The 144,179-nt window shown below is 43.4% G+C and overlaps 3 protein-coding genes and 1 pseudogene across 4 annotated transcripts; 2 read left to right on the top strand and 2 right to left on the bottom strand.

Moving 5' to 3' along the window:
• Nucleotides 1-60,618: 60,618 nt before the first annotated feature.
• On the bottom strand, nt 60,619-64,225 carry LOC139301672 (oocyte zinc finger protein XlCOF6-like; annotated as a pseudogene).
• A 17,946-nt stretch (nt 64,226-82,171) lies between these two features.
• Nucleotides 82,172-91,319, top strand: pip5k1ba (phosphatidylinositol-4-phosphate 5-kinase, type I, beta a). The gene is made up of 13 exons (XM_070925112.1): nt 82,172-82,243; nt 83,088-83,218; nt 83,871-83,988; nt 84,098-84,250; nt 84,630-84,926; nt 86,475-86,659; nt 87,307-87,387; nt 87,789-87,837; nt 87,950-88,034; nt 88,130-88,270; nt 88,368-88,458; nt 89,286-89,382; nt 91,221-91,319. The coding sequence occupies exons 1-13, from the start codon at nt 82,172-82,174 to the stop codon at nt 91,317-91,319; spliced, it is 1,599 nt and encodes a 532-aa protein (XP_070781213.1).
• A 5,854-nt stretch (nt 91,320-97,173) lies between these two features.
• On the top strand, nt 97,174-128,130 carry tjp2a (tight junction protein 2a (zona occludens 2)). The gene is made up of 25 exons (XM_070924721.1): nt 97,174-97,307; nt 106,045-106,174; nt 112,644-112,697; nt 115,627-115,751; nt 116,463-116,565; nt 116,747-117,539; nt 117,958-118,061; nt 118,517-118,670; nt 119,886-119,997; nt 120,434-120,564; nt 120,677-120,758; nt 120,908-121,058; nt 121,344-121,452; nt 121,812-122,031; nt 122,345-122,532; nt 122,635-122,730; nt 122,880-122,959; nt 123,054-123,264; nt 123,672-123,772; nt 123,881-124,105; nt 124,377-124,481; nt 125,030-125,236; nt 125,655-125,732; nt 126,014-126,099; nt 126,220-128,130. The coding sequence occupies exons 2-25, from the start codon at nt 106,169-106,171 to the stop codon at nt 126,374-126,376; spliced, it is 3,678 nt and encodes a 1,225-aa protein (XP_070780822.1). The 5' UTR covers nt 97,174-97,307; nt 106,045-106,168; the 3' UTR covers nt 126,377-128,130.
• A 666-nt stretch (nt 128,131-128,796) lies between these two features.
• On the bottom strand, nt 128,797-140,542 carry LOC139301356 (amyloid-beta A4 precursor protein-binding family A member 1-like). Of its 2 annotated transcripts, XM_070924723.1 has the most exons (13): nt 138,644-140,542; nt 137,565-137,783; nt 137,415-137,519; nt 136,902-136,941; nt 136,446-136,591; nt 132,821-132,853; nt 132,386-132,472; nt 131,944-132,144; nt 131,075-131,254; nt 130,256-130,468; nt 129,886-130,005; nt 129,481-129,621; nt 128,797-128,868 (listed from the first exon to the last, which is right to left on the bottom strand). In XM_070924723.1, the coding sequence occupies exons 1-13, from the start codon at nt 140,540-140,542 to the stop codon at nt 128,797-128,799; spliced, it is 3,456 nt and encodes a 1,151-aa protein (XP_070780824.1). The 2 variants fall into 2 exon arrangements, with proteins under 2 accessions (XP_070780824.1, XP_070780823.1); XM_070924722.1 differs by having other exon boundaries at nt 137,415-137,783; nt 138,635-140,542.
• Nucleotides 140,543-144,179: the final 3,637 nt, after the last annotated feature.

The following is a 144,179-nucleotide window of genomic DNA, read 5'->3' as shown; positions in this document are numbered from 1 at the left end:
TATATATCGACTATATTTTGGATGGAGAATCTTTGTGTATTTTGGACGAACTGAACCTGTGCAGAACTACTTCTTTGGCTGCACATAACTACCTCTTGTTCCTAGAGCACCATCACTGTTTGCACAATTGAGAAAACACCCATGTACTGTAATATTTGGAAATGGGGGGGTGGGTGGGTGGAGGGGGGGGTGTCATGGAAACATTTCAGGTGAGAATGTGTGTGCACGTGCACGCGTGTGCCTTATCGCACGCTTGTGCAAACCTTTTGCATTGTTGCATATTTGCTCACCGCCACCGCAGCGTAACTAAATGAGCTATTTCACGTGCGTGTTTCTGCATTTACACATGCACGTGTGTGTGTGTGCATAATACATGTCAGGCTAATGAGCAGGGAGCTACAGGGTACATCACGCTGCCTTCTGGCTGCGGAGGAGATGCTGTATGCATACTTCTGTGCACGGCCGTGTGTGCCTGCACATGCGTAATAAATGACCTCCACCTCAAGGATGTCAGCATATTTTTCTTATTGATAATCCTGCTGATTCTCCACAGGCCCCTGTGTGCAGGTGCGCAGGGATTTGGAGCAGACATGGTTAAGTCCGCTCCAATGTTGCTCACATGCCTTGTGCCTGGGAGTATCCTCAGGCTAGCTCGCACCTAAACCAGGGTGGGTATGTGTTCGCTACCCGTAATCCCTACAGCGCACCCACCCTTGTGCACACCAGCTACAACCTCACAGTTCAGCTTCAAGAATGTAGGTTTTCAATTGCTTATTATTTATTTAAAGCTCCACTAAACAACATTTTTATATTTGCAATGGATCAAAAGACTGTGTGAAAGAGATTTCTCACCAACTCTGCAGCTCTGTTGGACTTTTTTTTTTTTATCCTCTTTTAACTCATAGTTTTGTTTTTACGTACACTTCCTGTTTGATTCAGCCTCAGCGCTCTCATCAACCCTGTTTTTCCAACAGCAGCAGGCAGCTGTTTCCAGCAAACAATCTCTCAATAAAACCACTGCACACTAGCTGCCCAGCACCAAACAGCAGACAGACAAAGTGAGAGACTCGCTGGTGAACAAATGAATGTGCTGTTTGTCTGCCTCCTAGTGGCCAAACCCCCCCCCCCAAAAAAACGGATTAATGCAGCTTTAAACAAAACAAAGTTTGCTTTTCGTCTCACTTTTGCTGACTGGTTCACTACCAGATTCAGCATGGAAGCCACAGCTGCCATTGAGGACACAGGTCATGTCCTCAATCTTCTTTCTTAGAATTTGGGGGCTTTAACAACTTGAGCAGGCGTTTACTTTTTACAATCAGAATCAGAAATGAGAAATGCTCTATTGATCCCCGGGGGGGAAATTACACTGCAACTACGAAGGGACAAATACACATGTTGTATTTGAGTTTTTTAATATTGCTGAATTTGTTTTTGTTCTTTTCAGACAAAGTTAGTGACTAGCTGTTATTTTGTCCACCCCACTTATATCAATGAGGGTAGGCTAAATAACAGAAACACATCTCTGCATAATGCAATACAGTTCAACAGCATTATGACCTTCAGGAAGGATCTGTAATCTGCTGTATTAGACTGCAGTTTCAGCCGAGCATCTGGTTGGTTGAGGTTTGACAACAACGGACGACTGCTAACGTTATTCAAAGGCTATTGTTTCCCAACATGTTAGCCATGACAGTGTTATGAGGTAAGGGTATGTCCGCTTGTTACGGAGTTCTTTCGATCCCTTGTGGCCAAAACCTAAAAGAATGTAGCTTTAAATACAGGTAGGTCTTTCTGTGGTAGTAGTTCACTATCACAGTAGTGCACTGCTCAGCACCCTACACAAACACACACTGTACAAAATGTATATCTTTAGACTAATATCCACAGCCTCATGGTTCATAAATATATTCCGCACCGCCCTTTCGCACCATGAGATCCTGTTGTCTTTCTACCTTGCGTGTCATTATTGTATTCTGTGAAGCCCTATTAGGTTTCAGGTCTCTGCCAATACAAACTCTTAAGCAGTTATTGGTGGTTGAAGCATTTCTGATCATCATAATATCGTGCTCCCTCAGGGAAAACAGAGAGAACTTGATCTTTCATTTTCTCTTTGTTTTATTATCACGGGCTCCATTCACTTTCAGAGGCACTGGGGGTTAAAACACCACACTGTGTACTGAAAGAGATATGTCGGTTGGGGAATATTACTTTTGTCCTACAGACGCAGAGTCAGACAAACTCCTGACTGCCTATTCATCATCAATCGTTTCTTTTTCTCTGCAGTTAGCTTGGAGGTAAAAGATCTGGAATCAGCTGGATGTGCGTAGGCTTGGGTAGCTTCTCGTCTGCTCAGACACAGTGAAACACACAAAGGTGTACGCCTGTGTGGATGGTCTAACTAAATCTAAATTACAAGTATTTCAATTTGTTCATTTCAATGTAATGAAGAAATGTGAGTGTGTGCAAAGTCCATGGGTTACACTTTCTTTATGTACAACCACGACTTCACAACGGGAGGTTGGTTTCTTTTAATCATGACCAGCGTCATCCAGCGGACAACCAAGTGTTAAGTGTTGTAACCATGATGACGTATCGCCCCTAACTATAACAAACCCTGATTGTTCCCTTAACCTAATCAAGTCATTTGTGCCTGAACATAACCAAACCTTAACCACAACACAATTGATGTCATCCTGCTCAGAGGGGCATCAGCTCCAAAGAGCATGGACATACTGCATTTTGATGTTTAATTTGGAGGATTTAAGGTGTAATACAATGAAGGAGGATTATAAAACTCTCAAAGTTATCATGGTTGTAATCATTTTAATCCCTGTTTCCACACTTGGCAAGTAAACACTAGAATTACACCATTTACATTACAAAGGAATCAACTTCTGTTGTCTGTTGCAGCAAACGTTGATCCAGGCTCCACTTTTTTTGCCAAATGACCCCTCCTTTTTTTTTTTTTACACAGTACTAACGTCAGTCGGAACACGGCTTCAGTCTCGAAGCCTGCGCGGAGTCTTTGACAGCATCCATCCACTGTCAACAGGCAGCGAGCTAGTTAGCCACCTCACATTTAGGTGGCTGCAATGTGACTTCATTCAGTACACACTCGGCCCTGTTACGCTCCAGTGGGGTCGGCTCTATTGGTGGTTGTGGCGCAAAGCCACAGGAACCTGTCAGGTTCAGCGTCTTGCTCAAGGGCACTGACAAAGACAGAGTCGACACTGTGATTTTGGAGCGATGGGATGCTCTCCCAAAATACCAGGACACCCTCCTGCACAGTTTTGTCAGCCAAGTCTCTGCTCTCCACTGCTGCCACTGTGTTCTTGACCCCATGGTCACGTCCTTGTTGATGTTCAGTGTGATCCACGTTTGCAGTGGTATTTTGTCTTTGTTTGAGAGTGCATACTGCTGCATTCACATGTGAAATGACATTGAGATGATTATTCTCTTTATCCCTCCGTCCCATCCGGTCTTTAGGTGCCTTTTTTTTTCCCTTCAGCATCTTTATTCTCTGTCGGGTGCCCCTCCCCTGAATTGTGACTCCACCGGCCTCGCCATCCCAGAAGTCCATGGAAGGAAGGCAATCTAACCCTGCACAGGAAACCAGTCAGCCTGTTATTGCTGGCAGCCAATAAGGCGGCTGTGTTTTAATATTTATCCACCAAACCCCTCGTACCACATAAATCAGGGGTGCGGAGGGGCAATAGTAGACCTTACCCACTCTTACAAAAACCACAAACGTCCTTCGGGAGGAAGAAGAGGTGAATAGTTGAGCAGATTGGCAGAGCGGAAGGGAGCAGCGGTGCCAGCACAGAAACTGAGCTGCTGCATCGACGAATGAGGAACGTCTTAGTTTAATGAACTTTCCTGTGCGAGGGGAAATGAAAAGAAAGATGATCTGTTCTTGATTTAGACTAATCAGAATCACATTCACTTAAAGTCCTGAGGATAGTAACTGACAACAGTTTTCCTTCGTGGCGTTGTCGTAAACATACAGACATATGCTGTATGTCACTATTGAACAAAAGTATCAGTATGTGCATATTTCCTGATAGCAAGGCTGAGAAGAAAAATGGTTTTGCTTTGAAATATCTATTCATTTATTTGGGGGATTTTTATAGCATTTCAGTTGTCATATGACATAGTGCATAACTAATGTGTTTCTGTGTAAATCCCTCTTGTGAGCCTCACATAGTGTACATAATCACATTTCAACAGACGGGCCGGACTGAAAAGGCAGCCAGGAGCAGCATTCCCAAAGGAGGCTCGGGATTCGGCTTTTAGTTCACGGAAACTTTGGCTGTCGTTGGAATCAAACCTGAGGAATTTTAGGGTGCCACCGTCACGCAGAGCAATGGCAGAATAAAGTCCTAGTAGAGTAAAGCGTTGATTAACGAATCATCCGTCATTATCTGTGAGGCATACCTCGCCCGACTCCACCGCATCATGGCACTCCTCGGGCTGAAACTGACAGCTGGATTCTGTCCGTCACTTCCAAAGCAAAGGCCAGCGCACAGAGCAGCTGCGTGGTTAATCCTACTGGGCTAACAAATTGGCTCTTATCTCTCCTCAGAGGAATCAACTTGTCAGATCTCACAGATAGCGCTCGTGCAATGAAATGGCACAGTGCTCACTGTTTAAACACGTGAAGCCATTAGCGTGTCATGTTGGAACTTTGCTGGTCCCCGGGTCCTATAAACCCAGTTTCAAGCCGAGCGTGGGGATCAGCAGCCTTGGAAGCATAAACCGGCGCCCTGACATGGATCCTGTCACCAGCTAATATGTCAGTTGCGGGTTTTTTTTTTAATCCTGCGCTTAACACGAGGGAAAACACTCAAGCCATTCAGTTCTGCCAGACCCTCGAGAAAGTCCCAGCCAGACCTCCAGTTCAGTGTGAGGCCAGCATATCGTAAAATCCCCAGAAGCATACAAATATTGCGTTACGCGGTGTAATTGATAAAAGTGTACAGGCTTTATATTTTCTCAGTTTTGTTCTCCTACAAAGATAGATTTTGCGCAGGAGCAGGGGCAAAGGTGTGTCGGAAACGCGGAGCACGATTCCCTCATAAACCCTCTGCTGGGCTAACACCGGGGCGCTCATGCCCATCTCAGCCAATGAAAAAGCATAAAGCTGTTTCTAGGTGTCCTTAAGGCCCGGTGTCACGGGGAGTATCTGGTGTCAGGTACGCTTGCACATGCTCAGCCCCCCTCCCTTGTATAGAAAGCCCAGATGTTTATTGGGAGATTTATAAGCCGCTGAACTGCGGTGTGGAGCCAACGCTGTGTAGCAGACCGTAGCTTTTAGCCTGGCGCTCAGTTATTGCAGGTTGCTAATTCTTTCAGTGGAGTGCAGTTTGAAGTGGAGGTAGATGGAGCAGAGAGAAGTAACAGCCCCCACAGGGCTGATAATGTCAAAAGCAGCCTTGATCAAGCCTGCAATGAGACACTGAGAGGCCTCTTTGTTGGTGTTTATTCTGGATATGTTGCTAGTTTGCCTGCCTGTTCACCTGCGTGTGAACAAGCACCCTCGTGAGTACTTTTATCTGTGTAATTCTGTTAGCGACGGCAAGCATTAAGCAGCTAAAGAGCCAGATACTTCCCGCAGGAGTTGGCGGAGACCAAAACCAGAGCTAAAAGGAGAGTAACTATTGGACTTCATTGTTGCTGTGTTTTTTAAACACTATCCGTGTACCTACATCTACCTAGGAGGTATAATACCCAGCCTGTGCTACAAAGAAGAAAAAGAAAGGAGAGCAGGAGAGAGAAGAGATAGAGAAGGAGAGAGAGCAGGGAAGGGAGAGAAAAGACAGAATTCATCCTCCGGCCCCCGGGCATATCTGCCCAGATAATGACTAGGTGAGGAGAATCTGTGTCACCGGGTGGCGTTGGCTGGCAGTGGCAGGAGCTGACACTCCCGGACCAGCTGGACAGTCAAAAAGGACAAGCAGACAGCCATTTTATTCCATTACTGCTATTTCCCCCCTCCACGTCGTGCCTTCTCTTCTCCACAAGAACCACAACCAAGATAAATCCGCGTTCGTCGTCAAAAATCTTCACATAAATCCAATCAAATGAAAACTAGCAGAGAGAAACACAAAGCAAGACTTACATTGTTTGATCTCTTGTGGTGGTGAAGTGAGAAAACTGTCACACACACACACACACAAAAAAACAAAAAAACAAGACACAAGCAGACAAACAGAGCAAGAAATAGACTGGCAGCCGTATTGATGGCTTACTCTGTATTATCCCTCAGTCATGTCAAAGCTGAAGGAGAAAACAGGGCAGGATGAATGTGACTATTATTTTTATCCATGATAGGATATGATCCTAATCTAATCTCCTCATAGCCAGGGGTAAAAGAACAAGTTGAGACACGTGACGTAATGCATCTCTTGCCCGTCCCCTCAGTGAATGTTAAGGTGCATATAATGAGAGCCACATGTTCTTAAAGCCCTGTCAGCCATTTGATATAAAACTGTCAGATGTAGCGCCCTAACACTTCCACAGTAAACGCGCTTGTTTAGCATGGGGAGAGTGAGCTAGTGACTTACTGTGAGGCTTCATTTGGGCAGCATGAAAACACTGGCAGACAAAAGTTATGAACTCGTGTTTTCATTGTTATTCCCCTTGTTGTTCCTTTCGCCATTGCAAACGCTGAAAAAGGTCGCAGGTCACCGGGAATAAAACTGCAGCGGGAAGATACTGAATCCATTATTGATGTACTTTTTTTGGTTGGCTGAAAAGTAGTCTTAAACTTAAATATGAAAAAAATTGTGAAATCGGCATTTAAAATATCTCACTTCAGCTTGAAACACCAAAATTCACACACAAACAAATACTAGGGACAATGACAGTAGTAGTGTCAAGATGGACCGGACCACAGTTGAGTCCAAGGAAGGCAAGTTCTCCCCCCAAGACCACGGCTCCAGCTAGGATTTTAACCAACATCCATTCAAAATTGTTGTTATTCTGGCGCGGAGCTGGCACGGCGTCGGTCCAATCAGATGACACGGCCGGTAAACCAAGTGTGAGCAGGGAGTCGCTGTTTTATATGCAACTAAAGGGACCTCCATCCCAAACTAAAACAAGGAGCTGAAGGCGACTGAAAGCCAGATAACACTGCCCTTTCACCCAGTGATAGTCGAGCATCAACCTTGAAACAGAGATATGGAAGGACCTGTTTAGTAAGTGATGCTTTCCTGTGATCCCTCTTTACTCATAAATCTGACAGACTGTGAATGTTACAATGTCAAGTGGCCATATATTCTGCTCCGTGTCTGCAGCACATAACAATCAAACCTTGCTATCATGGAAAGGTTTATTCAGTCCTTGTAATTTCCCTCCCCCTTTGTCACCGACTGAAACCAACTCTTTTAACAGCTTTATTTATTATTATCATTTTTTTGCCTGACTGATTCACACCCCGGCTCTTTGTCCTCACCTCCAGTCTCTATTCATGTTCCCCCTTTTCCCTCCTCTGCTCCCTCCCCAAAGTTCAGTTGCATTCCCCCTATCCCATTATCAAAACCATTTTACCATGCAGCAGCGGCTTGCTGCTTCCTCCCCGAGACGAAGAGCCCGCCTTTCATAGAAAAGTGCTCTCTCTGCCGTGAATGTGTAGTATTAATAGCATCCACCTAGCATGCAGCCTTCACTGCAGTCTCACAAATGGAAATGTTTTGTAGGAAGGTGTACGTCTCACATTTCTCTCAAAAGGAGTCAGACGAGTATGTGCCACGCCACTGGCACTATTCCGATTTTTTTTTTTTTCTGAATTATTTATCACATTAGTCTAAAAGAGTGGCAGCTCACTGATCAATAGCAGCCCCTTAAGGTTCCATTAGCTCTATTGTTCAATAATGACTGGTTCCTTTGCAATGCATCTAACTGGCAGTAATGGCTCATCAAAAGCCATATTCCCTACTAACTCTATTCAACCTTTATGAGCCCTTGTCCAACACAGAGGCATGACATATGACACAATGGCCTGTCTGGTCCCGGCGGCTTCTAACGGTCGATAGCATTTCAACGCTATTGAACGGATATTTATAGATGTATATTTCGGTTGTTTAAAGTGGCGAAAAGGGAAAAAAAAACAGCTGACAGAAGCGCAGCTCTGGCACATTCTCATCAGTGTAAAAGCGTTGCAGATAGTAGTCGGGAGCGACACAAACAAGTTTAACTCGTCACGACGACAGCCATTTGATTTATCATAGATAGCAATACATCTAATATTGATCTGGGTGGCTGAGGTTCCACTTCATATGTTCATGTATTCTGTCTGAATTAAGCTTGTGTCGGTTGAAATGAGAGGTGCGACACCTGCGTAGGCCGGGATGGTAATCAAGCGGACGCAGTCTTGCGCTGTGAGTTACAGGCAGTTTGTTTTGCGATAGGAAACTTGAACAACGAAAGCGTCGCCGACAAGCAAACAACAGCAAGTTTGATGGATTGATCGCTGCCATTGATGAACTGATTCTCTTTAAAATGTAAAAGTTAAGTATGGATACGTACATACATACACAAACGGGAGGCTGAACTGGGGCCAGAGGCAGGTAAGAAACACACACACACACACACACAGCACTCTTGTGTATAAAGTTTCCATTGTGCGACTTCATCTTAAACTCCTGTTTTTCCTGTTTACGCTTACTTCGAGTCCATGTCCTGGATTTTCGTTTCTGTTTTAATTAACTCAGCATTTCTGGCCACGCTAAACTGACATTGATTAGACTGGTCTGTTTACAGTTCTGCTTTACAGAAGGAAAAAAAAAACGAAGACAACAAAAGAAACGGGATACGGCCTACTGAGCAATTTTCTTGGTGTATTTTTATATGAGATTTGATTGTATTTCTTATGTTTGATGTTTGATTTTGCTCTCCCACGTTAAGATGCAGGATTCTTACCTACACCCAGTCACTCCAAATCTCTCTGAAGTTTGATTGCTCCGAAAAACTTTCTCATGTATTTACATCTCTTGGAGTAATGAACCTCAAAGAAAGGTTGGATTTTTACCGAAGAAAAGACAAAATACGATTGTATGGCAAGTACACAAGGAATGGCGAGCACTTTCCGTATTAGTTTAAGATTTTTGTTGAATGAACTTATTGGCAAGTTTGTTTAGTTATTTGTCTAAGTTGACATCCTGCATCGTACTCACATCTGTGTCTGCGTTAGAACTATGGAGGAAAAAAGGTGTTGTTCATCAAGTTATGTTTTACATTCAGCGTTTCTCACCAAAAGCGCACTAACAAGCGTGTTGAATGCATGTAATTCCTCGTAAGACATTTTCAAAGCACATTTTTTGAAGTCAGTTCAAGGCAGTTGTGTGATTGCAGAGGTGGTCATGTCAGGATTAAAAAAACACCGCTGACAATAGAGCACTATATCGAGTAAATCTATCCTGAAGTTATCTTGAACAGCAGACTTTGGGTGACGTGAGGCGTCTGTTTGTTTTGAGACTCCCATATTAGCGGTCGTAACCATGACATATTTTGACTTGACTTGCAAGTCAGAAACTGGTAATCGCAGCATCTCCCATATGACTTGAACGCAGCATGAGCAGCACCGGTTCACAACTTTAAATTTGTAATATTCACTTCTGTTCATGCTTCAGAGAAAAAAAAAACGATTTAGGTCTGGTTAGATCTGTACTGGACACTCAGATTGATTTTATTACTTCTATTATTAGACTATGACCAGCAGGATATTCTGCTGTTACAGTGAGATCCTCATACAGTAGCTGCTGTGATAATTAAACTGCCAGGCCTGCCTCTGCAAGAGTATGATCAGTGATCTCTGGTCCGTTATGTGGGGAGCTGGTTGCAGGAGAAGCGTCTACCTTTCGTCTTAGTGAGTCACATGAGTGTGGTGGGGTTTTTTTTTAGTCCACGTTTCACCCCGCTAACATTGACAAATCTATTCACAGACGCCTTTTCACATTGTTTCCATTGTTAACTTATTCTGCGTCTTAATATGACATTCCTGTTTGTGATGTTTACAGCAGTATGCAGTAGTGTGCGTGTCAATGCTTGACGCTCAGAGTGTGCTCAGCGGGACCTTTTTCAGCCTTTTCCTTGGACCACTGACTCTGACTATCACAGTGGCCGGAAAAATCTTCAGGCTTGCAAACGAACACAGAAGGGGCAGCAGGTGTGGGTGTCGCCATGGTCCGCGGTTCCAGCTCAATCTCCAATAGAAATCCCTCATTTGCAGCCATGGCATCTTTGGCTACTAAGCAGGTTATTTAGAACCACGACGGACCATAAGAAAACCCTGTACCTCGAAAATTGGAAATAAAAAAATGGGAAAAAAAACAGATATTAATTGGTCAGTGATACTTGACCCGCATTTTATCTTTTTTCTTGTCTTTTAGTGAGAGTAGCCCTCTCTTCAGTTGGAGAATAAAGGATTTGGGGGCTCAAGTGCCACAGCTGCACATTGACTGAAGTACAAAGCATCAATCCAACAAGCCATGAGTGCAGAACACATCATGCCTGTGTGTCATCTTAATTGCATGGATGGATGACATTTTTCCAAAATGGGCGGAAGAAAATGAAACCCCATTTTTGAGACCACATTTGGTTGGGCATTTTTCCGCAATAGTCATTCAATGTATTTGCATTCTGTAATAATCTCTTTATATAGTAGTTTTCACTGTTACTGGTGGAGTCTATACTGACCAACAAGAGGTTCACAGTAAGGGATGTATGCACATACTGGACTAGTGCTGAGGACAACATTCCATAATGAGTTCAGTATTATCATGTCAGACAACATTGTCCACTGTTGTGTGCTTTATTAAAACAATGTGACATGCTAAAACCTCTGAACTCACAGTTTGTTTGGCTGCACTGGAAACAGACACAGCAGTTCTTCTTCTGTTGCATTTGAGAAAAGAATAAATTAGACCTCAACCATGCTTTTTGGCAATGTAAACAAAGTCTTTGCCAGTGGATATTCAAGCGCACACCTCTGACCCATGATTCTGCTCTGTTTGCTTCTAAGACAAGCTAATGGTCAAGAGTCGGTTTAATATAATGGGTGGTATTAGCTAGCTGCCCTACTTCAAATTTCATTGAATGAATTAATGTATATGCCCCAGAGTTCAGGATGAGTCATCAAAATATTGTAATGTTTTACAAGAAGAGAAAAGAGAGGGATTCTGACATAAAAACTGTCAATTTTGCTTTTCATATATTTGGTGTATATAAGAAGAGATAAAACTTTACTCAGGGACATTTAGAACATTTAGAAACAATTTATTTCACTGTCTTTACGGATTAGAACTTTAAAGCAGGTCACAGTCCTACAATATTTCAATTACAATCACTGGACTAGACTTGAGCATGGAAGTTCATTCATTCATGACACAATGTTCTAAAGTCAAGGTCTTCAGCGGGGAGTAGAACTGGGTCCCGTCGGTCACATGATGAGTACATCTGCGGGCCTGAGCCAGTTCCATTGAAGACTGTGCGGTTGAAAGCTCAAGCAAAAAAAATAAGTGGACCTTGACACACACCTCACAGACTCACCTTAACTTGACATCCTCGTTTCAGGTCGAGGCGACGCATTTTGCCATCGTGTCACAGTGGCTCCACTTTCAGGGTCCCGGCATTGTTCATGCTGACTCACTGTCACACTGTCACTACTGGGACACTTGAATAGAACGGAGAAGTCGAAACGACAACTTGAGAACCTCACGCAACTCATGAGAAACCTCCTTATGATGGACCTTGGACAAGCAACAGCTGTTGAAGTTGAGCAAACAAACATTCAATACAATATGAACAAAACACATGCTAGTAAACCTGGTCCACATCATGTGTGGTGTACTGATCATGAGTGCCCACAGTGGCTCGCAGTCAGTGCAAGTTTCCAAAACAAAATTCCCATTTGCACAAGGCTGATTAAATACAGTCACATGTCCCTCCAGCAGCAGGATCATATGACCACAGTATATTAAATCTCTCTGTATAATAGAGACTTCTTGAAATTAGGGAATAAGAGCAATAACAATGCTTGTATTTCAGCAGTAAAAATGTAATAAAAGAACATAAGGGCGAGTGAAGGAAAACAGACAGGAAATGAAGGACAAATGGCAAAGGAAGGAGACAAACTGGAGGAATAAAAGACAGAAGGGATGAAGGGTAAGGGGACATGAACAAGTGAAGGTCATTTGTTAAGGGAGGGCAGGGAATTCACTTTAAAACAAAGCCTTGAAGACAAAACAGTTAAAAAAACGTGTGTGTGTGTGTGTGTGTGTGTGTGTGTGGTTCTCCCGGCCAGGCAGCAGGTGCTGGTTTGGTCCCTGCTCCAGTGAGCTGTGTCTGGGTGTCTGGGCGGCTCCACTCCCAGCTGGGGCACAACAAGTTCTGGAGTGTGTGTGTGTGTGTGTGTGTGTGTGTGTGTGTGTGTGTGTGTGTGTGTGTGTGTGAGAGAGAGAGAGAGAGAGAGAGAGAGAGGTGAGGGGAGGTGAGCTGCCATGTGGACGAGGTGATTAGATTAGCAGCATCTGAGGCCTGGGTGCTTGGCCGGGGTGTCTCAGGTCAGGGCTCGTCTCTCACTGTACCTTCAGCTGCTCTGTGATTAGCCGCTGATGGACGAAGTCACCCAAAACTTACACCGGAGCCAACTTTTCTTCTCGGTAAACAAGTAAACAAGGTGACCGTGTTCCACATTTGCCAACATGTCTCGGCTCATCGAAAAATTAATGAGCTCACAGCGCGGGCTTCTTGGCTGATGGTGATGTATCGGTTATCTGTACATACAGAGGGACTGGGCGGTCAGCTGGCAATTTGCTCTGATTGGTCTGCCCGTCTCTCAGCGCGTTTTCTTTTTTTTTTTATTAGTACTAAACTCAGGACCTTAATCGGGGACTAAAAGTTGAATACATTCATTTCTGTCTTTTCACTCCATCTGAAAACCCGTGAAAAGGGAAATTAGGCAAAATTGCCTAATGACAGTTTTAAAAAGGCTCGGTTTGAAAAGAAGCCAGGCAGGGGTGGCAGGAACTTCACATGCTGCTTCACATTAAAAGCCTTCCACCGGCGAGCCAGCGGGAGGCTTTTTTGAGGAATTGCAACGTAACCGTCGCGTAGTTAGCAGAATTTTGTTAGTGGTGCTATTCTTTCTTGAAAATTGGTAATGGGTGTGGGACGGAGGAGGGGGTCGAGGGCTTCTGGGGTCAGGACTGGTGCTCGGCTGTGGACAGGTTGAGTGGTGTGCCTTCTTTTTTTTTACATTTAGTTTTACATAAAGCGAGCACTGGGTGTCTGGTGTCCAGCTTTCTTAATACATCCATTATTGCAGCCTCCACCCTGATAGTTCCTGGTCCATCAGAACGTCCTCTAAATTGAGAAGGAATGAGACAGAAGTGTGCGGACGCTTTCTTTCATCTGTTAGTGTAGATAATTGCTGCCCAGCACCTGCAAAGTAATTATGAGTGTGTGTGAATGTGCCACTTCAGGGGCAGGTAACTACAGCCAAGGAACTAAGACTGGAACGGGGGTTCCTGCAGGTCAACATTTTGGTAAATCAGAAAGGCCCTTCAGAAAAAGTTTTGCCGAAACCTGAGGCTCTTTGTCTTGAGAATGTGGTGCGTTTTTGTGAAAAGTCAACTCTGAAGATAATGTAAACACCCATTACTGGTCACTTTTCGACTGCTGAAAGCCGCAGCAGCAGAGCTCTCTGCGTCTACCAATCACTGAGGCTTACAGACCAGATTTACTGAATATTCCTTTAATCCTACAATCTGCACATAAAAGCTCTGCGGCTTCGGACCAAATTCCCCCCCCTCAAACAAACTTTTCACTTGTGTCCTTTTTCTGTCTTTGGTTTGCTGCTGCACGCGCGTCGCCTGCCGATTGGCCCTTACTACGCGGGTTTCACCTTACGAGCCGCTTGAGTCCGACTGCCTGCAACACATCCATATTCAGCACCCCCCTTCCATCTCGAATAAACTCGTCTGAATCGCAGCCCCTCTGTGTGAGTGATGCTGGTCTCTCTGTCTCTCCCGACAGCGTCTGGTTTTGGCTGGCGTGGATGGCAGTCGGGGTACCCAGGTGTGGTGCTGGAGGTACCCAGCTGTGAGGCCACCAGCCCAGGCATGACTCATAACAGCGTCCCCCTGTCATCCTGTCAGTCACGGCTGACAGAGGTCTCAGCAGGACACACACAGCATAGAGGGTGACAGGGTGTCTGATGGCAAGTTGGAAATGTGAGAGGCCACGTGATTGGTTCGTGTGTGTGTGTGTGTGTGTGTGTGTGTAGCCGTTGTGCAGAAGGAGGTACATTCGGGATGTCGTGTGCGTGACTCATTGAAGGTGTGTAGCATCATCAGTTCGGAGAGCTGTGCGTTTCCAGACCTGCAGTGCATTATGGTTGTGAAGTACACTATTGATGCGTAACCAGGGATGGAGAGAAACTGCCTGGTCACTCTCAGCGTGAGCGATTCTCTCTCCTGCCCTCGTCCTCCTCGTCTCTCTCTGCACAACAGAGCCCGGTCCTTTAGGGGGAAAGATTAACTCCGCTGTACTATACTGGACTCTGCTGCATTATGTGAACCTCCAGTTCATCGTACAACAGCTGCAGCCGTCGTTAAGTTAGGTTAGTATTAGAGTGTTAGTGTTGCAAATGAAAAAAATATATAGTTCTTTTTGGTCATCTATGCAACGGGAAAGGGGGGGGACGGGGGGGTGACAGGTTGTTAGAGGTGTGGTTGAGGCGTGGCCCTGATCCCGAACCTAAGTTTACTAGTTAACTTTTATTTATTAGATTCGCTTCAGGCATGGTAATGCCTGGTGGTCTATTTATTGGACGAAATGCCGTGAAGTTTGGGACAGATATTGATGATGCCCAGAGGATAAAGTGAAACTGGTGATCCCCTGACTTTTATAGCACCACCTGCAGGTCAAGGTTTTCACTCATCCAGTAAAATATCTCAGCAATCCATTGGATGGATTGCTTCAAATGTTTTGTTCAGAAATTCCTGGTCCCCAGACGACGTGTCCTAATGACTCTGATGATCCTCTTTTTTACACCAGCGCCACCATGAGGTTCTCATTTTTGGTTTTGCATGAAATGTCTCAACAGCTGTGGGATGTTTTGCCATGACATTTGATACAGCACTACAGTATACATTTTAAAAGGTCTACTTTTCCTCTGGTGCCATCATCAGGTCAAAAATCCCAGTCCTTCTGTAGCAGTCACCCATTCTCTGGTGCTGTGATTTCCCTTTCCCCAATTCATTTTGGCTGAATGTCGAAATTCCTCCGAGTTGATTGGAGGGTTATTCAGGTCACCCGTTGCGCAGGGTGTGGGGGACCGGCTCCTAAATAATGATTGAGGGCAGCTTGGTGCGTTTCCCTCTTGGCCAATCGGGGTCTGATGACGCCCTTTCTTAGTGGCTTAAGAGGGGTGGGGAGTTGCAGACCCAGGGCATTCTGATCCATTCCTGACTCACTGCAGACCTCCTTTTAGCAGATATTGTCAGCTAGGCGCTCTGTCTGTTTCGGCTGGTTTCTTTGCTGTGGTTTGTTTGTCTGGTTTCGAGCATTCTGGAACCTAGTTTGAGCGAACATTGAAAAGGTCACCTTTGAACTAGGTTACATGCATTAGGGCTTATCTCAGTGCTATTCATGCAGGAGAGTTTGCTGGCCTGATGATGCTTTATTTTCATTGAAATATCCTTTTACACCCATTTCCTTTCCTTTTTCCTTTCCTGTCTATTTCATTTGGGGAAACTTTAAAGGGGGTAAAGAATAAAAAGCAATGTTTCAGTTTCCTTATAATTGAAGAGGCATTTGTTCATTCTTATGGAGGTTTTTTTTTTTCATTGCGAAGGCGCCTGTGAGATTTCTTTCTCCAAGTAAACATTTTCGTATTTTTATATGGTTGGGAACTGGTTCTCAGGCTACTTCCTGATTAGCTGAAGTGAGGGTTTGGTTTATGACCAAATACCTGCAAAACTCACATCCGCGTCCGTTGTACTTAGTTGTGTTTAGTGCTGTTTTGCAAATGTTAGCACACTAAGACGGTGAACACCTGTGAGTATGTTGACGTTAGCTCAAATTAGCACTGTGCCTACACTGTAAGTATGGCCTCGCATAGCTGATACAGTCTTGTTTCTGCCGTCACAAAAAGACCCACTTCTTTTTCGCATTTTTGATAAACTACTTGTCAAAAGTAATTTATAAAAAATCTTTAGTCTCCTCCTTCACAAGTGTGAGTATTTGACGGTTTAACTTCGTTTTCCTTCAACATTTTTTAATTTTAAAATCAAATTTTCATAAAAGTCTAATTGTACAAACATCACACAGGTGCAAAGCTGCTGAAAAACATTGTTACAGTTTCTTCTATTTATTTAAATAAATGTGTGGTTTGCCGTCGGTGTGCAGACTTTCAGTGATTTACCCAGTTTTCAACCATTTTGTAATCAACATAAACGTTAGTAAATTTTAGATTCTATTTATTATTTGTAAAAAAGGAAACTAAAAGGCCCTGTATATGACTAAAGTTTGACATCCATTTTAACTTACTTACCTGACCAGCCCCCTCCCACTGTCTCTACACCTACATCACACCCTCTCACTGTCTCATTCATTGTGTCCAGCCATGTGGAAGTAATGATCTTTGGGCCCACCTCTGAATGCATGTACTGCAGGAATCACCCATTATTCCACACTCGGGCAAGCAGCACAAGACCGTATGAATAAAAGAGGTCCCTCGCTGACACCAGAGCTTCTTCACTCCTCCTCTTCTCTTTTTCCCCTCTTCATTTCCAGTCCCCCGACCTCCTCACCGTCTCACCACTCTTGCAGAACAACACTGCAGAAATCCCTTCCCTTCTTCATGGAACTCATGGCCCAGAGTCTTCGCACGAACGCAGTTTCAATGATCAAATAAAAAAAGTCAACTCACTCTGCCCTGAGTGAAAGTAACAGTAATCTGTATGTGTGTTCTATCATTATTTTAGTAAAAAAAAGCCTTTATTTAGGACTGTTCGTGTTCTGTTTTGTTCATGGTGATAATCTCTGGATAAAAACATAAAGCCGAAATGTAAACAGCACTGAAAATGTCTTTGGTGAAATGAATTCAGCATGCCAAAAGAACTCAAAGGAAACCGATGAAAGATCTTCATTGCATTCAGCTGCTGCTGTGGCTTCCCCCGCTGCAAACGTATTGTTTAGACCAATTCTTGACATACTTTCTACTGGTTTTGTTGAAGCCTACTTGCAAAACATATATTTGTACAAAACAAAAATGTATTAGTGTAATGTATTTGTTCTGGACTAAATACATTTAAAGATTGCATCCTTTTCCGCGTACTGTATATTACCTTTCCCACGGTTTACAATAGTCATACCAGGGTGCCTTTAAATTAAGGGCACAGCTGCTGGTTGAGAGAACTGGCACCTCACGCACAAGCACTCACCTCAAACACTGGGGAAGCTCTTGACACATCTTTGTTTTTCTTAATTTCCTGTCTTTATTGCAGCATGATTTAAGTAAATCCGAAGAGGACAGTTTGTATCAGGTGAAGAGTAGAGACAGGCGGCTGGGAAGGCGTGAGATGGAGAGAAATTGGCTGATGAAACGATAGAGAGGGAGCATCGAGCAAAGACAGAGATGCTACAAAAAAAAAAAAAAAAAACAGCCTCCGAATTCATTAGAGAAAAAGAGATGGCCTCATGCGTGCTCCTCAGACTGCTGTTGATGTCTGATACAAGCCTCTTCCTTTCATGCCCGGCCTCTTAGACCTGCGACCCTGATTCACTTGAGCAGAATATGAAAAATGAGCGATATATATGCAGCCAACGACACGCTAAAAAGACACCGGATCTTCTCAGGGCAGACAAATATATATGTAGGCCGGCAGCACACTCATAAATGATCTCACCCTGAATATTAAAATTAACTACAACAAGCAGTGACAGAGGTTTGGTCTGTTAGCACGAAATGTCAATATCATTACCGTCGGGCACGGCTCATTATCTGTCAGGTAATCCAGGAGCGAGCCCGGCTCCACTGTGGGATGCAGCAGATGCCACGTTGCTCGACAAAATAAGGCTTCGAGAGGGTTCTTTGTTGAGTGCGGCGCTCGCTGCATCTGGAGAGGCTGTTTGGAAAAAGAAAATGTAATCCAGTGGTGGTTCTTGAGGATATTCATTTGCACAAGACACCTTTCCTCTCTTTTTCTTACTTTCTTCCTCACAGACAGGAAAATTAATTAACCATGAGTGAAAGGTTGCGCCGGCTCGTTGTACTTGGGTTGTATTGTCCTATAGAGCCTCATTACTGTTAGATGGATGGATTGTTGTATTTGCAGGTTTTTCCGCATTTTGAAAAGAGGCTAAAAAGAAAAAAACATTTGCTTCGTTTTTCGGTTCCTACATTAAAAACGTGAATTTATTTGTGATCATCTTGGATCGTATAAAGACCACTGTCTAACAATACATTTGATCCCTGACGTTAATATATATTTTAAATTTCCCAGTATCTGTTTCTCGTCACAGACGTGTCCCAAAATGGTATTGACCCAACGTCCTTATTTTTTTTGTTTGATTTAGTTTTGTTTCAGAACTAAATTAAATAATTATTGCCCAGAGCAGTGCCGAGAGTCTCCTTGCTACATTTGCATTGCTCTGTGTCCTATAACATTTTGTACTTCTCAGTTCGAGCAGCCAGGAACCCTCAGAGGCGCTCCGAGGCGGTGTTTTGTTTTGTTTCCTCTCAGAGTGCGGTTGATAGGTTGACTTGCCTATTGTCATTCCGCGATGTGTAACAATGTTCTCTTTGTGGCTTGGAAAGGTCAATGTGCTGATGGCATTCACGGGAGGTGTACCTCCTCCTGACACTGACTCGATACGCGTCTCAACCTGGAATCAACAATTCCATGCACTTAACGACACATCTTAACCACTGATTCAGTACCAGTGAACCCACGCCTAGTTATTATTTACCCAGTTAGTACATTATAATCTTTCAGACTCATTTGCTCACGCGTTTGTTTACGAGAATAGAATCAGTCAACTTAAAACAGTCCTTTCAAGCAGCCTGCTGATTATTAATAATGCCTTGGAGCTATGTTTACACATGCAGTGGCATTTAGCCATCAATTTCACTGCTTTCTGGCAGAGTAGAAGATGCTGTCATGTTAAATATTTCACAGTTGCAGTTTTACGGTTTAAGTGCTTCCGTGTTTTCATGAAACGTCCCAAACAGGTCGACAGCGGTAGTTTTTAAGCTGTTCAGCGCATTTGTGTGTTTTCTCTCTCTCTCTCCTCCATTTCATATTCTTGACAACAACAAGGGGAGGACTGAGTAACAGACCTCGCAGACGTTTCTGTTGTCAGGTGGTGAAGGGACTAATATAAACCTCCACAGGTCCGACTGAGCTGTCGGGTTGAGAGAAACACACGCGGTAAACAATCCCGTTCACTGCCGAAGCGAAGCATTTCTGATTCAGAGAAACCGGCATCGATACTTCACCTGTGATTCCTCGCAGCTTTAGCCTCATTCAAGCGGCTTGAATCAATACATCTCAGAAGGTAAGCCTGGCGCATCGATCCAAATCACTGAGTCGTTACACTCCAAGATGATAGCAGAACACAACAATGTCAGGATTACTCAATTTCCTTTTGGGTCCACCCATGCTAAACTTAATTGCACTCACGGTACTACTTTTAGCTCAGGTACCAGTTTTCTCCCTTTTATATTCTTTGTACGGTGTAAGGAAAGCAGCTGTCAACCTGGCTTTAGCAAAAATATGAGCGTAGATTACACTGTCTGGCGATATCTTAAACTTTCAATCTAATAATGGCCCTGCTAACATTTGGAACTATTTTGGGACCATGGAAAGATTTTCTTAACATTTTGCTGACAGTTTGGGCTCACCCTCTTCTCACAGCATTCTCCCACACGACGGACTGCTGGCTTCGTTTCTGACATTCGAACCACGTCTCATGGTCTGGAGATTTGCTCGGTTGTCATCGCTTGACTTAAGTACGGAACTTCTGACAGCTGAGCTATCTCCATTGACAACCAGGGAAGACCACGACAGGGGGTGAAAGTCAACAGGTGGGCCTTGAGCTAAGTCGACAATCTTTGTGTATTTGCGATGTGAGTTGGTTTGCTTCCAGCATTGTAGTTCACACTAGTGGCAAATACAGTCATTTAAATATCACAGATCACTGACAGTAGCATGTATAAACAGGTCCACACAGAATATGAAGCGTAACAGTTTTGTGCTGCGGGACTGACCAGTGACACAAAACAAGGGAGGGCTCATAAGTGAAGAAAAAAATTACATTTTATGCAAATGAGGGCAAAATACACCTGGATCTAGCTTGTATGCGCTGACACAGTAACAGCAACAAGGCGGAGGCAATGTCGGGCAATGCACTTGCTTACTTCCTTCCTTTTTTTAGTTTGCTTCCAAGGTCAAGGATGAACTTTCACGCTTTCGAAAAAAAAACCCTCCCTGCAACGTAAAGGCTACAAACTGTAATACACCCACACTCTATTATTTGAGGCCTACTAGTCGCCACATATGAGATCAACCCCACTTTTTCAAACATAAGGCCACTAATACCACTGTCATGTGAAGGTGCTGTCAGCTAAAATGCCTAATGCAAATGACATGAGTATTTCTGTCAGAAAACTGAGCTCAAAAAAACTCTCAGAGTCTGAGTCTCTCTGGCTTTGAACTTCAGCGGCTAGAAAGACTAGAGAGAGCGACACTTCTTGTGCACCAGTGTTGCCATAGAGTGTGTGGACAGGCCTCAGCAGAACACCACGGAGAAGGGAAGGGGGTCAGTGGGAAATGGATTTTTTTTTTTTACTGCTGTACTTCTCTTCAGAGGCAGACTGTAGGTGAGATGTGCTACCAGGTCTGTGCTTTTGTGTCTCCATCAAAGGGTTCGGGGGACCCCCCGAGGAGGAGCATCAGGAGGTGAGAAAAGATGGACCACAAGAGAGCGAGGCCACGTGACGAATAAAAGATGTATTACTAACTGAAATTACACATTCCATTCTTATTTCTTTCTTTTTTTGCAGTCAAAAATCACGTCAAAGTGTTGTTGATAATAATAATAATAGGACTGTTTGCTCAACAGCTGGAAAAGGGTCCAACTGCAGATGTCACCTCTGGGGAGGTCTGCAAGCCAATGGGAGGAGAGAAGGGTCTCCATGCATCACTTCCATTAGCGATCTCTTGTTTCTCCGTTTTTTTTCCCCCTTTTTTTTAAACCAGATTTGAAAATGCTTACGTTGGAGTTGGATTCGGTATCTGTGAAGTCGATGTAGGCCTTCTGTGACGTTACCCACCGCAAGGGGCGGGGTCATCACTCCTCAACCCCTCAGGAATTATGTTTAAACAGTTCAGCAGCAAAATTCACATTTTCAGTAGTATGGTCGATCAGCATGCTTGCCGATGGGGATCCTCCCCCAGGAAACTGTTAATTTCAGAAACTGTTTTCCTGCGTCTTAGTAAATTTATGGAGTCATTTTGTTGCCGGAGTCGGGAGGACCGGAGGGACGGGGGCATTGAATAATGGGACTCTCAGGAGAATCTGGAGGGTTGGCAAGTAGCTACATCTACAAACCGTACCATTGTATGAAAAAGTAAATGAAGGAGAAAACCACATTGTTCAAAGAGTGTGGATACACAGGATAATCCTGTCCAGAAAACAAACTAGAAAGCCAGCCTAGAAATAGAAAAGAGGGATTTGGATTTGTCATAGTTTTTCTTATTGATTATGTCAGAGGTGCTTTCACACATATTTACTGATAAGACTACAGAGGCGGTTCATCTTCTGACACCATGGCAGCTAAATTAAGCTATTAACCAATGTACTGTCTGATAACTAGGAGCTAGGTACCAATGCATCAAGCCACGAAATTAAGACACAAACATAAAACCAATGGATTGTTGAACGTAACATACTGTACTATGCAAACGCAGACAGAGTACAGCCAATGGGATAAATGAAACAGAAATGATGAAATACTTTCCTCTGTCCTGACACCATGTGAAGCGGGAAACATTTAACCTCTTATCATTGTTAGGGTTTGATTGCAGTGAATCTGTGGGCCTAAGCTCACACTGAACTTCTGAATACATAACATGTAGAAATGAAAAAACTTCCCACTCAAGATGAAAAGGGAATGCTACGAGGTGAAACACAAAATCACCAGGTGACAAGTTAAACAAACTTGTATAGGTACAAACGTGAGGCCCTTGCTAGCCGCCCTTCATGCTACACACACATAGGACATATACAGAAATATTTAAAGTAGAATAGAATGAAATAAAACATGTCTACATTTACTTAAACACAAAATATACTTATCACTGAATACAAAGTGCAGCTGAGGCTAAAAAGGCTAAAGGGGACGACCAGTGAGCATCTTATCTGACACATGTTGAAAACTGCAGTTCTGCAAAGTTCGTTACGAGCGGTTCAATGTGCTACGGCGGAGCGAGTGCACGTTTGCATGCTGCATGCTGCATGCGTGCTTGCTTGCACGCTTGTTCGGCAACCGAGGGGCCAAGACCAGACGTGTCCACGCCTGGAGATAAGAGGGAGACATTAGCTAGAATGCTAATGTGTAGTGCAGTTCAGGCTGTCGCATCACAGGCTGGTGTATGCGCAGAGGACGCCTGCAAATTCACAGAGCTCACAGAGATGCTGTAGCAGAAAAACAAACAATCTACTTTAGATTGTTTAGACTTGAGATAATGGCGTTTTGATTGTTAGTCGCTGGGAGGTTATTTTCCCTGTGACAGGCCGTGTGTTCTCTGCCGTCCGCGATGGCACTGACATGTTGTATCTGACAGGGACAGGAGTGTGTGTGTGTGTGTGTGTGTGTGTTTGAAAACCTGGTGCGGATGGTAGTGTGTGGGAATTCTGGCAGAGATTTGGGTCGCTAATGAAAGTCATCTGTTGGACTGAGATAACCCCTCCATGTCTGTTGCTGAGAGAGAGAGAGAGAGAGAGAGAGAGAGAGAGAGATTTGGAATGAGACAGAGGGAAAAAAATTATAATCGAGTTCAAATTCATGCCCTGAGCTGGAAATAAAGTGTCATGCAGTTCAGGGTTAGGCCAGTCATCGGCCACTGAGAGCCCTCTACCATAGAAACATTGTGAAAAGGGCAAAAGAAATAGAATGTGAACAACGACATCATGGTCCATCGCGGTGTTTCGCTGTTGTTTCATTCGCCAGACAGTTCTGTGATCCGAGCACTGACACAACTTCGTACGTCCGCGGAGTTTGTATGTCTTTGCTTCCCACCCTTGTTGTTCACATTCAGCGAACTACACTTGAAGATCCTCACGGCTTCATTCAGAGTTCTGACAGGACACTTACGGAATGAGCAGCAGTACTCACTCAGTACTACACCTGGTGCAATGTTCATCCACGCAGTTGGAAATACATAGTGAGACGGCTGATTGTTATTATAAGAGTGGGGTTTTTTTTTAACCTCTTTTGCCCCTATCACCTATCACAACAACAGTTTTTATTGACTGACGCCACAACAACGTAAAAGTGGCTGTGTCACAGTGTTTCCCAGTTTATTGACCTGATTTTGTGCATCATAAATTGACAGGACGCACATTTAATCTCCCTCTCTGCCTGACCTTGTGCTGCTGTGGCCTTTACGTTAATCTGATATGGCATTCAATTCAGAACATTTGTGCCATGTTGGAAGCGATACGGAAATGTCACTCGAGTTCGACCTGCTAATACTGCCTTTGCGACTTTTATGTAAAAGTGACCAAGGTGCCTGTTCAGACACGAGGCCGACATGTTAAATTGCCGTCAGATTGACATACTGTAAAGGGGTGCACGTCTGAGAAGGACATGAACACGTAACCACTGGTTCCATAGATGTACCAGAGAGATGATCCGCGACTAGCTTCTGTCTGCACATTTGGAGGCAAAGAGCGATTTTAGAAAACCTCCTGAATGTGACCCACGGCCCGCTCTTCACGATGGAAACACAAGCCCTCTTTGCAGCTGCCATGGAGGGTTTTTTTTTTTTGTAGTTTTGGGTGTGAAAAGTGGGACCAGGTGTGGCCAAGAATTGTCACTGTATGGAGCCAATTTCTGTCTCCTCTTTTGGCCTTTGCTCTGCCGACACAGGTGCCTGTCCAGCTCTCAAAAACCACACGACGGCTTCCACTTCGCTTCTCTCTGCGTTCTAGTAAATGCAGGAGGATGTTGTTCAGTTCAGAAATCAATTTGTCCACTGTTGCTCTCCTTCCCACCCCCGCACAGTCCCCATTAAACCCTGCTTTTACCGTAGAGCAGTTGAGTAGTAATTCAATGTGAAGAAAAGTTCTCAGAGTGGAAGTACTGTTTTAGAAAAGGACCATGAAAAGTGCTCACACCAAAAAAAACAACAAAAAAAAAGCAAAACAACCCTGCTTCACTGATTTGCATTTCGTGTTCCCTTGCATGTCACTATCTTTTGTTTCACCGCCTCAAGGTAATCTTTAAATAAGAAAATAAACTATGAAATCACGGTGAGCTGTTTCACATGCAGTATTCAGAGATTTTCAGGTTGGAGGAAAAGCCTTTGGCAAACATCTGGCTTTCTGCGCGTATCTTTGAAAGTTTAAAAGCACGGGGAGTTATTCAAATAAGACCCGCGCTCAAGTATTTCTCCCAGCGCAGAGCGGAGAGGGCGGCCTCCGTCTTTGTGCCGCGACCGAATGTGAGTCGCATTGTCATCAGAAAGCACTCTCCTGCACTCTCCTCCTCGCCGGAGCCCCCGTGCAGCTGAGGGCGACACATGGGTTCATCGTTGACATTCCTGTGGACGCTCCGTGCCTCCCTCCACCTCCTCCACCCCCGCGGTTCTGGAGGCAAGATGAAGGGATAGTGGCAGTGAGGGGAAGCGCTGGGTGACATCAGAAGGAATTACTGAAGGGGAAGAGGCAGAGAGAAGAAGAGTGTAACCTTATTATAACCTGACCCTAGGGCTCCGGACTCCTACCAGCAGGAACTCAGGAGCTGGTCACTTACGTGATGTAACACACACACACACACACACACACACGAATCTCTGATCACAAGTTGAAAATCTGGATGGGTAAAGTGAATAGCTGAGCTGCCCTTGAGCAAGGCACTGAACTCCAAGCTGCTCTATTGGAGTCCCTGAAAACTGCTGTGAACATATGAACATGAAGCACCGCAGGCCTGAAAAGGAGCAAATTCCCAATCAAAATTCCCCGGTCACAGATGTATTAACGCTTTTATGTTTTAATAAGTGATCGAGTGACTGTGTAAAGTTATGATGTTAAAGTTATGACTCGCCTCCATGGAGCTCTTTAGGCTCTTTTAGCCGGCGGTTATTGTTTTATGGCACATTGGCGGTACGGTTCAGTCTCAGCACTCCAGCCAGTGCGGAAGCTTTGATTAAAAATCTCTTGAACACTAGCCGCCCAACACCAAACCGCTGATATATGGAGGATGTTCATTCATGCGCAGACTGGTGGACTGCTGATTTCAGGTCTGCTGGCGTTAAGTTTGATATTTGATGATAGTTGATTTAATGATGGCGTGTCATTTCACCACAGACTGATCATAAATACATGTGTATGTTCCTTTTTACATGAGGAGGATCATCTGTGGTTGAATTCAGTTAAATCCACAAGAAATAAAAGAAGTCCTAAATAAGACAGCAGTGTCTTTAACTTATTAAGTTACTCAGCTTCAGTTTTTGGTACTCTAACTTAAGGACTTATGTTGATGACTACTCTTCTTCTCTACCCCCCCCGTCTGCAACCGGCTTACTGGCCTGCATGTTAACGAAGGAGCTGATTGAAACCCAAAAACTGTATCAACCTTTTTTTCCACAGACAGCGTGGACAACAGTGTCCCGGATAAGGACATCAGCTAAAAATAACAGATGAAAAAGCAGCGGCCCAAGTAATAAGAGCCGCACAAGGACTTTTGAAAGGTGAAATTATCCTTGATTATATGAGTGTGGAGCCGGCTTTGAGAAGAGAGTGACATTCATCGGCCTGGAGAGCAACCGTGAATGAAGAATGAGAGAATCGCGGGGGCGAAAGCACCGAGTGCAAATCCCTAAAACTACCTGAAAACCCTCCTTTCTCTCTCTCTCTCTCTCTCTCTCTCTCTCTCTCTCTCTCTCTCTCATCTCTGCTGCTTCTCCTTCAACAACAATCATTTGTGACCACTGAAACACACACACACACACACACACACACACACACATTCACACTCGTAAATGCATGAAGACTACACTCATACGTGCACATTTTCCTGTCACTTAGCTACGTTTCTTGCTATTAATCTCACTCTGCGCGCCTCGTCTTTCCCCCCAGCGGCCGCGTCTGAATGGCAACCAGCTCGCGTGCTGCGGTGAGACGGAGGCTTTGAGCCCGGAGGCCCCCGAGCTTTATCTCCGGTCTGAGAGAAACTCAGGCAGCAGTGCTGATAAACCCAGGCCTTAAAAGCCTGCACGTGCACACAGATCGGCGCACAAACACAACTAGCACATGCGCGCCCGTGGCGACATAATGGAATAAATTCACCACGGCTGTGCTGGGTGGAATTATAAAGTAACATCCGTGGCCGAGTGCATGGCTACAACGGAGAGATAATAACACGTCGCTTCTTCTTCTCTGCCGGTGATTTATGATCATGTTGGGGGGACTCTCTCAGGGCCGCTGAGGGCCACGGCGTGTTTGTTTGACAACGCTGTTTTGTTTCCATTGGACTGTCAAAGCCGAAGAGTACTCCGGACATGTGTTTGCCCGCGTTATTGGTATTCCGCGAGCGTGCGAACATTCATTTCCGCAAAGAAAACTGCGTGTGCACTGTGTTTGACATGATGATGAATTGCATATGAAATAGCCGTGCTGCCGTTTCCAGTTCACCAGCGGCCGTCAGATGAGGACAAACTCCGGATGGGAAATTCACATTCTGTCCACTCATGCGCTAACGCCGGAGTCCACATGAATTGTTGCACTGAAATGAGAAAAAGGGAGAAAGTCGCATTTAGCAGAAAACAGCAGTTGCTCTTATTGCTTCTGCAAGCGTCACATGTCATCAGCCCGTTCGAATATATGTCTTCACGGGTCAAGAGGAACGACAACAGCAGGGTCTGTCTTTTCTACTTCCACATGTCCTGAGGTGCATGGAGGTAATTGCCACTCTAGCTCCTGCTTTTATGTGAGTAATAAGAGACTTGAGTAATTTCCGACCCTCTCCTGCTGTCTGACTCTGACTCACGGTTATGAGGGATACAGCAGCTCCGCTGTCATTAGTCATGTAATCTGCCTGCGACGGCTGATGGAAGTGGTGCAGACTCTGCGGGTTCGGAGAGAGGACCCAGCGGACAGCGGGACCGGCCAACACCAGCAGGATGTGGAATCTGGTTCATGAGGTGTTGCTGGATGGGGACAACAGGCTTCTGCTCATGAGTTCACTCCCCCCCCCTCATCACCGCCGTGTCCTCAGTGGTGTCGGGCTGGGAAACCGTGGCGACGGGTTTGTGGTTTCAAGTGCTCCTGGCTTTGGAAACGGGTGACTTTTCCACCTTGCTGGTATTTCATGATTGCGCTGAAATGCTCCCCTGAGGCACATACGGGAGACCTTTTTCACCGTAAAGGAGAACTAAGCTGTTTTCTGAGAGGTTCTTCCTCGGCCTTTAAAACCACCAGTACCACCAGGACCTTGGGGTCATTTTACACACAAATCTGTCTGCAGAAAGTCAGGCAAGATACCAGTCTGCCCAAATATACAAAAACAGTCTATATTGTATTATCTGTATTTAGTAATATCTCCAGTAGTGTCCAAAAGAGCTCCATAATTTACTACCAAAAAACCCTATAACCTAAAATAATGACTCAGTGTGTGTTTTTTCATTGTTAGTGATGAAAAGACTGCTCCTGACCTTTGATGCACTTCAAATAATGGCTGCTCTCTATTGTGTTTTAAAAGGACAATCCCTGCCACAGCAGCAGCACTGAGTTCCTGCTTCATCTACCAGACCAGGGTCCCAGCAGAACACACGCAGAAATGCCCATTATTTAAATATTGTACTTTTCTAATACATGTTTTGTATTGGACTCGTATAAAATAAAGCATGATAATAGACCCAACCTTGTTATTCCCGGATCATAAAACAAACCAAAATGTTTTTATATATAAAACATGATACAACCGAAGGCGCCTCTGCCTCTGCCTCTTCCTCTGCCTCTTCCTCTTCCTCTTCCTCTTCCACGGCCGTGTCCTGGTCCTCCTCCTGCCTCTGCCTGTGTCTGTGTGTTACCATGGCTGGTAGTTAATTGTCGGATGGTCTTCAGCGCCTTCTGGCGTCACCTGGGCCTGATGTTACCAGACTATAAAATCTAGCCTCTGTGACTCTCCCTCCTCTTTCGTCACGTGGCAGCCGTCGGTTCTCTTTGGTTCTCCCTTGCTTATTTTATGCATTCTCCAACATCCACACACTATTCTTACCCTCCATGCACGCCCTACGCTACTGACCCTACTGACATTTACATCCCGTGCTTTGGGATCTTTTGTTACGCTTGCATTTCAGTCACTTTTGTTCAATGAATGACTTTCTTTCATTATTTGAAATGGTGTCTCTCATATTTGTCGTTGCCCAAGAGGCAGGTTGTGACAGTCTGCCTGATGTGAACGGTGATAGAAAATGATGACAAAGTTACATGCACAAATCAATAGAGCAATGTGTCTTCTTTGTTGTTTGATTTGTTTTTATTTAGGCATTTTAAACCTTCCATACAGCGAATGACTGTACAGGCACGACAGGAGGATCTGGAGGAAAATAAACCAAACTACTGGAGTTCCTGCTAATATTTTAAGTCGGCCCGAGTACATACGTACATACATACATACAAAGTCGCTGTGTGTTGTTAGACATGTACACATAATGCGAGACATAAATTTACTTTGCTTTCAGTCTGAAAGCACCTGAAGCTTCAGTCAGAACGCACAAAGCATTTTTAACATTATATTTTTTGCCTTACAAATCGCTTAATGATCCTTTTCAAATCATTTTCTTGTCTACTGCACCACTTTAGATTCCATGCAGACAAAAGGAAAGCCCTCTGCCAGGTGTCTCACGCCACAGCACTGTTAGGACATAATATGCATGTCAATCGAACATATATGTATTGCTATTCTTATTCTTTTCACTCTTCTTTTAGTCTTTAATTCTTTTTCATGCACAAATTGAAGAAACTGGTGGTATTGCATTTCACCGTGATTGCACCTTATATGATTTCATATGACAAATAAACTCGATTGATTGATATATGTCTCATTCCTAATTAATTCTCTGACATTCTTCCGCTCCACGATGACATTTTAGCACAAAGGAGGCTGTCGCTCCGCTCCGAGCATTCACAACAGCTCAAAGACTGTCAGATTCCTATCCCGATGTTTCTATTCGAGCTTGCGACCTTTTTAAACCGCATACATGCCGCAAACAAACGCGCTTTTGTCTCCTAAGTGAGAATATACAGTAGCGTAAAACAAAAACAGAGAATTCCAGTCAGCACAAAAGTCAATACAAGAGGCTCGCTGAATAAAACATACGAGTGGGAAAAAAACAATGTCGGCTGGTGACAGCAGTCACTGAAGAGTAAACAAAGGAAATTATTCTTCTTTTTTCTTTGTAACACGTTTTGTTAGATGACATTGTCATGAAACGTCAAAAAACAGCCACTCAGGCAACAATCAAATTCCCAGCATGTGCCACAGAAACCCATTTCCCTAATTAGTCATCAGCCAATAAAACAGCAGAGAGATCGAAGAGCAAGACCATGAAGAGCCAGGGCATTTTTTTTTTTACGACAATAGCTACTGTGAGAGACAGTTGTACGAGACAAAGAAGAATAACATGTCTGCAGTGTATTCAAAGGTCCCCACGAGTGTCCAATTAGACAAATGTGAAGTAGAGCACGTTTAGAGGTAACACTCTGTGACACTCAGCCACCTTCTATCATGTGAAGATAGGGGAGAAAAGGTGTGAAACAAACAGCCAATTAATTTAATTGGATCTTTCACACTGTTTTTTTTTGTTTTTTTTTATTTATCCTTGATTTCTGTCAGATTTCTACCTGAAGTATTCAATTCAAATGTATCTACATAGCGCAAAATCACAACAAAAGTCATCTCATGACACTTTACAAATAGAGCAGGTCTAGACTGTACTCTTTATAGCACTATTACAGAGACCCAACGGTTCCAAACGTTTGGCTTACGACTGTCACATTTATTTTGTCCTTTACAGGACTTGCATGTTTGCATGTTGTTTGTCCTCTGCGTTCCATTATTATTAAGACCAACCAATCATTTATTTGGTCTGCTACAGCAGACATATCTGCTCTGTGAATCACTCGTCCTGTGTTCTTCTTTGAATGAAAATCTGAAGCCAAAAGGGAGGACATTTTTATTTTATGTCGTTGGTTTCCCTCGTCTTGCATTCATTTGACTGAACGCTGTTCCGTCGATACAGCCAGTCGAGTCTTGCATAAAGCAGTAAGATCAGCGTTCACTCGTAGGCAGAGCAGACGGTACTAACTCTGTTGGAACATCTTATATGCAACATCTTGTCATCGGTGCTTTATTTAGTATATTTGCTCATGGCCTAAACCTGGGATGGATTAAAAACTCTTTGTCTGTGGAAACAAAAATAATTATGCTCACTGTTGATCAGTTCACATTACTGACTTCATTATGTAAAAATCCCTACATTTTAACACATGATAAAGTGAGAAACAAGCAATCCCACTGTTGCGCGGGATTGTTTAGACTTGTCATAGCCTCGAACTTGCCACAAGCCATGATAAGAATGAGTGCCAATGAATTCGTAAGCATTTCTTTCTCACCTATGGACATTTGGAAATAAAAAAAAACATTGGTTAATCTGATAAAAGTTTTTAATTTGTTTGGTATGAACAGTTCAGAAAAGTTCAGATCTGGGTGGAGTTAAGTTTCATAAATGACAATAAAACAAGATGCCCATGGTTAGTTAATGGAGGTTTGAAGTCTCTGCAAGTTGATTGTCACACATACTAAAATGAATGAAAAGGAAGAAAAACATTTGATATTTCCTGAACACTACATTGAAGGTTAAAGGTTGTAATAGCTTATTTAGTCACTTGAGATGAACTAGTAGGATTTAATTTCCGTGTTTTAAGGCAGTTATCAATTTCCAGGTCAGTGCACTGCGGAGTAATAATCTGTTTAAGTGCAGACACAAGGTGAGTCTTTCTCCAACATCAGCATCACATGTTTGGATCAGAGTTCTTTTATTAACCTTTACGGGTCAGCTACACGAATCAATATAAAACATAAAAACACTGAGTTGATTAAATCAAACAGCGGGACGCAGCTGTCAAGTTCTATCATTTCCTGTGGGTCTGAAAGCACAGGGGAAATCACTGCTGGTAAAAACCACCGCAGTGTCCACTGTCTCTCCATGTGGGTAAAAACCATGTAAAAAGGACAAACAAAAGGAAAGAAAAAACGTGTGTGTTTCATGACCTTTTTAGATGTCAAAACAACCTCTGACACCTGAAGAATAGTTTTTAAAGTACAACACTCAATGGGGAATACAAGGAATTTTTTTTTTTCTTCTTTCTGCTGAAATAGATTTGCAGATATGAGAATTTTACCCAACAGCAGCGAAGTCCAATCTAGCCTCTAGATTACATCGATGCAGAATTTTAGTGGGAGTGTATGGAGACAATAAGAGAGCCTCAGTGTTCTCGGTCGAACCTCCAAATATGCAATAAAGGATGAACCAGAGTCCCTCACAGAACAATGCAAATTAAAAGGTTGGTGGGTTTATTTAAAATGCCATTTGTCAGAGATTGGAACTACTCCCTAACAGAAACTTAACTCTCTTGATTTATCCAAATTCGCGGACGTTATGTAGTTGCTTTAATATGGTTTTAGATCACTTTGCCCCAGAATCAATACACAACACAGTTTGTATTGAGATTGCCAATTGCGACGTGCACAGTTTCCTTGCAGTCTTCAACATACATCTTTTTTGTGCGTTCAACATTTTACCATGTGTCAGTCAATCTGTGTGTAAAGTGCATGAGATATGTTGGTCCAGTATGTGTTTAGCCTAGCTTAGCACAAAGACTAGAAGCAGGGGGAGGCTGCTAGCATCCAACAAAAGCTTTATTTAGATGTTGTAAATTGTTGCAAAAAAGAAGACATCATTGGAGTTAGGCGGCATTCAGGTCCTCAAATCAAGCTCAGAATCTCAGCTTGAAATCTCCCGAAACCAATCAGGAGTGTTTTCTCACAATGAACCCGTCCTATAAGATACAACATATGAATAAAATATAACAGATGTGTGTTCACACCTCAGCTTCACAGGTATGGATACCAATTAACACCCTAATCAATGCAATTGATTCTAGTTAATTACAAATTCATATGACCTCAAAGCAGGCGGTGCCTCTGGTATTTCTTTACATTAGATGTGTTAGAGTAAAAAACAATGAGTAGGCAATCATAGTTGGTGAAGGTAGTTGTGTATGCGGTCTATCACAATTCAACACAACACAATTCCAATAAGCATGTCACAGAATTTGCTGTTCTCTACTTTCTGTTTTGTATTCGACGCAGGACTTGATTTGGTTTATTTATGATTTTTGGGTGCGTAAAAGGTGGAAACCATAAAAACACAAAGGTAGAAGTATTTGACTTCCACTTCCTTCCAAAGAGTTGCTCAAAATTGCAGCATGCTTGGTGTTGCTCCTCTCCCTCTGCTCACGCTTTTGACTTCTGCATAGATACAGAAAAAAAAAAAGAGGCCCAGACAGATTCTGTGCGATGCCTGCACAGATCAATTTAACAGTCAACATGTGGTCCAGATAGTGGGTGATAGACACACATGGTTCAATGGAGACTGAGAAGAGGGCGATTTGGTTTGATATAAGATTGATAATATGCCAAAGGGGAGATGGAACCCTATCAATCAGAGTCTTTGCCCTTAAATTGCCTGTCATACCTCAATCCCAACGAGGCATGCACTGCTACTGAAGTTTTGGTTTCAGATCCCAGATCAGTTGTTGCCCAGTTACAGACACGTTGACGTCTTTAACTTGTGGCTGATGATCAATGGTTTTCCTCCCTGTTGCTGCTGTTATTTCTGTTGCACCCTGCGCAGACAAGGATGAGATCAAGTGGGATCACTATGCAACAGCGAAGCCTTGACCTTTTTTTTTCTCTTTTATTTTACTTTACACGACATTACCCTTTGCAATCTCTACTTATTACATGTGATGAAACTTTAATGTTGCCTGGGGGGAAACTGAGAGAGTTAGAAAGTGGCACATCATTTCCTGCTGCTGTGATCAGGGGAAAACTGAGGAGAGGAGGATAGCTTTAAAAAAAAACATGAATTAAGTATGGAATAATATGGATTTAATGACAATATTTAAAGAATACTACTTTATACCTTCTATTCAACTAAGCAGTTGATTGACCTCACTTGAATCAGCAACTACTTTTAGATTAAGGAGGTCCATATATTTCTCTTGTTTTGGGGGGAGGTGGTTATGTAGTCCCATCAAGAGTTGCTTTGGAAATTAATCCCACTTAAAGACGGAAGTAAACAAGTTGCCATTACTGCTAATGTATGTGTCAAGGATTTACTGCTTTGACCAGCTTTTGGCAACAAATATGTCCCGGAGCTCCTGTAGATCCTGTTGCATGTTGAAAATAACGTCACGGCGAAATGCTGTTAAAAAGGTTAGAATCTGGAAAGCTTTTGTCCAGTTTTAGATGGCTTTTTCTTTAAACCCACATTGACTGGGCTGCGTTGTTACCAGCTGCTCCAACAATAAATGTCAACTTCAGAAAACCGGACCATGTTTTTTTTTTTTCTTCTTTGCCAAAATTTGTTTCAATTTTTTATAAAATGATGTATTTAATCTGATTACAATGTAATAAAACATGCAAGTTTGGTGATTTATGAGCTAGTAACCCACACTAGCAAGTACTGTAGATCCTGTTGCATGTTGAAAATATGGTCACCTTGCTTTGGAGCGATTTTTTGAGAGGCTGCTGCATATTCAAAAATATTGGGCCCCAATAATCTAAACTCTGTGAGGTCCTTGAGGGACTGCTTAGTGAGTAATAACCACTATTTAATCACAACAAACAGTATGACCAGTGTTTGCTTGTTTCTTACCTGTAGGAAGTAGGGAGGCTAGGTGATGCGATGATGGGGGTTGATTGAGACCGCAGCAACCCCAACTCTATGTTCTCCCTCTACGTATCCCTTTTTAAGAAACACATTCACCTTGCAGTTCGCTTTGTGATTGTGGTGCAATGGCACCTCCAGAGGGGTTCGGTGTCAGTTTGATGAGGATGCCCTTTTATAACTAACAGGCCGCCCTGGGTGCCCCAAAACGCTGCAGGAGGACGTGGACACGATTCATCGCCTGCATAAAATCCGTTGTTGAGACTTCAATAATGTGGAGAATTCCCAGGCATCACCACAAAGGCCGAAACTCACACCCAGAGAACTGCTCCCCTGCCGGGCTTCACCGCCGACTGACTGACAGACTTTGACCTCCCCGACTTCACTTCTGCTTGTTTACGGAAACCCAACCGAACCACAAAGCGAGAGGGGGCGAGTGGGACATATTAAGGGGATTGTTAGAGATGCAGCTGGCATCTGATGGGAAGTAACAACACTTAAACAGCACTTCACTTCGACCCATTAGATCCTACACAACTCTGAAGACCTGGGCAATGTAATGAGAGCAACACGGAGCACTGTATTTATGGGCAGATCTATCAAAGCAATGAGCAACAGAGCCATTAGCATTGATAGCGAAAGGCAGTGTTGCTTCACTGGCCTAATGGCAAAAGCCAATGTAATGTTACATTAGTGTTCGATTTAATAAAGAAGAGTTGTTGAAAGCATTGCCATGTGCCAATTACTTCAAGGCCTGCTGGTCAGCTCCCTGCAATTTAAGGTCATTTTGCAGCCTGTGGGGACAATCAGGAAGTGCAAACTACCATTGGACCTCTCTAAATTACAGACTCCATCGACACAATTTGACAAGCAACACGTCATGTAATTCACTTTCTGTGACTTTTTTCACGTTTGGACCGGCTCCATGTGTTGTTGTTTTTTTGCGCCAATGTGACTTAAAACGGGTGGTCTGCGTTCCTTTTCTGTCTCGCAAATGACGCTCTCTGCTTGACTCTTCCTGTTCTGGCTTCCATCCCTCCATCTCTGTAATTTCTCCCTTAATTAGTGTCCTTCACCCTTTTTCTTTCCCTCTGTCCATGCCTGTATCCGTCTTTCCATCCTGCTTCCATCCTCTTTTCCCTCCCTACATGATGGTAGACTCTCGCCCCCCCGGCCGTACTCTTTTCTGTCCCGCTGTCTTGCTCTTTCAGACATTCAGTATCTGTTTCTCCGCCTTGCTTTCTTCTTGCCTCTGATCTCCTCATTTCTTCTTCTCCTGCTTTTCTCCCTTCTCTAACCCAGAGCTGACATATCACCTCCTGCTGATAGACCCTAATTACAGCGTCCACTCCGACCGCATGACTCTTGATCCTCACCACTCCTGGGCATGGCATACGATCATTAGAGGAGGCACTTACTGATTATAAGAGGGATCTGAGGTAGCGTTCACACCTGTAGTCCACTTCATTTGGCCTAGACCGAGGGAAAAAGAAATTCGACATTGTTGCCTTTTAGCTCTGGTGCGGTTCGTGTACACACTGACTTTTTACAAACCAACCTAGACAGGCAGCTTGACCGACAAGGCAACTAACAGTTTTGGCGGTTGTCATCCTGCATCATCATCGGGACCCACATGTGGAAATCAAATTCCAGTGACTGACAGCAGGTTATACAGCCCTTTGATGCTTCCTATGTGTATTTATGTTCTCTGGTGTCAAAGAAATAACTATAATAAGAACATGAACATTTATAGTGTTGTTAGACTGCAACTCGACCACATTATGAACAAGGAAAAACTGGCAGATACAGGACAAAAAAAGAGGCATCTCGTGCAACATTACTCTGGGCTGTATTACTGTGGGGATTTCTTTTTGACTGATTGATCTGGGAAAATCATCGCACTTATGTGGTGACCTGCTATCATGGTTGCCAAAAGTTCGATTGACAGTTTTCACGAAAGCCCAAATGAGCCACACTAAACAGGAAAACGCGCCAGAGTTTGTTCTAACCTAGTCTGGATCACCGGATGTAGGCTGTTGGGAAAAGTCTGCCATGGGGCGGTTATTTCAGTTGGAATTGTCCTCCCCTTGCGCTATCTGCGTGCTACCGTTTTACAAGGGCACCGTCGCTGCAACCTGGGTTTAATGTCACCCGAAGACGATTGTGATTGGTTTAAAGAAATACAAACAAGCAAGAGCATTTTTTTTTCCAGAGCCCAGAATGACAGTGGGTTGATAATGGGCCAGACCTTTCTCTGGAGTGTGGGGATAGGTCTGGCTATTCGAGGCTAGTTCTAACCAAACCAAACAAGTTGGGTGTGAAAGCAACCTAAAGAACAGAGCTGATGGCTGACAGAGTGGTTTGCATGCCGTAGGTCTGAGGATTGAGAATTGAAATGTAAAAAAGTTGGATTTATGCTTGATACTGATCAGTTTTTTCAGTCTGAGAATCCAGATTTGTGCAATACAATCGAGCTGTTACGAGTGGCTGCCCCAAGTGAATAACTTCAAGTATCTAGGGGTCCCGTTTATGAGTAGTAATGCAGACATGTGTACTGGACTGTCGTGGTGAAGAGTGAGCTAAGCACAGGTGACGCTCTCAGTTACGGTCATGACCTCTGGGTAATGAACAAAGAAATGAGATTGCAGATACAAGCTGCCGAAATGAGTTCCCTTCGCAGGGTGTCTGGGCTCACCCTTAGGGACAGGGCGAGGAGCTCAGGCATCCGAAAGGAGCTCAGAGTGGGACTGCTGCCTGCTCCTTCTTGTTGAAAGGTGTCTGTTGAGGTGGTTGAGGCATCTAATTAGGATTCTTCCCCGTGGAGGCATTCCAGGCATGTCCAACTGGGAGGAGACCCTAACCCAGTGCAGACCCAGAACACGCCGATGGTGACCCCCAGGAGGAACTGGAGGGTGACTGGGCTGTTTTGTTTAGCCTGCTACCACCAGAGACCTGGATAAGCAGCAGAACATGGATGGCTGGAGCTGTGGCAAACCACCATGGCTGAGTGTTTAAGCTTATAACACCTGTCAATCAAGCAAAGAGCCCCAGAACATACTACTCTTTTTTTTAGATGACTTTTCTGCCTTTATTACTCTGGCAGTAGAGAGCGACAGGAGCAAGAGAGTTGACATCCAACAAACAGCAACAATTTAATCAGGAAAAGCACCTTTTTACACCAATGAAATAATTTCGTTATCACGTAGTTTGCTGTTTCTATCTTCTGACAATCATCATTTACTTGTAGCGACATTATTTTTGATGGCTTCTTGCTCATGACCTCATCCTTCGATTCCTTGTCCACTAGAGGCTGTGATGAGCCTATTTTCCATCCCTGTCATGTCATCTGGAAATGCACGTCTAGTCAAAGGTGACATTAAATGATTACAATTGTAATATAGATTTATAAGGAGCCAACACCAAAACGACAAAAACGTGTTAACTTTGCTGGCTTTGCTAGCTCTCTGACCTCCGAACTTGCGTCAAGTCCCGCTTATAGACTAACTCCCACTCCCCAAACAGGCAGGAAGACCAACTATCCCCCTATCCCCCGCCGTCGCTGCATCCTGGGCTTCGTGCTGCCCAAGACGATTGTGATTGGTTTAATGAAATACAAACAAGCCAGAGTTTTTCCCCCTATTCCCAGAATGATGATCAGTCAGACCTTTCTCCAAAGTGTGGAGATAGGTCCGGCTAAGCGAGACATCCCCCTAACTCTTAGCCAATCACAGGTGCACTATGTCACACAATCACTGTCATAGGTAGCTGGAGTGATTGACAGGCTTCACAGCTTCTAAGCTTTGCACAATGTTCACTGACACCCTGGAAATCTCAGTAACTGCAATAAACAGCTTTTTACGGTAGCTAAACTGCTATCTGAACACGGTGACACCCGTAACAGTAAAACACAAACATGTCACCAAGTCTTGACTTTGAAAAAACCTGCAACACTTTCCTTAAGGTGTTAAATTGTTACTACTAGTTGTTGTTGTTGTTGTTGTTTAAACGTCTTCCCCAATTGAAACCTTATGCCTTTAATGGATCTTCAAATGTGCACCACCAGTATACACATTAATGAAACCCTGATGCAGAGACAGAGCTATTGCCCCTTTTACGAACCATAAAAACTGTGGCCACGCATCTGCCAAGAGATGAGACAAGAAACAAATATAAGATCCAACCCTGCTCTCCCCAAAAAATGACTATCCTACTTTAAGCCCAAAGAAAAAGTGCAATAACCCTCCTCCATTTCTGACCCCCTCACCACCCTCCAATCATTTTTGTACACTCCCTAAGGTTTTGGACAACGTTGTGGGAGTGGAGAAATCATATTTTATATGGCATGTATCTGTGGACATATAATACACTTTCAGGTGCTTTAAAAGAAATAAACACAGGGTTAAACCAAGGCCAGTAGCAAGACATATAGTATGAACGAGTATGAATGTCAGCACAGCAGGTGAAGATCTGCACAGGATATGAAGATCTGTGGCTTTCAGTCTCTGAGAAAAAAACAGTCAGAGCAGCAATATTCAGAACTGCCAGAGATGCTCAGAAGTCAAATGCAAATTAGGGCTTCAACCAACAATCATTTTTGATTAAGGGGATGTATTCAAATCGCTTGTTTTTCTTCGACCAACATTCTAAAACCCAACGATATCCAGTGGACCATCACATGTGACAGAAATGGAACAAATCTTTACATTTGAGAAGCAAACCGTCAATGTTCGGAATGTTTGCTTGAAAGAAAGCGATTAATCGATTGATCAAAATAGTTGCAGATTGATTTTCTGTTGATCAGCTGTTCGATTCATTGACTGATCGTTGCAGCTCTATTGCAAATGCAAGTCAAAGTCAACTCTCAGCTCTGTATAATTTATGTTAATAATGTTTCTGGGCCTCAACATCTAAATGACCTTGTCAATTCTGAATAAAAAAAAAACAAAAAAAACAAACACAAATCAGAAGTTGAATTCCATACTGACAGCACAATAACAACACCTGTTGTCCATTTCACTCTTCATGTTTAGAGATGAAAGGTTAGTTCAGGCTGGTTTTAGCCTTAAAGCTATTGTGCACTCCAACACACTTCAAACTCCCTCCAGCACAGACCTCAATGTCAAACAGCGTGATTTGCACTGCAAGGCCAACCTAACGCTGTGTCTTTGTTGAGGGACTCCATTGCAGGAGGCGGCGTTAAATGGAAAATGTAGATTGCAGCAAGCAACACTGGTGTGTGAGCCCCAAGGACTAAATGATTTCTATTCCTCATAGGCCATTGGGGAGGCTGTTATGTATAGGGGATGTATTTAGGCTTTTATTGTTGTATTTGAATGGATCCACAGAGATTGGAAGCCTTGAAAAGGGATTCTCCCCTCAGAAAAAAAAAAACGCTTTCAGCGCCTTGCAGGTTTTGGTGTTCTGAGGGAAATGGCTGCATCAATTTAACCAGGCCCGACTGAATTCCAGGGACGGTCCCAGTGGTGCGTCCTTCTACCGCTGCTTTCATCTGCATTTTCCCCTCTCCGGCTGCATCTGCATGCTTTCCGAGTGAAATTAGCCCAATGTGACGACTGATGTGCCACTGGGACCCCGCTGATAGCTGCCAACCACCTTACCTAGAAGCAAACTGCCGAGACGGGAAGCAGCAGGCTTCCTTCCCAGCAGATAAAAACACAAACATGAATTGTTATTATTATTATCCCATCTCCCGTCTCTCAAATCGGCCCCAACTATTCAACCGCCTTCCCCCGTGGGTTGTCAATAGAGGAGCCAAGAGCCGGCAAATCTGTCTGTTTATATACATCACATCAAGAGCAAATATTAATGCTCAATTTCCTAGCAGTGGGCCATCCTATAATGCATTTATCCTCTGCAAATAGCAATGTCACGCTAACTCTAGGGAGAGGCGTCAGCTGAAATGTTATGAATAACTTGATCAAATTACACAGTCGGAGCAAGAGGGGAATAATAAGGCTGGTGCTGTGGGTCTTGGCAGCCCTAAAGGGCCCAGCCAGGTTAAGGCACCCAGCCAGACACCATGCCTGGAACTAAATGAAGCTGTTAGGAAATGCTACAGGTCGTTCAGAGGCGCACACTGCGCTCCCTCCGGGCCCGCCATCTGCTGACACATAAAATACCAAGACAAAAAAAAAAGTACTTCAATACTTTTGAGGAGCAGTTTGACTTGACTTTTCCCTGAGAATAAAACTTTAACAAGGGGGTAAAAGTATTTATAGCCCTTTTGTTCGCGCATGTAAGCTAATTCTTTCTTTCCTTTAAAGCCACCCCCCACTGTTTATTGCTATTATTATTGTAGTCATCTGCTGAAGGAGGGAAGTTTCACTTTAAATCTCCGAGAGGACGCACCAGCAGGATTTGTGACATCGCAGCTACTTTGCAAGCCAATCATGATCCGATATGCAATTTACAGACGTGTGATGTGGAAACTCCAAGTCGCACACACTGAGAGTGGACTTTCCAGGGAAGGCATCTTGTGGCCAGCAATTGAAACAAACAATATTTGCACATTCAGAAATTCCAAGCAGAGTATTTTATCTGTCCTAAAACATGTCTGGAGAGGATCTAAAAATCATTTTTTACGCTTTTCTCGAGAAGATTGAACAAAAAGAGAACAAAACATGATATGTAACGTGGAAGGGGAGGGCCATGTTACATATCATCCACCTCTGATCAATGTCAGTCCCCTCCTCATCAAACCTTCGCCCCTGACTAACTGGCCGAAAACACTACGTGTCTGAAATTAAGTGGTAAACCTTCGCATAAGAGTGGAGGCTGTTAAATCAGCAGATGAACGCCCATGGCTTTGACATGAGATAATAGATAATGATAAAAACATAAAAGAATTAAAAAATAAGTATCTATAATGATGATATTATATATCAGTCTTCTGAAATGGATTATAATAGATTATAATAGCCCAAATTCAATGCATACAGGCTTAAAAATCAAGAAGGAACAAGTGTTAAGTATTATCTGACCTTTTGTTTTGATAACACGACATTTTAGTCATGTGAAACCACAAAAACATGCAGAGGCGAGGTTTAATAAAGTACTGTAGTGATTTTTTTTTTTAATCTGAAATGGAATGGGGGGGGGTGGGGGGGGGCACTTAGTCATTATGTTTCAGCAAAATAATTCCCTAAACTTCTTTTTTTTTCCCCCCCTCACACTAATTCAATTATAAATCCAATATCTTTTCTCCCTATGCCAAATGTCAAGCTGTGCCTGAGTTATTCCTGACTACGTGCAGAATCAGTTGGTTTTGGCCAGAAAGATGTGAACCGAGGCATGCTGGGATACGGCTGGCCCAGCTGTGTTTCTGCATGCAGCGTGATTAAGAGATTAGCTACCCACTACATCTGACCTAAAACAAGGTCATCCGGGGGCAGATATCGCACGTAAACGTCTACCGCTGATTATGAACGAGACAAACATACGGCTTCTTCCACAAAAGTAGTTAGGCGTTTGGAAAAGGGCTCCCCTGGAATAAGCGCTGCCAAAAAAAAATAATATTTGGAGGAGAAAATCAAAAGATGATAGTAATAAAGTGCCTCCGAGCGCGCTGGCTGTGTGTGAAAGGAATGCTTTGTGCTGAAGCAGATTCAAAAGGCTGCTAAAAGGGCTTTAAAGGGGGGGGGTGGTCAGTGAGCTCACTTGTCAAAGACCTCTTTAATTTTCTCTGAGTCGTCGCTGGACAATTGTGCAGCGCTGCCCATCATGCCATTTTCATTAGCCATGAAAGACATTTGCAGAGGACGTCGGTCACTGGGTTAAAGCCCACTAATCTCTGCCATTCATATCACATACGGCAGATGATGTGACGCTGAGAGTTTCTCTGATGTGACTTTGGACCTCTTCATCTCTGTGTTTATTTATTTGACATTACAGCTAGAATAGTTAAATAGCTTGCATGTGCATGGTATTGCATATTAATTTAAATTAATCAACAGCTATTAGATTGGATTGGAATGGAATTTGGTACAGACGCCCGTGGTCCCCTGAGGATGACCCCTACTGACTTTAATGACGCCCTGACTTTTTTTTTTTTCTAGCGTCACCATGAGGTTCACATTTGTGGTTTTGAGTGAAATGTCTCAACAACTGTTGGATGGATTCAGTCGATCAATAACTGTATTTGTCCCCAGTGGGGCAACTGGTTGTGCAGCAGTGGGATGCATTAGTACACAGGTGTATTGATATTTCTAAGAAACAACTGACAGATGTTAAATCTAATACATTTACAGCAGGATAAACACTATGATCCATATGATCAAGGATATTTAAACCTGCATACATGAACAGGCTTCTCACCACTTACTTTGTGGTGTTTTATTCAACAAGTTCTTAATGTTGCGTCATGTTTCCGATTCTGGAGATGACCATCCCGTCTGTCCTCAGAATCAGCACCTGTCGGTATTTTCTCTGGAGGAATACATTACCATTAGACATTAGAGGCCGTGGAAGTCCTGCCCTCTCATATTCACCACTTTCATTCACAGTTTGAGTTTCAAATATGAATACAACAGCAAATATACTGCCAAGAGCAGAGATCGATTCAGAAATTAGATTAGGAATTATGATGAATTGATTTTATTGTCATCACAGTGATCCATACAACAGCCATCTGCAGTTAAATACAACGTTCGTTCCTTACACAAAAGTAAAATTTAAAAGGTTTTTTTTTTTTGCATCTTAAATCACTTTTTTCAAGTTTAATTCTGTTAGATTTGACTGATTTACCTGCAGTTGCTCACAACCTGGGAATGAAATTGTTGCCTCCTTAATCTTCATATTCGTGACATAAACGTGATCCTGCTAATGATCCACAAATAAACTGATTTTAAGAACAACACTGTTTTGTTTCTGTGAACACAGCCGTAATGTTGAACCCAAACAATCTCGCTGACGCACGGCGAGTCACCAAGATACAAACCTCAGTGGGCCCTGGCTGACACCGAAAGATGCCGTTTCAACAAAATAAGAAAGCGTTGGATTTACGGGATAAAACATTAAATATTTGTTTATCCCTCAAATTTACCACGTTTTTCATTCTTGGACCACAACAGAATAATGCATCCACAAGCACTTGAACAAAAAATCCAGAGATTATTTAAAAAGTAAATCAAAATAAAAGTAAAGTACTAAATCCGGCCTCGACACGAGCAGTGTCATGACCTATTTGAATAGTGTCTTGTTGATTAGTTCATGTGCAATATATGTATCCTCATTGTTTTTAATGCACATGCTACGTTTTTATGCCCCTGTTGTTTAGTCATGTCTTTCTATCTCATTCATTTATCCAGTTTCATTATTTTGAAATTCAGATGAAATAAAATCAAACCTAAGATCGTTTAATCCCACAAGATCGGGTGCGGCGCCACTCCTGACCCCTTGACCTTTGCGCTCAGCCAACGGTGTGCGGACTCTTAATTATCTGTGTACATGTACGAGGCACAGAAAAGACAAATGAAGGAGTCACATAAAGACTTCCCTCCCTTCCCCACTGTTTAAGACTCTGTCACCCTGATTGTGTCTTGCCCCTCATTGTTATTCATGAGCTGTCTCGACGTGTGTGCGGATTCTTTATTGCTACTCTGCCATTCTGGCTGCAATGACTCTGTGATGAGGCTCTTAAGCCTGTAGTCAAGTTCAAAGAGTAATTTTCCTGAGTGTTATTTCAATGAAGTGAAATGGTTTCTCATCATGGGCCCTTTCCCTCTGTGGGGGGCTGTGGGGCACGTGCATGAAACACCACAGAATCGTTGGCCCTGTTTACATCTGGCATAAACAATGCGTTCTGGGTGCTCCGATCACAAGTGGACAGCTCTAATATCAGATGTGAATGGGTCTATTCCTTGACGCCAAGGACTTTGCAAACGTCTTCTTTTTTTAAATGTGCGTTCTGTGGTGTGATGCTGATCTTTAGTGTATTGACGACGACCAGTAAGCTACCAAGACCAACTCACAGTACATACCTCTTTATGTACAGTCTGTGTTCGTAACACATTAGCATGTGCTACCTGGAAATACTCCTCCGGCAGTGCTGCGTACCACCAAACCCTGTGAATCTGCCTAATTACTGCCATCCTGCTCATGGACAGGACTGGCAGCCTTCTCTGGAGGACAGCATAACTCTAAAAAACAATACCGCCCTACTTTATTTGACGTGTCATATCATTTTGCCATCGCATTGTAGAGTGATTGATTGATGTGTGCACAGTCGGTGTTTGATCACTAATGTAACTCCGGGGAAAGGTACAGACGAGCAATTTATCTTGTTTAAAACTAGGAATTATGATAAAACAAGTTGAAACACATGTTTGAGAAACAGAAGTAGAAAACATACTTACGGTTTAAGTTATTCAAATTCTTTATTATCTTATTTTTATTACAATTAAAGTAAGACATTTTTTCTTCAGTTTCTGTGTGTGTGTGTATTATTTCAGAGGTTAAAGGGCTTATGGCCTGCATACTTCAGACTGTGGTGCTTGTATACTGTGTTATATGCTTTAGAGCGACCCAGGATTAGTTAAGTTAATCAGAGTTACCCCACCAAAGTGAATTGGGATAAAGAAGTCACGGCCCCATCTACACATAGAGAGGCTACACACACATCATTCACAAACACACACAGGCCGGCATCAGCACAGATGTCATTATGTGCGCTGGCGCTGCCTGCAGTCGACACAACAGTAACGCCACTCACAGTGAAGTCCATTCACACTCGCTGTCAGTTAAATGAACGTGGATGTTGCGACACAGCTAATAAGCTACGGCAGCTTCCTCCATTTTGGACTCACTTTGGCTCCCTCAAAGGTCAACAGCCCAGTCGAGATGACACCAAAGTTAAACTGAACATGAGAATGTGCTTGGATTTACATCAAATCCACTGAATCCTGATTCCACTGACAGCCTCAGGAGGGGAGGGAGGCACAGATGTTTATTATCACTCCAACATATGACATTGTGACATGCAAAGAAATGTGAGTTTTGTCCAGTGACAAATCCCCCCTGCTTCCCCGATCTCTCTCCAGGAAATTCTGCCTCTTGTGTGTCTCGATGTGACGAATCGGACAAAAGGGGATAACGGTCCCTCCTCGAAGGCCTTCATGGCGTCGCATTTGGCTGTACACTTTAACTTCATCCTACTCTTAAAACTCATTGTTTTGTTCATCCGATGAGCTGCTTATGTTTGTCTCTCAGTTACAAGTGAATGGATCGCATGCAGCGAATGGTTAACGCTGACCTCACTAGCAACAGTATATTGTTATATTGATAGTTTTGCTAACTTTTATCCTGCAATCGGGCCATGTAGGCAAAATGGGAAGAACAGGAAGACATCGAGCAGGCCGCATCACTGTCTCCGATTCATAATAAATCTGCGTGTTTGTACTCGTGAAAATAACAATAAAGCATAGACTCGCTCGCTGAACCGTTTTGACAGTTTTGACCTTTAATTTCTCTGAATGCATGTTTGAAAGGTCCAGTGGAAACCGTTTCACTGTCAGCCGCAGGTCGACACACAAACAGACAGACAGGTGACCTTTCACCTTTGTCATGCTGCAGAAGCACCAGGACCATGACCAGTTCACAGCGTAAATGATGCTGAAATCGGACAGAGAGGTGGCAGGGAAACAGAAAAACGTTAGCGAGCCAGAGAGTCAAAAGACAGAGAGAAAAGAAAAAGGAAAAGCATGTCTATGAAATCGCATAATTGCGCTGCAGGGAATTTTAATCAATTAGAACCGCAGAGCTAATTAAAGGCGGCATTGTGTTTACTGACTCAGAGCGGTGAGCTCGGGGGGGAACAAACACAGCAAACACACACACACACACACACTCATACTTCCTGTTGACTCAAATGTCCCAGGCACATACCGAACCATGTACTTGTATGTCATGGGTTCAATTCTGACTCACACCATTCTGTCATTTCTGCTTCTCTCTCTCTCTCTTTCCATTAGACATCGCGTCCGGAAGCTTTAATAATGTTTAGAAGCACACACACACACACACACACACACACACACACACACACACACACACACACACAAGCGTACCTGCGTGGCCGTGGGCCTCACGGATCCATTCATGAGCACAAAGCCCAGTCACGCTTTATCTGTCAGTGCTGAGCTGAGAGAGTTGACCCTCTCGAGCAGCCGGGCGCCGAATGTCTAATGGTGTTTGACAGTGTCCAAATGGACTCCCGTACAGTTCAGAGAAGGTCATTTACATCATTTAGTGCTGCTGATGAGATGAATAATAAATGAATTACCGCCCTGATGGGAGCAGAGACGAAAGAAAAAAAAAAAGAAAAAAAAAAAAGAGTTGATTGAGACAGGAAGCTCTGGCGTTGGCTGTGATTTAAGGCGATGCAAACAGGTGCTGTGTTTACCGCACGCGCTCACTGAGGGGGCCTCTCTCCAGCTGTAACATTTTCCTGACATCCTCCACAGTGAAGGTAATTTCATTACCCAGCGTCCAAACTCTACATGCTTGACTAGTCGAGGGGAGAAAGGAAATCAATAGACGCCATTACCATGGCTCTCAGTTGAGGCGTAATGGATATGCACGAGGCTAGTGTGTGTTTTTGCCGGTGTGCGGGTGTGTGTTAGTGTAAAACAAACCTCATTTACTGTTGACTAATGAAGATTTAAGAACCTACTGTTTGTCTTTTTCTGAGCAGCTGTCAGAGGGTTGATTACATCTTCACATCATAGAGGAGTATAACGGCGTCGCCTCACGTTTCATGCTTGTCTCCCCACCCGACCGCGACCCCGTGACCCCCCCTCCCCGGCAGGTTGACGGGAGAGAGGGGAGGAGGAGGTGTCGAGGGAGGAAGTGCAGGAGTCAGAGGAGTCGCTGGAGTGAATCGCGCCGCGTCGGGCCACCAGACTCCTCCATCTGCTATCAGAACTGCGCCTGTCTTCCTGGTAATTAAAATTAATTACCAAAAGTGAACTGCAGGCCGTCTTTCTCTCTGTAAGTCCTGTCACAGCCGCTCCTCACCCACATGCGGAGATACAACAGCAAATCAGCACACACACACACACACACACACACACACACACACAAAACATCCAAATGATGTGTTTTAGGACAGATCTCAGAAAGCTCTCCAGACAAGACACCGTCTTTGATAGGCGCCACGTCTGTTATCCGTACAGCTCAACATCCCGCGCCCATCGGTGACGTTGTTTTGTTTAACAATTTGTCTTTGTAATTTTGAGACGTCGCACTGCATCTCTCGTTTCGGAGACGGTGGGAGACGGTGGTCTTCGCCTCTCCCGATGCCTGCAGCCGCACTCGGCGTCCCACTGTGATGTGTGGATCAGCAAAAGCCATCCTGGCAGTCAGCGGCGCGACCGAGAGAGCAAAACTCCTCTCACCTCACGCTGGCCTTTGAGTAAAGATAACAAAACAATCTCTGTAAAGTTCTGCCAATAGGGATAAATTATTGTGATATCTTCAAAGAGGCTTCAGTTCAAATTATTCTACCGTAGCAGTGTAGCATTGTAACAAAAAGAAAATTCCTTCTTATTATCTTGCTGATAGCTTTCTATTCCATCCAAAAAGTGTCGCCACATTATTTCAACCAAATTATGTGCGAGGGGAGAGAAAAGGTAAACACACCTCACATGTCTCTGCATTGTGAATATGCTTGCTGCACAGGGCTGCAAGTGTGGATTGTTTTCATAATCAATGAATCTGTGGATAATAGTTTTGAATTCATTGTGGAAGTTAATTGTATGTCAGACAGTGATGAGTCCGAGATGAAAAATCAAGAGGGATTCAATTTTACAGCACCGTGAAACAAAGAAAAGCTTCTTTTGAGACGCAGGAACCAGCTATGTGGCATTTTTTTCAATTGATATAAATTGACTTGAATTAGCGCAATACAGCAAAATAATGTCCTTTTACAGTGGACAGTCCAAGTACTAATTTTGATATTCACCTTCTTTTTTATCTTCAAACAAGCGGTTTAGAAAATACGGTAAATGTGGTATAATGGCTTCCCTCATCCGCCACATCCCTGGACCTCAATATTCTATGGCGGATCATTTAGACAGTTAGCTTAGCTTTTTTTTGTTGTTGTCGTACAGATTAAACAAAGGAGGTACCACATGTCGATTAGTGACTCAACCTGACTCCAGTCTTTACGCTAAGCTAAGCTAGCTGTCTCCTGGCTTCGGCATCATATTTAACGGGCACGTTTAAGAGTGGTGTGGATCTTCTCCTCTGACTCTCAGTGGGAAAGGTGTATATATAAGCTACGTAGTGTGTTTCCCAATGTGTCAAACGATTCACTTGGACCACTGGACAACACGTCTGACCTGCAGCCCATGATGAACAACACACCACAAAACGGTGACTTGTGGGACAAAGAAGAAAACGTAAAAGGTTAAAAAAGTTACCTGCTTACCCTCCCGTTTACTCTTCAGCTCACAGTGCTCTATAGACTACAGTCATAGCTGATGTGTGGCAATGCAATAAATGAATTCAGCCGCTTATTAGCTCATACTGCTACATGCTGCCGTCAGCTAAATGAGTTGCTGTGAACTAATTTGATCAATAAAATCACAGTAAGAAAACAATTTGCCTTTATTATCCACAAGCTCATGCATCATTACTTTATCACTCAATTACAGTGACAGTCGCCAGTCACTCTGATCACTGGTGATAATTATTATAGTTATTTATTATAGTCTACATCATTAACAGGGCAAGCAAGTGTTTTACATTAAAGGAAATGTGAGAAGAGGGGAAACTGTGTATGTAACATTGTTTAAGCATTTGGAGGACAAAGTCTCTGGTGAAGGATGAATTTATAAAGGTTAAGATATACGGCCGAGCCATTTTCCAGACGTATCTAAGAAATTTATGAGGGGAAACTCTGGTCTAGCACTTCGTCTTGGCGAACGGTTTCCCCCGTGAATCAGCAGAGATTACGTCAAATACGTCCACTTAGACAGAAAATCTGTGTGGTGACCGCTGTGTCTTGTGCCGCCGCGGTGATTCAGATGTCGGCAGGTTTGTTTTAAATAATGGCGAAACAGTCACGGCATTATTTAGGGGAAGGCTTACGGTAGGTGCCGAGCAGAGCATCTGTCGTCGACAACAGGGCCAACAGGGACACACAGGAGAGAGCGTATTACTTTACAGTAATATGTGCCGTGTCACTACGTTTGTCTTTATTATTTCTTTTTTTTTTTTTTTATTGTTTCTGAGGTCTAGAACAGATACTGGGCTTTGCTACCTGGGTTTCAAAGATGAGGGTCATATATTTGTATGAACATTCACATGACATCACATATTATCTGACATCACAGTTATAGGTACTGTATTAAAAACAGCAATTACAAATAGCCAACACTCTACATCCACACGAAGCCCCACAAATTAGCACCAATGTAGCACATTAAAACAACAGACATAGAAACATCCCACGGTGAACTGAACAGGGCATTTTATCACAAGAAAGTATCAATCTCAGCACATCACTGGTTCAGTTTAACAATGCACAAATGACCAACACTGAGCAAACACTTACAGTTACAACTTTCTTGGGATCAAATAACATTTTTGTTACTATCATTGTTTTCTGCAACAGTCATTCAATGTATTTACATTTAGTGATTATCTCTCTACATGGTTGTCGTCGTTGGTAGTGGTGGGGTCCGCCGTTCCCGCACTAGATTAAGATTGCCTGCCCAAGCACCCAGGAAAACAATGCCTGCGTGTAATCCAGCACACTTTCTATTTCGTGGATACAGTTGTTTAATGTTCCTTTTCTTTATTCTGTGTCAGAACTGTATGAAGTTACTGCTAATGCAAACCAAACATTTCCTACTGCAGCTGCTCCACATTTAATGCGTTCAACTGGCGAAAAGCAGGGTAACCTTTATTGTGGTAAGTCGAGTCACGTCAGTTTTTATTTATATAGCCCTGAATCACAAATCCCCCTCAAGGGGCTTTACAATCTGTACAGCATCCCTCCACTGAGATTCCCCTTTCACAGGGAAAAACTGGAAGAAACCTCAGGAAGAGCAACAGCGCTAAGTTTGACCTTCCGCTGTACTAACAGCTCAGCATACGCATGCTGCAATGGTCCAGCAGTTAATTAAGAGTTAATGTGTACAAATGAATTAATGGTGCTCTCGAAGGTAATGAATTATGCGCAGGAATTACAGTCATCCTTTCAAATGAATAATTCCTGCTTTCCATTGAACAGAACCTCATGTTAAAACACGGTGACATTTTAACATGCTGTACGTTCGAGGAATGCAACAGATAATAGGAGCATTTCAGGATCGTATTATTTTGGAGGGTGAAGAGTGAAAGCCCACAAAAGAAACCCGGATAAATACAGTGCAAACTCAGAAATCTATCTCCTTTTAGCTGCGCGTCCCTGTGCTGTTCTCCAGGACTCAAGGCTGCTGACAGGTATGCCCAGCAGTCTAAATCAATACAACAGGTTCTTTGAGCATCACGCACACCTGCAGTTGAAGCATAACCTTGAGACAGGGCCCACAATGGTGGGAATAGAATGGAAAGTGTGAGGAAAAGTGTGTGTGTGTGAGAGAGAGAGAGAGAGAGAGTTCAGGGAGAAAGACATGGCTTTCCCTCCTGCGTGACTGCTCTACAGCGTTCTTTACAGAACAGCTGGTCGATTGTGACTATGGAGAATCCTGCAGATACTAAAGACACTGAAGCAGAGGTGGATCTGGCTCTATAGTGGAGTGCAGAAAACAAGGTTGAGGGTGTCCAGCCCTGCTAATGGCTCTGCGGAGCTGTACTTAGACACAGCGGTGCTGTGTGCAACATGCTCACAATGGCAATGCTAAGAGGCCAATGTTCAGTAGGTATAATGGTCGCCGTGTTCACGGGTACGGCTGAGGATGATGAGAATGTCATTACTTTTGCAGGTATTTGGTCATGAACCAAAGTATTGGACACATTAAAAACAAAAATGTAGACCTCGTGGTGCTGCCAGAGTAAAAGTAAGGGAAGTCACCGAAGTCATTAGGGTGAATCCTCTGGGGACAACGAATTTCTGTACCAAACTTGGCGGAAATCCATCAGATAGTTGTTGAGATAGTTCAGTCTCGACAAAAGTGGTGAACCAACCAACAGACAGACTGGCATTGCCATCATCAGAGCTGTGGCGCTTTCCTGGCTTTCCTGTTTCTTTTTCCAATCATTTTGATTTGGAAGATGTCTCTAAATACTGCAATAACCAACAGCCATTGCTGTGGAGAAGAAGCCAGTCCACGACTCCGTTCGTGTAGCGAATTCACGCTTCAGTGTTGCAGTCGACACGGCACCATCGCCGAATTCATCCAACTTTGACCCAACGTTTAATTAGGTTCTACAAAGTGTAATTGTTAGCTTCGGGTTGTTAGCAGCGCACACAGCAGAATTATGAGCTCCTGTGATTAGATTAGTGTTTTGCTGGCGTGCCCCTGGGAGTCGTAGTGAACTTCTCTCCTCAAGCTTTTGTTCACGCAGGCTCGTACCTTTCATTCAAAGAACCAGATATTTTCTAACACACTTGTTGACCTTCTACACAGACGGTTCAACCAGGAGAGTTTCATATCCATTCAGGCCTTGAAGTGCTTCAGCTGTCACCTAACACTGTCTATGAGAAAATGAACAGGACTTTTACTTCCAGGACACTGGTGGCCTGAAGTAACCGCTCCTTTTGGGGAGGTTTTTTGGGGGATAGAGGGTGTCATATGCTGCGCTGATTGTGAGGCCCGCTGAGGCAAATTTGTGATTTGCGCTATTGGGCAATATGAAAGAAATTGACTAGTCCATTGGCTGCTTCAGCTCATGAATACAGTCCATGTACCAGATTTGAGAGCTTCTCGCCCACAAACAAACACGGTAGTATTTACATTTTTCCACTGCATTGTTATGACTGTACTTGCCATGTAGAGAATATGTGGAAAACATGCAAATCGACAGTTGTTTTCTGTGCAACGTTTCCTCATCCACTGAACACATTTTGAAAGGAAGACAACAAAAACTTGTATTGAACATAATTGTGCTTTAAAAAAAACATATTCTGAATCTCAGAAACAGCCATAATAGATGATAGGTATATATATATAGAGAGAGAGGGGAGAAATAGAGAGATTTCCTGCATGCTCAAAGCGAGGGTTATGGTTGTCCATGAAGAGAGAGTCTTAATTGTTTCCTTGGAGACGGGCAGAAACTGCCCAAGAGTTCAGGCTCTGACATCCACCCTTTTCTCATTATCGGAGCACCTGACATTCTAAGCAGGAAAGAGAAAAAACACTCTCCAGTGACTCACTTTCACCTCTAAAACTGGTCGACAGACAGACCGACAAACAGGAAACAGCTTCTTCATTATCCTTTTGTAATTCGTTGTTCGTCGACTGAGTCAACCGTGTTGTTCTCTCCACAGCTACATGGCTCTTGTTTATGTCTGAGCGCTGTGCGGGAGGCAGACTTCAGCCAGCCCCTGTTTACGCTGCACGCGTCACCTTTGACAAAGGAATACAGATGCAGCCTATACATTTCACCCGTCAGGTACATCGACGCACACATGGTAGCGATGTGAAGAAAAGCATCCATGGTTACCGCCAGCTGATGTCTCTATATCCATACAAAATCAATCTGCAAGCGTAACATGACACTGGTTGTTGTGTAAAGGCCTCAGTATGCTTCAAATGAAGTGCTTGTCGGGTCGTGTAAGAACGTCTGACATTTGCACGGCAGTGGCGTGAAAGTAGGCAGGATTTAAACTGCTCCCAAGCTCTCTTTGTTTATTCTACACACAGCTAACCTACATCATCAACACCATCACTTTTTGTATGCACAATGCCGCGCAACACAATGAAAGCCTTGGAAGAGAGACGGCCCGAGAGTGTGAGCCACTGTCTCCATTTCTACTATTCATTGCACTGAGACTACAAAGGCCCCTCAGGTCCTCTGAACGAGGCCTGCTAGTGGTAACCCCTTCAGTCCTGGGTCCCAGACTCTGGAACAGTCTCCCCCCCCCTGAGAGTCGGGTCAGCAAACTCTGCTGGGTGTTTTAAGTCAAGTGTTTTTATGCTTGAGTCACGTACTCTGTTTTTGAGGCCTTAACTGTTTTTGCATTTATCTGTTTTGGTATTTATTGTGATATCCTGTCTCTGTAGGTTTGTGAAGCAGGTCCACAGTCGCATACGGATACAGAGCATTTTAAACTTGCACGGGCACGTCTCGGTGTCAATCCGCTCTGCCCCGGGCAACTCTGCATCTAATACCGAACTTGAACAGACCCTTGGATAATTACACCCGATCCAAAATGCTGTCGACCTTAACAGACCCAAATAGAGACAGAACATCAACACTGGCAGCGAGATGCTCCACCACTTAATGAGCAGCCACAAAAAAGGCTGTTATAAATGTCATTTTTCCTGCACTTTCACAGTTCACACACCTCGTGATCAGCTGATCCGCTCAAATCCTCTTGGGTATTAGACATATTGATACACAAACCGGGGAGACTGAATATAATTTGGACCCAGCCCAACTTGGGTCTCAGTTGCTAGGAACTGGGAACTTTTTTCGGCTAAATTTGGTTGCAACTGCAAGAGCAGTTCGCGCCAATTACTGTAGGCCTCGCCTACAACGCCACACACACACACACACACACACACACACAGCATGGTGTGGAAAATACAGTGTCACATTTTCATAGAGGACGTGGCAAAAGATTCAATTTAATCTTCAACAAAGATGTTTGTTCTTTTTCTTCTGACAAGGCCAGATATTTAAACATTTGCACTTTCAGTTCAGAGTTTTTCTTTTTGTTCTATCACTGAAGATAAAACCATGCAACACTCAACCTCAATATTCCACATCACCGGCGCCTCTCCACTCCCCTCCGCCAGCTTCCACGTGTCCATGGCAACATTTCAGTTTAGTATTGATTTTACCATTTGAACACTTTGCAGATCTTGTTATGCCTTATTATTGCTGGAGCAAAATGTCCTTCTCCAGCCACCGGACTGTGCTTTCGGTTTAGAGCCGCGCCAGCTCCATTAAGGGCAGGCTTCAGCCTATTTGGGCCCCAATGAAACACTCTAATGGTGCCATTAGAGCAGGTAGATTAGTCACACATGCGGGCGCGCTCACATGCGCTCGCACCAAGTTACACGTTCATGCTGTGAATGCAGTCAGAAAGAGAAAGAAAAGGAAAACGTGAACTTAGAGGAATTCCAGAGAAAAGTGCCAGCTGAGGTTCAGAGAAAAGGATCTCAGTGTGCGGTGAAGTAAGTGAACCTGAAAGACTGCATGATTAAGAAAAGGCATTTCTATTGGCGTGAGTCTGACGCAGAGGAAGTACAAGAAGAAGAGAAGGAGGATGAACTCTATCAACAACAGTGGAGACAGAAACATAATAATATAAATGCAGACAAGTCTTAGGAAGTCATTTAGAAGATTATAGTGATTCAGCGAGCCTCTGCTCCTCAGGGAGCGCTTTCCAAGAACAGGCTCACTGAGGGCTAAAAGCCAGAAACCTGCTTTCATTTATTCTGTTCTATTCGTCTATTTTTAGGAATGGCTTGTGATTCATGCAGGTGTACAGGACCCGCAGTAGTGTGTATGAGTGAAACACGCCTGAACATCAAAGGTCAATCAGCATCAAAGATGAAATAGCGCCCTTTAAAAAAAAAAAAAATGGTGCCTCATAATGTAACAAATTATGGCAGGAGCTAAGCTGGAGAAATAACTATTGACAGCACGTGAAATCCAAAAGACATGAATGAAGAACTAAATCTCATTCTCTCAATACTACGATTGCTCTTTAGTGGTCAGTAGCACTGTACTTCATGACACTGCTTGTCAGACTATATGTCCACCACTTTGACACTGACAGCATTGCCATTATGAGCATATTAGCGCGCTGATGTTTGCATTTAGCTCAAGGCACCGCTGTGCCTAAATACAGCCTCACAGATCCGTTACCATGGCTGTACGGCTCATTATAGACTCATCGCGACGTCATCCATTCTTCGACATCGGTTCAATGTTCTTTCGCTGGTGAGGCAGTGAAATGCCCACCCAGCCCTCAATACCTACAGGTCCCCATAGCATTGCTCAGGAGTGGTCAGACCATTTAATGAGATGCTCCTGTGTTATATATTTGATGTTTTTGCGCGTCATTTTCGTTGTGAAAATGCCTGTATTTATTCGAGATGTTTACACTTCCTGGAGTTAGGTTTCATGCCACATCGTCCTCACTACATATTTATTCCTCTTGAATATTTGATGGTCCACGTTTTTTGAAAATACAACAGCAGAATTTTGTGTCTGTAGTGAGACCGTCTTTCCGTCATTAACAGTGTTTTTGTGTTTGCTCGCATGATGGACAAAATGTCTGCCACAGGTCGGAGGAAATGTAAGCCAAGAGGGAAATCAGCGAAATGACAGCCAAGAACGCCTGACTTGATCCCTCCCCGGCTCTCGTCTCTGAGAGGGCTCCTTCAAATCTTTTCCTCTGCTCCTGTCAGTAGTGCAGCTGGGTCTCCGTTCCCCATAGGCTCCATTTAGAGGCCTTGTTTTGATTTCCTCACACGAAATATCACTCCATCTTTAAAGCACCCCCAAACTCCCACCCCCCCACCCCCACTCTGACCTTTCCCTGTCAGTCAATAAAATGAACCTTTCATCAAGAGGACCCACAGGAAAAATTAATGCATCATTTGCTGCTGCTGCACATTTGCTCTAAAACCATTGATTCTGGACGGCTTCATCACCGACGACTGGTTGTTGGTTTTACTGCAGCGTGGCGCCGATGTGCTTTTGTTGTTTTAGTTAATATTGCAGAAGTTAGCTCCGCGCCGCATTGTAATGGCATTTTTTCAATTTTATCTTTGCATTGGGTTTGAGACAATAAAGCAATTACATACAACATCCTTCAAGAAACCGACCATTTCCTCACAGTCGAGATACGTACTGTGATGATGTGAACTGTTCTTCGCCTAATGAGAGAGCATGAAAATCCCCAAAAGTGCTTCTCGTCTTTTCTCTGAATATTCATGCATTTGATACTTAATTAAAGCCTCGCCGATAACACTCATATACTTAAATACATGGAAGGATTACAGCATGAGCTTACCAGGCAAAGGCCCAGGGGGAGGTTAGTGGGGGGGGTCCTTAGCAAGAGAGACTTAACATTGCACGTTGGGAAGTCACAGCTCTCAGTCAGAAGTAGGTTGTTGTTTTGTTTTGCTCTTGAACCCTTAAGATTGGACATCTTTCCAATGTCTGATCCAAAGTTTTTATTTATTATATATTTGTATATTTTAAATATGTCTGACGTAAGAAAATATATCAAAGGTTTACTCTGATGATTTTCTATAAGAAAAAATAAAAAAAGTTTTCAGACTACAAACTGTGTCTGTTGAGCGGCACCACATTTGGGTGCTTTTTCTCACTTCCCGCAGACTCAGCTTTGATTTAATGTGTGTGTGAGCTGTGAGTCCCCGTCATCACTGACACCAGTTCAGCTCTGAGCTCGGCCGGCTGTTTACAATTCGACCCACATATGTTTGATAATGTTGCATAATGCAGTGGTGTAAGCGCGCCGAGCGCTCACATTATCCCGTGCGCTGCTGACAGTCGGCAGCTGCTGCTGACTGATGGGCCGTCCGCATGGGGTGGAGCAGTGAGTGATAAAGAGCTTCGACAGGGTTTTAATTAATGGCGTCTATCCAAGGTCAGAGCCATCATGTCAGTGAGCCGGGTCCCCGCAACTGATTGATCACATTCTGCTCTCACATGCACACAGTCAGGTGACACACATTGATCTGGTTCTGTGGCCTGTGACAACACTCCAGATACAAGATCCAGACTGCCTTCACTTTCCATTCATTCATTCATTATCCATCCATCCATCCATCCATCCATCCATCCATTCATTCATACATTTATTCACCCAACCAGTTCATCCATCCACAGACTTTAATTGTCACTTAACTCATTATGAATTACATATTTATGAAGGAACAAGTGGAAACAAAGCATTAAACCGGTGAAGAAAATATCTCTGATAAATGAGTTGAAATTGTATAATAATAAACGAATCCTAAATACAAAGAGTTGACTGCGAAGCATTGAACAGTGGTCAGGTAAAAGCTGACATGGTAAAATAAAGTCATCACTAAGAGGGCTACATTCATCTGTAAAAAGGCTTGAAACGAAGAAGGAGTATCCCCGATCTCTGCAGACAGGTCCAGGTCCAGGTCCAGTCCAGGAGCTCTGACAGCGAAGGTACGATTACCTGTGTGACTAAATCTGGACCTGGGAATCGAACGATCAGCAGGAAAGCACTTCTGCATGCTGATTGCCAGTTCTCTGTCCCCGCAGTTTATCACTCTGCAGTCAGTGACACTCTGTCACCGCACGGCTCCACCAGCTGACCGTCAGGGTAGTGACCCCTGAAACTGTCTTCCATTAATCAGTGAGACAACACGCAGGGCGCCACAGTGGAAGAGGAATGAAAGTTGCTGGAGGTCAATCTGGCAGGCAGCAGCAGGTTTGTCTGAAGGCATCGAAGCTGCTGCCGTTCCTGAAATGAACCCGAAGCGATAACTTTTGTCCGTCTGCAAACAGACCAGAGGTGCGACATGGTCGGTTTCCAGGGACTCAGGCCCCGGCAACGGCACTGGGCTGTGAGGTGAGCGCCGTGGCCACGTTTGCTGTAGCAGGATCACAAGACATACACGCTTGTCCAAAAAGTCTTTTTTCCCCCGTATGTGATGATTATAAAAGGAACGGCACAGCAACAGAACGGAAGATCAGTAAATTATTATCATGCCATGTATGTGTGTGGGGAGCCAGAGGAAGTCTCTAATGGACCCAAGGAAGCCTGGGAATCTTTTTTGGTGCATTCTGCCGCATAATGTTAAACTGTAGGTTACTGTAACTTTCACAACAGTTTTCTCAGCCTATCCTGTCCTTCCATTATTATTTTGTGACTGTTCAAATAATAAACAAAATAAGGGAGTGTGTGTGTGTGTCTTACCGAGTTATTTCAAACAAACGCCCTGCGCAGAGAGCTTCACCCCGGTGCCAGTGGGAGTTTAATCTCCGTAAAAACACCAAATTCTTAGCAGCATTAAGCACAGTTGGCCGAAAGGTTATACTGCATTCAATAAGTTGTTATTAGACGTGTGTGTGTGAGCTGCTTAGTGCAGCCTGAGACGGAGTCACACAGGGAAAGCGCTGGTTCAGTCACAGAGCAACTTTCATGCGAGGACAAAGCTTTCATTCCAAAGAGCTCAAACGGAATTTCTTCACGCTGCAACTTTTTGTGGAGACTGATAATGACTATGAATCATCTGATCCAGTTTCAAAGGTTCTGAGAAAACGTCATTTTTAAGAGATCCTTCTTGATTGTTTTTGTTTTTTTTACTCTTTTTATTTAGCTTTGTTTCCTTTACTTTCAACTCGAACAGCCGGGAGAAGAAGGGATTTTGTCACGTGAGTGTAAGTCGACTGGACAGATGAATGAAACAGACGTGGGCTATACATTCTGATAACTCAAACAACTATTCTCCCATTCAAATCTCCCGATCACAACAGGGAACAAGGCCTCTCAATGAAGTCTCCTCCTCTTGAAGAATGAATTCCGCAGCCGTGCGACAAAATAAAGGATGCCTGTCAGTGAGCACACCTGTTGACGGTGGATATCTCTGAGGCGTTTGAGCTTAATGGTAATGCTGCAGTTTCGTGATCCTCTAGCACCATCTACTGGAGGTGAAGAACGCAGTAAATTCCCTGTCGGTCCGGTTGGATCCGCTTCATTTCTGATGCAAACGAGATACAACATGTGAATTAGTGATGTTTAGAGGTGCTGGGAGGTTGATTTTGTTAATTTTAGAGACGGAGGTCAATGGTGATGTTTTCACTGAGAACCGTGTCGAGACACTCAAGACATACTCTTTGTGCTTCCATCTTAATTCGGTCATTTACATCCTGGTATACCCATCCAGTATAAATGTAGCTGCTGCTCCTCATAAAACGTCCACAAACTGAGCTCCTGCCTGAATCTCACTGTTGTTCTGAGTCACAGTGTCCCAGTGCTGCCCAGTGCTGCCCAGTGCTTTGATACAAGTTCTCAGGTGGCGTTAATTAGCTTAGGTTATCTGCTTTTCTTTATTGGCCTCGTTTACCCCCTCCTCCCCTTCCTTTGTTTAATGACAAAGGAAATTACCCACATGTAAGTAATTTGGGCGATTCCAGTAAAACCAATCAAGTGGAAAAACAACAACATTAAACGAGAGAGCGAGCACTGCTTTAAGACAGAGCAGTCAGCAGCTGCTAATGAAGACGGCAGAGAGGAAAGGGAAGTCCATTTGAACACAGTGCTTACTTTATTCATATTTTGTCACATTCACTTATAAATGAATCCACAAAATATTGACTATTCTACGATTTTTTTGCCAAGGGAAAGCTACACTGCTTGATCATGTCTAATTCTGTCATTTACTGGAGCAGAATGCGGTAACAAAATACTTTTGGCCAAACCTCCACAATAATGTAAGTCTCCCGTCAGGAGTGGACGATATGAATAAAATCTGCTAGTTTACAGTATATTGCCAAATGTATATGGGCAATCCAGACCGCAGAGGTGTGTGTGCTTTGGGTCTGGGGCTGTTTCATGGGGTCCCTTAATTCCAACAGAGGGAAATCTTATCGCTACAGCGTACAATGATATTTTTATTTAAAAGTTTGCCTCCGACTTTGAGGCAATAGTTTGGGGAACCCTTTCCTGTTTCAGCATCACAATGCCCCTGCACCTCGACCCAACAACCTTCAGGTCCATAAAGAAATGGTTGTCCTAGCTTGGTGTGGAAGAACTTGACTGGGCTGCACACAGCCCTGACCTCAACCCCATCCAGCAGCTTTGGGATGAACCAGAACACCGACTGTGAGCCAGACCCTTAACACCCAACATCAGTGTTGGACCTCACCGATGCTCCTGTGGCTCAGTGGGAGCAAATCTCTGCAGCCGGGTTCCAAAATGTGGAAAGCCCGAAACCGGAAGAGCGGAGGCTGTTGTAGCAACAGATTAATGCTTAAAGGTTTTGGAACATGTTCAACAATCACAGATGGGCGTCTCTACAGACTTTTGGCCATGTAGTCACTTTTTGTAGACTTTTTTTCTGGAAACTCAATTGACAAACATGTGCAAAGTTTCTAAACAGGATTGAAAAATCTTTGACGACTGACGAATCGCTATCGTTTCACAGTGTTTATCATCTCCAGTGTACAGTATGTAAACATATCGGTACAGGGAGTGACCGTACATCAGTGAAATGTTTTAGGTTTTCACTGCAGTTTTTTCGGTCCTTCTCCTGGCCCGTCTGGCAGGTGACCCCGCTGATGTTTCTTGAAGTTGCCGCTGTGCACGAATCCTTGCCCGCAGACCACGCAGCGGTACGGCCTTTCTCCCGTGTGTATCCGTCGGTGCAGCTTGAGGCTGCTGGCGTGCGTGAACCTCCTGCCGCAGATGTTGCAGCCGTACATCTTCTCCCCTGTGTGAATCGCCTGGTGTAACTTGAGGTTGCTGGGGTTGCTGAACTTTTTCTCACACCGATCGCAGGCGTAAGGCTTCTCCCCCGTGTGGACGCTCATGTGATATTTGAGATTGACCATGCAGCGGAACGTTTTGCCGCACACGTCGCAGAGAGGCTGCTGCCCCGGTTTCTTCCCGGTGTGGACCCTCATGTGGTTCTGGAGCGCGCTGGCGTGGCCGCAGCGCATGCCGCAGATCTCGCAGATGTACGGCCGCTCTCCCGTGTGGGTCAGCATGTGGTGCTTCAGAGCGCTCTGGTGACTACAACCTTTACCGCAAACCTCGCACGTGAAAAGCTTCTCTCCCGTGTGTTTGCTCAGGTGACTTTTGAGGACGCTCAAGTCGCTGCATCCGAGGCCGAGCACGTCGCAGCAGTTTTCCTTTTGCGTGTGAGTCACCCGGTGAGAGGCCAAGGACGGGGACGAGAAGAAACTGTCGCCGCACATTTCGCAGACAAAATCTTTATCTCCTGAATGTAAGTTCTCGTGATCAGCCAAGCTCTGTCTGCACTCAAAGGTCAGCGGGCAAAGCGAGCAGACAAACGTCTTCATTAAGGCACAACACCGGTGCCGCTGAAGCGCCGACAATCCGGTGAAGTGGTTCTCACACAGCGCGCACGTGTGGGTATTCGGTTTCCTCAGGCTGTGCTGACGCATGTGTCTGTCGAAGGAGTACTTGTAAGCAAACTCCGTCCCACAGTCTGAGCATTTGTAAAGCTTCTCTCCGGTGTGACGTCTTGAATGCGCGAGGAGCCCCTGCAGTCCGGCAAAACGTTTGCCACACTCGGGGCAGAGGTGAGGCTTGGAGTGAGTCAGGTAGTGTCGGTCCATCAAACACTTCAGAGCGAATGATTTGTCACAAGAAGGACATCTGAATGGCCCTGGGCTCGTCTTCTTTTTGATCTTGGATGTGCTAGTTGAGGTGTCTGTATCCTCCTGGACAACATCTGCCTCGCTTACATGGGAGGCCAGCTCTGAGGTGGGCTCTGTTGACACAGCTGCAGGTTCAGATGGGGACCCAGCGTTGCTTCCCTGTGTGGCTACATCAGCTGAAACAAAAAAAAGTTATGGTGTTGAATAATGGCCAAAAAAAGTATTTTTCCAGGAAATTATGATGTCACAGTGAAGTTGACCTTTGACCCTTTGGGTAAAAAAATGTCATCACTTCATCGGTTGTATCCCTTTCGTCATAATTACCGCATCAATTCTTGAGTTATGGCCAAAAACATGTTTGTCGAGATCATTTTGGGGTCACAGTGACCTTCATCTTTGAGTCAAAACAGTCACCAATTCAGCGTCCGACCAACTGTGAAATATGGTCATCAGCTCTTGAGTTGTGTATGTATCTCAAGAGACTTCCTGGTTAAAAAAAAAAGAAAATATTACAATAAAATGAAAATGAACTTGTCCTCTCACACACACACACACACACACACACACACACACACACACACACACACACAGGACGTATCTGTTCTGCTGGTTTGTAAAGAAGCAGCAGTTACCAGGTTTGATCACTGATTGTGAGTCAGCTGCTGCTGCTGCTGTGGTTGGTTCTTCAGTGTGTTCCTCTTCTGAAAACACAAAACATGAAATCTCTCATTAAGACTTAATGTCTTGATGTTGTCTCAGTTCTGTCTGGGGTTGGGCCTCAGCGTCTTGGTCAGAAGCATGTTATGCTGAGCCTGTCCAATCAGAATTGGAGAGAACATCCAACACGGAACTACACAGACGGATTTAAACTATCGGCAAAAGCTAAAATGTGGCTGCATGCGGACGCAAGCAGATAGTAGTCAAACCACTGGTGTGGTCCTTTAAGAGGGATTTAAAATGTATTTTGTTCATATTGTATTTTACGTTTCATTTCATAGGAGGCCCATTATTTTATTAAACTACGATCCCTTGTGTTCAAAATAGTTGAATTCAAAGTCTGACTAAAACTGAAGCTGGTATTAAGTAGCCTTTCACAAGTCTGAGTAAGTGAGAGACCTGAACTGTTTCATATGGATTTAAATGAAGAAATCGTATCGCGTAACAGCTGTCTAAATACCTTGGTTATATATATGGTTATTCTCCTGTCTTGTTGCCAGTTCGAGTCCTCCCTCCATTTTCTTTCTCCTCTGATGAGAGCTTCTGGACGTTGATTCTGTCGTTCGACAACAAGAACAAAAACCTTGTGAAATATTAAATAATAATAATAATAATAATAATAATATGAACGTGAAGATAAAAAGCCCCTCCACAGCCGCTCAGGCCAGTAACTGACGTACGCTTTTTGGGCCGGGCCGCTCGCCGTGCTCTCGGCTTCACGCTCGTCTGTTTCGCCGTGTCATCCGGCCCGGCTCTCCGCCCTGCAGGAGGACCACCACCCTCAGCTGCACACATGGACACTTTCAACACCGTCAGTATTTTCTCGACTGCGTCTTTGGCCCACGCTTCCACCAGGGATGCAAACTGGCTCTGCAAAGTCACGCGGGAAGACAGAATGAAGAGCAACGAGAGCGGTTAGTTATACACTGTGTTAAAAAACAGTTGGTAAGTCTGCAGATTGGTTGAGTGACCGAAAATGTATCTACACAATTATAATAAACAAATAATCGTTCAAATAAACTGCCACATAGTCAGGGTTTTGTGAGAATATGTAGCTTCACTCTGTTTTGTATTATGGTTAATGGAATATCTTTGGGCTCTTGTTATAAAACATCGACATGTTATATATTATTATGACGCTGTTGTGAGGCCATAATTGCTGCCAGCCACACCAGAAACCTTCAGAATACTAATAAACGCATTTTAAACTGGACTTTTCCCAAAGTTGGGTCTGAAAAGTTGAATTTGTTTTTGACGGGAAGACTTTTAGATTCTGTTGGAATCAACTTTCTGCAACCTTTCTGCGGTCTCTACAACCGATAAGCCTCATGGGTAGTGTAGTTATCAATAATAAAATGCAATAGCTCTTCATTGAAACGCTCATAAATAAAGCTCGTAACACCCAAATGACGCAGTTTTTTTAGCAACTGCACAACCGCTGACTACCTGCCCACCCTCCCCTAACGTTAGACAACAGCGTGTGCGTGTTACCGTCACGGCTTTATTAAACTTCTGGCTCTCCTCCTCCTCTTCTTGTGTCGCAGCCGTTACTGTAGCCGAAGCAGGGCGCTGCTGAGCGGCCATAACGTCCGCCGAGCACTTGTCCAGAAGTCTGCCGAGCTCCGTCACCGTCGCCTCCACCAGAGTCTCCATTACGGCAGATATCTGACCCTCAAGCGTCTCCAGGCTGAACATGTTTGTGAGTAACCTGACGGACTAATTTAGGTTGTCATAGTACTGAATCGCTCTGCCTGCACTAAGTGGGCAAGTTGTCCAACTGTCTTGTTGCTGTTCCTCGTTCTTCTTCTTCTTCTTCGCGTGATGTACGGCAGACTGGTTAGGAAGACGTCTGCCCTCTAGAGGACGTGAAGTGACAGCACTATTGCAACAGAGGCACCGTTATGTTTTTGGTTATTTTGGTTGTTGCTCCGTAAAATGCGATAACCTCCCATTCATATAGAAAATAATAACCAGCAAAGCTCTTTGATTACTCATAAAGCAGTTCGGAAATACTTTTTGGATTCAAATCCTCCCTGGTTCCTTAATATGTTTTATTATTATTATCTTATACATATATTAATATGTACTCTATGTCTCTTCTACCAAAGGACATTTTCCGACAACTCTGGGGCCAGCGTCTTTCAACCCCCACTCTAACCAAATTATGTGAAATAAGCACCACAATTATAGAAACACGTTTATATCAACATGTATTGTGAACGTTTATTAATTAAGCCCGCATGACTATTTCCAGTATAGATGTTAGTATTAATGTGCTTTTGTAGTTCCTCTTTTCAACCACTAGAGGGCAGTGAACACTCATGATTCTGAGGACACTGAGAACAACCATCAGCTGCACCAGCTTCAAGGCAGACACATTCACTTCTGTAAAAAAAAAAAAGATTATGTAATAAATATAATATATATATATAAATATATAACATACATATTAATAATGTCTTACATAATAGTCCCTGTACATAAACTATCCTTAAATAATACCGAACATATACAACTTTTAGAACCTGTAACCTAATGTCAGTGTTTCCATAACAGTTACAATGGCGGTATCAGACTCAATGACCAATTCTCAGATCTCCAGCCGTCATACACATAAAGAGGCTCAGCTCTCCCCACTTGCATGCCACGTGCTCACTGTACTTCTTCACCACCACAGATCATTCGCTCGGTCTTCCGGACAAAATGCTGTGTGTTGACGAGACTCCTGTTCCTGCTGAACTGAGCCAGTGTGTTTGATGGAACTGCTGTCAGCTCAGAAGGCACAAGAGGGAGGCCAGATGTTTCCTCAGAGTAATGTCAAGGCCGCGGTCAAGAGACACCACGTGTGGTTCCATTCGAAGCCGATGAGGGATGTGTTAAATTCTGCATATGAAACAAAACACAGCAGGAATTGAATTTCCACGCAAAACACATTTCCTTTATTGTAATTTCTTGCAGGCAACTAAACATCAAAGAGACCTTATTGTTTCCAATTCACCTTTGTTTTTTATGATATTACCTTATCTCTTAACATCAGTCCAAAGGAAAAGTAAACACCATTTTGCCATTGAATGTAATCTTCTGTTTGTTAAAGGGAAACTTGGTTTCATTTGTCAGGGATGAGTTCAACTGGCAACATTGCAAATAGTCAGTCACTCTGCAGAACAAAGGGAGAGAAGTTACAAAACCTCAGATAAACGTCTGATAAACATGTCGGTGCAAATTCCCTCCTCTCCCGAGAAGAAAAAAAGAGCACAGAGAAGATTTGACTTTGACAATCCCGAAGTTTGTCCAAAAGTTTTCATTGTGAGAATACAAATGTGTTATACATCAATCCGTTATGTTCCAGATGTGTTCATTTGAATTAATGGTAAACTGGATGTAATTCAACGCTAAATATATAAAAGTGACTATTGTGTTAGCATATCAATATGAATACCTTTTGATAATAGTAGATAAATATATTTTTATACATTTCCAACATACGTCCTCACAAAGGACGTCTGTGTAGGGTTGTTTTGTTGTGAGTATTTTAAGTAAAACTCCGTAGGCCCTTTGATTCGCTGTTAAATAATGCAGTTTCCTAGGCATTATGTAGTTTCAGCTTAGCTTTACTGAAGGACTTCAAGGGGGTTTAACCTGAGACCATGTCTGCTGTTGAATAGAGAGGGTGTTATACGGCGGTGAGGACCACTTAAAGGACATGGATGGTGTTATTCTGTATTTTTGGTCAACATATCCCAAGGAAGGACCACAACCAACAACGTGTTAGTCCACCTCTCAATAACTGATTTCCCTGTCTTGTCTGTGGCACAATCTTTAAAAAAAAGCCTCACACGTGTAAAGTTTCATTTTTGAAAAACGGCTCCGTAATGTGCTGAAACAGCTGGACACTGTAGTTTTTAGCGAACATCACTCAAAGGGGAATAAATGGTGCATTTGATGGGGACTATTTTTCGGCAGCAGATTAATACACACAAGGTTCTCTATAGAGCACAGCAGCAGGACGGTGTGTGTGGGATTGAGTCCAAATAAACTGCAGTGTGTGTGTGTTGTGAAGGAACACGTCACCAAGTGCAACAGTGCGGCTCATTGCTGTGTTTTTAATAGTTTATGGACAACAATGGAGCTCTATGGCACGATATATCAAGATACGTCAGGCCTTCGGATACACAGACAATACTGGTCGGATAGTCGGATCAATTCATTGTTGGTTTTGGTCTTTTTCAACTGTTGACAATAAAAAAAGACTATAGATTGTCACCAGCCTGGTCCTTCAACGACAACAAGAATGTAAACACAAATTGGTTTCTATATATTCTCTCTATACGCTAAAAGGAAGTAAAGAGCACAGAGCACAGAATCTTCTGGTTTAGTTTGTGTGGAACGCTTTAAATATATTGCATATTTTTTTGACAAGATGATATAGATCTTCAGTAGGACCCATTATGTCATACATCCCCAGCAAAGACAAAAACAAAGCGTCCTCCTTCAGTTTTACACCGCCGTCACTGAGAGCCTGCTCACCTCATCCATATCGCTTTGGTAGGGCAGCACGGGGACACACTGCAGCGTATTATTGCCCCCCCCCCCCATCAGTTGAATCACTATATCATAAAAGCACAATCACAAGAGCAAGAAAAAAAAATCTCTGACCCCTCCCACCCTGCTCCCCACCTCTTCCAGCTGATGCCCTCTAAGAGGCGCCATAGGTCCCTGCCCACCAAACCATCCCGTTTTAAAAGCGGTATTTTCCCCACTGAACGCTTCTCACTAACCCTGACAAATGTGTTTGCACTTAGAAATATTGCCTGTGGCTTTTGTCCCGCCGGCAGTCTGAATATTGTCAGCTGTGCTAGTCCCTCGCCGTGTTTCCGTTAACTTGTCGCGCGAATTTTAAGCCAACTTTTGAAACGTCGCAAAAAAGACATGCGGATCAGGCGCGTTTCCATCTGCAGGTTTGGAGGGAATAAACTGGGCTTGCTGCAAAGCGTAGTTTTCGTCAGAAGTTGGCGGTGCGGGCTACGCTTTACGCGCTGGCTGTGATCCGCCAGTAAACAGCGTAGAAGTAGTCGAGGTCGTCGCCTCGGTCATCTAACCCATCTGCAGCAGAAAAATGGAGAGAGGTCCTCAGGAATTTGATTCTGGTCTAGTGTTGGCCGTGTTTCCTGCTGTCTGGAGACGAAGACAAAATGAATGCGGAATGGTTCAGCAGAAACAGCTGATCTGTCAACCAAATGTTTGTTGTTCACGACACTGTTGAATTGAGCTTACCTTGACCATTACTAAATGATTGATTGATTGATTGATTGACCGATCTCTGCACAAGTGAAGAACTTAGCCACTGTGAACAAATTGCTAAGACTCCCTGTTCAGCAGTCGACTAAGCTCTGCGCCTGATCAGAAACAGCAGATGCACGAGACACAACACCAACACACCGATCAGCTGATTCTTGCCCCAAAAGAGCTGTTCTTTCGGAGAGATCCACGGACCCGGCAGCTTGAAAAACTCCTCTCTCAGAAAAAAACACCAGGTGCGCACGTATCCTCCAGCTCCGGCTCCAGAAGCAGCAGCAGCAGCAGCAGCAGCAGCAGACACCGTAGCAGTGTAGTAATCCCTGGCAATGTGATTTTTATTTTCTGTCCCAAATCATCATGCCAGAGACCCACACAGCCACAGCAAAGACTCCGTCCTCCAGGAGCGCTCATTACTCTGCCCTCCTCTCGTCATCTCTCTCCTTTCTCCTACTGCTTTCTCTCTCACGTACCAGTCTCTCCGGTTCCCCCCACCCCCACCCCACCCCACTCTACCCTCTCAGGCTCCCATGCTCGGTTTAACTTTGGGTATTTCCCTCATTAACTGCTACGCCTATATCAGGAACTCCAGAGAGGCCCAAGGAAGTCTGGCTCTGAAATAAAATGACAGCGTGCTCCTCTGATAGTAACTAATGATAATCACCCCCTCGCTCTGCCGGGTGGGCAAGTCTCATGGCAGGTGCAAAGGCATTCTGGGACACGAGCTTTAACAGTCACCGATTGGACGAGATGAGAAACCTGGATTTCATTTGGATCCACGATCAGATAAATGCTTAAAATGGAAACCTGGGAAGGAATAGTTCCATGAGAACCAAGAGCTGTTTTGAGTATCAGACACTCACCTCAATTAGGTGAAAGGTGGCTCTGAAAGGTTTGTGGCTTGCATGCGACTAAAGCTGGATTTATTGTCAACACGAGGGGTTAACAATGGTGGTGCCATGATTTCACCCCCACCACAATGTTGGATGGGTGTATCACATGCAATCATATCATACATTCCCCATATTAACTGTTTACATGCTTTCATTTACTTTGTGAAATAGAGCGAATGTATGTTTTTATATTAAAGCAACCAAAGCTGAGAGCCTCTACCTTCCAGTGTTTGTACTTTTGATCGCCAAGACTGACTTTAGGTAACGTAAAGCATTGTAAGGCTAGGCTTTGGTTGACGTGAGCTTGGCTAGGTCAGGCTTTAGTTGGGGGTGTTTTTTTTCCCCCCATCTGTTCAGGTAATGACTAACAGAACAAAGTGCACTGTCATGCCAAACGATACTGCTGCTGCCACATACCAGCAATACTTCCAGAGTTTCATCATTGAGCCAAATCCATCTGTGCCTCCTCCTGCAGTGAGAGGAGAGGCGGTGTGACCCGTCAGCAAGGCCCTGGCTCCCATCCCCGGCCTTTTATTACACAGTCCTGATGGGGGACTCTTGGTGCAAGGGAGCACCACCTAATGAGAAGCAAAAGCTTGCTCGTAGCAAACACATGTCCCCGACCGGGAGGTTACTCCAGGCTGTACTCTGAGGGTAAGAGAAGAAGAAATCAGTAATGGTCGACAACTGTCCTATAAGGGCACTTCCACGCAAATCCAGGTTAGTAGTGAACAATTTATCTCCTCAGCCAAATCGGAGGATTTATGGTTCATGGCCGCGCTCCACAGCTGCCTCCTAAACCCGTCACTCATCCCAGTTTCTCATGTCACATAAATTATTTCCACGGTAAATTTCTAGCTCTTGCTCAATCGCTGCGAGAGCTCAGAGAGCACGCCGAGAACACGGCCCTGCTGTATGCCGAGCGGTTGGCGGTGCGTGTGACCGCTGGAGCTCACTTAATGGGAATCACACTACAATAACACGCTCCATCCCGCTTGCTGGGGTTTCACTTTTTACATGTTTGATCCACAGAGGCAAGCGTGATCATGGCATGTGACCCCCCCACCCCCCCCACCCCCCGCCAGCTGTTCAGCCACCCTACCTCTGACCTCCAAACCCCTGCGAGTCAAGTCATGCTTGACTTGGTGGGGCCTTTGTGAAAGGTGGAGGCCTGGTGACTGAGGGATTGTATTAGAAACACTGGAGCAGCTTGATGGAAGAACTGCCACTGCAGCACATGCCACCTATCTGGCATCTGACCCATGCATTTGTGGCTCATCGTTACAAATTGTTTAATGTTACACAGATATTCCTGCATCCGCGGAGTGATTCATATATGAACACATGGAGTAGCATTTTTTTTTTTTACTGTTCTGAATCTAAATTTGAATGTGTTTGTGTGTGTGTGTGTTTGTTGAATTTATGCTTTTAAAATGTCTTTCATTGTGAGGTTCACAGTTCATTCTTGACCTTGGGAACACTTCTTTTTTTTTTTAGCACTTGTTTTTGGACGACTGCATAGCGCTTTGGTTCCAAACGCCAACGTTTAAACGCAACATGCCTCCTTCCTTTTTCGTCTCTCTTTCTCCACCAACCCTGAGGCCTCCAACCTGGACACGGGAAGCCGGCAGCCATCAGCAGCCCCTGTGGGCGCCATGAGATCACGTGACAGCGCTTTGATCAGCACATACAAGCCTGCATGCACGCCTCACTGCTTCGTGCTCCGTCTCACCCTGCTGGTGTTCAACACTCAGCTGGCACACGCAATGCATGTTAAGACGTTGTCAGGTTTTACACATGCACGCAGGCCTCTATGTATGAACACTGAAGTTATTCATGTGCTCAAGTTTTGGCCAAACTGCAGCGGCATTGATGCATTTCTAACAGTCACAAATGAAGCATCACTTGTGACTCACTAAATGAATCCACTTCCTGTGCTCCGGGAAGCTCCGTGACTCTGAGACTTCACTACCAGGAGAAAAAAGTTGCACCTTTAGTTGTTTTTTTTGTGTGAAATCAGTGGAATAAAGTGCAAATAAAGCGCTGGCACAGCTGGCACAGCTGGCACAAGTGAAAATCAAAGAATGAAGTGAGGCTCAGTTGGTGAAAAGTAACATACTGCTAACAGGAAAAACATTTTGTTACCCTTGTTTGAAGCATCAGATCTGATCCAAAAGGGGAAAAAAACAAGCCTTGTCTAAATCACGCAACAACATTTCCTGAGATTAAAGAAACAGAGCATACTCTGTGATGCTAGCAGATTTGGTTGTCCCAGCTATATATATGTATATATGTATTTTTTTCAGAATCAGTCTGTAAAGCATAGCTGTGGTGGCGCCTCACTGAGTGGTACACTCAGAGGCAATTACAAGGCTCTCTCGAGACGAGTCTTTCTTGGAAATGATCTGAAAAGCGAATCGGTGGTGTTAAGCTCCATTGCTTGTCTGAATCCTGATGCTTCAGGCGGGCGAAATGGCACACGAGTCCCCTTGAACTTGACGGAGAAGGAATGGCGACAAAGGGTGCGCTCTTTGGGAAGCCAAGTTCTGAGCTCCTCTTCCTCACACCACTTTTCATCATATGTACAAACACACTTCTTTGTCATCTTCACATGCTGCCTCTCATGCTTTGCATAGCACGCAGGTTAACAGGTTGTGAGAGGGGAGGACGCGTCATTCAGTCACATTTGATTTGATTACTATTAAAACAACGTTTCCTTTTATTTTTTTTTTATCAAAGCCGAAATCAAACGAGTACCTTTTACCTTACGTTTTAAAGTATAAGAAAGACATCCCAAATCCCCTTGATTTGATTGTGATTATTCCAGGAGGACTAAGCTAATTCCAGGAGTCCCCTGGCCAATCCTTGAGGGTTTAGTCTTACATTTGAAGTTCAAAGATACGGGCAGCTATAGAGATTAAGACTATGATGCTTTGGTTTACTAAAACAACTCCAACATGGACAAACAATGCAAAGTAATCTGTCAGCTTTAAAGAAAAGTAATAGTTATAATATATAAAGAAAGGTAATATTTTGCAGATACAAGGTTTTCATCATCAACGATTTTCTATAGCATTTACTTTCTTTGCACTTCTTTACTCCTTTAATGCCTCTCAGAAATGTCTCTTAGAATGCTAAAACCACGTTGACTTACTGTATATTGTGGTCCGCAGCCTCCCTATTGCAGTGGCCCAGTGACACTGCCTCCCTGCAGCTCTCCTGTGTCTCCTGAATGCCAGGAGGAAGGAGTGGGCTGAGACTGACGCCTTTCTCTCCTTTATAAATCAGGCTTTATGAGCTGACATAGTGTCGTTTGTGCATTAGGCCGGCCCCCACTCCAAAACAATTCAAAGAACAGTTTGTTGGTCTGTCCCTTGTTGCCACAAAGCAGCTCATTCAGCCTGAGTCTGCGTGTAGGAAGTCATGTTTTGTATCCCCATTCACTCAATTCAAGTCAACAAAGCTTTATTGGCATGGCATGCAGATTAATAATAAAGTTGTACATTCTCCTGCCTAGGGAAGTTTGAATAGGTTTAGTTCCAACATAACAAAAGGAAAATCCTGAATGTTAGGGGCAAATTATTAGAAAATGTTTGTTTTTTTTCTAAAGCCCCACTGGTATTTTTTTGTATTAGCAATTCATAAAATAATAATAATAACGATAACTTTATTTATACAGCACCTATCAAAAGTAAAGTTACAAAGTGCTTTACAATAAAAACAAAAAGATAAAATAGCTTCAATAGTTACAGCAAATACCATCAGTTAGGGAAAAGCCATAAGATAAAAGTGAGTTTTAAGAAGAGATCAGGAAAATAGTAATAATAATGATAATAATGATAATAATAATAATAGTAACCTATTACTAATCACTGGCTTGGCTTAGAGGAATTTAAGAATGCCCTTCCCGGAACAAGAAAGAGAAGCTCACTGCAGCTCCTCAAACAGCCAGCAGGTGTCTCTCTTGCTTTACTTTCATGTATAAGTCCAACACAGGCTCGTTTGCCTGAGGAGGAGGAAAGTGTCCAAAGCTCAGCAAAGTGTTAACTGCTGTAAACCTTCAGCATTCACCTCAAATTGTGAACTTTATCAGCATTAGTTAGCCACAGAGAATGTTGTGAATCCTTCATACAGGGATCTTTCAGTGGTGTTTTGTGTGCCTACGTGATGAGGGACCAGTTCTGGTTGTGATTTTAATTAGAATATTCAGAGCTCCGGTTACACGTTCCTATTTTATAGTTCATGCGTCAGTCTGGGAACTCCCCCCCCTCGTCTCCGTCTGGCTCTCCTCCCTCTCCTCATCCCTCTATCCTTCACCACCGTTGAGCTCCAGACCTCATAAGGGGACATCTGAGGCTCATCAGGACATTAGAGGCCCGGCAGATGTGGATTCATCTCTACACGGCTCCTGAGCTTTTACATGTAAGCAGCCACTGCCTGAAGCCACAGATCTGGTATGTTGATCAGACCTGGTTCTGGGCTCTTAATATTTAGGATCTAGATCCTTAGACCTGCAGGAAGGGACACAAAAGTCTCCACCTGATGGAACCCTGGAGTACAAGGGTCAGCCAAGTGCTGCAGCTGTCCGTTTTGCTGGTGGGACTGTGTCAGGCCCACGGTGCCCCTCCACCAGGTGATCCCTCCACACCACAGGAGGCAGGTGAGGTCCCCGTGGCCCAGCTGAGAATGCTCTCGCTGGGGCTGGCTCACCTACTGCAGGGGGTGGGGGAGAACGCCGGGCGGCTGGAGCAGCAGGGAGAGCAGGTGGCTGCAGAGCTGGACGGGGCCACAAAGAGTCTGGAGAGCCTTCGTAAGCAGAGTTCACAGGCAGGACGGACTCGCAGGCAGGTGAGGAAGAATCAAGAAACAAGGGAAATCCACTTTTCAAAGCAATTCAGATCCAAACTTTGCAAACAGATCCAAATAATTTTCTTCATTTGTCGATTATTCCTTTTCATATTCAAAAATGTCACCACGTGGTATCAAGAAAAGTAGCTAATCTTAACAACTGACAGGCTGGAAATGAGGAATGTTTGGAGTTTTTTCACTAATCGATTAATCAACTAATCAATTCAGCTCTAGAAGTTGGTAACATTTTCTTCAATAAATAATCCTCTACACACAGTGAACTGTATTCTGTGCCCTTTTGTTCAAGAACAAATATTAAATAGTTGCATTACCTTTGGAGAGGCAGCTTTCAGAGTTTATGCTGAAAGTGTTGATAACTTTAAGTTTAACTTCAGATCTTTTACAGCTATTATTTGATTTTCTGTTTGTTTGTTCTTGTTTTAATCTATTTAATTGTTTTTGCTTATTTTATTTCACTTTTATTTAGTTTGCACTATCACATTACACTTTCAAAAACATCTCCGTCGGTTTGAGTGGGATCGAGGCTCCTCGCTGTCTCATATTGAGTTCCTGTTAATTGTTTACTGGGGTTTTTTTCTTTGCACAATTAAGTGAAATTCAAATTAAATCAAGTGCAGTAAACCTCTGTTTAATGGTATACTGGGAACGAGAAAGAAAGTCATGAAAGTCTTTCAAAGAGTAGAACATGAGTCAACTGGTCAATTGGAACTGTATCAGGTACATACAGATACAGTGGAAAATATCACTGCTATGAATAATGTGACATAATGTCCTCTTCTTCAGGTGAGGAAGGACCTGCAGATACTGAGCGCCAGGGGGGACAGGCTGTGGAGGGCGGTCAGAGATCTGCAGAAGGGGCTGGAGGACCTGGAGACGGAGCAGGGGGCCCTGCAGGGCCGGATGAACCGGGTCCTCCAGAGAGTGAGGAGCCTGGCCGAGCCGAGGTCAGGGGGTCGAAGTCAGTTCGACGTCAGCTACATGAAGGTGAGCGAAAACCGGGAACTCAACCAGAGGACAAACAGGAACGAGTCTTCCCCAAAGTGTTGCCAAGTTCTTCTCTAAATATCATTGTATGCTGAAATAAAGATTCCTTGGAATCATTGGAACTAAGGGGCCTGACCCAAACCAAAGACCAAAAGTACTCAGGGATGTCCACATACTTTTGGCCATAGAGTGTATTGCTTGCTTTTTGCTTGATGTTGTTTTCTACAACTTAAATCAACTCAATCATTTTGTCATATTTTTGTAGTTTCTGTGTTGTAGTAGACACACGTTTGTCAGTGGACGATTCGACTGTTCCAGCCATCTGATCTCTTGTCGTGTCTTCAGGTTATCATGGATAAACAGGCACGACGGCTGGCCAGTCTGACCTCAGCGGTTTCAGCCCAAGACAGAATGATTGCCAGACGCCTCCGGCACATTGACCACCTGGAGAAACAGGTACGTCACCTCAGGGTCTGACACTTGCATCGTATTCTCTGACTTTAGACGTATAATTGTGGCGTTTCGTCCACAAGGGAATGTAAAAATGTCAAATGTAAAAATGTCAAATGTAATACATGCCGACCAGGGTGGGCTGTTTTAAGCTGAATCGTGACCTCTGACCTCCCAGAAGGAATACAAGAACATTTCTGAAAGGAAATTCTTGCACAGTCTCACATTATTATTACATTATTATCATTATTATTGTTATTGTCATTATTATTCATATGTCTTTTAGTCCAAAGGCTAGTCTCTTGAGGGTCCGTGTTAAGATCAGTAAGAAAAAACTGTAGCAAAATGCAGCATAACTGTAGGCTTTTAGTCCTGGACCGAGGGACACTTAATGTGGGATAGTCTGCAGGGCACCGTGATCTGTTAGGCGGTCCCTGATGTAGTCTGGAGCGAGGCCATAAAAAACGATGAGAAGCACCTTTAAAATCCAACTATAGCTCATTTCTGTGTGTTGATATGCGCACTAGATGACGGTTTTGTGAGGATCCTGGCTGCGGAGTTCTGAACCAGAACAATTTGAGCGCTAATACCCAGGACACCCTGATGGTCCGGCCATGCTGTGCATTAGTCTTCTCGTTTTCTACGATTAAACAATACTGCATGTCTTCATCTGAGACCTGTCTCTGTCTTGGTGTTTGCTTCAGGTGTCTGGCAGCCTCCCAGCAGCACTGAGGGCAGATTCTGACCCCGACTGTGTCTGATGAGCGCAGCTGCATCAACACAGCAACTCTGAACCAATCCGCTCGCAAGCTGCCACGAGAGTGACTTTGTAAAGCTGGCATGAAATGAACCGCTCTGAAACTGACAAAAGGATGTGTCACAATCAACAGTTGTGCGTAACTGACTTAGATACACGTGTGGGTTACTTCCCACTACAACTTTTTCAATTACAACCCCCCCCAAAAAAATGGATTATAGGTTGCGTTTAAAACAATCGTGTGTTGTCTTCTGTTTGGTGCAAAAACAAAGCTCTCCTGTTCCTGAGTCATCATGTTGTGGCTCTGACTTCCACAATATTGTGGTCGACGATGATGGCGAAACGCCTTGTGAAGATTCTTCGCTCATCCACACCCAAATAAACAGACGCACACTGAAGTCAGAGAAACCTTCGGACCAACAACGCACACAACTGGGAGCCTCATCACCTAAAACTACATCATCTAATCAAATCCTACACTCGGGTCATATGTACCCTGAGAGAACACAGTAATATGAATGAGTCGTCTTTCATCAGTGGGATAGAAGTAGAAATGTATTCTGTGATCAAGTGGTTCATGTTGTTCTTTATAACCATTACATAACCTCACATTATCGACAGCTGTATTATAATATAAAAAAAACAAATAAACATTTGTTTGCACTCGTCCTCCATATTAAAGGAACTGCGTTGGGAACAAGAGAAAAGAACGTGATCGAGACATCCCTACTTCTAAAATCACTTTTTGGTTGAACTGTTCACCTCTTTATAGGCATGTATTCTGTAGCTTGCTTATAAAGGGGTAAAGTCTAAACAATGTCGGAACCCTAATCTGTAGGGTTTCAGACGACAAAGCCTGCTCAAACGTGATTCAATACTACTCGGACAACAAAGGGACAACAAACGGTATCCAGAACGCTTCCGATACCATAATCTTGTCCCTACAGATTCAGATGAAAGTAAAAGATTCAGAGTCATGGCCTTCCTTAATGACAAATGCTTACATTACATCACCGGGGGATCTTGTCCCAGCAAAGTATATGTGGGGGAGAAACAGGAAATCTTATAGTATCAAACCCAAACCAGCAGCTCTGCGCAATCCCAGCTGTCTTGCAGCCAAATGTGACAAAGGTTGTGTGTTGAATCTTGGAGGACTGAGCTGATATCTGATGGCCTCAAGTCACCGTCTTGACAGGCGACTTGCAGGCGGTCTGTCCCCTCTAGTGTTCCCAAACAAACCTCCAACAACTCGAACTCTGTCCCACTTAGAAGGGGGGAAAAAAAAGACAGGAAGAGAGGGTGAGAAATAGAGAATTGCTCTCAGGAGCAAATAGCAATACAGAAGCAAGTGCAACAAAATGAGGAAGGAACTAGAACGGCAAAGGAAACAAAGTGGAGGAAGAAAAAATGAAAGTGTAAATATGTGAATTCTCAGACAATCAACGGGAACATAGTGCACAGCAGTCCAGTTGACAACAGGTTATTAGCCTACAGCAGTGTCACTGTGTATGAGAGGAGATGGAGGGACCACGTTGGAACTGGAATATTTGGCAGGTGTGCCAGAGCTGCAACAGCACCCCCTAGAGGTTAGAGGGAAGCACTGCGCATCTGTGTTATCGTGCCCCCCCCCCCCCAAAAGCAATGTGTATGCTCTTTGTTCGTGTGTGGATCCGTTCCTGCACTCACTGTTGACAGGTTTAAGTGAAGACACAAGGTAGTTTTGTATGTGCACAATGTCAGCATGGTGTCTTTTAGTGTGCTCTGACATTCCTAGATGCTTTCCCACAAGACTAATGTGGGCTTATTTTAGATAATACACCCACATTTAATGTAGTCAACGAGCAGACCCTGTGCTGATTGATACTTTAATAACAGTATCAGAGATCGCTTCATCTAATGGGGGTTAGACAAGAAGAAAAGCTCATTATATATGGTTCCTGATGGTGCTCGTGTGTGTTTGATGCTCATTTAGCAGCGCACGAAAAACCGTGCCACCCCAAAGTGAACACAGCCTATGAAAATGTTTTTGCTTCGCCACCGAATAAGGGAGCTAATGAGCTGGAAAGACACCAGAGAGAATATGTTTGTCACTGTGGCTCATTTGAATTCAAATGAGGTGAACTGAGTGAAAGACGGAGTGGGTCGGGTCCCCGCCAAGAGAGGGCGTCTCATATGTAAGAGATGATTAATGGAGTAGGAAAGAAGAAGAAAAACGACACAATCTAAGTATTCATTTTTGGGACTTTTCTTTAATCTGAGCTTCTTTTTTTTTTTTTGTGGAAAAAAAAGGATAATTTCATCTCTTTGGCCCTCAAACAGTTATTTAAATGATACCGTCTGAGACGTTTAGAGGGGAACTCAAATACATCTGAGATGTGGCTTAGGGCCCCAGGGCCTGAAACGTAGTAAGTATAAAGTATAAAATGAAATACATGAAGTGCAAGTGCCTCAAAACTGTGTTTAAGTACACCGCTTGACTAAATGTATTTAATTACTTTACACCACTGGCTCACGTCCAGCTGAGGAACTGTCCCATCTTTCTCTCCCCCTCATTTCCTGTCGTCTCTCTACTGTCCTCCTTACTAACATTTTTCCTCCACAGACTTCTTGATACAAAACAAACAGCTACAACTGACTCATGTAGGTGCTGGGGTATATTACAGCAGGTGGGTGGAGAGAGAGAGACGCAGACAGAGAGAGAGAGAGAGAGAGAGGAAGTGGTGAGGATGCTCTACAGTCCCTGCAGCACATTGCTCCTCACCTCGCCAGTCTGCCAGTCTGCCACAGAGTTTATACCACACAACATCGCTGTTTCACTGACCTGCATTCACCGCCGCCTTCCTACGACCATGTCTGTTAAGGTAAGAAGGCAGAGAGCGTTTATCCCAGCTCACCAAAGCCTGTTTTCTTCCTTTCAGCTTTATCACAAAGTGAGGATGGGTGCCACTTGTCTTCACTTTCATTTCTGTCTCTGCATGAACTCATGACACTCAGCTGTAGGTGTGTAGATGTTTATTATCCCCTGTTGTGAATAAGTAATGATGATAATAATAGTGTCCCGCAGCCCCTTAACAGGCTGTTTGTGTGTGTCGCTCAGGAGGAAGATGAGCTGGTGATGGTATCACAAGAGGAAATCAGCACAACTTCCCTTCAGTCAGAGAGAGAAAGTAAAATGTCGGCAATAAGCTGGAAGGGGTTGTCATCGTTTACATGTATGCAAAAAGAGCCGCCGTGTGCACGCCGTGTGAGAGAGTGCTGGTTTAAATATTCACCTGGGTTCACCTGAGCATGACTAGTTACATAACACACTTCATAGCCTGTACACATAGTTAAAACTAATGCAGCCCCATACAACAGGTGTCTCTAACTTTTAGTCTGTCCTCATTGACTGAGTGATTACTGCAATTATATTTAGTGTTATGATCTTAGAAACACAATTCTTTTTAAAGGTATGATAATTCCATTGAAATGATCATTGCTTGCTAAAGATCAGTCTGTATTTAATAACATGAATCACATGACACATTCTGGCCACCACTTTGGACCAGACTGAAATGTCTCAACAGCTGACTTTGGCAATCCCCTGACTTCTCCTGTGGCCCTGACGTCTCCTCCCCATGAGGTTGACATTTTGGGCTTTTAGTAAAATGTCTCAACAACGTTTGGATGGATTGCCACGAAATTTGGTACAAACATTCACGGTGACTAGAGGATGAATGCTAATTACTTTGGTGTTCCCTTGACCTTGACCGGCAGGTCAATTTTCTTTTACTTATTCTGTGAAATATCTCAACATCTGCCAAAATTTTGTACAAGGTTCCCAGAGGATGAACCCTACCGACTTTGGCGATCCCCTGACTTTTCATCTAATGGCACAATGACGTTGCCATTTTTGGTTTTGAGGGACATATCTTGGCATCTATCAGGTGGATTACCATAAAATTTGGTACACAAATTAATTTTCCCCTCAGGATGAATTGTGATTTCTTTAGTGATCCTCTGCCCTCATCTAGCACCGTCATCATGTCAAAATTTCACTTATCCAATAGAATTGGACCATTACCAAAATACCTTGCAGTTGTGTATTTATTACAGTTGAACCAGGTGGGAATTGGACCCTACTTCTACAGTCTACCAAACTACACAACACTACCTGTGTTTTTTTTGTACTTTATTTATTATTATTGAGCAAACAGGTTTATTATCAGTGATATTAATCAGTCATCAGGCAGACTAAGAATGTATTTTTGTTAGTGTTGTGAGTGGAAAGGAATAAATATAATCTTTCTAACTATGCAGAAGACAAACTAATGCACTTACGAATGCTTAATCCAACATGTTTTCACTCACATTGTGCTGTTATGTCGCTGTGTGTGTTTTCAATATGTAAGTGTTGCAGGGGAAACCTGAAATGAACTGTCAAAGACTCTACACACATATAATTAATCCCATTCACTACTCCAACCACTGATCACAAAGTCTGTTTATGAAAAGGAATAATCTCTAGCAGGTTTCTTGATCTCTTCAGCCTCCAATTCAAATGTGCAAACAACCTGGAGAACTGTTTGCAAGGCAGGTCCTTGAGAAGTGGGCGTTCTTATCATGACGCTTATGAAAATAGTTTAATTCTCCTCGAGTCAGACCACAATACCACATCCTGAGGCAGTACTTAAAATAAACAGGGTCTGTCAGGATCTGGCCTGGATTTTGTAAGTTTGCTCAAGACATAAAAAGTTGATTTGTTAGGAGTTTTACTTGTTATGTTTCATGCGCTAATGTTTGCATCATTGGAGGTCCAGGGCCTAAAAAGTAACATACAATTCAAGCATATACTACCCAGGTAGCAAGGTGAATGCAGTATATACGTGGCTTTAGAAGGGTTGCACACTCCTGGTTTAGGAGCCAACAGGACAATAGATATCAGGACGTTCAGATGAATAATATTATTTCAAAGTTATTGAGGATTACTTGTGGAGTCCCTCAAGGCTCAGTGTTAGGCCCTTTATTGTTTATTTGTATATAAATGGCGTATGTATTTATGATAAATTATAGTTTCCAAAACATTAAAATGTATTTTATTTGCAGATGATACAAATGTATTATGCTCTGTGAATAATTTGAAACAACTTTTTGATACTATGGAAACCTTTTAGTTTTAGACTGACTGCATCATCTTTGGCAATCCATTCACAAATTTACAAAGAAAAGTTGTGATCGGTGATGTTGAAATTGAAAGTATCACAAATACACACAAAACTACTTTCCAAAAATCAACTAACCCAATGTTTATTAAATTGAAAGGCTCTACAAATTAGAGACTTGGTAGATTTTAAAATAGCACAAATCGTGTGTAAGGTCAAAAACGAATTAATAACTGAAAGTATCCAAAACATGTTTAAAATGAGAAATGTTATTTGAGAGGAATCTGCATGTTTAAGAAACACAGGGTCAGGGCTAATTGTATTTCTGTTAAAGTGGTCTGTTTTGTATGGAGTAATCCTTAGTATTTTTTTCTCCAATCTCCCAGTTGAAAGTAATTGTGCCGTGGTCATTTCTACATCATTCACAGTCCAATGTGACACAATGTACTTTTAGAAGTAGAAGTATACTATATATTCAGATATTCCTTTAATACATTTTTGATAAGAAATATCATGTTTTGAATATGCGCAGTAATGTATATGAACCGTCCTGGAGCTGCTCGCATGCTTCCAACAGGTTGGAGTACAGAAATATTGTTAAAGGTCATTTCTGAGAGTTGTTTACAATGAATTGAATTAATTTAATCAATCCCGCAGCAAATGTATGACAATAGTTTTCAATTTCATGAACATGTGGCTCTCTGCAGCAGCAATCACCACAGACACTCTTTAATGAAGTACTGGTCATCGCCCCTGTTTTTTTGGGAGTCTCATATGTAAGCAAGAAAGCACTGAGTCCCCTTTGCGTACTGTTATGAAACAGGGGGATTGGATGTGTAATAGTTTTCCAATCCTTCTTAATTGGGATCAAGGGTTGTTGTGAGGGATTGTGGAGCTAAAGACTCACACAAACACTGGTGGCCCCCTCAGAACTCAGCAGAGCCCCGGACAGAAAGGTTTGCACATTTCAAGGCTCCGTAAGTCATATGACAGGACTGAAGAAAATTAGAACTAGACAGACAAACTATGGAAGATATCGTTGTAAGCCCTGAAACACAACATGGGCCGTGCAGTTTTTCACAAGCTGACGTGCTTTGCATTGACATTTATGCAAATGCCACACACTGTGTAACTCCTCTTTTCTCTACCTCACCTACAGGAGCGGCGTACCTGGAAAATGCAGTTTCGGTAAAGCCCATTCCAGGTAAATCACTGTGTCTGGCCGTTCATCACTGAGGGAAGAACAGGAACTCAATCAGCCTCACAGTTGGAGGAAGGACGTCCGAGCTTCCCTCTGATCAAGTTCTCTCTGTCCAAAAGATGTCAACCGCCACCACTGACAGTGCAGGAAGAGGAACCAAAACCTCTAAAGCGTCAAAGGATCATAAAAAGGTAAGCGGACGTCATTATCAGTCATCAAATTCTTTTAAAGGAAAGAAACACCTCAAGCATCCTCTATTTGGAAGACAGTGACACCTGCTATTACAAAATCATTGCTCATTGCTGATTGCGTGAGGTCATTCAAACACAAAACTAAAAAGGAAGAAAGGCATATTTGCAAATTTGTTCCTTTTGTGTTGCTGTTAATAAGCTCAAATCTAAGGGGTCATGACATTCCATCAAAATGAAAATGAATACGTAAAACTTCAGTTTAATTAAAACAAAAAGTACTATACCATCAACGCAGTTTGTTTTAAAGGGCCGATTTGAACGATCAATAATAAATTAATTGATTAATCACAAGTGTTTTTAGCCACACCAGTCGCTTGGTTCTGGGGATGTCAACCATTGGATTAATTTCCATTAAATTTGGTACACACACATTCGTGGTCCCCACCGGAGGAACTGTGCAGTCTCTGGTGAACCCTTACCTTTATTTCTAGCACCATCATCAGGCCAAACTTTCAGCTTGTCCAATATTCTGGCATTCTGGCATTTTCGCCGCAATGCCGGATTTGGTCTGAATGCAGCCTTATTAGTCTTCGTGCTAACGGACAGTAAGCTGAACCTTCATGGTGGAGACAGTAAAGCGGTTTCCGAGATCAGCTGACCGATCTCAGCAACTATTGGACGGACCAACTGACTGACATCGCCATCCCTTGAGCCACATTGGTGGCGTTGCTGAAAACTATTCAACACTTTGTCATATAATTTGGTGAAAAGTTGTCAACAGAAGACCTAGTAGATTTCTTTTTGATATAAATATGTTTTCTTCCTCCCTGTTGTGGTTTGTTAGCCCACGGCGGCTGCCCTGAAAGGAGCCATCCAGCTGGGCATCGGTTACGCTGTGGGAAACCTCAGCTCTAAACCAGACCGAGATGTTCTCATGCAGGACTTCTCTGTTGTGGAGAGCGTTTTCCTGCCCAGGTACACTCTCATTTCTACACACTTTTACTGTTGACATTTAGCTAATGCGCACACTCAAAGTCAATTTCAGATAAATAAAGGAGCTATTCACCCAAATTACAAAAAGATGGAGCTACTATTTATCTAGTGAGGTTTGGAAATATCAGTGCCTGCGTCCACCCCAATGTGTGAAATGTAGGGGAATGCGTATTTGTTTGTACTGCTGACAGAACTGGGAGACAACTTCCGAAAAACTCAACATGTCTTTCAACAAAAGCTCCTCTGAATAATATCGAATGTTATTTGGCTACTTTCAAAGAAATTATTAGGAAACTATGGGTATTATCAAATATTTAACGTAGCTTTAACAATTACTTTTTATACTTCTTAATGAAGGGAAAATAGGGAAGTCACTTTTTGAAGTGTACAACCTGATTACTTGTAGTTGAGCAGGAAACCACACATTTCAGCAATAGTCTTTTTTTCTCAGCAGACATTTTGACTCGGCCCTGTTCTATTCAAGTGTCCCACTAAGTCAATAGTATTGACTCATGTGCTTTTGTCACTGTCACGTGTCAAAATGTCTTCTGTGGAAAAAGGCCTATAACATGTCGCAAATGCTTACTATTGTCTCTTTCTTTCTTACCCTAAAACATTTTTGTTTGCTCTCCAGTGAGGGCAGCAATCTGACTCCAGCGCATCACTTCCCAGATTTCCGTCTGAAAACGTATGCACCGCTGGCCTTTCGCTACTTCAGAGAGCTGTTTGGCATCAAACCAGACGACTATCTGGTGTGTGTGTGTGTGAAGATTCACATCATCACTCTGATTCAGCAACATGCGGCAAAAGCTTCAGTTGATTTGCTCATGCTAAGATTTGCTGCGTCTTTCTCTATTCCAGTACTCCATGTGTAATGAGCCTCTGCTCGAGCTGTCCAACCCCGGCGCCAGCAGCTCCTGGTTCTACCTCACCAGCGATGACGAGTTCATCATTAAGACGGTGCAGCACAAAGAGGCTGAGTTCCTGCAGAAGCTGCTCCCTGGTTACTACATGGTGAGCTCAGTCCTCAAACGCAAACTCTCGCTACGTTTGCATGCACACACAGCGCATATGTATTTATCAAACTGCTAAAAGCGCATAAAGGTGCTTTGTGGAGAGCAGGCTACTCATTAAGGTCTAACAAACGTGTTGAATGCATCCCCGTCCTCATAAAACATTTGCAAAGCCAAAGTTCTGAATATTTCAAACCCTGCATTGTTTACGTCCCTGTTTCATAGCTTGGAGTCTTCTTCCTTCCATTTGTTGGCGCACTACTACATTCTGTTTCTGTAGGTTTCTCTTACAACGCTCGTTTGATGGTTTTCCAACATCCGAGACTCTATTGAAAGTTATACTATGAAAAAAAGAACCTGCTTTGTCTTTGTTATTGTAGAATCTGAATCAGAACCCGAGGACGTTGCTGCCCAAGTTCTACGGCCTTTACTGCATCCAGTGCTGCGGCGTCACCGTCCGCGTGGTGGTGATGAACAACGTGCTGCCGCGTGCCATCAAGATGCACTACAAGTACGACCTGAAGGGCTCCTCGTACAAACGCCGTGCCTCGCGCAAAGAGCGCGGCAAGCCCTCGCCTACGTTCAAAGACCTGGACTTCCAGGAGATGCACGAGGGCCTGCACTTCGACCCGGACACCTACAATGCCCTGATGAAGACTCTGCAGAGGGACTGTCGGGTGTGTTCACATTAAGATCTTATATCTGTTACTTTAGTCGTGTGACTGACAGGAAAAAGCTGCAGGTGGAATAATGATGCATGCTACCATAATGTTTAAATTATGTTCATTATCAATCAATGTATCAATTCTTTTTTTCCCAGTTCCCAGTGCCCAAGGCGATGTTTTCAAATGTCCAACAGTGACCAACAGTCCCAAACCCACAATAATTACATTTCCAATCATATAAAACACAGAAAAGCAGCTGAATTCTCACATTTGAGAGACTGAAAACCAGAGTTCAGCATTTTTGCTTGATAAATTACTTAAGCGATTACCATTATCGCTGTTGGTTATCTTTCACTTGGTTGTTCGCTCGATTTATCGACTTATCGTTTCAGCACTGAGGCCGCTCGCCGTGGGTTTAAATCTCTCTTCGACACAGCCTGAACGGAATTCAGCCAGTGATCACCGCACCAGCTCTACCCCTTCGATAACATTATGTAACCGTGACAGGCCACGGCTATGCGTCACGTTCCCTTTCGCTCAGTCTCGAGCTGTTATGATGACCTCATTAGTGCCTGCCTGTTATTTCATTAGTCTGAAACAACAGTGGCCACTTGATGGAGGATTAACGCCCAGCAGAGCAAAGCACCTGACTCATATTATCAGGCTGAGCAGCTGGACTCAGTAGAACACACTGGCCCGTCTGGGTGTAATGTGCTCTTATTGGGCCTCTTTGTATGGTGTCAGTTAGTGTATTAGGTAACACGGTGGAAAGTAAGGGCCTCTGTTTACAGGAGTTACTTCGTGACATCAGTGTTTGGTCAGAGGGACTGGGGCTTATGTTGTATTGATTTTGCAGATCCAGGTTTAGCCCCTTTTACTGGGACCTGCATGGGTCTATTCTATTACATTAATCAGATACTCATTTTTACATGTGTAATGTCTCTGGGTGAAAGAGTTGCACACATACCTAGAGGGTAACATAATGCCCCAAAGTAATGACCATTTACAGCCAAAGGGAAAATCTCCTTTGTCTTGCCCTGAACCAGGTGTGGTGTTACATTGTGTGTCTCAATTCTACAAAGCCCTTTCACAACACATCCGCACTGCTAACAAGCTATTTATCATTCTGACGGGGACATTAATGTGTGTGCCCAAATTTCATAGCAATCCATCTGAGGGTTGACGTGACATTTCACATGAAACCGTGCAGGGGGCGCTAGAGGAAAAGCCCGGGGATCTCCAAAGTCCGTAGGATTCGTCCTCCGGGGACCACGAACGTCTGTAGAAAATTTCATGGCTATTCATCCGATAGTTGTTAGCTGCCAGCATGGCTAAACCTTTACCAGTTAATGGGATATTGCAGCTGGGATACACTGGTTTTGTCCCTCAAAATAAAAGTTGCATTTCTCATCCAGAAGTAGGGGAACCTATGAAAGTGGACAGGTCTGTCAGCCCCTTCTGACTTTTGTCTTCCTGTGTGTTACTTAACTTCCCTTAAATGTTTTGTTGAATTGCTTCCTGAATTGGAGTTGCTTACGTTCAGTTTCTGTCTCTCGCCAGGTCCTGGAGAGCTTTAAGATCATGGACTACAGTCTCCTGCTGGGGATTCACGTTTTGGACCGGAAGCCGCTGGTCAGAGGAAGCCGATGTGACAGCAGAAAAGGACAGAAAGTCCTCTACTCCACCGCCCTGGAGTCCATCCAGGGGAATGTGAAGGACCCTGAACCCGTGGCTGATGACGACACGTGAGAAAGCCTTTTGTAATCCTTCTGTCATGTCATATGGGAAAGTTCAGTATTTAACATCCCATTTCACAGCTTGGTTTCCTATCTTTTTGCCCTGAGAGTAGACTGTTTTTATGCAATGTGCCAAAGCATGAAAGTATATAACGAGAAAGACAGTCTGCTTTACACACTTACAGATAAATCGAATGGCCTCCAAACAAATTCAAGGCGTTTCATAGTGTGGAGTGATAGCTTCAATATGCTAAAACAATTCTCAAAACATTTTATAGTTAAAGTTCGTATGAGGACCGTCTGTGTTTCTCTCAGCGCTCCATCCGGCTCTTTTATCTTTTTAACTTGAAAGTCTCTTCTTCTGCTTTTTTCTTCGGTCCTCTTACACAAATTGCTTTCCCACCAACAAAAACGCACTGTTGTGTAATTTTGCACAATAGTCTGATCCGCTCCCAATGACGCATATTCAATTATGGGGAGGATTTTCCTGATGGTGGGGCCATAGCAGCTGTTTAAAATCAGCTATACTGTATGTGCTGCAGCTTTAACGCTTGCACCAAAAGGTGGTAACATCTGAGGAAATGATACAGTCCATTGCTCTGTTTTATTCGAAACTGTAAGTCCCATTAATACGTCATCTTTTTTTTTTTTTTTAGATTGGGTGGAATTCCTGCCAAACATAAAGAGGAGAACCTCCTCATCTTTTTAGGACTCATCGACATCCTTCAGTCCTACAGGTGAGCTCGCAAAAATACACACTTTTAGTCTGCAGTTGCTCCCTGATGTGTGCAGACACATTCTTGCCTTTCACCAGAGACTTTTTGTTTGATTATAATCAATTTACAAATGCATACGTACATTTTTAAAACCAATTGTAAAAGTAAATTACATGGAAAAGCTCAAGATGAAAACATTTATTGAATTGATTTTGTTACGCTTAATTTAGTTTCCTGACTCTGTCTTAACTGATTCATTAGAAATAACAAAAATGGAAACGCAAAATGTGTTTGAAAACGTTCTACTTTTTATTATTCTGTTAACTTTTGCGGTCCATCTCACAGTTTGCTAGTCGCTGTCAGACATACAGCATAAGTATGATTGCTACTAGTTAAACGGGTGGTTTGATTAATATTTTCAGGTTCATTAAGAAGGTGGAACACTCCTGGAAAGCTCTTGTACATGATGGGGTATGTAACTTCATATTCTCCCACTTACCTGCAGGTTTTTACGTCAGATTACATTGTGTCTGTACAAGTGTGCAGTGCATGTGTTTCTCTGACAGCTTTCTCTGCTTTTCAGGACACGGTGTCCGTTCACAGGCCGGGTTTTTACGCGGACAGATTTCTCAACTTCATGAGCTTGACCGTGTTTAAAAAGATTCACCGTGAGTCGTTGCGCTAACATAACACAACTGGAGGAGCTGTAGTCTGTAATCCTGCGTTTTGTATTTGTAATTCTTTGTTTCTTTGTGTCGCTCAGCTTTAAGAGGAGCATCTTCAAAGAGGAAGAGGAGCTCCTTCTATGCGATGAAGTCAGCCTCTCAGGAGTTTCTGTCCCCACAGAAGGAGGAGAAGAAGGAGGAGAAGAAGGCCCAAAGCATGGACAACCTGGATGGAAACTGTAAGCTTAAGAATGCGTTTGACATGAGGTTTTCGCAAACGTTGGTTTATGGTAGGCTTAGCTTGATGTCACTGATTGATGATCTGCCTGTTCACAGTTTACAGTTCCTCCAAGCAACCAGATCTTCTGCCAAGATCGGTGGTTTCTTTCCAGTCCGCCAGAAATGATGACGAGGATCTGGAAAACAGGTGCAGACCTAAGATCGGTTTTCCAACAATTTAGAAAACTTGAAATAGTTTGATCACTTCGCGTCCACAAAAAGGACGATTGTATTTGATGATAAAGCAAAGTATTGGAGAAATTGAGATTTTGACCTGATGATGGCGGATCGCCAAAGTTTCATCCAAGTAATTTCATCCTGATTGGTTCGGGACCTATTCGAGTCTATACCAAATTTCATGGCAATCCATCCAATAGTAGTTGAGATATTTCAGTCTGGACCAATAGACCAACATGCTATCCATAGAGCCATGCTGCAAGCGTGGCGAAAAACATACAAATAGCATGTATGTATTAGGGGAATCTGAACAAGTGTATGGGCTCCACTTTCCTTTTTGAGGAATTTTGGTTTCGTTTCATCCGTGATTCAGTCTAAGGGTCACTCACCAAACAACTAACCAGAAAAATAACAGCATTAGTTGTTTGTTCAAACACTTAAAAGTGACCTACATTTACATTTTACTGACAAGGAGGTCTGGAGACCGCTGTCCCCTTCCAATAAAATAGTCAGCCTTGTTCACTTTTAGATATGACCAGGATGTTCTCAAAGCATAACCAAGTCTTGTGCATAACCACACCTTAACCATAGAGGTGGCAGATAAAAAAGAAAATAGCCATGTGAATCATTGTTATCACGAGTCATTTCGAAAAGCGACAACAAACTATCTGCTTTGCTGTTTGGAGGGCTTGTTGAAGTTATGAGGTAATGTCAATCTCAAGTGACATCATGAAAATCAGCGGCAGAAATGTAGCAGAGTGTGCTTATAAACACCATGCTTGTGTTTTTATGTTGCAGTGAAGACCGACGAGCCTCCAGCTCAACAATCGCTCTGGATGACCCTCTGCAGTCTCTCAGCAGGAGCCAATCAGACTCTGAACTGGACGTCTACTTGGTATGAAATGTTTTATTTTATACAATGTGCATGGAAAAACTTGTGTTAAAGGATGAGGCTGGTGTTATTCTGTAATGATCTAATTGTCAACAAATCCCATAGAAGACCAAAACCAACAATGTGTTAGTTTGTCGCTCACCAACCTTATCCTGTATAATCCAACTAATCCAAAGTTTGCTAAAATTGCAATGAAGTGTAGCTAGTTATTAAATGATATATTGAAATATTTGCTGGGGGTGCAGGTAAATCTGAATTTAGACTTCCAATTAATTAATCATATGTTCATTACTATGAAACCACAAGGTTATTATTCCAATGACAAACTGAAACATGGACACATCCTTTTTGACGTCACTGACAGGTTTCTGAAGGGAGGCTTCAGAGCATGAATTTGGGTCTGTGCTTGCTGCCATCTTGCCAGTTACTGGAGCCAGAAAATCCAAAATTTAGAGAGCTGAGGAGGGACGAGCAAGCAGCAACCACCACGGCCACAGTCAGTTCAACGCTTTGCCCAAACATACCATATCGTTAAGCCTTGATATCTTCAACTGAGCCATAAAGTCTTGTTTTGACTTGTATTATTGGCCTCTGGAGGAGCTGCACATTAAGACGCTTCCATGCTGTTTTTTTCTCTCATGTTAGTAAATATGTAGCTACTGCCAGCAGCCTGTTAGCTTAGCATAGCATAAAGCCAGGAAACAGGGGGAAGCAGCTTCTTTTTTTTTATACCTTTGTTGCCAGGCTAGCTTTTCCCGCTTCCAGTCTTTAAGCTAAGCTAAGCTAAGCTAAGCTAAGCGGCTGCTTACCGTACCTTCGTATTGAGCACACAGACGGGAGAGCGGTATCGATCTTCTCATTGAACTCTGAGCAACAAAGCAAATAAGCATATTTTCCCCAAATTGTCGCACTTTCGCTTCAACGTTCAGCAGTGGTTAAATGCTGCTTGCTCCACATGAAAGCATGAATTGCATAATTTCTCACATCGTCTTGGACATTCTTCTTTGGTGGTGGCAGCTCTTTGGTCCTAGAGGCCCCACTGGCATCCTGTGACGTCTATACCTTATGCTTCAGCCCCCCCCCGTCCTTACGTCTGTGCCAGGCCGAGAAACCTCCATGAATTCCCTTTTCTACAGCACTTCTCTTACATAACCACAAAATCCTCATTCAGGCTTATATGAAGCCGTTCTTCAGCCCACATTAAGCAGTTCTACTCTGTGGGAAGCCTGCAGACGTCGGAGTTAATCTAATCTCAAAGCCTCCGACAGAAGACAGTAGGATTCAAACACTATAGTGAGGGTGAGAGGGAGATGAAGGCTTTGAACTTCTCTGACAGCCGTCAGTCTTCATGACTGTTTTCATTACCGTTGAACCCCCAAAACAGAGTAAAGTCCAGTCTAGATTACGAGGACAGAGGTGTTCTTTACTCCATGATTTCATTGTTAGTATTTTTTTTAAAGGGTCATAACAGTTCTTCCGCATATTTTACCATTTTCCAAAGCTGTCAACATGTGAAACTTTAGCTTTAAAACTTTTGTTGCGGAGGTTTTTGGGTTTTTTTCAAATCTGTACTCGCAGCGTTAACTCAACATTGACAAAGTCATTCCATATATGATGTTCCCTTTCACGGACACCGAAACCATTTGCTGCCTGAAGGGTAGATAAAAATATAAACTACTGCAGGATGTTCTGGAAACTGGTCTGCAGTAATTTCACACAAATTGGCAAAAGGGAATGGTGAGGTAGCCCACACACTGCATATAGCGAGCTTTCAAAACATCCATGAAAAACAGGCTACGCGGTGTCAATGCCAATGTGTTTCGGCTTGTGGCTTTCATCAGGGTCATCCAATATTCAGGTTCCTGAGCCTGAGCCTAGCCTGTACTCGCGTGTCAAGACCTGACCCGCCCAAGCTTGGCTGCAACACGATTGACAATTGACACAGTCAAGGGAGAGAGAGAGAGATGTCTTTAGAAATTACATTTAAAAACAAAAACCTGAACCTGACCTGAGCCACGATGTTCTGCCCCTGGACCCAACTGGGACTGGATGTGCGCACTATCCACTTTCTTTGCTTGAAATACTTGGGCTGCTCAATAATGACGAAAACAGCGCTCCTTTGAATGACACGAAGATAAAACACGAGGCACAACTGTTCTGTCCTTTGTTACCTAAATGATGAAGGGATCTTTTGTGTTTTCTAGTGAGGAATAATGAGTGATGGCTCCTCTCCAGCCACTGCTACTTCTTGACCTTTGACCTCCCGGTCCCACGGTGTCGAGACATCAGGACGTCACAACAGTCCCGTCACTTTCTCCAGCGTCAGCGTCACGCTGTGCCTCTGCCACTTTCCCTTTTTAAAGTAGTAAAATGTAAAATATGCCAAATCACTGGTTCTTTTGTAGAAATCCCATTATTAACAGATACAGTCTGTGTTTATGTGCGTTAAGATCACTGAGCCTGTGTTAATATAAAACACTATGGAGCTGTTTCTTCTCCTGTTATTGTTCACGTTTGCTGCTAATTGAACAACAGTGCTAACAAAAAACAATGAGAGTCAGTTTGACCTCTCCTCTTGGATGTTTGATTTTCTGTGCAAATGTTCAAATTTCCCCGAGGAAATAAATAGTCTAGTAGCTTAATCAGCTACAGGAAAAGTAACTGCCTGCTGTTATTTTCAGATCATGTAATTTTGTAGATCGTTCTGTTTCAGGAATCTGAATGAAGACGTTCAAATGAGCTTGAGTGACACAGTGTGTTATACCCTTATAAACATTACGTATGACTGATTTTAAAATCTCAATTTTGCTTATATGTTGATATGATGCTGCACAATAATTCACTTGTTCTATATCCTCTGTGTCTTTTCTTTCTCCAACAAATCTGCTGCCACCATGACAAAAAAGTATTTGCTCAGTTTCTTGTTATAATGAGATGGTTTTCATGTTATAACGACATTCTTCTTGTTATTACTACAGCAATATTCAGCCAGCAGTTTTCTGGCCTTGACCCCTGTGCCATTTCTCTACAGAATGTACTCTTTAGTGGGATTTATTAAAACTAATGCCTTTCATAAACTGTTTGGAATCCTGGAGGTAAATAATGTTAAGTCTTCTTTTTGTTCAAGTGCCTTAAAACGTTTAAAAATCAGTGCTTTTATGTGATTTATAGGCCTACACCTGTATTATAGCAATACTTTGAATGTACATCTGTGAATTAAATGAATATTTAATGTTCTTAAATGTGAGTTCTTTTTTGAGAATTATAATTTGTGTGTATCCAACATTTTGATGACACAATGAATTAACTTAATTACCGCGGTACACTCATCACAAAGCTACATGGAAAGAACAACTGTAGAAACAAAAAACGGACAATTTATCAACATGGCTGCTTTAAAAATCACACACATGCGCGTGTCATGGAAACAGACACGCGGCCAAGGTCATATAAGGTCAGCAGGCCTTTTTCCACTTGCCACTTGGACTTGACACGAGCATCTGGAAAACGGACCTTGTGGAGCACTAAGCCAGTCAGCAGAGGTTAGAAGAAGAAAAGCAAATTATTGGAGAAATGCCAATTAAAGAGGAGCACCTGCTCCCTACTGGGCTGAGGCTGAGGCCGGACATTCATCACGCAGGTAAGACAACTCAAATCATGTGTTTTTTTTCTGCGCCCAATTCATGAATTAGCCTCCATAAAAACTTTGACTCTTAAGTACGAAAATGACGAGAAAGGTTGTTGAATTTAAAGGTGGACAAGTGACAGAATATCTGGTAACCACGGAGACAATGGAACTATAATGGAACCATTAGGAGCAGACGTCAGCACGTGACCAGGGCCTTTTCCTCTGTGTGGACAGCTGAGCTTACTTACTTCAGAGCTGTTGTCGAAGCATCGGGTCCTTTTAAGTTCAAAGTTCATCACATTTGTGAACTAATAGTTAGATATTGATGGGAGCCATGTTGTTATGAGTGAAGGAGAAAGAAGAAGAAGAAACTGTCCGACTGTTGTTGGACAAAGAACAACTGCTGTGTATAATCGTCATTCTCATTTCACATGTTATTTTCATAAGAGTGGTGGTTTAGTGGTTTGTCATGCAAATGTGTGTGTGACTGCATGTGCGCGTCCTGCGTCCAGGATGCCGCCGTCTCCTGCACGCGCTGTGATTTGCAATTCATAAAGTGGGAGAATAATAAGTGACTAGAGTGTCACAGAAGCTCGGACGTGTCCTCCTGCCAGAATGCAGCCGCTGCACCACCAAGACCACCTGCGGTGGTAACACATGGTAACTGCAGGGGGTCTTGGAGGAGCACAGGTGCAAAGTACAGTAAGTAAGCCCTTTATTAAGACTGCAGAAGTAGCTACGGTGACATACAGCTGTGATAAGCTAAAGGTAACATTACATACTGTATGTTTATGATATTATAATAAATATTCATGAGTTGTTTTTGATGTCAGGACAGGACTCTTGTGTCTCATCCTAGGAAGCTCCGACACCACAGCGGTCTACTGAACACACATCTGCACCCAACCTAAAATGTATTTTGACACTGTGATATGGATATCATCCATCCATATACTGTATATATGAAGGATTATTATTGTGCACAGGCAGTATTCTATATAATGATTTATTTGTTTCCATGTGCTTTGGGGCTGTGCAGTACCTTCCTACAAACAGTATTCTTTACAACTTTGTTTGAGCTTGAGTTTGAATTCAATAATAATGGACTATATGTAACATGATCCAGTGCTCTGTGGTGTTGGGCATGACAAGCACCTGAATCCACTGCAGGTGTCACAAGATTTGTTTTGGCTAAAATGCTTCCCAACAGCTTCTCCACCACGACCCTGAGTTACCTGGATAACTTAGTTAATCACAGTCGTCACACACAGCAGAGTTAATCACAGTTACAGGTAGATCAGATAGATGTTCAGGAATGCAGGTTTTATTCAAACATAAAGGCTTTGTTGGAGAAGTGGTCACACAGCAAAGTAGAAATACATTTTTGCATGATGAAACATGATTATATTCTTATTTTGATCATTTTTTTTATTTTGAACAGTTATCATGTGCGAGCAGGATATAGATATGGTGAACACAAGTTGTCTGCACAAGATAAATTATCTTCTTTGTACATTTCTGACGGTTTCGAGTCAACGGGATACCATGCACAGTATATATATGTGTGTGTGTGTGTGTGTGTGTGTGTGTGTGTGTGTGTGTGTGTGTGTGTGTGTGTGTATGTATAATTACAAGAAAACATACACAAAGACACACACTCATACATAAAACACACATGATTTTCTTTGAATATTCAGGAATAGTGGGCTCCTATTGGCTCCTGTTATTGGGCCCATTAAGAAATTAAATGTTTGCCATTTAAGATAATAACCATGACCTCTATTTGATAACCTCAATGAAGTAACTCATCGACAGTAGTGGCAAGAGGTGGTGTAGATTGTGGAAAGGGAACTGAGAAACTGAAAATATGCTGAATATATTTGTGTGTGCCTCTCTAAAACATGCAGTGTACACTCATTGACCTGGCATTACCAGCAAAAGTTTTGCGGGTGACAAAAAATAATTTTGTAAAAATGAATCAATTGAATGTGGTCTCACTCACATCAGTTGTCATATTTTATTTAGACACAAGGGGGCGCAGCATTGATACAATCATAGACTGTATAAAGAGGATACAGTAGATGGTGACGGTAAGGTTTCTCTTTACTTTGCATTTCGGCATGTGTGCCCCGTACATTGCTATGTACTACTGAAGTATGATCAAACGGATCTCTTTGGTTTGCAGGCCAACTGTCACAGTCACAGTAAAGATAAATAGATTTTGTGCATCCAGTTCTATAGAAACGTGAATCTATCAGACTGGTTCACTTCAGTCGAATTTCTAGCGTGCAGTAAAGTTCTGCATCTGTCCTCACCCACTGGTGGTTTTACAGAGCAGAGTGTGAAGCCAGCACTGCAGGTTTAGAGGATTGAGGTTAATCTGACTCGGATGAAAACATCTGCCAGAGGTGGAAATTAACAAAGTACATTTACTTCTTCTCTCTGTGATTTTGAAGTAGGCTGCACTATAATTGAGAATTTGCATTATGTGAAACTTTAAAACTTTATGATGTTACTGTAAATATAGAAAACTACCTTCACCTATATCACTGAAGTATTTGCATCACCCATCGTATTTTATCAAGCGTACCACAACTTTGACTTAAATGCATCAGATGACTGTTGCGAGGATCACAGCTGTGGCCTCAGCAGGTTTTTACCTCTCAGCATTGAGAGTGTGAACAGTAGGCTCTTCTGTTTCTAACATCCGACATGCCAGATGGTCTTAACCTGAACAGGTTAAACCAGTCAGACAAGTTCCAAAATCACAGCCCGCTGTTGCTGTTTTGTGCCATGTACATGTATACTACATGAGAGGTCGCAAACAGCAGAACAAACAGAATGTGTGCAGAGGTGGCACCATTTTACAGAAAGAACTTCAACTGAGCTTGATGTCCCTTTGCCATTATTATCCACTCTTTATCAATCTCTACAGGGGCCTGCCATCTCAAAAGGAAGGAAAATCCCCACATTAGAGATGGGAGGTTTTTATAGCACCAAAAAATGAATGTGATGTCCCACGTCGTTTTTGTTGTTTGTTTGTTTGTTTGTTTGTTTGTTTAGGCTTTTTGTTTTGCTCTTGATATACACCTTTATGCAAAAGCACATGTGAATTCATCATATGTAAAACACATTTTACATTGCAGCTGTTATCTCCATGACGACGGTGAAAACTCCAAGAGGAAGGCTATGACTTGTGGTCAAAAGCTTCAGAAGAAGGCTAGTAAGAGGACCTTGACTTTTCTTTTTGGCAAACATTTTACATGTTTAGCACATGTGGAACACATATGAAAACATATGGATTTCATATGTGGATAAAGGGCACACAAAGAGATTGTGGTTTTCAGACGTTTCACATGTGAAATACAAGAAACCCCTTTTTCATTTTTTACCAGTTATTGATGGATTAATACATTATAAACATTTTAGTTCCCATTTAAAGATCAATGAATGAAATAACATATAATGTAGTCAATGTACTGATAAATAATTATTTTTATTTGTAAAATATTTGATTAATTCCCGGGTTGTTGTTTTTTTGTCCAATACTATATCAATTATTAGAATCCTTTATAATAATTTACACGACACCTGTGGTTCTCCGTAAAACACATTACACATGTGAAAACAGGAAATTCACCTGTTGTGGTAAGGACACCAACTAGAATTTTATTTATTTATTTATTTATTTATTTGTTAGAAATGTAAACATGGAATTGTTGTATTTGAATGTTGTTGTCTTTTTATTTCATTCAAATTTCAATTATGTATCAGCTTTTGGGCCCCCAAGAACTACGCGGCCCACCTCTGTATTATTACTTAGGAGACATCAGCCCATCATTGCCCATCAGTCTCAGATGAATAACACATAACTAGACCGGACATGACGAATCTGCTCAAGAGTCACATGCCTTCATTTACCTTTTCTGGTCAGCTCCTTTCTTGATTTCCGTTTGTCAGTAACTTCGTAGTAAACTGAGTCATTATGTCACATTTCGGTTACAGGATGGGTGACTCAGGAGGATCACACCCCCCCTGCCGCACCCAAATGGAGTCACCTGCGAAACTACAGTCGGCCTGCAGCCCTTGCGCACACAACACACCTGCCGTTTGTAAACCACGCCCACATACCTGCGAGAACCAGGAAATCGCTGTTTGGACCTGACGAAACCAAAATACTCCCTAGCATTTCGTCCCGTTTATACCCTCAACGTCCTCCGCACCCTTCGCGTCCACGTCCACGTTTCGGATAAGTCTGGTCTGGCCCCATAAAACCAGGAAACAGACGGAGTTTCACCCGGTAAGTACGCCGTGTATTGTTCGCCCTGAAAGTCGACATGTTTTTCACCGTGTGTCGTCGCGCTCACTGCCATATAAGGGCATCGCGCTGATGCCTTCAAAGGTCAAAAAGTGTGTTTTGGCAGTTTTAAGTAATAAACAACAGTTTCATCTTGCTCTCAAAGGCAGCAGGCTATCATGTCGGCTTTTTATCTGATAGGTTGTTGTTGTCAAACGGCCAAACATTCAGGCCTCAGTGTTGCTGTGTCTTCTCTGCGTTCATGTGTGCATTGTACTAGTCCCAGTGTAAATAAATGAGAGGCTCAGAGTGGGGCAGGGCTAGCATTGTACTATTGTAAGCTATTGTGTCTGTTTTTACAGGTTAGCAGCCAGATATACTTCCAGCGTTGTAACTTTGAAGCACCTTTACTGAAGTGACCAAGCTATCGCTCAAATACTGCACTTTACCATTTTGTGAGCGTTAGATTTTTACTTTTCCTCCACTACAGTTCACAGGGTAGCTAATATTGTAGCTACACCACTCCACTACATGTAGGAGTTACTGGTTACTTAGACTATACATTCACTTCCCAGTTTATTAGGTGTACGAGCTAAATGCATGCTAGAAACAACAGCCCAGCAGTACATTGACCACTACCTTCATGAAGGTTGCAATGTCAGTTTTTGACATATATGACATACAGCTCTGTAAGTATTTGGACAGTGACACAACTTTTGTTATTTTGGCTCTGTAGTGGATTTGAAATAAAGCAATTAGCATGTGCTTTGCAGACTTTCAGCTTCAATTTAAGGGTATTGACAGAAATATTGGGTGAACCGTGCAGGAAGTACAGCCATTTTATGCATAGACCCCACATTTCAGGGAAGCAAAAGTAACTGGACAAATAATATGATATAAAGTCGTACTTAATAGTTGGTTGCAAATCCTTTGCAGTCAGTGACTGCCTGAAATCTGAAAGCCCATGGACGTCACCAGACGCTGGGTTTCTTTCCTGGTGATGGTCTGCCAGGTTTCTACCTCAAATTGCTTCCAGTAGCCAGGCAAGCTCTGTGAAAGACAGCTCCACTCTCATTGCCGTGTGAATGGGTAAGTGACAGGCAATGTGAAACACTTTGTCCTGTCATCCTGTTGGCTGATGCCGACTCTTACAAATAGGTTTTTGTTTCATGCGAAACTGTAATATGTCTTTTTTTTTCCTCCCTTGTTTCTAGTTTGCCTCTCCAGGTCATTTCATGCTCCCAGATTTTGATGATCCAGATTAGGGCACGTGCAATCTCTTTCCCTCGCTCACTCTCACTCACTCTCCCTCTCTCACCCTCCCTCCCTCTCTACTCTCTCATCACAGATCTGTGAGTGGCATGTGTCCCTCCATCTGGCTCGCACACGCATTGCATACGGACATTGCATAATGGCCTCGGGCCTTAGTAATGGAGCACTACAGCGCTACTCCAACACGTGGGGAAGTGACAAGGGGCAGAGAAACAAACCGCTTATGTAAAAGCATTAAGATGACCAAACAAGTCCGGCTACATTTGCTCACCCTGTGGAAAAAGGAAAAACAAATAAAAGGAATTCTCATAGTTCATTAAATAGTGAAAACATGCAGGGACAGAGGAATTAACTGGAAGAATGAACCTCTCTCTTTCTTCTTCCATAATTAAAATCTGAACCTTTTTAAAAAGTAAAAGCCCTGACCTGCATTTTCGATGCAGTTCGCATTCATAATATTTGTTTGAACAGATTAGACAGAAAAAATACTGACGAAGGCAGCTGAAGATTTGAATTATAACATTTTAAGCTGGAGAAAAAAAACACACCTCACCACAGAATCTATCATATACATAAATATCATATATAATCCATATATAGTATTTCTACCTACCATTCTTTTTTAAAATATTGGCCTGAATTTTGCTTTTGAAACTAAAATAAAGTACACCATAAAAAACATAGTTATAAATATCTAAATATTATACAAATTGCTCCTGATGAGTGGGCCAGCAGAGTGTATGTGCACGGGGAAAAATGGAGATGACTGCAAAGATTCAAAAGATTGAAATGGTTCAAGTCGTAGTCATGATAATGCAGGAGCAGCACCAACCCCTCCCCTTCTTAGATAGGAAATGACTGCAAGTCACCATCGTGCAACCGTCTGTGTGAAACCAAATTGATGGCACTGCCGTAGAGGAGGTGAATGTTTGTTTGTGCATGATGCAATGAAATATTCAAAAGAAAGATACTGTGCGGAGAAAATGTGCAAGTTTGATGTTCTTGAGAGTGCAGACTGAAGCAGAGGGCTACTTATTTGGTAGTTGGTGAATGAGTTAGCAGACAGAGCAACATTACACTTTCTTCACCAGCTAGCTAGTTGCTAACTTTGTCTCCCGTTTGGTGGTGGGCAGGTAGCATACAGCAGGGTTATCAGAGCTTGTTTGCTGGAAATGACATTATGAGAGCAGCAAAACCATGGGCGGGAATGCCAAAAACAAAGCTCTATCACCTTCAGTGTGTGAATGAGAGGCCAATGTAAAGCTCTTTGTCTGTTAAGGTAGGAAGTGCAGTCCATTTCCCATTTAATCAGGTAGGTGCTTCACTAATAGAAGATAAAGAGAAAAATAATGACATTTTAATGTGATTTTCAAAGTAAACACCAGTAAATCCAAATTGCTTTTTTGAACAATAAAAACAAAAAAACGAGTTAAACAAACAGAGGAACATTTCAGGTTTATAGGTTATGGATGGCAGGTGTGCGCAGGTGTGATTGTGTACCTTTTACGTTGTTCCTCTGTGTGCTGTTTGTATCCCTACACGTACACACTCTCCTCTGTCTGGATGCAGTTTGGGCTGGATGAGTGTTCTCTGTGAGATTACTGTAAAGTGTTGGATTATGATAAAACCGCCTGTGAATGTCATGCTGCTGTGTGAATTTTGCGCAGCTTAATGGTTCGGTCTCCTCTGTGCTTTGAGCCCAAGGCTCCTAATCTGGGCTCCTTTGACAAAGATGACACACCGGGTGAACTTAAAAAACCCCTCTCCTTCATTTTCTTCCTCCTTTTGTGCCGTTGTTACCCAACATTTTTAAAAATAGATGCTTGTTATTTTGTCTGTGTGTGTCCCCCTGCTGTGCTCCTGGTATTCTGACTCCCCCCCCCTCCCTTGGAGTGCAGAGGGATTTCTGCTGCTCAGTGAAATCTGCAGCAGCTCTCATGGCACGACCATCCAGAGCGGTAATCCAGACCTACAAGCTGCTGGAATATAAATCCTGAGTTTGCATTGGCTGGCAGCTCATCAAGAGGCCACAGAGATTATTTATTTATTTCCAACCTCTCAGGACATGGCGGCCTGCTGTCAGCTGGTGACTCAGGGACAACAAGATGCAGACATTTAATCTGTGCAGCGGTGTGGCATGCACGCGCGGGGGGGGGTGGCACAAGTGTTTAGGAGTGGAGAAGTGCGCTCCTTATCAGGGGGAGGGAGCTGGGGTTGCATTATGGAAGTTTATTAATGACAAAACTATTGAGTGAGTGCAAAATATATGTTAAACAGTTATCAGTCTGCAGTTTGAAATTTGGGAGTGTGTCATCCCTTTAGACCTTGTGTCACTGGGCATTCTGACTGAAAGCTGCACTGAAAATGCAGTGAGCCGCTGCTGCAAAGCTGAGCCAGGTTCAACTCTTTTCCAGGCCACCACGTGTGTTTTTGGTGGAGCCCTCTGCATCTACACCCCTGTGCCGCGTCACCTCACTGGCCTCATTCAAACGAATTAGGTGGCTTTAATTTATTGTTTATTTATTTTTTAGCATTTGTGCCTTTATTATATAACCACAGTAGAAATGAGGGCACAAGAGATGCAACATGGCTGGACTTGAATCCTGGTCGGCATCTCAACCTTAAGGCCATGGGAGCGCCCTGTAGCCACCGTTTTGTTTTTGTATTATCTCAAGGTGGTTTCTCTAAGTTCTTAAGTTGCTTTTTTGTGATTATTGTGGTCCAAAATTACTACAATTTTTCAGTCAGCAGTCAGCTGCAACATTTTAGATAGATAAACCAGGACATTGCTCTGAAGATGTGTTTTGTACTCACAAATCTGTCCGTGTGCTCACTGCATTTTGTATAACTTTGTTCAGCAATACTTTTGTCACTAATAAACCTCCATAAGGGTTAGCCCTGGTGGAGGGGTGTGTGAGGATGTGAGGGTGAAGTGGATGGGTCTGTCCGGGTGTAAATGGTGAGAAGACTGAGCCTGGCTGGGGGATTATAGAAGAAGGGGGTGGGGAGCATACATGATCTGTCAGGGCTTAGTACCACAATTATTCCAGCGGCTGCCGCAGCAGCAGCAGCGGCGGTGGTGGCAGAGGCTGCGTTTTCATTAGTGTAATGTCCAGAGAAGCTCCAGAATTATGTAAGAGTGACGTGCTGTCATCCCCTCTCGTCCCGCCCACTGCCTGGCAGGAACGTGGCTGTTTGTTTTCCTTTTATCCTCCCTCGCTCAGAGAAGCCAAAAGGACATCTGTCAGAGTCGGCGGTTGGGGGACAGGACTCGTAGTAGCCACGCCACGGGGACCCCGCTGCTCCGGGTTGGCGAAGCCGTGGCTTCGTTGTCATGGAGAAACTGACGCACTGAGGCGGCAAGAGGGGACAAGTTTGTGGTCTTGATGATACAGAAAGAGAGAAGCAAGCGTGGAGATGTTGAATGTGCTCCTGGTCTCGCACTTTGTCGGAAGATGAGCAATGGAAGTGTAGCAGCGGTCGGGGCAGTGTGGTGTGTGTGATGCTGTCGCTGTTTGAGGAGATTTAGAAGATGAAGTTTAAGAAGTTCATCACGATTATGCAGGCCGCCATAGGGATTGTACCCCTGAACAAACGGGAGCTTCTGCCACCTGGCAGGAAACTGTGGAGATCCCCGGGGTGAGTTCGATCTGTGTGTCATTACCTTTTAAAAATGCATAGAGAGCTTGTGTATATTAGTAGTGAACTGTATGTTGTAACAACTACTGCGGCTGTTTATTTCTAAACCCTGATCATGTTTCAGAAATATGGGTACCTGGTAGCGTCTAGTTCAGGGAAGCAACAGATGGTTTTTGGATGATTACTAAGTGACCTGCAACATGTCAGTTCACTGGTCATGCAGATAATTTTGGTTTTATTTGCCCAGGTTTTGAGCGTCTGAGCTCTGTTTCCACTCCAACACAATGGAGGGGAATGAAATTTGGTTTATGGTCCTCAAGGCACTGGAGAATGTGTCTCTCCAGAAACCATGTCCCAGTTATTGCGGATAATCTAGGGTAATAGAGGCAGATCTCAAAAAGCCTGCAAAAATCAAATCAAAATTACCACTAGAAGTAAATATCAATCCAATAATCAATACGTGTGTCGCACATTCATATTCATGGATCTTTACAAGCAGTCACTGATGTTCTACATTGTGATAGGTGGCGAAATGTTAAAGCACTACGACAACAATTATTTTTTCAAAGCAGTAAAGAGTAATTGTTAAGCATTTGTCGAAGTTTACTTTGTTTTACTTAAAGTCTTTTTCACTGATAAGTTAATTTAAGTACTTTCAGACAAACCAAGTTGCTACCAGACGTAATTTATTTAATAGTCTTGCAAGGGTTCAAAAATGAACACCAGCATGTTGTATCTTTGAACATTTGCAAATGCATATAGGAGCTATTTCCCGTTTTGGAGGAGAGAACTGGAAGCCCCAAGTATGTCATCTCACTCACCCACGTGCCCCATGTTTGACCTTTTGTTTGCTGTAGGTTTTGATTTATTCTGCGTTGGTATTAATGTTGTTCTAATCATCTGCCCTTTTGTGATTTTGTTTTGTCTTGAATGTCCAGTACATCAGGAAGCTTACTGTTAAACATTTTCTGCCTTTTACCCAAAACCAGCTCTGTTACTTTGTTACTCAGATGTGAACATCATTTACATTGTTACATACTATTACATACTTGTTTATACAGTATATATCCTACCAGACTCATTTTACTGTATACACTACTTATTGGTTCTGTCCGTACTGTACATACCATAGCTGCATTCACTTGTACTGTACATTTTGTATATTGGGATGTTAATTGCTTATATATCACAGTTAGATCCCTTCTTACTACACTACCCCATTGATTTATTCTCCCCTCGGTACATTAATTCCTCTTTATATATATATATACTGTTTGCACAGTCTAATTAGTTGCTAAACTGCCTTGTGTTGTTCTGGTGCTTACTGTGTGCATTGACAGTAAAGTTACCCAATCTAATCTAAAACCACATGTTTAAATAGTCAGACTGATGTTCATCACATTGCATAGTAATGTTCCATTAATGTCAAACAAACCTGTAAAAAATGTACAATAGTATATAAACAGCTTATCGTCTCAGATGCTAGAATTGTGCATCACGACGTGCACCCAACATCTTCATGTCACCTTGATGTGATTCCACCGAAAGGCGCTGAACATTATTATTGAGTTATTGCCCAACTCAGAGTCAAACAGGCACTGAAGTGATGTTGGTATGATGAACTGCCTTACCTGTAAGGCAGGTAAAATATTACCCTTTGCACCTTAGTGTGACTGAGTAGTTTCGTAGTTACAGCTCATTGAACAGAGGCTTGGCCTAAATAGGATTGGGAATTTCAGTCACGAGGTTATCTTCGAGACTTTGAAATGAGAAAGCCTGCATTACAAAATCTTTCCTATATTGGAGTGAAGTGAGTTATGTCTTTTTTTTTTTTTTAACGTAGTGGTTCCTGGAGATACCAAGCCCTTCCTCATGTTTTCATTGAGCCTACAAGTCAGTGCTTCATGCATAAGGGGCAGCAGGTTTAGTCATGCAGAGGCAATGTGCTTTCTTCACTCTCGGCACAGTATGACAGCAGTCTGTGACTGGATCCAGTCAGACCATCTGAATGCATCAGAAACCTAATTTCTGACTTGCTGCCATGAAGTTGAAGTTGCTTCAGCTCGGCGGAGAACGCCACGTGTTGGGACATGTTGTTAGCGATCAGGTCAGAGATGCTGCTCTTGAAGTGAGACTGCAGATTATAGTATTATAGTCAGTAGTATCAGTGTGAGCCTGGTCTCCTCTGGCTTTACTCCGAGCCACACACGGGTGGCTTAGTTCTGGGAAACGTGGCCTTTTATTCACCATTTAGAGCTCTACTTTTTCTCATCTGACCATTTGGTTTATATATCTTCAGCAATCAAGGTTTTAGTTGTCGTTCTGACCGCTGCAAAACAGAGGTTGTAATCTTTAATCCCTGTGAAAGGGTGTGGTTTCTCCTCTAGCATTACTTAATTGTGTAAAAGATTAGATAGAGACAGAAGACATATATCCCAACAACAACAGCAATTGGGTGGACTTTGTCCAGAGACTGACTTTGGTGATATATCTCAACATCTACTGGATGGGTTGGCACAACATTTTGTACAGAACATTCATGGTTCACAGACGATATATCCTCCTGACTTTGGTGATCCCCTGACTTTTCTTCCATGTTCGTCCAATACTTTTTTTCAGCTCTGTAGATAGGAGTGTACATGTGGCTAAATTTGGACTTGAAGGACAGTGTTTAAGCCTAATCTCCCTTAGTACAACTCATGTACTCTTTACATTACAGTTGACCATTTTTGATGAGAATTTTTTTTGTCATTTCTTTTCATTCATTTCCATACAGTATGAAATTAAATGTGTAATGCATCACTTTTTATTATTATATGGTACTGAAGTTGTAGGGGCAGATTGATTTGAAAAGTCTGCATTACAAATTTTACAAACATTACTACCGTATTTTACTATTGCAGTTTCCAGAGTCCGCTTATTCACTTTCATACTTTACAAGCATGAATGGAACCCAATGGAGGCCTGTGAGGTGGGGAATATGCATTCAGAAAGCTGCAAGATTCAGCCGGGATGTTTTTTATACATGATTTCTAGTAAATGGGATAAAACACGCAAAATCACTGGTATGGTCCTCGCAAGTGGGTGCAAAAAAAGTTTATTGAAAAGCTTGTATTGGTTGTATGTTGGTGAAATATATTTTCCCACATCTGACCCTTAAAGGGGTGGTCCAGTGATTTAGTATTGCACTTCCATTAAGTTGGGGGACTCACAAGAGACAGATGGAGACAAAAGAATCGTCAAAATTGATGCAGCAGAGGCTAAAACGTCCTGAATTTTAGTTACTAATAGGGGTCAAACTCCAACAACACTGCATCCTACATTCCCCATAATGCAACTGGATAGTATCTTTCATTAGACGCTCTCTGCCTGGAAAATTTTTATTTTATTTTAATTTGTTCATTTAGGCTATTTTATTAAATGTCCACGTCTTTCAAACAATGTGTCACACAACTTTCTCTTAAAAAAGTGTAGTCTCAAAGCCCAAGCTGAGATGACCCTGGTGACATCATTTTGATGTCATCAGGGTTATTTTCTCCTTTTAGAAGACTGTGTACAAGGCTGGTATTTCAGGCTGAATAGTGCGAAATGTGTGTAACCTTTTTATGTGTAAAATTAGTGGAGTCCTCTTTTCAGAACTACCCTGGGAATTAAGAAATGAAAGGTCACAGCATGTTTTCTAAAAATGACGCAACATGTCACACGCTGCTCTCTCTCCACAAAAATCTACAGAGTGAAAGTTGTGGGTTTTGACTGACATTTTATGTGTAACACGTCTGTAGTAGAGAGTTGTCAGTTCAAAGTGTGTGTTTCTCTCTCGTGTGCACAGGGAGCAGCCTGGCTCTGACCAGACCAGCACTGACCTGCTCAAGTCCAACTGCAAGTTCCGCTGGTCCAGAGAAGCCCAGTACTTATACTTCCGCCGCCTCTCTTCACGCAGCTACTCGGCTATTATGATGGTACGTTGTTCGCATGATGTTTTCAGAGTGACGTAGAGTGTGTGTGTGTATGTGTGGTCCTGTTGACCGCCCCACTGTTTATGTTTATACCAAACATGTCTGCACTCATACTTTCACCAGTTTTGAATATACACATCTATTAAAACATTAGCATTAGCACTTGTTATGCTGTGGAAGCCTGAGGCAGCTATATTCATGATATCTGTTTACACACGTACAACTCGATTACATTGAGACTTAAAGGCATTTATTTCTCTATTTCTACTTAAGTCTGTATATTATTGGCTGTATGTCACTGATATCATTTGAAAACCTCACAGGTCCATCTAGCTCCAGTGATTGTCATGCCGTAATGTCACTTGGATGATTATGGGTTTCTCTCTTAATGAAAATGTCATGAATTTTAATCTTTTGAAACTCTTTCATAATCCCATCATTGGATAAGCTGGAAAATGCATGCATGCATTTTGTTTTGTTTTTTTGTTTTTTTTGTTTATCTAAAAATAGTTGGTAAGCTGCAAACTGGGCTGCTTCTCTTCTGACTCGGTGGTGATTTGGAGATATGAGGTTTAGTGAGTCAGTGTTTCCCAGACTCTCCTTCCTCTTTCCTTATTTGAATTAAACTACGCTTTGGTGACCCTCTCCTGCATCCAGGATGATGATTAACCAGAGAGACGTGTCACGTCCCGGAAGCTTCATTGTTTTAATGACTTGGTCACACAAATTATTCAGGTCCAGTGAAGCTGTTTTGCATTAGGATGGCCTATTTTAAGGCATATTTCACATATTTCAGTTGATGTGAAATGTGGTGCTTTGACTTGATTGACCTTAATTATATTGTAATTTTATTTTCATTACTTCATTATTAAGGCATTGCTGCTCTGAAGTTAAACATTTTTGAATTAAATGTTGTCCTTTTATGCCAGCAGAAAAGCTTCTACCATTTGTTGAAATGGAGGAAACTGAAAGGAAACGGTTAAATTTGTCGTGGTATTAGGGATTTTGGACAATTTTGGGGTCAGCTGGCGTTCGCATCTGTGATTTGTCTCGTGCGGATAAAATACCAGATAAGGGCAGGCTTGAATGGTTTGTATTACATACACGCACATGCACATGCACGCACAAAAACAACAATAGCTTATTGTGTGACAGCTGCACATGCGCATCTAGTTTTTCCTGACCTTGGCTGCTCAGCTGCTCATGTATAAGAGCCTTACATTTTTCACATAGCTCTATATGGCCAAACCTGAGTCCACATACATGTGTGTACTTTTGGTCTTTTTTCATGGTTTGGGCCCCTTAGTTTCAGTGAAAGTACATCTTAACGTTTTAACATGCAGTGATGGTGTGCTTTCAACTTTGTGTCAAAAGTCTGTTGAAAGCTCTTTCCTCTTTCAACATGACAATGTTCACAAAGACATGTCCATCAAGAAATGTTTCTCTCAGTTTGGTGTGGAAGACCTTGACTGGCCTGAACAAAGCCCTGACCTCAACCCCATCCAACACTTTTGGGATGAACTGGAACGCCGACTGCGACTTTCAATACTACACACTAAACTAACTTTGTTTTTGCCATTTGGAAGACAGTTACTGTAAGTATAGGATATGCAAAATATGTTTTATACACTCTAAAACACATTTCAAATGAATCCCCTCTATCTGCTCCGATGCGTTTTTTGGATTGTGTGTCTTTCTCTGAATTAAGTTCTGCAGTATGCTGTATTAAATCTGTTATTGTGCTGCCTGTCTGGGAGCCTCACAGCAGGCTCCCTAAAAATCAATGGGAATTGTGGACGGATCCATCTCAGCGGTATTACAGGTGCAAGCCCCCACCACACATGTATCTACATTCATCGCCTGTTCGTTATTAATGACAGCTAAATACATTGTTTTTCATTTTTAAACGAGGTTGAGTTTCTAACACGTTGTTTTGGTTTACTGTTACCTATCAGTTGTTTTTTTGTAAATTCCCCTCCCCCGCTCTCAGTTGGTATAAACTGAACTAAGCTAGTAGTCGTGGGCGCTAATTTTTGCTCTAAATGTCCGTTTTTAGTAACTAAGTAATGTGCGATATTCAAGTCAAGTAGACGAGACTTTTACAGTTTTAGACTTTGAAACTCTCTGTTTTTTCAAAACGTTGGCTTATATCCCACCGGAAACATCTACTTTGAGTTTTGTTTAAATCTTAAGTACCAGTCCCGGATAGTTCAAAGTGCGTGATGCCAGTGAACGGAGGGGTGCTGCTCTCTCTGAGCAGATACGCGACTCAGTATTTCACCGTAAGTAACGTTACTTCCATAGCCAAATTCAAAGTATTCATACATACAAAAGTTGGCAGCTAATAGCGCTCCTGTTACAGTGTTTAGTACGCATGTTTTTGAGAAGAAGTAATTATTCGGGAGTTTCCATGAATCCCTGTTGAAGCCTGTTGCATCCTGCTGCACCTGCTGTGATAGCTGTCAGCTAGTCACACTAACGGTAAACTAGCTGAGTTAGAAAGAAACACGTTCAGAGTTAATAAATCCTGTTTTAAACGTTGTTTGACCCCATAACTCTCTTTGATAGATCGACTTTTCCCGTATTAGATCGCCTGATCTCATTTACAGTGCACTTTGTCTGTCCTTTGGTGGTCAAAACACCATTTTTGCTTCATTTTTTTTGTCTTTAATTAACCTCTCCTTTTTTCAAGGAGCAGCGGTTAACGGTTGTGCCCCTAGTGCATGACAGACTTAAGGCTACAAATGTCCAAGGTTATTATAATGGCTTTATTTTAAAGTTATTCGTGTGTCGTTGGTTCTGGATGCGTTGTTCTTTCTTGTGCCTCACGGTGTAACGCAGCTCTGTCCCCAGTAGGGGTCAGAGTTGTTCTACTTTTCTGACATCAGCACAATGAAACAGAGAAACTCCCAGACTGCCTAATGAAGCATTGGTGGGTAGTTTTGAGTTAGTTACTAAGCAAAAGTATGGCCTTCATATGTATGCACATGTATTGTACATACTATGGCGACTTAAGTGTGAATTTTTAATTCAAACTTACATTACTTACTTTATTTTGATTTCAGCATCTTGCACAGTGCAGTAAAATTTCAATGCTATTTCACTTTTTTTTTTTCGTTTTCACTAAACATGCCAGTTTTTCTTTATCCAGTTTCCAGCTGCTTTGGTAGTGGTACTGAAACTAGTATTGTTTTATATTATATTAGAAAGAGTACGGTCTAGACCGGCTCTATATGAAAAGTGCCCTGAGATCACTTCTGTTATTTGGCGCTATATAAATAAATACAATTGAATATAGAAACATTTCAAACAATACCAGCTCTACTTGAAACCCGAGCTGAAACTATTCAGCTGATTAATCGATTCAAGTTTTTAGAAAATGAATTGGCAGCAGTTTAGGTAGGCTAATCAATCATACTAAAGCATTTTCATTTGCAGCTCTACTGAGTATTAAGATGCAAACATCCTATTTGGCATAAGCACTTTTTGTTATTATTTGTCTTGAAATGTCATGAAATTGATGTGGAAACACATTTGAATTGTGGACATTTGTTTTTGTTTTTTCCCTTACTCAGTAATTCATCTCAAAATCCCCCAAATGTCAGTTAGTGAGAACCACTAACACAACGGGAGAACAAGAAAACAATTCAAGGCTGCGATTGTGTTTAACGTTTGAATTTGAATGTCACCCAGAGAGAATTTGTTTCAATTCAGTTTTCTGAGTAATAACTAAAATCTCCCAACACATTCTATGTTTCTGGTTTTTGAAAAGAGTCGGCTTTTCCTCTAAATAATTTGTTTTCTAAGTCACGTCCTGCGAGGATGACCCAGTATTTTCAACCTCCCTCCTCATTAGTGTAAATGTGTTTCGTGTTTTGTTATGTAATGGCCAACACTCAGGAGGCTACGGCTTATCCAGCAGGGCTGCCTGCGAGCAGCCATCATAATCATATCACAGAGTACAAGAAGACGGTCTGATTCAAACTGGTTTGACCTTGCCCACAGCACTTTCATCCGCTGCTGCTAAGTAATTTATCTGACTTTCATGAGTTAAGGTTTCCTTTCTCTGCACACAGTTGCGTTCTCTTCTGCTGCAGTTTTTTTTTAACCTTTCTTTTGTAAAGAGATATCAAAGCAGTGCTTCTTTTAATGATTCTTTTCTTAACTGATGCAACACATTTCACCTCGGTTGAGAATGAAAACTAAATTCTCTATAATACGCACTTCTTCTGTCTCAATCCTCACACACAACCTGACTATTTACAGGGTATTGGTTTGAAAGGTGGGGAAGTTTTCTCTGTTGTAGCTCCAGTTTGTAATGTAGCCTGACAGGACCAGTGTATTTAGACTGCAAAAATTTCAATCTGAAACATTGTTTGGAGATATGCATATGCATATATGAAATATTAGATGAAACGTTAGCATTTATGCAATATTATACCTTCTCACCTACAATGCAAGGAAATGTTTGTATTTACATGCCATCTGACCTTACCAGCATTCGTAAACTCTCGTTGTAGAATGAATTATTGTCACTTAGACAATTGTCAGACATACTGTGCACCCTTCCCTGTTTCAAGGAAAAGCCACTTGGTTCAAGAAAATTCTGGAGACTTTATTTTTCCACTTGGTTTTTCAGGAACAGTTTAAGATGAAACTCCAGATAGACATTTCAACTGACAGTGCCAAAAGAAAGATCATCTCTCTTTTTTTCTCTGTAGTGTATAAGTACAGAGCGTTTGTCTGGTTTTCATTCACACAGTCCTATCTGCTCTGTGCAGTCTCCCTGCTGCTGCTGCTGGTCCTCTGGTTTCTCCTTGTAGGCCAGAAGATCAAAAAAGTGGGTTATGATGGGTGAGCTGCCAGCTCCAGTCGTGCCCCTGTTTCACTAAGCCTAGGCCTGAGATGTCAGCGGCACACAGATATCACTTTCCACTTTAGTACCCCCAAAAAACCCCAACAACTTCAAATCCCAGCCATTGTGCTGTCACTAACTCAAATTTGCACTCTGTGCACGTCTACTGTTAGTTTGTCTTTGCTGATTTGAGAATCATCTCTAAAACTTTGAAGAGTGTCTGATATATAGCTTAAAGCCTGAGCAGACATCAACCCCAAAAAGTGTGCTGTGTGATTTGTTTTTGTGTTTGTGGATGTGTGTTTAATCACCGCGTGCCTGTGCAGGAGTTGGTGTGTCTCTGTTTACACTGTCTGCAGACGGTGGGATTTGTGCTGAATGTAGGCCAGCAGAATCCCTCTTACGTCAAAGGCAGGCAGGCGGGCAGATGCAGGAAGAGAGCTGGTGGTGGTTGTGCAGCTGTGACCATGGAGGAGGCTGTGGCGCACATCAGTCCGCCAGAGCACCGCTGGCGGTGAACAGGGAGAGACGCAGATAGGAAGAGACTGAGAGCGCCAACAATGAAGACCGTCCTCAGCCTGCACAGGAAATGGGCCCATGCGGTCAAGACCATACGTATCCTCCAGGGACTCGTGAGTGAGATTCTGCTACCGTGGCTCAGATTTGATCAGATCTGTGGCCGGTGCAAGTGGCTCGGCCAGGCAGCTGGACCTGACTGGGTTTTTTTTTTTTTTTTTTTTTTTAATCGAACTGAGTGTTTCAGAAATGGGTTAAGTTGAGTCGAGTTTTGTTCTGAAATGAGGGATCCAGAATTGGTGGCGACTTTTTTGTGAAACGATCATTTGGGATCAAAATTAATTTTCTTTAGGGTCGAAAACTCAATGGTACATTTGTTAGAGAAATTGAGGTATGTGTTTTTGGATTTTGGAAATTTGTACTTCATTAGGACTATTGGGTTATTGATCAGTCACGTAACAGAAAACTAATGATAATCAATTCATTATGTTAAGTTAAAAAATTAAAAGAATACTGTTTTCAGCTTCTCAAAGGCAAAGATTTAGTTGTTTTTATCTGTGTCGTATGATTTGATATCTTTTGGGTTTTTTTGACTGACAACAAAACCTATTCCAGTCATCAGTTTGGGCTCCCCTGTTTCTCGTTAGTCTTGACAATTAATCCAGAAATGATTGTTAGATTGATTGATAATGAAAGTAATTGTTGGTTGCAGCCCTAGACTTTGCTGGGTTTGAAATGACTTGTTGTGTAGCTGGTGTGTATCTTCTGGTTCATCTGTGTAACCCGGCGGTGGTTCCGTGGAACAGTCTGTCGGAGGAAGTGCTTTCATCCTGAATTATGTTCAAGAGCTTGTTAAAGAAAGCCAACTGATGTTCAAGCGCTCTCATCAATATTTCATCGACCCCAGCCCGAAGTTTCTTCAGTCAAACTTGTTGTGGCTTGTGCCCAGCAGAGGCCTGCCATTGTTCGTGTGGGAGCTCCTGGTTCTGTAACAACAGCGTGGGCTAATGAACTGGCTTTGTCGTTACATCACGTAGTACATTATTAATCTGTTCAGTGAAATGAAACTACCCACGGTAATCTTGTCCTTTCTCCCCACAGAACCCGGTCATGGAGGAGACCGTGTGGGAGCAGTACACCGTGACCCTGCAGAGGGTGAGTCCATCTGCACCAAAACACACCAGACCTCATCTCATTGCAGCCATAAACACAGGCTGTTAATATACTCAGTGCTTCACAGTCAGTGCCTTTTTAAATTATTATTTAAGAGAGCAAAGAGAGCTCAGACTACAGATGTAATTCCTGTCCTCTAAATGAGAGCCAGAATAAACTTATGCAATTCTGAAAAGATATATTAGTTTAATTAGTTCTGATTAATTAGCCTTGTCAGATGAGCGCCTGAGCTCCTAGTGTGGTGAAAAATGAACACAGCAAGGTCAACTATATCAATTTCTTTTTTTATATAACTATGGTGAACATGGTGGTGCATTTAGCAGCTAAACAGCCACATATTTCCCTCAAGAGTTGGTGGAGATCGAATCAGGGCTTAAAGGAGAGTGAATATTGGACTTTGGGGAAATTTGGAGTCATTACCGCAGTATTCCTAAAATGCTGATGCTGGTGTTGGTGATGGTTCTAAAATGGTTACTCAATTAGTCACTTGACAGTAACAATAACATGTTGTTACAAATTGAATATTTCAGATGTAAAAGTTTGGAAGTTGGTAACTTGTGTTTCACTTGACCTCAAACAATGCTTTTTTTTCTATATTGTACTTTGAGAAATGTATTCTCAATTTGTTCTCCAAATGTTAAATGTTATCTGAACATAATCAGCTATACGAGAGATTTGTCCAAATAAAATCTAAAAAAAAAGAAGTCTAAATTGGCAAAGTTTTGATTTAAATCATGAGCTATTTGATCAAATAAGTAAACAAGATTACAAACCTGACCAGACAATCAATGCCGTAAACTACTGAAATACTCCACTAGCCAAGTAAACCAGGTCCTAAGCTGTCGGTAATGTTAAACACGTGTACGACTGTGTGAGCAGAGCAAACCAGTTGAGCTTAGGTAATCATCCTGATGAACTCATTGTCTCGTGCTGCGGTCCACTGAAGCCAAAAAAGCAGATTTAGTGCAAAAAGGTCCTCTGCTGCAGGCTTGTGACCCCCGACTCTCCACCCCACCACAGCCAGCTGTCACACTCTGCTTTGTGCATCTACTTTTTGTTCTCTTCTGCTATTTGTTAACTGAGTAGCATTTTTAGATATGTTGCCTCTCCTGCAGCCTCTGTCCCCCAAACTAAAGTCTATGAGGCTTCCACGAGCTTGAAACTCGACATTCATTCAACTATATTCATTACATACCATAATGTAGCACAATATTCATCTCATGCCAGTGTTACAAGACATACTTATTTATCACTGACAATGCACATTAATTGGTTTAATGGTGATGTAAACGTACCACGTTCAGCCAAAGGGATAAGTGTCACCTGCAGGTTAGTGTTTAAAAGAAAATAAGAAAAAAAGACAGAAGTCAGACACATCCTGAAGTACATGTAGCAGGATATAGAATAAACAAAAATGAACCTTTTAAAAAACCTGATAGAGGAAAGGTAAAGGCGCATATGGTAATCATAACTTTACCGCAGCAGTCAAGGATTAACATTATAAAGGACAACAAAATATAGGGCTATAAGCAATTACAACAGGCACTATTTTGGATTTCACTATTTAAATGTCAAAGCTAGATTGATATGATCAAAAAATAGCTTGATAGCTCTGGATTTGACGCATCTGGAGGATGCTTTAACTTCCAACAGGCTCTGGGAACTGGAAACATGCCTGACAGGTCTGATCTGACTGATGAGAAAAATCATCCAACTTTACAGACTCACACTGTTTTTATTAAACATCTTCCTTTTAATAATTGAGGGGGACATTTAACAGCAATGAAAAATTGCAATACATATCCTACTTGAATACGAGTCATGTACAGTAACAGGAAGTGGCAGGAAGCATTAAGAAGGCACCACTGATATCCCAGCACACACACGCACACACATTTGTAAATTGTTTCACGCCATTAAATCCCATCATCTCTTCCCTCAACCGCTGGTGGAAACAATAACACAACACAGTGGCAGGCTTTACAGTCTCTGCTGTCATCTTGAAAACCCTTTCATACCAGCGTGGTGATATTCCTGCTTTCCCCTTAGTTGACACGCCTGTCCTTCTGTTGGGAAGAGAATCCTATCTGGCCTCTCAGGCTCAGAGAACCTTTTCAAAAATCAGCAAGGCATGTCAAACATGCTTTGTTGTCAAGCTAAAAACAAAGCTCAGATCATGAAACGTTGGCATTTTGGAGACATCTGACAGCAACAATTTATTTTCCAGTTTAAAAAAACAACTATTTGATTCTTCACAATACTTCAATATACAAATTGATTTTTAAGATTATTCTATTAGAATGAATGAGATGTCTTCCTCTCCTCTGTTCCCTCATTTTTGCCCCTGTTTGTTTCTCTGCTCGCACTTTCTCCCCCCCTCTGCCTCCACGGCCATCTGCTAGAGACAGAGGGAAGTGGTGAATTGTATGTTTTTTTTTATTTATTTTTTTTAAGTACAGATGGAAGGGAGGGGATAAAGAGACAGGGTCATCAAATCTCTGACCTAATCCGAGCAAACTGGAGCAATGGCAGGTAGAACCATTCAAAGCTGAAACACGTTTCCAAAGAAGCAAGGGGCCTTAAAAACCGAGACGTTTTGTAAATGAAAATCACACCTTGGCGTACACTGAGGTGCACACTTGACACTTGAGGATATTATGAAGCGAAGCATTAGCGTAGTTGTTGATCACACACGACACAGACGGTGGACATGTAGGCGCTGCCCTGTCATACATGACTCCGGTATGCACAACTGTAATCACAATCAAAGCCAAAATCCCTTTAATCGCCATGTACAATGCACATACAGCCATGATGATGCAGTGTGAGCTGACACACACCACAGGGATTACAGGACACACACACACACACATACACACATGATTTACATGCTTTCTTTTCTTGTCCTCAGGATCCAAAGATGGGCTTTGGTATCGCGGTGTCAGGGGGGCGGGACAACCCGAACGAGGAAAGTGGCGAGATGTCCATTGTGGTGTCCGACGTCCTGCAGGGAGGACCGGCTGATGGCTTGTTGTTGTACGTAATGTTGTCGGTCGTAATTTAGTGAAAATCCCTAAACTCCGAAACTCAGAAAACAATGGCAGACTGTAACACAGTTTAGTGTCATTAGGATACTGACATAACTCCAATGTTAGTTGTGTCATTCAGTTAGGACCGATAGTGTCGGAGGCTTTGCTTGAACACACCCTCTGTTTTGACCAATTTATGTGTTTATATACAATTCACGTCCCACTCAATAGTGGGTTAACCACGACCCCTCGTAGAGATTTTGCTGTACCATTTACACTGAGCCATCGTCCCCATTAATATCCCTGTATCTGTTGAACCGTGGTGTGCAAGAAAAGTGTTTAGCAGTATCAGTATTGGATATACAGATATCGCACCCCTTTGGAGCAGTTCTCCAAAACAAACTCATTTAATCAATCAATCAATCAATCAGTAAAACATTTACTGTTATATGACAACTGACAACAGGGATTGGTGCTGGACAAGTGAAGTCAAAAATATCCCTAAAAAATATGTAATATAATATATATATATAATAGAAAAAAACTTTCTGAACAGAGATAAAGCCATTAGTGTTCCACCTGTCACTTGAGGTTCATATGAAAACATATAATTTATGTATTAAAGTTGTGTCTTCTGTTTTTGTAATGAAGATTAACATTGAGAACTCTTTTTAAGTTTAGCATGTTATAGCTCATATCAGTGTTTGTTTGTGTTCAGTGAGAATGACCGAGTGGTGCAGGTGAACGCCATCCCCATGGAGGGGGCCATCCACTCCTTTGCTGTCCAGACCCTCAGGAAGTGTGGCAAAGTAGCAAAAATTGTAAGTCAAGGTTTCGTTGTGTTGTTTGAACCAAAACCGTAAAATGTAATCTCATTTATTGATGCCCCTCTCTCTCCTAGTATTTCTTCTCTGTCTCTCTACTTTCAGCTCCAAAAAGGGCTACAAACTAAAGTGACCGCTGACCTTTTTGTTTTCATTGAAAAAATCTGTTCATCAACAGACAGTCAAGAGGCCCAGGAAGGTTCCAGTCAATCTGCTGAACCGTCCCCCGTCACCCGATGACAGAGTCTTCAACAACGACTACAATGACGATTACAACTACGAGGAGGACCGGCGCAGTGTGTACAGCGGCCGGAGTGGCGGCGGGCGGAAATACAGCCCCGAGAGGGAGCGAGGCGGGGGAGGCTACATGGATTCTGGCTACCAAACACGTGAGCGTGACTATGACAGGGACTATGACCGGCGGGAACGCGGCAGGAGCATGGAGCGGGACCTGAGCCCTGACCGGCAGTACAGGAGAGATGGCAGCAAAGGTCGCACTTTGGACAGAGAGCGCAGTCCAGACCGCCCTTACAGGAGCGACCACATGCTCGCCCGCGACTACAGCCCGGACAGAAGGTACCGCAGCGAGCGCGCGTTAGACCGAGACCACAGTCCCGATCGGCGCTACCGCAGCGAGCGAGCCCTGGACAGGGAGTACAGCCCAGACAGACGCTACCGCAGCGAGCGAACGCTGGACCGCACCAACAGCCCGGACCTGCGCCACAGACGCGACAGCCACAGCCCGGCTCGAGGCCACGGCCGCGACCCCAGCTTCGAACGAGGACGCGAACGCGTCCCCAGTGACACCAGGAAGTACGATGAGCCGCTGAAGCGGAGTGGGAGCAGAGACCGCCTGGAACGCTCGCCATCACCCGCCGCCATGCCCATCCCTTTGCCCCGCCCGGCCCGGGACCTGGAGCCACTGGAGAAACCCCTGAATGTACTGCTGCTGAAGAACCGGCCCAACGAAGGTGAGACCCTGACAAACCTTGTTACTAGTTACTGTTGTTAGACTGTCAGGCTCCATTCTGAGAAACAAAATGTGTAGTTGGTACTTTTTCAAACAGGTAATGCCTTTTTTACCCACAAGTAGGGACATTTTAAAACTTTTAAATTACCAGAGTTTCGTAACTGATGCCAAAACGAGAGAACTATTGCATTTAACAAACGAAGGCAAGCAAAGCATTTTGATTTACTGTAAATCTGTAACCGTCTGATCGGAGAATAAGTCAACAAGAAGATCAGATCGGACAGACTGGGCATCTGGGAAACTGTTTCCTCATTTAACACTTTGAAAGCTATTCCACAGCTGCCTAGGTGTAGGTTGTATAGCCTGTTTATATGTTGATGCCATACAAAGGTGATTTATTTTTTTACCTTCTTCTCCAGAGTATGGCCTTCGTCTGGGCAGTCAGCTCTTCATCAAAGAGATGACCAACACAGGACTTGCCAGCAGAGATGGGAACCTGCAGGAAGGGGACATTATATTAAAGGTAGGGCCACGGTTTCAAAGTGCAGATCTTAAACACGCTTCAGAATAGGAATGCAAATACTCATTATTCCTATTAATATTTTAGTCCTTTAAATGTTAAAAAAATCCCATGTTTCCAAAACCCAAAGATATTCAATTTGGAATGGAATAAAACAGAGTAAAGCAGCAAATCCTCACACTGAAGAGGATTAAACAAAGCAAATATCTTTTGCTTGATAAATAACTAATTTGATTATAGAAATTGTTAATCGATACATTTTCCAAGGCTCAACTCAAACTTCTGGTGTATGGGCTCCAGAATTTTAGCATTTCTCTCTCTCTCTCTCTCTCCGTAACAATACTGTCTGAGTACATAGCTGCACAGGGCTCATACTGTCGCATTGTTTCTTTGTAGTTTGGCAGTGATAAGCATTTGACTGTGTCCTAATTTCCTCTCTCTCTCTCTCCCCCTGTCAGATTAACGGCACGGTGACAGAAAACCTGTCCCTCAGCGACGCGGGGAAGCTGATCGAGAAGTCTCGCGGGAAGCTGCAGCTGGTGGTGCAGAGAGACCGGCGGCAGGTGCTGATCCGAGTCCCCCCGATGGTCGACAGCGACTCGGAGCTCGATGGTGAGAGACACTCGAAACTGAAAAGCAGCAGGTCCTACCCAGTGTAAAGGCAAACCTGGCGAGTGGCCACCGCCATCATCATATATAAACCCACTGCGTATGAACTTCATATGAATCAACTGTGGAAACGTCATTGCTGTTATTGTTGTTGTATTTCTCCACCAAACATGTTTTTTCCCTTCATCAAATAAAAGTTTTACTCACACGTCAGTTTTTAGTATTATTGATATATTTAATGTGTACAAATATACTACAAAGCAGCACTATGAGAGAGAGCTAACCGGAGATTCACCAAACCATCATCATTACTCCTCCACCGTCATGATTACTCACTCTTTTATACCTGGTTTTAATGTCACATGACCAGATGGCATGCTGTGATTGGTCAGAACCAATCTCGATAAGTGGTGTGAGTGGATTGTTCGCTGACCAAATGTCTGCGGGGGTGGGGGGGGGGGGGGGGGGGGGGGGGGTAGCCGGAAGACTTGTGACCCACTTTGTCTGGTTTTGGGACTCTGTGTGTGTGTGTACGTGTGAAAGTGCTCACTCGCTGTAGGCAGGGTGATCTAATCCCCCATCATAATCCTGCTATTGGATATGACAGAATTTCATTATGTTAAGGTTAGCACCACAGCAGCCCTCTGGTTTCTGCCGTCCAGGACAGGATCCCTCTCCCTGTAAAGATCTCTGACAACAATAGGGACTGATTGTGTGTGTGTGTGTGTGTGTGTGTGTGTGTGTCAGCTCTGTAAGGTTCAAATCACCTGAGGTGCATCGACTTCATTTTGCTCTGTAATTTCATTGCGATGCTTCATCAATCCTGCCATGCTGAAATACATGGAAATGCAATCTAGCCTTTTTTTTTTCTTAATGTGAAAGTTTAAATGTCCTGTTGAGTTCCAGTGTTCTTTGTCATGATCGAGATCCTTGGAGCTGGTGCGTATACTTACTGGGCATACTCTACTTTGTGTGGTGATGTGACCTTCATTTGTGCCTTTTTCTGCTTCCATGACCTGTGGGCCTTTTTAAATCGTGTAAAAGCCATGTTATGTATAAAACATACAAGAGCATCAAGGAGAAATTAAACACTTGAGTCCTCCGGACATGTTCGTAGTGTTTATTACCTGAACATGAAGACCATACGGAACCCAAAACCTTAGTTGATTCAGAGATCGTTTTGGTATTTTTCAACCTGTTTGTTGTCGTGTGTTGCAGATATCTCGGAGATCGAGTCGTACCGCTCCTACTCTCCCCAGGATGACAGGCGGGGCCACCACTCCGACCTCTCCTCCCACTCCTCCAATGAGAGGCTCAGAGAGAAGCCCAGGTAAGATGGCATTACATCTAAGTAACCCCCACCAAAAGATGAAACTGCTTGATGTAGAGTTTTATTGTGGTCAGGAGCTACAGACATTTTAACAGCGTCTTTTAGATGATCAAAGCCACAAGGAGAGTGTGTTTGTCTGTGCGTTGTTAAATACAGCAGAAAAATCAGGATAATGCAGGATTATGTTGATATATGAAGCTTAGTCAATCCATCACATTAAATCAAAGCAAAAGAAGTCTGGTGGGGGTACTTCAGATCCTTTGTTCTAGTCCTGGATTTCAATGTGAGAAGGAATTTCTCTGCATGGGGACTGGGTTTGGGGGTTTTTGAGGAATGACATGCAACAAAGGCCCCCACCTGAACTGACGTCGCGGCCACCAGAATGTCCTGTTAGAGATTAGACACAGTCTGATAATTGAATTTGTGATATTACCAGAGAGGACCCGCCCAACAGGCTGGCAAAAATGGGCGCCATGCCAACACCATTCAGAGCTCCCGACCGAGCCGTAGGAGACACGCCCCCTTTGCAGGCAGAGAGGGAGGAGCCGCGCCCAGAAACGCCACCAGGTGAACACGCGTCTCATTCTGAATATATAAGGATTTGATCATGAACCATTGAGAAGATGTACGTGCGAATGGTGCAACTTGAAAACATGACGTTTCTTTTGTTTTTTTGCAGTGCCAGCAGTCACTGCCCCAAAGGTTCACGCTCCTCCAAAGGTGCCACTGAAGCCAAGCATAGAGGACCAGGAAGTATATGGGTCAGTATATCACAGATAGTCCTTCAGGGTGACACTGTCTGGATTTCTGACCACACATCTGTTTCATCAGATGGGTTCCCATGGAAGACCCATAGTTCCTTTTTTTTTTTTGCGACTCTGTATAATGAATTCCTGCTTTCGTCGTCCAGGCCGAACACAGTGATGGTGCGTTTCCAGAAAGGCGACAGCGTGGGACTGAGGCTGGCGGGTGGAAATGATGTCGGCATCTTCATCGCTGGCGTTCAGGAGGACAGTGCAGCTGAGCAGGAGGGTCTCCTCACGGGAGATCAGATCATGAAGGTGAGACCTGTTTTATTCCTCATCAAAAAAAAAACCCAAAAATATTCAGAAGACTCAACGGCACCAGGAAACCTTAAACTGGTTATTGTGGCTCACGGTTCAGCAGCTCAGTTCATGGGCTGAACTGAGAAGTAAGCAGCCCTTCATTTACTGTATTGCCAGTCTGGTATCTTATTCCTTTGTGTAAAAATTGTCTCTTTGATCTGCTGGTCATGTTGTATTTACGTCTAGCTGTTCTATACCTCTCTTTCTAATGGTATCTCCTGTCTGTTTGGTCTGTTTCAGGTGAACAACATGGACTTCAGAGGCATGGTGCGGGAGGATGCTGTCCTCTACCTCCTGGAGATTCCCAAAGGAGAAGATGTGACCATTCTTGCTCAAAGCAAACCTGAAGGTACTGTACTGTATAGATAATGGCTGCTGATAAAAAAAAAACTAGTACAAATATGTATTGCCATTAATAACAAAATGGTTAAAAACAAAAGCGCTAAATACAACCACACACTAAAGTTCAACTTCATGAAAAGGTTGAAATAAATCCAGCGCCTTTTGCATAAATGTGCAGAGATAGACCGTGTAGATAGGAAATAGCAGTGGATTGAATCTTGTGGTACACTTAACAATACTGTGAGGTTGAGCCCCGTTTAGTTTTGAGGTCTTTAGGGGATATACCTTGTGACACTCGGTGACGGGATAGGCCCAGAATGACCGGAGTTCTGTTTTTTTTTTTTCCCCATTCGTTTTCTATTTCAGTGTACAAGGACATTTTAGCATCTGGCAGAGGCGACTCTTTCTTCATCAGGACCCACTTTGAGTATGAGAAGGAGGCTCCTCAGAGCCTTCCTTTCGCCAGAGGAGAAATCTTCAAAGTGACGGACACGCTTTATGATGGCAAACTGGGCAACTGGCTGGCAATCCGCTCTGACAAAGACAACCAGCTGCTGGAGAAAGGGATCATCCCCAACAAGAGCAGGTGTGTGCAGGGGCCGCGGTTGTAGTGGTCATGTATGTAGGGTTAACTAGTTGTTAAATGAATTGGTACAATATGCATCTGTAATGTTAGTGTTGGTTATGCTAGCACAAATTCCAGTCATTCACTGGCTTTGGGTCAGTTTCCAACAACTGAATCCTCTAATCAGCTCCACAGTCCCACATTGCAAGGCTTTGCTTCATCAAGAGCCATTACAAACTACGTAGTGTGGAAAACTGAGACTTTTGGGGGGGGAAAACAGAATTGGTTATTAGCCGTGGTGCTGACTAAAGCCACCTTTTGTTTGGTCTCACAGGGCAGAGCAAATGGCCAACGTCCAGAACGCAGCTCGGGCCGCATCGGGCAACGACAGAGGAGACTTCTGGAGGCTGAGAGGTCAAAGGGCGGCGAAGAAGAAAGACCTGCGCAAGAGCCGAGAGGACCTGAGTGCAGCCCCGGTCGCCACGCGATTCCCCGCCTACGAGAGAGTGGTGTTACGTGAAGGTACGTAACGAAGAAGTTGTCCTTTGGCCACACTGTAGTTTCACACAGAATGTGTTGTGGCTGTCCGGTGTGACTGAATTTGTGTCCTGTTTAATCTTTCAGCTGGTTTCAGGAGGCCTGTGGTGATATTTGGGCCCATTTCCGATGCAGTGAACGAAAAGTTGGCCAACGACATGCCGAATGCGTTTGTCATCGCCAGTAAGTGCTTACATCATCACCTCTTCGTTGAAGGTGTTTTACGTTGCATGTAGCACACACGCGTTGCGTAACATAGTAGTGAGAGTATTTCAGGATGACGGATTCTTGCACCTCGTCCTGCATTGTGAATCATTTCTTTCCTCCGCCAGAAACGGAGCCAAAGGACGCAGGAAGTGAGAAATCCTCCGGAGTGGTGAGACTAAACACCATCAGACAGATCATTGAACAGGTATGATTTACTATAAAAAAAAAAAAAAAAAAGCAGCTTAATGAACATACTGCTACATCATCTGGCATTAAACCACCTCCCCCTGTTTCCTCAGGACCTCCATGCTCTGTTGGACGTGACTCCCAAAGCCGTGGACACTCTGAACTACACCCAGTGGTATCCCATCGTCATCTTCCTGAACCCCGACGGCAAGCAAGGCGTCAAGACCATGAGGAGCCGCCTCCTGCCCGGGTCCAGCCGCAGCGCCCGCAAACTGTACGAGCAGGCAGTCAAGCTGAGGAAGACCTGCTCGCACCTTTTCACTGGTGGGTTTCACTGTGAAAGCGGCACCGCAGCTATCATGACAGTAATGATACATGTGTAAAAGTGACACGGTGCTGTCCGCGGATCAAGAGATGAAAAGATTTCAGGCATTTAAAGTACAAAAGGAAGACATAATTGATACAGTCACACCTCGGATTCTTTAGCTATTTCTTAACTTCTGTATAGATTTAGCTGTTTTCAGGATGTGAAGATTGTCAGAGTACTCCTCCGATTTAGCATTCCACTCCTATAACAGTTTAAAAAAAAAAAAAAAAAAAGATCAAAATCGATGCGGCAGAAACTGAGATATCGTCTTTTTTTTTTTATTGGATGCATTCTTCTCCCTTGGCAACAAATGGAGGAATTGAACTGACGAGTGGTTGGTGATTGTGTTCTGTGCACGTTTTAGCGACGGTCGACCTGAACTCGGCCAATGACGCATGGTATGGCAGCGTGAAAGATTCCATCCAGGAGCAGCAGGACAGAGCTGTGTGGGTGTGTGAGGGCAAGGTGAGTCTTGTCATCTGTGTGAACGACACCCTGCTGCTGACCGGCCTCGTTCAAAGGTGTGCACACATCTAGTACTGACTTTTGTTCCGTGTCTTCCTCTCCTTCCAGTTGGACGGTTCGGAGGAGGACCTGGACCTCCATGACGACCGCATGTCCTACCTATCGGCAATGAGCGCAGACTACCTGAGCATGGACAGTCGTCTGACCAGCGACTACGAAGACACGGCGGATGAGGGCGGGGCTTACACCGACAACGAGCTGGACGAGCCAATGGACGAGCCCCAGCCGGTGTCGGCCATCAGCCGATCGTCGGAGCCCGTACTGCCAGACGAGGTGGGCTGAACACTGCACAGTGTATATCTATACCGCAGAGATGCCCCTGCTAACAGTCGCCCTTCTGATGCTCACTGTTGCTTACTCATTGTCAGTTTTAAAATGTGTGTGTTTGCATAATCTGACCCTGACGACCCTCCTGTGTGTGTGTGTGTGTGTGTGTGTGTGTGTGTGTGTGTGTGTGTGTGTGTGTGTGTGTGTGTGTGTGTGTGTGTGTGTGTGTGTGTGTGTGTGTGTGTGTGTGTGTGTGTGTGTGTGTGTGTGTGTGTAGAAGTCTCACCCTGAACCCCGGGCTCGTATGAGGAGGTCAGGGAGCAGAGAGATGCTGAACAGAGAGCCCAGCCCTCCCCCTTCTTTTGTCCCCGAACCCCCGAAGGTGAGATCCTCCCCCTCCCCCCTCTTCATAGCATCCCTCTATCTACACTTTCCTGGAGTGAGTAACTCCAACGTATGTCAAGTTCTATATTCGATTCTCGTTACAACATGATTTTTTTTTTCTTCCAAACTTCATTAAGAACATAAAACAAGATCAAAAATCTACAATATACCTAAGTTACACTTTGAGTTAAAGAATAATAATAACATCTAGTAATCATATTAAAGTAAAGCAGATAAATAAATGAAAACATAAATATGAAAAAATAAATATTAAGGTGCAGAAGGCTTTTACTTATTTACTTTGAATAATTCCTAAAGAAAAACAACTGGCAAATGTTGGATTGAAATCGATAAGAATATGTGATTAAACATTTTAAAACTTAAAATGACTCTAATAACTATCAAGGTTTGGTACCTAGCCCTCTGAACACGCCTTTTAATTTGAAGGCGCGCGATCCTGAATCCAGCCCGTCCTCACCGAAACCCGTCCGGCAGCTAAATAAAGGTTTCAAGCAGGTCCAACAATACCATCCTTTCCCGTGACAGGTGCGGGCTCAGACTCGGACTGACTCATCGCGGAGCTATGACTCACACTCCAGCAGCACCATCAGCAGCGACGCGGCGGGCGGAAACAAGCCGCCTCCCCCTCCCGTGGCCCTGAAGCCCACCATCACCCGCCTGAACCAGCCGTCAGAGGAGCAGAGCCCGAGGGTGCAGGAGGAGGACCCCGCCAACAAGTCCTTCCTGGGCAAGGTTAGCATTAGCATTATGTCTTTGTTTATTTGTCTCAAAATGCAATAAAGTAGTTCCTATTCTGACCTATTAAATACTCAGGCTCATCCAGCATTGAGATTTTTCCTTTCTTCTGTCTGAGGCAGAGGCTTTGACTCAGTTATTAAATGATTTTTATTTCATTTTCTTCCTCTTTCGCTTTCTTTGCTTCTAATATGAAATAGAAAACGGGGGACCAGGTAACTGAATGTGTCTGCATTCGTCTCGAGTCCATACTTACTCATCCTCCATCATAAAAGTGTTCCTCCATCTTCACTTCATCACAATGTCACACTCACGTGTTGCACTTTGACGGTCACTTTTATAAGAATCACGCCACGTATCTACCGTTTAGCATCAAAACGGGACCATTAATCAACTCTGATTTATTTTCTCGTAGATTAAAGCTTTTGAGAAGATGGACCACCTGGCCCGAGCTCAGAGGATCCTGGAGCTGCAGGAGGCTGAGAGTGCGCGAGTCAGTACTGCTTTTATTCATGTTACGGTCTGAAGCATGCGTGTATGAGGTGTGGAGGGAGTCATTTAAAAACTTCACCAGTAACTCTTCCTCACCACTAACTCTCTCTGAATGTACATATGCGAGTCTTGTTGTTAAGGTGGACTTACTTCTGCCTTAAGTAAACAGAGTTGGAGAAAGCCTCTTGGGGTCCATGTAGAGTTGGGCTGTCTTGTGGTGCCTTTTAAAATTTTGTATTAGTTCTGACATATCTGGGTCGGCTCTCTTCTCTCTACACACAGTTGGAAATCGCCCAGAAGCATCCCGACATCTACGCCGTCCCAATCAAACTGCCAAAACCCAACCTCAACCGCCCTCAGCCAATAGGGTGAGAGCACCACTCTTGTTTGTAACACAATAAAAGATGACATGCATTTGTTAAGGTGTTGTAGGTTATTAAGCTTTAGCTAAACTGCTGCATCATTGGTGTGTGTGTGTGTGTGTTCAGTTCAAGTTCCAATCCCGAGCAGCAGACTCCGTTCAGGCCGCCGTACTCGGAGGCCAGAGGACCCGAGGACGACGAGGCCGAGTACCGCAGACAGCTGGCCGACCAGACCAAGAGGGGCTACTACAATCCTCAGAAGTACAAAGACACCGAGCTGTAGGCTGGGAGACCAGGACGTGACATCGCCATCACCAACGGCTGGATCCCTCCCACATCATCGCTACAAGCAGACAGCGCTTGTCGCCTCGGTAACGACTCACACGGCTTTACCTTGACGTAAACTCTCACGACACTTGTCAGCACTGCGGTCTCAAACTGTACATGTTGTACAAAAGTCATACGTTGATCCAGGAGTTATGTTTACCATCCATCGTGTACCTAAACAAAAACAAATGGCAGATTTTTCTGGCGTACCTTTTCACAGACCTGATATTTCACTGTATATATTCTTTTTATGTGTCTGAAGTGAGGTTTTATCCCCCCCCCTCCCTCCCTCCTCACACAGCTGTCTCATGTGTTACCATCGCATTTGAGTCACAGTGCGAAGCACGTTGTTTTCCGAAAGATAAATAGCCCACGATCTTTGAAAGGCCCGGGAGGTTGTTTTTTCAGTAGTAAAGTATTTCCAGAATCCACAAAGACTCTTCTGAACATCTGGAAGAAAAAATATTTTGTCCTTCGTCTCCTACCCAGGGAGCCGGAGATGCCATAGTTCCATACTCATTTTGTACGAAGAAGAAAACTCCAAAACATGATGTTGAGTATAACATCAGAGAACTATGGGAAGTAACAATATGGACAAATATAAAACTTCTTGTACAAATTGAGCGCGGTGATCAAGAGTTAACATGGGAAACAGAGTAAAGATCTTTATCCTGCAGCAGATTCAATATTTTTTCATCCAGGTGGTTCGAAGAGTCCTTGAGGATTCTGGTGTGTGTTGTTAGATGACCCTTTGGGTTTTTCAAAGATCGCCAGGTATCTATTTTTTATATTCTTTCCTCTGTTGCTGGAGCTAACCAACACCACGCTGCAACCAAACCGTAGACTGTGTACAGGATCTGGACTCTTTGGTTTTACGTCCTATTAGCCAGCGTTTCTTTGTTTGGCACCACAAATGTTATAGCCCTCCACACTGATAGCTAGCTTGTTTCAGGTACGTTCATACAATAGAAAAAAAAAGTAAAAATCAAACATTATGTCAGCAGCTGCTCTGATGTCAAATAGGTATTAGTCTTCGTCCTCTTCTCCTCTCCTGCCAAGTCTTCTGATTTTATTGTGCGCCTCGACTTGATTGGACGTTTGTGTACACACTACACTGTGTAACGTGTGTACATTCTGGGAAGCGGCATATTTTCAAGTGCCTTGTAGCTCGGATGTTAGCTTGGGGGGGAAAAAACTGTCCCCAGGACAGCGTGAGGTTCTCAAATTGTCAAAACAATCTGACACTGAGAGCAGAAAATGGAAACGGATAGAACAGAATGATGGAGGTTGTGCAGGTGCCTGTAAAGCATTTCTGTGTTTAAGTGAGCTGAAACTGACGGACCAGATTAATGAGGTCACTGATCTCACTGTTAAACTACATTATGAACAGGATGCTCAAGAATAGTTAAGGTCCGAGTTGGATTTACGGGGTGCAGCGCAGCAGAAAGCTGATGTGTGTTTGACTTGAGCTGTTTGCAACCAGAGTTAATGACGTTGTTGTTGCATATGTGTTTTTATATTGAATACACACTGAACTCCGTCAAGTCTTTGTTCGTGGGAGCGTCTGGAATGTGGTGATGACAATCATGTTTGATCAGTTTCTTTTAAATGTCTTTTAGTTTGTGATTTTTCTGTTTTTTGTTTTTTTTTTAGTTTGTGATCTCCTTAGTGTTACAGAACAGAAAATAAATAAATCTCTTTTTTACGTTGTCTTTTTGCAGTGTGTCTTCTCGGGCTCCACTCCTCTTTGAGATTCTAAAAAGATAACGGCTGTACGGTTATTGTCTGAAACAACAGTCAACTGCATTCAGTTCAAATCCTGTGGACTAAAACAAAGCAGAATGTGCTGACCACTGCCTTTTCTTCAGAGTTTATTCAGCAGAGTTGTACATGCACTCCCCTTTTAACTTTCTCGTCTGGGTCGCCCTGACACTTTATAGGTCCAACATGATTAGAGTACATTCAGATATTACAGCTATTGAACCAAAAGGTAATATTTACTCTGTTTGCCACCTAAATATACACAAGAAAACCCATGATTTCTCTTTGGTCAAACATAACACGTCACATTAAACACTCGGCCTGGTGAGATAATCTGTCTTCTGCTGTCAGACTGTAGATGTACAGGTTTACATTGACAGTGTACTGTACAGATTAAGGCAAGTCAAGTGATATCAAACAGGACACAGAGAGGAGAGAGGGTATTTAAAATCAACTGAGAGATGGGTGAACAGTAGTAAAGACAGAGTGTGATGTGGTGAAGGGTGTGTGTGTGTGTGTGTGTGTGTGTGTGTGTGTGTGTGTGTGTGTGTGTGTGTGTGTGTGTGTGTGTGTGTGTGTGTGTGTGTGTGTGTGTGTGTGTGTGTGTGTGTGTGTTCAGATGTAGACGGGCTGCTCCTGTGCTGTCAGCAGACGGTACATGGCTGCAGGCATCGTCTTCATGTGGATCTGGAGCAGAAAGAAATGACGGGAATTCAAAAGCAGAGCAAACCACATACTTTTTGTTTTTGTTATTTTTGAGCCTTCACAGTAGTGTAGCGTAACATGTAACGTTTGTCCTGAATGTGGTGTTAGAGGAAAGGTCATGGGGTCATAAAATCAAAAGGGCTCATCCTCTTGGGAGCAGTGTGACCTGTTGTTGGTTCCAAACTCATTCTGAATCATCTGCCGGGGACCATAAATCCATTCTCTTAATAGTTGGTATTTAATTCCAGGGACGAGGCGGCCACTAAAATGTAAAAGCCAGTCACTAATGAGGACCGGGTAAGAACATCGAGGAGGGGTGAAATTACTCACCACTCTTTACAGAAACACTGTTTTCATCAAGAAGTAAGTCCAGTTGCTGAAACTAAACACTTCCTATGGATGTTTCAAAATAAAAGCTATGCTAGGAACTATTCCCTTTCAGCTGCTGGGACGCTTTTAATGTGAAACATCTGTGCAGGAAGTGTGGAGTCAAAAATTTAACACCAAATGGGGGGAAAAAAATGTGCATAGGAGAACGTGCATGCATACTTCCATGCAGGCAGACTTTATGTGGGAACACGTTTTTAAACCTACCTCTCCCATGGCGTTTGACAGAATCTGAACGATCTTCTCGTGAGGCGTCGCCACGACACTCTGGCTGTTGATCTCGATGATGCGGTGACCGACGCGGACGCCTCCTCTCTCTGCGATTCCTCCCCTCATCAGGCTGCAGATCTGCAAAGTTAAAACAACGCAGGGGAGGGGGGTTGGACTCAAAGTGGCAGCAAAGACAGGATCGTATTTAAGCTTGCAGTGACAGCAACCATGTAGAAACTGTATGTGTCGTAACAATCCCTGCTCCACGTCTGCTGCTAGGAAACTGACGCTGGTTTTAGAGTTAACAAAATAAAAGCTCTTTTTCAATAATTAGAAAGGGGGCAGCAGCAGCATTACCCCCACAGCTCAGCCACCCCCTCTGTCATCAGTCCCTATACTCACGATGCCGTTCTGGACGCTGAAGCCCAGCTGGTATCGGAGGTCCGGCCTGCGGATGAGCACCATGGTGACGGGAGGACACCTGACGATGTTCATCTTGATCCTGGACTGAGACTTCAGACCCTGAGGGAAGACAAGAGTCCGAGTTAGCTACAGCAGACAGATATCAGAAAGGTTTAAAAAAACAAACAAACAAAAAAAAGTTGAAAGTGAAAGACAAAGTTGCAGGTACCATGTTTGTGTGTTACAAGACAAAAATCCTTTAGGTTAAAAGATGAAGGAATGTAAGGGAAACTTATTTTTCTTAAATGAATAAAGAGCAGAAATAAGTAACTAAAAAAGGTCTAAACTGAACTGGGAGCAGTAGCAGTACCTTGATGATGCTCTGGCAGGTGCTGAGTGGTAAACCCACCAGACTCGTCCCATTTACGGTCATGATCTGGTCTCCGATGTTGAGCCGGCCAGACTTCTCAGCCGGACCAGCGTGCATCATACTGGCAATGATGACGGTGGGGAGGATGGACCCCCATCCCGACTCCACTATCACCACACCCAGGATCTCCCCCTTCTGCTTCTCAATGTAAACCTGCCAGGAGACGCGTCAAAGCTTTGTTTGGACAACTTTTCAGAGACAGATGAACTACAGAAACATCCGGTGTTCAAATTCAAATCTTTAAAGCGTCTCCCAGTGAAGAAACACCGTCACCCTGCACCCACTTTGAGCTTCTCGCAGAAAACTGCACAATTCTGAAAAATGCGGGAGGACAGCAGGTGTTAAGAGTAGCCAGAGGAGGGGGGGGGGGGGTCTGGGGTCAGACCAGGTTGAGCGTCTCTAATTCACCTTCATACTGGGAGTTAGTAACTTCTGTTTTTTAAAAACCGCATGACATTTTTCAGGACATCTGTCACACAGCTGTGACTCCAAAATCAGCTGCTCATTTGAACCACTGGAGGGCAAACCATTGTTCAAATATTAGTGACGACTCGACCTGAGCTGAAGGGTTGTGTTGTTCTTTATAGGTACAAACGTTAACATAAAAGGTCAATCAATATATAAAGTGGAATATTCTATTAAACTCCAGCAGAAGTTTATTTTTTCAAGGTATAAATGTGTGTGGAAACGTGCTCAATGAAGGCACAAGACGTCAATTCAACCTCCTGTGAGGGTGCTGCCACCTGCTGGTTCACTCACGTCTCTGCAGTTCTCTGACTTGGAGAAGTGGATGAGGTCGTCGTTGTACATGTCCTGAGTGTTGAGCAGGTCGCTGTACTCCCTCTGGCTCAGGTCCTCAGGGTCGATGCCGTTGGCCCGGAGGAACTCCTGGTAGGCCACGCTGAAAGACTGGCCGATGGACTGAGCTATCAGCTGGGCCTGAGAGAGAGAGAAAGATAGTCCCCGTCTCTGTCCGCACAGACCTCATGTTTAAAAGACACACACATGCATACAATACTTGTGAGGACCCTTATTGACATAATGCATTCCTAACTCGTACTCAACGTACCCTAAACAGAATTCTAACCTTTTCAAAATCTTAAAAAGGCCCTGAAAACACATTTTCTCACTCAGCTTCTTGCTGTGTGTGAAAACATAATCTTCTGCCAACCTTAGAACGGTGTGGGATATTTCACAAAAGTGTTTTCTGTCTGTGCTCTTCTTACTGAGTTTTTTTAGTGGGCGAGGCTAAGCTGTGTAAAAAAAAAAAAAGGAGATGTCACATAGAGTACTTCCATACGACAGCGTATTAGGGTCATTGTAGGTTAAAAAAAACATTACAGAGCTGGGAGGGGGATAATATTCACAGAAAGAGTGACAAATTTACGAGAAAAAGCACTCAAACAGGTGATTCTTGATAGTTCACTCGCTAACAAGATACAGCATGTAAACCATTGTTTGTGCAAAGCTAGGCTACACTTGTCCTGGGCCTAGCTCTGTCCTGAACCCACACAGATGAAACTCTTCTCATCTAACTCCCAGCAACACAACAGACTGGAATATTTCCCGGAAATGTCAGCGTATTGCTTTAGTGTGCTACAGTAACAGATGAATAATCAATAACTCACATCCTCGGACTCGAAGACGTGGCAGATCATCCTGTACAGCCGCCTGTCGTCGTGGGTCATGGTGGTTTGCTCTGCTGTGTGGTCCAGGTTGTCCTGTGCGCTGCGGGACCGCACCATCTTCCCCCGGGCCATCAGCACGACCATGTTACCGATGTCGGCTATATAGGAGATGGTCCTCAGTGGCAGGTCCATTAAAGACTCCTGGTGACCCAAAAAAGACATGAGGTACTCTTAATGAATCAGTTGTCTATGGGTCCGTGCTAACTGACATTATACCTGTTAAATAGAGACGTTTTCTAATGAGGTTTGGAAGGTAGTGCAGGGAGAATGTGTTGCTCGAGGATGTTTGAAGATCACCTCTTTTTGTACAGTGACAAGTATTGAAAGGTTGAAGGTATTTATTGATGAAGTAAGGTAAGGCATGCATAGATCATTTTTATACCTGAGTGTCGGCATTGAGGACTTTGATCCTCTGCGTGGACATGAACAGATCAACCTCAGCAGTGGACGGAGCGTCCCCGTCGGGGCTCTGCACAGCCGGAAAGAAACGACAAGAAAAGAGGTGAACGGATGAAGCAGCAGGTGGACGAACGGCAGCAAAGGAGACACGAGCGGGCGTCACAACTGTCAAGAGTCATCAAATCTAACAGATAAGACTGAGAGAGGCAAAACACCAGTGTGTCAGGCAGTCTGCATGCGACAAACAAAAGAAAACAATCATACAGGAAGTCAAAATGAAGAGAAGACAAAAAAAAGAGGTAAATAAACACTATAATATGGCCTTATATAAGAAGGAAGATACGTGTAAAACTAACTAATTTCTGAACACATAAGTCATCTTTTACATGAAACTCATACAATGACAAAACAAACGTACCTTTTTCCTGTTCTTTGCCTGCTTCTGAGCAGCCTGCAGTGATCAGAGAGCAGAGTGGAGACTCAGAAAGAGACAAATCAAGACAACAGTACGAGAAAATAGCTTTTTGGGTGGGCCGACAGAAACCTCATTCACTGCAGACTGTCTCCATCCCAAATGCAAAATTAAGGGACAAAAGGACCTTAAAAGTGTATGGTGTGTGTGTGTGTGTGTGTGTGTGTGTGTGTGTGTGTGTGTGTGTGGGAGGACAGTGATGTTACTGTCGATCACATCTGACAACAGCAGGCTGCCAGAGGCCTTTGCAGCAAACATTATCAAAAGTTTCCTCTTCACCAATGTGACACAAACGACCCTGAAGAAAGAACGAGCGACCTCTGCTGTTCCTGGCAGACGCCTCGTCGCAGCTCAGGGCTTCGGGTTTTCCAAATGGTGGCTTGCTGTCTAAAACTGCATCTGTGTCGTTTCAAGGTGTAAAATTTAAATCTGCCTGGCTCACCTTCATCAGCTGACATGAGATGTGATTAAAGTGGACTTAATCTAAGTCGAAGCAGATGACCGCCCACCTAGAGTCTGGTTCTGCTCAAGGTTTCTGCCTCTTAAAAGGAAGTTTTTCCTTGCCACTGTCGCCAAAGTGCTTGCTCATGGTGGGAACTGTTGGGTCTCTGTAATAACATTATAAAGAGTCGGTCTAGACCTGCTCTATTTTGTAAAGTGTCATGAGATGACTTTGTTGTGATTTGGCGCTATATAAATAAAATTGAATTGAATTGAATTGAATCTGTGGCATCAAAAAGAATCGTAGCCTGGATTTCATTTGAACAGAGGCGGCCCTAATGTGTTACTGTGTCAACAAGACATTTGATCACACACACACACACACACACACAGGATTTCCATTTGTATTTTCTGACGTTTTCTGAGTTTGTGGATGTGATTGGAACAAACTTGTCTTGTTTAATACTATGACGACCACAAATGCAGGCCTCACGTTGAAAGGAAACAATTTAATAATTGCAATAGCATATTTTCCACGAATCCTTCAGCTCTAACTATATCAAGAGAAACTAAACGGGGTTGTGATGCCAGCCTCAAAAAAAAAAAGAAAGAAAGAAAAACTATTTTGCCTTTAGTAAAAGGGTCCAAAAGGGTCCTAATGTGGGTGACCCCCATTAATCTACCTTCTATAAATGGTGATAATCAGACCAGTATTAAAGCTGACACGCTGTGCTAACTAGTATTTATTTACTTTAGTCAGGAGAACGGCCGTTGTTGAGACCCCTCCCAGATGCTCTCTGAGCCCGGAGCAAACGTGTCAGTGTTTCTCATTTTGACCACGCCGCTTGACAGCTCCTCCGGCTGCACGTCACATCATCATCATCATCAAGAGATCAAAGTCTGACTCCTGACCTGTGGTGGACGTCACCGTGTATCACTCATGAGCCGTCATGTCACCTCCAGGGTTTCATTTCTTTTTAGATTTGGCAGACATCTCGTGTAATAATCAGCGTCCGTCTTTCCATGCCGCCCTGGGCCGTCTGTTAAGAACTGGTGTGTAGTTACAGCCTCACGTTAACCTACACATAAAACACTAATCTTACTCAGTTCCACACACAGAGGTTTACCGATTTTACATTTGGGGGGGGGGGGGCACCGGCATCAGATCGGTAATCAGCCACTACCACGAGTCGGATCGGCGCATCCCGACAAGCTCACCCAGTCTGTTAGAAGAGTGAGCCTCCACTCTGTCTTTCCCATTCTAACATAAGTAAATCAACCTATGTATACCCCCCTCATCATTATACCATCTCTAACCCTCTCCCTCTCTCTAAGTTTGTCAGACCTTATAGGAGGCGATGTCCTGGAACTGTCAGTCAACCGTCCAGAAAGCAGGGCTGGGCTCAGCTCCCGTCCTCTTCCTGCCTCTGACTTCCTTCGCACATCTCTCCAAAATGGCAACGTCTTACTGGTCATCTCTCTCTCGCGCTCACTCGGTTCTAAGTTTGAATTCCACGCTGTCACTGTGGGCCATCCTTCCCACTCACTCACTGCCCTCAACTGGCCGCAAATCTGTTTTTTGGTGTATCCTGTATGAACAATGGATATTTCTTCTCATGTGAACAGCAAAAACAACCCCCCTGAAATGATATCTGATACAAGCCACATTTACATGGGCTGATGTACTCAGATGAATCGCTGTGATCAAAGTTCAAAGTGTTTGCCCTTTGCGAGATGCATGTTTGACATCATGCAGCGCGACTAGAGCAGAAAGCGGGGTCTTCAGTCTCCGGGGCTTCACAGCCTTGATCAACAATTTATATAACATCCAGTGGAGCTGAGGAGAAAAGCCTGCATGACTGTGCATCGGGAGCAGTGATCTGTGGATGATGCATTGTGCAGAAACCCGGGGAGTTTTTCGCCCGCTGGCGGTGCTGCCTGCTGAGGGTTTCTGACTTTAAAAGACCCAAATATGAAGCGAACCTCAGTTACATCACTGATGATGTGTCCAAGTGGATCTGCAAACCAAGGAGCTCTGGGTTTCATCTTTGAGCTCCTTGATGTCTGTTGTAAGCACCATTATTAATTCAAAAATAGAACCCCTAAATACACAGTTTAACAAGTTTTAAGGGTGTGAAAATGATTTGACTGACAGTACTGAAGTATCACCATACCACTATGACACTTTGCTTCAGTATTTCAATTAGTTTAAGCACAACTTTTGCTCTTGTATAGTTCCCATTTTTATTTCTATTCTTATTTTATATACTTCTAATTATTCATGTTTTACCTTCTCTGTACTTATTTCTGTCCTTCAATCAATAAAGGCTTATCTTATCTTACCTCCTGTGTATCAGCTTGTTCCCTCTCTTTACTGAAGCTATATGATGTTTATACTTGAAATGCTAAAACCAAGATTTCATGTTTTTAATGGCTGTACTATTCCATCAAATGGGAATATTTAGACGTCATTTCAGACACATATCCCCACATTCAACCTGATATATTTGGTATTTTTGGGGCTGGCATAAGAAATAAGACATGTTTACTTTTTATCTTCATAGCTGTGACAATGTACATTTTATTTCTATGCCAAGATATAAATCAATATTTAGCCTTTGGATTGGACAAGTCTGTCAACAGAGGCAGGGATTGTACCAATTAAATTAAATCAATAAAAGCAAGATGCATCTTTCTCGTCTCGTTTCTACCAATTTATCATTATCTTTGATATATGAGGTCCAGTTACAGTAAAAACTAAAAGTGGGCATTTTCAAGAGTTTAACTCGGTGGAAAATACCACATGTTGTCTAAAATAGAACTACATAGTGCTCTCAAATATTCCTACAATGGAACCAAATAAGTAATGTCCATGGCATGTATTATACTTTCTGCTAACTATCCCACAATGCAATATGCCGCATTTTATACAAGCAAAACATTAGTCAGGCCACACTACACCTGTCAGTAATGACGCAGAATGACGATGATTAAATGATAAATGTCTGGAATCACAGTTTACTGCTCACTATAGAGTAAACTACTGAGTGACGCAGACACGTATTGTTCTGTTTTCCCTCCGCTGTGATATGACGGCAGAATGAAATGAAATGTGCGGCAGTTTTCTCACCCTGACTCTGCTCATGGCCTCCTGTGCCTGCTGCATGCGGGCGCTCTTTGTGGGCGTCCTTTCTGACAGCAGGTGGGTGCAGCCCAGGTAGGTCGCTGCAAAGATGATGCCGTCGATAAGGTCTTCGGGGTCACATGGTCCCGGGACTGCGCGAACCAAATGCACTCGTTAGGCACATGTACACACGTGTATACACATTTACATGTACGAGCAGACAAGCACACTACATACAGTTATTAAAAAGTGAAGATAGGGTAACAGAGGGGCAAAACTATTCCCAAAGTCTACAATATGTGTACATTTTTTAAATGGAGCACAGCCATGAACATAAAGTAAACAAAACTAATCAGATTGTAAAATGTAATATGTTCATGTAAAGATGGACATATTTCTGTCAACAGATGAAAAGAATGGAGATGGAGCTGAGCTTTGATTTTCATATGCGAGACCACTCACCGTCCACAAATGTTGGAAACGGAGGAAGAGATCTGCGAATCTGAGAAGGCACAAAAAGGAAAAAACTACATCACCATCCTTGTTATTTCTACTCACATACTGCAGGTCTCTCCCAACTCATTTAGATTCTGCAGGACTTCTACTGCTGTCAGCCATTTAGCTGCTGGCAGATAAACCCCTTGTAAAAGATGGCTGCCTGCCTTTGCAGATTTCATCCTCCATGTTGCCATGGAGTCAGGGAGTTACGCTGTGCTTTACGTCTTGAGAACAGTTTTTAACCTGTATTTGTTTACATTTTGCCAAATTGGCAGCATTAAAAGTATGCCAAATTAGCTATTAGAGGTTCCTGTTTGCAATGTACCCATGGATGTACAGACGACTATCACTGGATTACTCTGATACTGAAGAAAACTTAAAAAAATGATGAAATCTAGGGCAAGTTCTGGAGTTATGAGGAGCGTCTTTCGTTTAAATATTTTATGGATTTATGGATGTTTATTGGCGAACTCTCACCTCCTGGACAGACGGCTGCTGTAGAGGCGACTGTGGCTGAACTTGTGGTCGCGGCGGCTGAGCAGGCAGCTGCTGATGCTGTTGTTGATGTTGACTCTGTTGCTGCTGCTGATGCTGACGTTGTTGATGCTGATTAGGCGGCATGTGTGCATACGGTTGTGGCTTTGTGTACGTCTGCGGCAGCCTCGCCGTGTCCCTCTGCTGCGAGTGGTGGCCTTGGCGGTGTTGATGGTGGGTTTGTGGCTGCTGTTGTTGATAATGTTGAGGATGAAGTGCTCTGGCCGTCTCAGCTCTCAGCGGACTAACTGGCACCGAGGCGTAGCGGGACGGGGACTCAGACACTGACTGCGAGGGGGAGTGTGGAGAAGACTGAGAGAAGGGAACAAAAGAAAGAAAAAGAAAAAAGTGTTAAAAAAAAATTATTAAATCACTCCTTTGAAACTGCAATGCATCTACAGCAAGTCAGCTGACACCTCATTCCAACTATACATGATTCAGGATTTGGGCATTAATCCAAGTAACACAAAATGAAATGAGTGCCAGGGTGGAAATCTTTGGTTTGCTTTCTTCCTGAAAGCGATGAAATCTAATTGAATTATTGCAAGACTGCAGTCGAAACTCCTAGGCCAGTGTCACTCATCAGTACAGCCTTAGTGGTATAGTTCAATCTTTTGGGATATAAAAATGAAGATATAAAAAATTACTCTCAAACGTGGCTGTTTCTTCCTGCCTCCAGTCTTCATGCTGGTGCTTGGCTAGATAAGATAATGAAACCTCTTTGTTTGTTTGTTTCAACCTGGACATTCTAAAATCTAGCAGCACTTAGGAGTTTTCTCCCCTTTTTCGGTTCATTTTCTATTTGATTCATCTTCTTCTGAGCTGCCACCAACATGAGAGAACACTGTTAACTGTGCAAAACAGGACAACAGGAACATCAAACCGACCTACTCCTTTTAAAATAATCTGAGTGTGAAAACACATGCACATGTCCAACAAACTGTAACTCTGATTGTGTCTCCCAAAAGGCTTGCCACACTGCTCCCATTTCCGCATTTCTTATTCATTACTTAATGAGGAAAAGAGCAACATCAGCTACAGAGGAATCTAAACCGTTCTGTTGAGCCAATTTGGTCATTTTAACAGGAGCAGAGGACAGGCCTCTGAAGATATATTTTCATTAAAAACCAGTACACGTTAATGATGACAGAAGTCGTACTTACATGGCCAGCTGTAGTCTGCAGCGGGTACACGTCCTCTGTAGGGCTGACCTCCTGTCTCATCACCCAAATCGGTGCCACAGGCTGGTCAGGTGTGTAGGGCGAGCGTACCGTCTTAGTCTTCACCTCCTCAATCGCCTCCTTAATGTCTTTAATCGCCAGGCTGATGGCGTCTCCTGAGCCCCCCGTACCTTCCTCCCCTTGGAGACACACCGTGTTTCGATCCTCCAGGGTCTCACCTGAGCTGCTCTGCCCAGACAAGGGGCTCTGGGCCTGAGTTTCCGCTTGTCTTGGTGCCTGCCTGCGACTTTTGGGAATGGGACTTTGATCGGTGCTGTCCCCCTCTCCGTCAGACTGTCCGTCGTAATGGTGCAGTCGGCAGCCAACAGAGCGGTCCAGAGGGGAGTGATGTGAGCCGCGATCTCTGCCCTGCCTTGGGGCATAATGGGAGCCCTTGGTGGGGGAGGACAGAGCCCCTTTTTGTACATTCTCCTGTCTATGGCTGGTAAAGGGCTCTTGGCGGGATTCCTGCTGGGCTTCATTAGACTCAGTCCTCCGACCAGATTGCCTGCGAGGTTCTCTGTGTAACTCGGGGTAGAAGGTGGTAAGGGGCTCAGGAAAAGAGCTGGGATGGGATTTTGGCTCGGAGTACGACTCGTACACAGGCTCTGTGTATGATTTTTGGTGGGACTCTGAATAAAAGTCTGCATAGGTTTTTGGATAAGATTCAGAGCAGGAAGTGAAGTGAGATAGCGAGCACGATTCAGAGCAATCCTCATCATCTTCTTCAGGTAGCAGGTCATTGTCGGGCAGAGGGCTCATACTGGTGTCCTCACTGAAGTGGTCCATCTGGGGGAAAGGTGGAACGTCAGGTGACGAAGGAGGAGTAGGTGACTGGAGTGGCGGTGGGCTGTGGAGAGGTCCGTCCATACTGAGCGAGGCCGCGCTCTCTGTGTCGGAGCAGAGATCAGTCAGTTCACTTCCCTGAGCTGCAATGTCTTCCCCTACATCATCCATCACTTCTTCCTGATCCTCCTCGACCATCTCTGCACGTTCCTCTGCTCCGTCATCGGCTGTCTGCCCATCGCCATGGCTGCAGCTGGAGTGACCTGTGGTAGAGCGGTGGTCTCCGTCATCCTCCGCCTGTTCTTGTTCTTCGTTCTGCTCCTTAACTTCCTCTGATTCCTCTTCACACTCCACTTTACGCTCCTGGAGGTCCTCTTCCGCCTCAGCAGGAGGAGTGTGTTGGCGGTGAAGTTGCATGTTATGGGTTGCAGGATGAGGTGAGAGGTGGGTGGGGGTGACAACAGCAACGGGAGTCTGGTGAGGAGATCCCCTGTCCTGCGATTGGTCTGTTACAGGATCCTCTGATGAGCGCTGCTGTACCTGCACCTCTGCTGGACCTTCTCTCTCATCTGCACCAGGTGAAGAGTCCTGCATCTCTCCAATTGGTCGCCTCTGTCTGTGACTTCTGAGCCTGGGGTTAGGGTCGCCATGGCGGCGGTAACGGGCGACAGCAGGGCGAGGTTGCTGGACGGGACGAGGCTCAGTGTCTCGACTTTCACCCCCATCTAGCCTGGAAGGAGTCACTGCCGGGACCAGACCAGGACTCTGAGCCTGGCTTTGGCCCTGCCCCTGCCCCTGCCCTGATGGAGGCCGCCGGCGATGCCGAGGGGGTCCGCGACCTGGGGGTGGGTGGTGGTGTTGAGAAGGGTGATGATGATGGTGATGTTGATGGTGATGATGATGGGGATTCAGTTCCCCATCCTGGTTGAGCATCTGACATGGCCTCCAGGAACGACGTACAGGAGGTTCCCCGGGTGACGTCCCGTTCGGCTGACTGCTCCTTGGAGGCACCTTGTGCTCCTCGCCTGCTTCCTCGGATGCCTCTCCCTGATACTTGTGGCTCATGGCTGGGGCGTGATCAGACTCCAATTTTCAGAACATGCTCCTCTTGTCTCCAAGAAAACCCCAATCATAGCACAGCCTGGGAGAGACAGAGACAGGATATATAGATAGGAAAGGTCTAATCACACACACAAGAGGTCCAAGGAAAGTTTACGTGTAAAACAGAAACCTTATTAGGGCGGGATATTCAGTATCAATAGTTTCAATAGCGTCAACAGTACAGACTCAAATGCTTCCACAGCAATCAGTACTGAAAAGTGGTACTGAATTCTTGCTTCTTGGTATTGCTAACTTACTCTATCAATAGATATTTTGTTTAATTTTGTTAATTTTCAATTTCATTTCATTTAGGCAAAGTGCACATTTGCTTTGTGTTTATACAACTACGGATTCAACTAAGATTATTTTGATTATTGATTAATCTGTTGGTAGTTTTTTGATCAAACATGCAGCCCTAAAAACTAAAAACTATTTTGAAAGTTGATAAATCATTCAGTCATTTTTGAGGCAAAAATACCAAATATTCTGGCCTGCCTCTGATTCCAACGTTTTAAATGGGAGGATGCTTTTCTTTGTTTTATATCATTGTAAATTAAATATCTTTGGTGTTGGTCAGACAAAACAAGAAATATGAAGACCTTGGGGTCTAGGATATTGTGACTGGCCTTTTTCACTATTCTTTTAACATTTTATAAAATAAACTATTAAAGCCTCAGTATGCGTCAAACAACATAATTGTCAAATTGTTTAACCCCTTTCCAACTGCAGTCACAACAGTGTGCAGAGGTGTGAATCTAGGCAAAGAATGAATTACTCTTGCCAGCTCTATTTATTCATTATTCATGTAACTACTTCCGCTGTTGTCCCCATTTGTATAAATTGGGAAAACAACTACAAAAGACATAGAGGTGGTCAGTGGTTAGCACTGTCGCCTCACAGCAAGAAGGGTCTGGGTTCGAACCTGCCGGGTGGCTGGAGCCTTTCTGAGTGGAGTCCCTGTCCCTGTTTGGGTGTCCTCCGGGTGCTCTGGTTAACTCCCACAGTCCAAAGACATGTAGGTTACGTCTAGAGGGAGGCATTGGGACGGCAGGCTTTTCGGCCCACCTACTGAGTGGAGCCATGGTTGGATGACACGTTGTACAGTTAAATCGGCCCCACTTGCTAACCAGCTGCATCATCAAAGAACATCAGTAATCAATATCTTAAGTTATCCATCAGCAGAAAAATAGTAATATAAACAATGACACTCAGTTTAACTTACTTTCATCAAGTTTCCCCCCCCCCCCAACAGTGATGTTGAGTATCAGGCCGGGGACTCCCTGTCTCAATATTGCTAATAGCAAAACCTAAATCCTCTGGGATTCATCTGCGTGTGCACTTTAATCTGCACCACATTCATCTGTCCACCAGCAGCTGGCAGATGGGACAGGGCCGAAAGAGAGAAAAGGACGAGGAGGAGGAGGAGGCAGGGCAGAAGGACAAGGAGGGACATCTCTTGATATCAGATAAGATCTGACAAAGAGATGAATAGGGCAGCGACCTGAATAATAAATACCCTCTGTGAGTGAGAAGCCCAGTTCTGATATTTATTTAATATGACAAGGCTATCGGGTTATCCATCAGTTATCTCTTATCGCAGGCTTCGTCGTGTCTGAGGTCAACAAGCTGAGAAAAGGACACCAGAACATAATCCTACTGGATGTTTCAGCAATAATAAACTGGTTTCAGAAAAGGTCACCAATGGATAAAACTGTACAGTCGGATTTAAAGAAAAATAAAAGGGCTAAAGCTAGTTTATGACGGCCTATATGAAAGCTTAAACATTTCTGATTATAGCTACTCCATACGTTTCACTGAAGCTGCTTTCATGCATTATTTACCTGACTTTAATTATCAGAAGAATCCATAGATGTGTGGCTGTGTGCATGAGACATCTACGATTTTCTCAGCTCTGTACTTGGGTGTCAACTACTGACAAGAACACACATGTGCTATATGTACTGACAAGGACCTTCACTGATTAGGCTGAATTCACACCAAATCAGGCATTGCAGCAATTAGCGCAGGGTTGTGCACACAAGAGGTCCAAGGAAAGTTTACGTGTAAAACAGAAACCTTATTAGGGCGGGATATTCAGCACCAATAATTTCGATATCGTCAACAGTACAGACTCAAATGCTTCCACAGCAATGTGCAGCGGTGACGGAGTGTCACTACGTAAACAGAAATGCTAATACTAGAAATCCCAACTTGATACAATGCCAAGCGACTGCACGGTGATTCACATCTTTATACTCCCTCATGGCAGTGTTGTACAGCTCTGGAAAGGTCATCACAGCAACGATCAGTCTCTTAGTCTATAAAATTGGGAAAAATTACCATCACAATTTGCCAGTGCAATGTCAATAATGTGATGATATTTTGAAGCTGACTATTAGTGTTTTTAGAAAGTATCATCTGACCTTAATGATCAGAAGAATCAATAAATGTGTGACAGTATGCTGGTGCTGAACATCTCAACTAATATAGACTCCTAAAACAATCTTGATTGGAATCCGAACCATTATTGTTGTTTTAATATTGAGATTAATACAAATGTCCGGCAGAATCTGAGAAAAAGGGAAGCAGGGGAAACAAACTGGACTGAGGGGCAAATTCTTGTGTCAACCTTAAATGTGTCTCCCCTAATTTAAAAGGACAGCTGTGCAATGGAAAGCTGACTTTAAGGAATTCCTTAATTCCTGAAGCCCATTTAAGCATGTAATGTTATTCGTTTAGGGATATTAGTTAAACATGTGACATGTTCAATTTGTGCATCTTGTTTTTTGTTGGGGTTTTTTTTCTTGGTGAAGAACTACTAAGAAATTTTGATTCTTAGTATTCTTTTGAATCTTAAATTCTTGCTTTCATCTTTATAGTTTCATTTACAATCCATTTGATCCACTGCATTCATGTGAGTGGATTTCTTGTAATCTTAGTAAACTAATGATAAGCTAACTGTCCTGTCAATTACCGCAGCTCCTCTTGAACCAACACGTTTTATCTTGGATTAAGAGGCAGCAGAAGCTTTCCTGAAGTGGTTGTCATCTTATATGTGCGGGTGTATAATTTCTAGACTTAAAAATCGAACACGTGGATAGGGCGATGACACAGGGGGCAAAAGTCAATGTTGACCCTGTAATCTGAGCACAGACCACAACTGCAAGGGAGGGAACATAAAAGGCAGCAGCGGGAGCGAGGGCGGACTCCCAGGGTGGCTAATGTCCCTCTCTGCCTGGATGGCAATGGTATGGTGACTCGGAGGGGTTTCCCGGGTCACAGATGGCCTTGGCAGCGCTGCAGTGTAAAGTACAGGCCTGCAGAGCTACGAGCCGAGCACTGCACTTCCATCTGTCAGGCTGCAGTGAAAGCTGCGGGGAGGGGGATTTACTAGCCCATTAACTTGCTGATCTTACACTGACAAACAAGCACACACTGACAACAGCACACGTGTGCTATACGTACTTCCACGACCTTCACTGATTACATCTATTCACTAGCCTTGAACTTCCTCCAGTACATGCTTGTATTGTTGACTGAATTAGGACTGCAACCAACTATAATTTTCATTATTTATGTACCTGTCAATTATTTTATCAAT

The sequence above is a fragment of the Enoplosus armatus genome, chromosome 18 (assembly GCF_043641665.1).
Source record: "Enoplosus armatus isolate fEnoArm2 chromosome 18, fEnoArm2.hap1, whole genome shotgun sequence".
Taxonomy (NCBI): Eukaryota; Metazoa; Chordata; class Actinopteri; order Centrarchiformes; family Enoplosidae; genus Enoplosus; species Enoplosus armatus.
The sequence above is the reverse complement of the archived record's forward strand: the minus strand, read 5'-3'. Positions and strand labels throughout refer to the sequence as shown.

Bases quoted from the DNA above. Each gene is read 5' to 3' on its own strand.
- tjp2a (XM_070924721.1), top strand. The intron at 118,671-119,885 runs GTGAGAGACACT...CGTGTGTTGCAG, and splicing joins CAGCGACTCGGAGCTCGATG to ATATCTCGGAGATCGAGTCG. The intron at 124,482-125,029 runs GTGAGATCCTCC...TTCCCGTGACAG, and splicing joins TTGTCCCCGAACCCCCGAAG to GTGCGGGCTCAGACTCGGAC.
- pip5k1ba (XM_070925112.1), top strand. From the start codon at position 82,172: ATGTCAACCGCCACCACTGACAGTGCAGGAAGAGGAACCAAAACCTCT. The intron at 83,219-83,870 runs GTACACTCTCAT...TTTGCTCTCCAG, and splicing joins GAGAGCGTTTTCCTGCCCAG to TGAGGGCAGCAATCTGACTC. The intron at 84,927-86,474 runs GTGTGTTCACAT...GTCTCTCGCCAG, and splicing joins CTCTGCAGAGGGACTGTCGG to GTCCTGGAGAGCTTTAAGAT.
- LOC139301356 (XM_070924722.1), bottom strand. From the start codon at position 140,542: ATGAGCCACAAGTATCAGGGAGAGGCATCCGAGGAAGCAGGCGAGGAG. The intron at 130,469-131,074 runs GTGAGTGAACCA...GTCTCCTGGCAG, and splicing joins AGTCAGAGAACTGCAGAGAC to GTTTACATTGAGAAGCAGAA. The intron at 128,869-129,480 runs GTAGGTTTAAAA...TTTCTGCTCCAG, and splicing joins TGTCAAACGCCATGGGAGAG to ATCCACATGAAGACGATGCC.